Source organism: Crinia signifera, chromosome 4, assembly GCF_055691185.1.
Source record: "Crinia signifera chromosome 4, ASM5569118v1, whole genome shotgun sequence".
NCBI classification, from domain to species: domain Eukaryota; kingdom Metazoa; phylum Chordata; class Amphibia; order Anura; family Myobatrachidae; genus Crinia; species Crinia signifera.
Window position 1 is genome coordinate 280,303,405 of NC_139220.1, and position 120,379 is coordinate 280,423,783.

Here is a 120,379-nt window from a genome sequence, read left to right on the forward strand (position 1 = left end):
GGGTCCGGCCGCACTCCCCCCTGGGCTGGCCGGGCCGCGGGCAGCAGCCGCAACACTTTGCCCATATCAAAAATGGCCGCGGGAGGGCTGCTGCGCATGCCTCTGCCCGGCAGCTGAAGAGCAGCAGCAGGTGAGCCGCGCCCCCCCCCCGGGCATTCCCGCCGCCGCCAGCACCCCCTCCTCCCCGGGCATATAGCCACCCCCAACCTGCATCGGGGCATGCCGCCACCCCTCCCAGTGCATACCGCCTCCGTCCCCCAGCCCCCTGGCGCATATCCCTGCCACATTGGACCTTATACTCCAGTGTTAATTATGTCAGATATCCTTCCCACTGCATACAGTATAATGTACCAGATTGACAAAGGCAATGCACTATAGAAAATACACAATCTATCTGATATACGTCATTTGGTCGACCACATGAAAGTCGACAAGTGAAAAACCCATGTCGACTTTTTGATTGTCGACCTTCATCATGTTGACCTAATGTTTGTGTCGACCTAAAGACCATGTCGACCTAACCTCATGTCGACTTTGGAGGGTGTCGACCTAATGACTGTCGACATTCATTTAGTCAACCTAATGAGCCACACCCATCTATTTACAGTATTTAAACATTAAGGCAGGGGTTCCCAAACTTTTTTGAATCACGGCACCCTAGTCTATCAGAATTTTTTCGTGGCACCCCTAGGCCCAAAAACAATTAATTAGATTGGGTTTATATGCGATTCTAAGGGTCAGTTATGTGGTAAAGGGCAGGATTTGCTTCTGTTTGTACACATTTTATGATGGTCAGGCACCAGCACTGGTTTTGCCCATAAATAATTAACCATAAATAAATTGAATTGGTCCTGGACCACCAACCTGGGGCACCCCTGCAAGTGTCCCGAGGCACCCCAGGGAGCCACGGCACACGGGCCCTTATTCTGATTGACGCGGACTTTACCGCATTCTTACGGATCGCGTCTTTTCGCCGTCTGCGCATGCGTGGAGAACGCAACGCGCATGTGCCACGCCTAGACTCCGTACCAGTTCGGCAAAATCCCGTCCAAAACTGTTGGCCGCAATCAGTCGGGAAATATGGGCGTATTATGGGCGTCATGCGGAATGGCACATGGGCGTAGTTTCAAAGTGGGCAAAACGGGGCGGAAACATGGGCGGACACGGGGGAGTACACTTATGTTGGGGGGCGTACATTCGGAAACCACTCCGAATGCACGCGATCAAAAAGGGCAGAAATGTGCGGTGTCCACAAGTGTACTATTGCTTTGCGTACACCACTCGTTCATGCGGTAGGCGAACGTACGCCTAATGACTACAACCATTAACACCTGAACCCAATAGAATCTACTCCTTTACTCATTACTCACTAATAGGACGCTTGTCAGTGCTTTAATTGAAACCATTGCTGCTTCAAGGAACCCGTACTAAACACCCACATATGCTGTACTTGTCAGACACTTTCAAACTGCTAACAATGGACATGACAGAATATTAATACTAGCAATACCCATGTGTATTTGACATGTACTCATGAAACCACACATTTTGGGTAAAGTAAACACATTTATTTATATTCATGTCACAGTCAATGGCAGTGTGATGCAATGACCATAAAATAATACATACAAACAATAAACAACATGGCAGGAATGCCGCAAAATAAATAATAATACAAAACAAATATAATTGCACACAGATGGACTCCAGCACCTCCTATGTGCCACTGCACATGCAGCCAGTGGGAAATGATGAGGCTGCTGGCCCTTCTACAGCAGGGCAAGCTGCACCTGACCATTCAACAGCAGGGCACCCTACACCTGGCCCTTCTGCAGCAGGCCAACCTGCAGCTGGCTCATATGCACCATCAGCAGAATCATTTGGAACACAACCGGGGACTTCACAAGATAGTACCATGGCCATCACTTCAAGTACAGCTGACAGTAATGCCAGGCAAAAGAGGGCAACAGGGGAACCACAAAGGACATATGAAGCAAGGCCTCAGCTGGTTCCCCTCAGCACGTGATTGGACACAAGAAGCTGACACACACAGCACAATGGAAGATTTGGGAACACATAACGGCAGAGATTAATGCAGCCACAAGTTCATTTCCGACCACGTTTGGCCTTGGTAGGCTCCTTGGCCTGTGCAGCAGCTCTTCGGGGACGGCCAGATGCTGGGGCAGGTGGAGCAGATGATGTGGAGGGGTTGGCTGGTCTACCCCTCCTGCCAGCAGGGAGTGTTGCCGCTGGTAATGCACCAGAAACGGATGCCATTAGGACCCTGTTGCTGGTAACCAGCTCCACCATAAGCTCATTATGGTGGAGGAGGAGATCATTTTGGCGGGTGGCTTGCTCGGCCAGCACCTGAGCACTTGCAGCCATGGCCTGCATGCTCGCAGCCATGGACTGCTGGGTGCTGACCAAGCTCGCCAGGATCATCTCGGTCCTACGCACCCGTTCTGATGCCAAGTCTCCCTGCTGGTTGATGTCCCCAAGCACCTCGGCCAAGGCGGCCAAATCGGCTTGGCCCGATGCCTGCTGCTGCACAGGCCTACCTCTGGGGCCAGGTGGCACGGACTCCTCCACCTCCTGAACAGAGTCGTCACCAAGCGGTGGGGTGTCTGTGGGCAAAGATAAACACAATTAGGAGACATTCTACGATAATTACTTGCCCAAGTTTATGGCATGACCAATATTTACCTTCCAGAAAAGACGCAAACACTTCAGCTGGGGCCTCGCTATCCATAGTGCTCACCCCCCGGATCTCCTCAACTGATATGCAGCTCTCGGCCATCACCTCCAGGGGGGTGAGCTCTAGCCCTGATGGCATGGGGCCGGCCCCAGATGTCTGGCTGTGGTCCCACCGCTTGGTCAGCTTCCTCTTCAGGTTGGTTTTGAAGTCCTGCCACCTGCAATGTAAGTTGACATATTAATACATGTCACTCCCAATGTTAGCTGTTGCAGCCATTGCTCTGTGCTACATATTACAACATGTGATTATTGTCCCATATATAATATTACATGCAACTATGATATCAACCGTTACAATACACATTCACAATCACCCTACTCTAACTCACAATGAAATTACATGGCAATAATGTATGTGTATCGTAACAACCTCACGGGCCATTTGCTAAATGCATCTAAGCATCAATTCAATCATTACTTGGCTATTACTGGCCACATGTATCACAAAACAACTTGCCTCTTCTTCACATGGTCCGTCTCACGAACTTGTGGCGCTACTTCATTAATCTCTGCCGTTATCTGTTCCCAAATCTTCCATCTGCGTGTGTGTGTCAGCCTCTCGGATGGACACTCTATCCAATCACGTGCTCGGGGAACCAGGATGGCCAGCTCCTGTGCTTCATATGCCTTATTTTTTTTGGGTGGTTCCGCTGTTGCACTGGCTCGCCCCTTGCCACGTCCCTGGCCACGCCCCCTGGCACCAGTCGCTGCACTTGAAGTGCTGGCCATGGTACTACCTTGTGAAGTCCCCTGTTGTGTTCCAAACAATTCTGCTGATGGTGGATATGAGCCAGCTGCAGGTTGGCCTGCTGCAGAAGGGCCAGGTGTAGGTTGCCCTGCTGTAGAATGGTCAGGTGCAGGTTCCCCTGCTGGAGAAGGGCCAGCAGCCTCCTCATTACCCACTGCCCGCATGTGCAGTGGCACATAGGTGGTGCTGGAGTCCATCTGGTCAAATAGTTGCTGCAGCACTGGGTCCACCTCTGGTTGGGATCCAGACATGTTAGCAACAACATTGTCACCTTCTAATACACCTTTATATACTGTTTGTGTAATCTGTTTGGCGGACATCAGCGGCAGCTGCGTTCCGTGCGTGAGCGTACGTCGCTGGTTTTTCGCGCCGCATACGGTGGCGGAAATTCCATTGTGTAAAACCTGGCGAAAGTTCGACATGAAATACTGGTCACCAATGCTAACATTGCATAGAATCTTCTGATACACCTGTGACTATTGCTCAATACACATGCTATTTGCTAGCATGACATGACATTTCATTCATGACTACTGTGGTATTGTGGCGTTTTAGTGCAAGCTAAAAGTAGCCCATTCCCTTAGAGAATCCAGGCCACAAGTCATGCAATACTCATCTCTACTGTTATAGACCACACATGTGAGAGCCCTATAAATAATGTCTTCCTGCTAGAATCATTTGTCTTCAGATCTGGACTTGTCAGGGTCTAAGGTAAGCTCTTCCATGCTCCTTGTAGATATGATATCCATTAACAATGTAAGTGTATGAATGTATGCACTATTGCCTCACTGACTACAGATTGTTGGGCCAGCAAAGTGGTGTATTATTATTGCAACATGTCACATGTTCACTATTTCACTCACAGGGCTTAAACCTGTGTGGGTTCATCTATTGCAGGACAACATGTCCCAGCAATAGATGAAATGTGTCATAGTACATGATGTCGGCAAAAAATGCTGACACCTTTATCTGTGTGTTTTGGACGGTGTGTATTGAGTTCATATTATTGTGTCATCATTAGAGAGTCAAATGGATCTGCGGGATTTCATGGGGCGCCCATCTATTGTACGTATTGAAGGCTACAAATCTATTTGTAGTGGGATATGGCCATTATGTGCATAGGTGCATCAGTATTTATGTTCATTTCTTTATAGGTTGCAGAAGCTATTATGCGCTACATGGAGAGGAGGCTAAGGGCACTTGCGGCTCTCCCCACTCGTCGGCCAAGGAGGCCAGGACGTGCTAGAATCTATCGCACACGGGTGACTCTGTTTGCTATGCCCGATGATGAGGTACTTACTAGGTACCGGTTACCGCCACATGTCATTCTGGATCTGCTCACCTTAATTCAGAGCGATCTGGAACCTCTACACGGGATCACGACAGCAATTCCGCCTCACACACAGCTGCTGGCGGTGTTGCATTTCTGCGCCTCAGGATCATTCCAACAAGTAGTGGCAGTACTTGCTGGAATATCTCAGCCGGCCTTCTGCCGAATCCTGAGGCGTGTGACGTCGGCCATGTTCAGGCGCAAGGGGCACTTCATGGCCATGACATTTGCCACCGAGACCCTGCGCAGAAGCCAGCAGGCCTTCCATCAAATTGCTGGCTTCCCTAATGTGATAGGGGCTGTGGATGGCACCCATGTACCATTTGTGCCTCCATCTCGAAGTGAGAAGATATATAGGAACCGCAAATTGTTCCACTCACTGAACGTGATGGTGGTATGTGGCCCATCCATGGAGATTCTCGCCTTCAACTCGAAGTTTCCCGGAAGTGCCCATGACTCTCATGTCATCCGACAAACCGGGATATGGCATAGACTCCAAGAGCTGGAAGGCCGTGATGCGTGGGTTCTGGGTGACTCCGGTTACCCATGTACGCCCTGGCTACTTACGCCGTACAGCTACCCAGCACCGGGCCCACAGGAGGCATTCAATCGGGCGCATGTTGCCACCAGGCAAGTGGTGGAGCGCTCAATTGGCCTTTTAAAAGGTCGATTTAGAGTGCTCCACCGCACTGGTGGTGACTTACAATATGCGCCTGAAATGGTGTCGAGGATCGTGGGCCTGTGTATATTTTTCCACAACATTGCTGTGCGGCGTGAGATACCCTTTGATGAGTGGGAGGTACCATCTGAGCCGCAAGATCCGCCCATGCGCCCATCCCGCGCCCCTGAATGCCGGAGGGGATACCAGCTGCGGGACTCTGTGGCGCAAAGATACTTCAGGTACATGTTATTGAGTTGACATAACACACCCATTTTAGTCACAATCACCCCTTCAAATAAGTCCAGTGTGTTAGTTGTCAGTGTTACAAAACGAACATTAGCCAGCCTGCCCTCCTAATGGCAAAGAAATAGGAGATATTTAGCATATGTGTTTAGTTTTGGGGGAAGTTCAATATAGGTGCTAATTATTATACCTTGGACAAGGGATCTTATGTGTTTGTTATATCTTCATTATTGTAGTTGATACTATCCCTGATGACTGGTGAGTACATTGATTTATTCTATCATGTGTTGGGGATTATTTCCTGTGTTGATGTATGATTTGTTTGCATATATAGATATATATCTATATATGATGTTGGAATTTATTCACATGTTTCAACATTTCAAGGAGCATGCAGGCAGGCAGGCAGGCAGGCAGGCAGGCAGGCAGGGCTGGTGTATAATGCTGGTTTCAGGATACCTGCAAGTGTGTATGTGTCTTTTACACATAAATGTACGCATACACATATATGCATAGAGTAAGTAATGCTAACTACAGCTATGCCTTGCTAAGCTATAGCACGCGTTGCTTGGCGGAGCGCGGCCTTATTGGATTTGCTAAGGGCATACACACTGTGTTTTATATATATCAGATTTGTTCATTGGCATACATCAACACTACGGTTTTGAAGGCATGCGAATTTTTCACCATTTGTGTTGGCGCAGAGACGCTGTTAATGTAAAAATGAACAATAAAGTTATTATCACAAATAACTGTGATCAACCAATGCCACCACCTGATTGGTTGATAGATGCCATTGTCAACATGGCGGAGACACGAAGGGCAGAACCCTTCACGCATGAGGAGCTCAGGGTTCTTGTCTCCGTCATGGAGACAAGGCTGGGCCGTGCGGGGCCCTTCATAACAAACCGCCATAAGCGGAGGGCGTACACAGCGGCAGGGCGCCGAATTTACGCCCGCACTCGGGTGCGGAGGTCCCTCGGGCAGCTGGAGAGGCGGTGGTCGGACCTCCGCAGGCGCCAGCCCCAGCTGCTCACACAAATAAGGGGCGAAATTGCTGAATGTGAGTATTTTAGCTATGAAATTTCGCACTTACAACATAGCATATATAAGCAATAAAATGTGTCTCATGATAAGTGGGTGTCCATGGGTTTAAAAGTCCATAGACTCTTATGTGTGCTTCTTCCTGGTTAACATGCAGTCATGTGCCTTTTATATGTCATGCCATAGCATTGAGGATTCTGATGCATACAATGTGCCCAATCTAATATGTGTTACACATTGATAAATGCCTGGGTTGTAATGTGTGAACAAATGACTAACAATCACATAATAATTTAAATGTCACAATTTGGAGTCCATTAACAGTAAGGAGCTACTTTCCTGCATCGTTTGCCATCATTATCACCCTTCCATGTATGTCTTGTTATGGATGAATAAATGTGCCCCAATGAGCCGACATTGACCATGATGTTTTTTTCTACCACACAGCACGAGCCCGAGCCCGACAGGCCCGTGAACAGGCGGAGGCAGGCCTGGCCCAGGACGAGGCCCAAGACCCCCAGGAGGAGGTGGCGGCAAGGGTGGAAGAGGAGGAAGTGGAGGAGGAGCAAATGGTGGAGGAGGAGGTGGTGCGTGAGGAGGTGGAGGAGGAGGAGGTGGAAGAGGAGTTTGTGGCGGAGGAGGAGGTGTTGGTGGCGGAGGAGGAGGTGGAGGAGGAGGTGCTGGTGGTGGTGGAGGAGGAGGTGGAGGAGGAGTTGGAGGAGGAGGTGGAGGAGGAGTTGGAGGAGGAGGTGGAGGAGTTGGAGGAGGAGGTGGAGGAGGAGTTGGAGGAGGAGGTGGAGGAGTTGGAGGAGGAGGTGGAGGAGGAGTTGGAGGAGGAGGTTGTTGTGGTCGAGGAGATGGCGGAGGAGGGGGCTGAGGAGGCCACGGTTGCCCCGGACACATCAAGTTCCGAGGGGGAGGAGGCGTGCCAGGCACCGGACTCGCCGCAGATCGGTATGTTTACATAATGCATCATTCATGAAGTAGTTGTACTGGTATATGTTATGTAGCACTGGTGATTAAAAATTTTGGGCACATACTAATCATATAGACCCCAAAGTGGGTAGCTACAGATACAGGTACGGGTTAGATGGGGAGTCCAAGGCATCCCTTTCATCCAGGACACCTCTCAATTACACAGGTTTGTGGGATGGGTTGGAGGTCCATTTGGACTGCCACATAACCGTTGTAGTTAAACAGGATCCAGGAGTAAAGGGATGAGTGGATCATTTGTGGATTAAAATCACCTGCTGCAAGCGTAGATTATGACCCATCAAATAGTGGCATCGATATTGTTGGTGAATGTTATTTATAAACTGTAGAATGTATGCTCGAAATGGAGTATGGGCCGGCCTACCTTGGAATGGCGTCACAAGTTGGCAGTGTCCCCGGAGCCTCCTCTACCTAAACCCCCCCTGTAGTTCTGATTTATTTTTGTCACTCACAGAATTGTAGGTTGGTTTAGACAGAATTATGATTTAGAGGATGTGTATTGTGCATTCCTGACATTTGCATAACTCCCATGCCACCAACCATCACTGAACTTAGACTGAGCAGATTGTGACAAGTTGTTATTGACGTAGGCCATGACCTGATTGACATTGGTTAGTCATGGGTGGGTTGTGACTGAGAAGAAACAATATGACTGTTATGTCTTCTGCAGAGTTAAGGGTCGAGGGCAAAATAGACAGTATGTAGTAAATAAGTTTGCATGTATGTATATATGTATGTGTCATATATATTTATCTATGTGTGTCTCTATCTCTCTACATAGATAGATATATATCTCTATATATATATATATACACACATGTCACCTAGCATTTGTGCAATTTATGTCGTAGTATGTGAAATGTATGCATGAATAACATGACTAATTTTTGCCCCTTTGACATGCCCACAGATGACACCACACCGGCAGATGAGGGGGTGCGTGGGGCCCTCCTGCGAGCAGAGCACCATCTCCGGCTCCTTCAAGCCGACTTGCAGGACCTAAAAGACCTGCTCATTTAATGTTTCCTTTTTTTTTTTTTTTCATTATGTTAAATAGATATTTTAATAAATTCTTTATGCAAGTTCACAGTTGTTGGTTTTATTAGCACTTTAAATAGTATATGTGTAGAATGTTTATAATGTTTGACACAGGGTGTAATAGAAACCATTGCACTTACATTGCTGTAAGGGTTAATGTGTGCTATGCATGTGTTAGGCATGCTTGTAAGGATATATTGGAATCTAATTGATTCCAATTACAAATAAGCTGTTTTTTATGAGGGTAGGTAATTGAATAAGTGGGTCATGTGATGTATTGCAGAAGATACTTCATAGTGGGTTGTTTGGCGGAAATCCTCCGCTTACGTGCGGTAGCACCGCTTGGCTCCCGTTCGGATGCGGTATTCCCGAGCATACTCTGTAATACTCTGTAATACCGTGCCGAATCGGAGTGTTTCTCCCGCACACGCATGGTTTGTATGTCGTCCGTAAACACGCCCTGTTCTTAAAGAGTGAGTCCGTCCGAATGCGGAGGACACGTGGGCGTTTCTACGGACGATGGCCGCACGCGGCAAAACACCGTGGCGTGCGGACCGCACCGTAAGAATGCGGGAATATCCGCACCGATCAGAATAAGGGCCACAGTTTGGGAACCACTGCATTAAGGGGTTCTGTAGTACTGTCCAAGGTAAATTATACAGTGGACTCCAGTGGAACAGTGCCTCTAGTGGTAAACATGTAGAACATATTGTCTCTACCACTAATTATGTTACCTTAGGTTACTCACTTAGGGCCTTATTTTGGTTCATTCTTTCTGACAAAATCCTTCTTAGATGGGCAAAACCATGTGCACTGCAGGTGGGGCAGATGTAACATGTGCAGAGAGAATTAGATTTGGGTGGGGTTTTACTTCAAAGTGAGATCTATATTGCAGTGTAAAAATAAAGCAGTCAGTATTTTCCCTGCACAGAAACAAAATGACTCACCCAAATCTAATTCTCTCTGCACATGTTACATCTGCCCCCCCTGCAGTGCACATGGTTTTGTCCATCTAAGAAGGATTTTGTCAGAAAGAATGAACCAAAATAAGGCCCTTAGTTTTTAGAAAAATTGTATGGTTTTAGAATTAATATTGAATAACATTCTCCTGCTTTAATAGTCAAAGTATACACCGATACATCCCCTGGGGGAGCTCCACTCCTGATTGGCTGGGGGAGGCGCCGCAAATTGAAACATACATTTGCGGTTCATCCTGTTCATGGGATCGGGGTCCGGGTTTGTTATTTTACACCCCGTGGTTGCTGCTACGGACCGAAGAGTACATGCTCGATGTCGGAGGCCTTGGTAAGTATAATTTACTGCCACAGGTACTGATTGGATTTTCTACTGGAGGAGGGGACAGGCCAACGTTGGTATCCATAGGTAAGTATGTATGAATGATAGTAGAGTGTACTAAAGTTTCATTTCTCTATGTGTGTGTTTTATTTAACTATTTGTTCTCCTGTAGAACTATAAGTACTAGCGGGCCCTTTACCCTTGTGGTTCGCTAAGTCCCTGTGTGCGGGGCAGGCTTGCTGGGACTTATAGTTTTACAGCAAAACACAATAATTTTAATTGTTTTACACAATACCATCAGCCCGGTGCCCAATGCTCTGGGGCATCGGGGCCAGCCCTGAGCTTCTGCCCGGACTGGGGTTGTTCTGGAGGGGGGGACACCTTCATTGCCCCCCCACAGGGCTCCAGTTTCCAGTCCAGGCTGAACAATCAGGGGGAAAATGCTGTGGCATTACCCTACTCGCTGTTTGGGCCTGGTGCTGGTTGTCAAAATATCAGGGACCCCTAGTCGTTTCGTCCCCCATATTTTAGGAACCAAGACTGGCCCTTGAGCCTGGTGATAGTTTTAGAAAAATGGGAAACCCCAAAATGCTGCCACTTCGTACATATATGGTGGCCATAAATACGAATGGCTATGGCCGGCTACGACATCGGAAAATATGAATCTGGAAAACACGGCAGATTAGTAAATTTGCCCAATTTACGAGTTGTTTTTTCCCCAGGATACGGCCGATGCCATACACATCCATTTGCGTATTATCCACAGCGAGCACACTCATTCACAAGGCGGGATTTCACTCTAGTGGGGCGTCGTCTTAACTGAATGCTGGCCAATGAGAATTTGCGGCTGTGCAATCAGGTCTGAATCAGGCACCTCGTGTGTGCTATTATTATTTTTATTGGTGTATTACATTATTGGACCACGTTAGTATGTGCCATTGTCAGTTTTCACTGAATAATATCAGCAATTATTTTATCTATCTTAAGGAGCCCATACACGGTCCGTTGTGTAGGGCTCCGTTCTGTACTATGCGATGCACGCTCCCGCGCATCACATAGTACGGTACAAAAAGTATGTGCTGCACACATCGGAACGGATCGCAGTGCATGCACACTGCATGCACTAGGGATGTGATCCGATGTGTACTTTAAAAGTACAGAACGGACCGAAAAAACGGACCGTGTATGGGGGGCATTACTTGTATGTGAGTGTATGTTATGTATGATTATTAGAAGGAATGTACCTGGACAGCAGAGGCAGCTTTACTTTGGGTGCAGACAACTACGAAAGAATGATGTACTTTATATTGTGCATGTATGCTCTGATCCTTAAACAGGATTGTTACATGTGGAAGACCATTTCCCATAAATTACTATCTGGCTTTATAGTCTCTGTAGTGTTCTTTATGCTCAAACTGAGTTTTTTTCAGCTGATACAGGTGTGTGTGCCGCATGTCATCTGGGAAGTGCACTGGCTGTGGGTGCACGAATGCATGCTCACCTCACATTTTTAAGCGTTGTGCTAGTGAGTGGACAAGGCAAGTTGAGTGGCATAGGTAATCCCTTCCAGGTTGATAGTGGCGGTCATTATTGTGGGAGCTATGAATGATGGTCATGTGGTCATCCGTCTCTCACAGCACTTGGCAGAGACAGATATTTACCACAATTATATAAGACCAAAAATTTCCAGGGGCATATAGGAGACTTGCCCACCTTTCCAGGGGGACGGGAGGGCCAACAGAATTTCTGGAGCCTCCTGGCCATTTCAGGGGGGTAGTCAAGTATGGATCCGCAGCGCCCAATTAAAAGTAAAAAAATGTATAAGTAAAACAGGAAACAGCGACTTCCAGTTGATTACAATATAGGACAAGTACAGGGCACATAAACATAGCTGCATCAGCAGACGACACTGAAATAGGTATCAGCGTGGCAGGAAAGAGAAGAAAAAACACAAGAGGGAAGAGGGACCTGCTCGTGAGAGCTTACATTCTAAAGGTGCCCATACACTGAGCCGATTTCAGCCGATTCCGAAGAATTGGGCTGTGAAATCGGCCCAGATCAGCTCAGTTTGATGTCCCCTCAGGTCCGATGCGCAGTCCCATGTGCATTGGACCTGATCGGGTGGTCGGACCTGCTGACCATCCGACCACCCGACCTGGGACCTCCCTCCCCCTGCGGTAGGGGTCAGGCAGCTCCTAGTGGTGGGGGTCGGGCAGCTGGTGGTGTTCACAGGTGCGGGCAGCTTGTAGCAGCGGGCAGCGGGGTCAGTCCAAGCAACGGCGGTGGTTGGGAGCTTGTAGCAGCATTTTGCCGGGTGGCGTGATGCGGCTGCTGAATATTTTTACATGACTGGCCAGATGTTGATTGGGGGGCTCTCAAGGGCAAACTGTTCCGACTTGTCCTTAGGACAAATCACCCAGTGTATGGGGGCCATAACATTAATCATATAACTGTGTTTTTGGTCTAAGCATGTGGCATCATGAGACACTCTGTGAATACAATAGACTTTTAATTAAAAACAAACAAAAAAAAAATTCACATTTTTAATTAGTAATAAATATGTCCTTGTCAAACAAGGTTATAGTAAGTCCCCTCTCAGGATGATAAACAGTAATTCAACAAACACAATCATACAGTAATTCTCTATTCGCTCACATGTCTGGTGTGCACAGAAACAAATACACAATAGCTGTACTAGCCCAAATATAACTTTGTAAAGTTGGGGGAAAAAAAGTGAAATAAAATTACTAGTTTATTCTAATCTACATACAATCTACATTATTTTCTAACACTCAATACAATGCCCTCCAGCTCTACGTACTATGGGCCTAATTCAATAGGTTACACAAATTACCGGCAATCTGTGGTCGCATGTGAAAAATGCAACCACAACCTATTGGACAACAGGGTGTTGATTTGGCATTGTGGTGGTGTGTTCTGGACAACACAGGCATATCCGGACCTTATGCAGGTTGGGTGTGTGTGTTGGTGGTAACTGCGTGATGTCGCACAGCTGCTACGACTCAAAACATGGCCGCCCGGTGACCGGCGGTATCTGCATAGCCTTCTATTGGGACAGCAATATATATGCAATGATCCAACTATCTAAAGTCTTCAGTAATTGTAGATGTGTAATCTCAATTTAGCAGTACAGAGCACGGCAGAAAGCTCACTGCCAAATTTGTACAGTAGCGAAGGGGAAACCTGTCTCCATCCCATGCACAAAGTCAGTGCCACACAAGCCTTTGCCTGGAAGGACGCCATCTTTTTGTAGAATATCTCACAGATGCTCTCTATGCTGACTGCTCTCCTGGAGTGTCCGGTAGAGGATGAGACTTTTCAGACTCGTAGGACATCAAGCAAAGGTTCCTGTCCACTGTACAATATTAATGGCATATAAACATACATACAGCGCTGCAATCTTAATATAATAAATAGCAGACAGTCATACAATTGTAAACATCTGTGTAAATTAAGGCTTCATCTGTGGTGCGGAACTCAATATTTTCTCACGTTGGGTTTCAAAGCCTGAAATAATTAAAAATGAATTGGTCACATTATCCACGCGGAGATCGGTTACAGTCACCTGACCCAGACAATCATCAAGTCTGTTGTTCATTTAATTTAAAACATAAAATATCACCAGCCTATAATATTCTTTAACTATATAAAGTAATAAACACATATGCAAAGAATGTCCCCTCCTGTACATTTCTGTAATGATCCATTCTATACCTACCGTAACTAACTTGGTGCTGTCTGAGAGTTGCGCAGGTAGGAGATGTTGGGGATATAGCATTTCCTACCTGTGAAACGCGTCATCATGAGACTCTGCCAGGCGGCAAGATGCTGCCATCCATCACATTCTACACCAGGCCTGGAACCATATTGACGCGTTTCACAGTGATCTGAAGGGGGCCGGATCAGAGGGAGCATTTTCAAATTCAGTTGACCGGTAGCCTTCCAGGAGTTCCAATCAGCCATCCATGGTGTACGTGAGTCATGACATTGAGGTGTGCAGCCGGCAGATGTCAGCACATGCGCAGCCGTTACTTAAGGTATTTTTATGAAGAATACCCTGATAAGGCTTCGAAGTGGCATCACAGGGACAGAGATTTCTCACAAGCTCTGCACCTGTATGTAATACTTAATACATCCGTGCGATGTAATCAATTATCATACTGCGAATTGGGCCAATATTATCACAGTATATCTGTATCTGAGGATGCGGATGGTGATAAATCAGCCCCACAGAGGTTTATTTACAAAGATGGGAGTTCTATTTGTGATGTGTTGTTGCTATGGGCAACCAATCAGAATACTTTTTATTTATTTAGCACCTTCTAGAAGATAATAGATAGAATCTGATCAGTTGCCCATAGCAACATCGCAAATAGAACTCCCAGCTTCTGTTAAAAGAATCTAATCTGAAAACTGTCTCAGCATGATGGTATGAGGACTGGTCGCTCTCTTATCTTATGCACTGAGTTTTGCTGGTTTTGATGTTACCTGACAGGTGACACATCCCAAGGCACCAGAGCCACCCTCTGCTCCAATACAGTGCCAGGATTGGATGAAGCTCCTGCACTGGCAGAGGTGCACTGTGGGCAGATGGATCTAGCGAGGTGTGATGTGGCATCTGTGCTTACACTCTATTCTGTACCTCGTGAAGTGCTATCAGTGGCAGAGCACGATTAAGGGCCTTATGGGCCTGGAGCTGTAAATGTTTAAGGGCCTGTTATGAGAAGTGGAGAAGGCTAGGCCAATGACATGTATGCATGTAGATCCCATACACTATACGCCACAATATCTCCCTAAATATATAACAAATTGTATCAATGTGTAAAATAGAAATGCAATTTAACCATGTGGCCAGCTGGTGGCTGTCTGGGGATCATCATGCTGTCAGGGTAATGGGCCTATTTTTATGTGGTGGCCTGGAACTGCAGCTTCATCTGCCCCATTGTTAATCTGGCCCTGATTAGCGTATGGATCATTGTACGATTATTACATTATATGACTCTTAAATAAAATAGTTTAACATCCAGGTATTAGCTCTCATTTGATTCCACGTTTGCTGTGATATTTGGTTTCTATGGATACAACCTCTCAATGCTCTTGCACCATATTAATAAATGGTGTCCTATACTCATGTTTATGACATATCGCAGTGACATACCTGTGGTGGCATCGGGGGGAAAGGTGGTCTGGACGGAGGGGCAGTAGATGGCTGCTTATATGCCTAAAATCAAGCAGAAAGGATACAGTTAGATGAATGTAGCATCAATGGTCGATTTCCTCACCGCTGACCTGTCTTCCCAAGAGGCAAGGTGGCATCTATCCACAGGTGACCTCATGAAATCAAACAAAAGAAAAAAAATTGAGATCTGCCCTCAACTTCATTAATACCCTTGTTTTAAGGGAAATGAACCACTACAATGTAATTTTTAATAGCGGGGTTGCTATCCGAACAAACTTAGATATACAGCTTAAAGAGAAAAAAAGAAGTTGCTAGGTGGATGCACACCTAGTACGTTTATGCTTAATGAAGAAAAAAGGGGAAAATGATATCCAAAATGTAAAAGGTGGGGGAGTCCCATAAATCTTTATTGATACTGTGATAGGGAAGCACCCACTGACTTTGGTGAAATGTAAGGGGGTTAAAATCAAAACATACACAACACACACATATATAACCTGGTGTTCAAAAAGTAAGAACATGTGTGAAAAAGATTAAAATATCGACAAGTGTGGAATGCAGCTCATTAATTACATGGAAATTCCTCAATCAGGATAGGGAGATAGGAAATTAAATTATTTTTATTATCATGTAACAGATGATAATTTATATTACTTTTTTTAAATTTCTTATGTATTCAACCATCATCAATCCAAGGTGTTTTTATATAAAGGGATAATACAGTGCAGCTGCTGGTAATTGTTGCTCTTATATAATTCAATATTAAGAGGCAGGATATACTACTGCTGCAAGCTGTTAATATCTTCAAATACACATGAGTGTGTTGAATATCTTGCAACAGTATATGTCTACACTGCTATTTGTTGATTATAAGCAACATTTCTGGCACACAGCCCAGAAAGTCACAATAGAAACAAAATGTAACATTATAATTCTTGTGATCAGAGGTTTTTAGATTTCTTCACAGTGTGCTGACCTTACAGTATAATGCTGATATCTAGTGGTGAAATCTGGTAATTGCAGCTTATTAGGTTTATATTAATCAGGATGCTGCAAATTTTGATTTTAAATACCATAGGACAGTGTTATTATCTCAGCTTAATTCCTGTGACCAATTAATCAAACAGAACAGACTTTATTTTTTTATTTATTTACATTATTATCCTGATAATTAGCATAATTTGTAAATGGACAATAAATCTCCCTAGATATACATTCCAACAGCTTCTAGCTAGAGACACGTGTTTCACCAATGCTTCCTCGGGCTTCCTGCTTAGCCTCAGGGAGCATTGGTGAAACATGTGTCGCTCGTTACAAGTATTCGGTAAGCTGCAAGCTTTGCAAGTCAACCAGAATCATCCCCAAAATTCCATCCAACCAATTATCGTGTCACAAGCTGTGCTTGAAAAATGACAGGGTCTGGTACTTTATATCCATCCACTTTATCTCTCTTCAAAGCTTAGTACATGCACCCCCTAAATGGCCTTTCCAGGTGCTTACTAATGCATGAAAAGCACAATCAGGATGCATGCATTCTAACATTGTACTGCTGATTTTTAAATATTAAAACATGTCACAACCTTTTTTTCATGAATTAGAGAATGATGCCAGTAGAAGTTACTGTGGGGATGATTCAGGTTTATTCAGTAAAATCCAAGTTGATATAGGTGAAAATAAGCATGTGCAAACACCTTTGGCAAGGACCACACTCACCAAGGCATTCGCACAGAGCATGGATGGGCAGAGGGCTGTCCCTCGGGTGCACCCAGGTGACCAGTTGATTTACTTGTGGGCGGGTTTTCTTTGTGTCTGGGTGGTGGCTATCTACTACCATGATTTGTCTGAGTGCAGGATCAACAACGTTACAGCAGGGACAGGGCATTCACTCATACCAGTTCCCCCACAACACCACCACCATCACCACACACACACACACACACACACACACACACACACACACACACACACAGAAGTACCTACATCAGGGAAATGTGGCAAAATATTAGCTGGGAGCTCTATGTGGCATAATGTGAACTGGACCCTCTACTGTGTGTTCGATACGCTTGTTTTGCAATATTTATACATACATACTTTACATCTAACATTGCCACTATATAATTTTTTAGAATTTTATTAGTAAGGGACCCTCACAAACCTTAACAGAGCCCTGTTCTCCCCCCTCCCCCTCCCTATACTTACATGGGGAACCTGTGGCTTTTGAGACTGAGAAGGGGGTTGCGGAGGGTATACTGCATTTCCATAATTCACCTGTGCCTAAAGGAACAAAAGTAGAGAGTTAAGTACATCATTTACACTAGAAACACACTGTGTCACTGTAGGCATAATTCCCTTTAAGAAATATAAAGTATGTCACATGGTAACATATCTATGACAAAGCAGGGCTTGCACATGACGGAATTGGAGGGATTTCAGGGGCGTGGCTGACATGGGACAGCGGGTTTAGTGTGATCACCCCACCCCAGAGATGCCTACAGCCTTCAATCTGCACTAACCGAACATGCATGCCTATAATAAGTTCTTACTCTAGGGCCAAGCAGGCATCCCTGTGCCCTACCCTTATTCTAATGGGGCCTGGCAATGCATTGTTACATCTATTAAGGCATTCATTTGTAGCTTTTACCATACAGAGATATTATAACACTAATAAGTGACACATTCTTTTCAGCAATTAAAGAATTGATTCACATTCAGGCAAGAATACTGTACCTGACATACTGTACCAACATGCACCTATTAACTATTTATTGCATCACTACTGACTACTACTACTACTGCATTTAACTACTGGTGAGGAATGCTGAACTCTCCCCTTCCTACTAGATTGTAAGCTCCTCTGAGTAGGGCCCTCTTCCCTCCTGTTGTCAAAGCCCACTTATCTTCACACTTCACTCACAGCTCTCCTATACTCAAACACTCAGTGACCATCTTCGTCTGCATATTCATCTCTATTATTGGCCTCAAGCTTCTAGTTGTATGTTGATTGAGTCCTCACTACTTATATTTAAGCTGTAATGTGTATTTAACTGTGGCGCTCTTTATTTGTACTCTATTTTTGTTATTTATTCAATGTAATACTGTTTTGTCTCCCTGTACTGTTACGTTGTACGATGCTGCGAAACACTTGTATAAATAAAATTATAATAATAATAATAACTATATGCACTATCCTCTCATAGCACCTCTACACTGCTTTTTTATATCGCTCATGTGAAAGAGACCACTCCTCTCATCCACCACCCAATATATAGTAAGATGGTGGACAGCAGATGTGGGAACACTGCATGATATCCCCCCCTATATTTTCACGACTCTCTCACTTGCCATACTGTTATAATTTCTCTCTGCAATGCCCCAGGTGGTAACAGGGAATATATAAACGGATTGGACAAGCAGCAGAAGTAGGCTTGAGCACATTCCTCAGTGACTCTGCTCTCTCATCATTAAAAAGGATTTACAGCCATACTTCACTGGATCGCCTGAAACCTTCAGAACTCAGAAGCTAAGCAGTGACGAGCCGAACCAGTACCTTTTTGGGAGACCAATAGGGAATACTCGGTGCTGTAGCTAATCATGAAAGCAGAAGCAATACAGTCTAGAGCAGGGCTGGGCAATAGTGGCCCTCTAGCTGTTGATGAACTACACATCCCAGGATGCTTTGCATTAGTTTTGCTATGTGGCCATGCTGAAACTGATGCAAGGCATGCTGGTATGTGTAGTTCATCAACATCTGGAGCGCCGCTATTGCCCAGCCCTGGTCTAGAGGGTGATGCATGCCATTCATAAATTTTCTTTTTCTCTGCATTTTTCTTCCCCCACTTGGGTTCCTTACCCTCTCTTCCAATTCTGGGATTCAATAAAGGGGGTGTGTCCTGCTATCTTTGTCATATAGGCAGACTAGAGTTCATAAATCCTAAAACTGCCTATGATTGTGGATCTATGCATTATTATTATTTACCACAGTATATCGAGAAACCTTTTTGAGAATCAATTAGTTTTACCAATAAAAGTTAAATCTTAATCTCTCCATGATTCATTGAACTTTATATCTCTTTATATCTTTATAACTTTATAACTCTTTATAACTTTATATCTCATAAGCGTGCCCCAAAACCCCTTTTTGTGTTCCCTTTAGTCACCTTTTGACTACCCCCTTCAGTTGAGTTTTTGAACCTTCTTTGGGTGCACCACCCACCATATACTGCTGCTAAATCAGAGGTATAATATCAGAAGTTTTTATGTTGGTTTCTGTCCAATCCTGACTATAGTAATTATAAAACCTAATACAAAAAGCAGCGCCAACTCAATCCCTGTCAGAATAAACATTAGATGAATATTACTGAACAGTCAGTGCCCCGGCAACGGTCCCAATCAATCCATGAGGTATGGAGTGCGCCCATCTTAGACAGCTCAGACAGAAAGAATTCTTAGGGTGAGAGAGGTAAAGCCTCAGACCACCTCCGTACCCACATTGTGCATCCTCTACCTCACACACTGCACTTTATAGCCCTCATTTATAAGAAGTGACATTTAAGAGTGTACAGAGATCACAGTCATCACTTGCAGATTTGGCTGCATCTGTGCCCTGACTGTGCCCTAAATTGTAATATGCTTCCACTATAAATGCTGAAGTGCTATGTACATGTATAGCTGCAGCGGTTACAGGAGCTGCACAGGTCAGCACCTGTAGCGTATGCGTCTGGTGTACACCATGCACTTCCCTGTCTCACATAGGACCCGATTCATACCGGAGCACTGGGTCCCCTCCCCACCGCTCCTGTGAACGGCTGCAAATACGTTCGCAGCTGTGCATATGGGGAAAACCACTAACCATCAAAGGATTTCCCCTCTGCTCGCAGCCTTGAGTCTAGACTCACTCGGCCCTGCGAAGGCTGTGGGGAGAAGGAGGCTTGCTGCTGATGTCAGCAGCCTTCCTTCCTAACGGCCGGGGAATCCCTGCGTTTTCTGGGACACTCCCGGAAAACACCGGCATTAAGCCCCCAGACATTCGGCACCTGTCTATCACCTTGTGAGCGGCACCTGTCAATCACCTTGTGTGTATGCGCAGTCTTTCGATGATCATCAGGGCTGTGAATTTTCCACCCTATGTATGTGTCTGAATCAGGCCCATAAGCCCAAGCAATGAAGGAAACAACAAACAGAGCCATTGATGCATTCACAAACAGTGGAGCTGGTGACTGTCATCATCCGCTAATTGTACCTACAGCACCCTAGTACGACTTCTCCGAGGGAATAACACAGCCAATGCCCCTAGAGCCACCAGGAAGGTCCTGGATGACAGGACTGTATGCAATTCCTTTTGTGTGTGATATATCACATGCAATCCCATTCCCCGCTGTGGGATCCGATGAATCCTTGGTGCAGCAATGACGATCTCCGGCTCTGATTCAATGCGTGTTGGTTAAACACATGCAATACCAAGGAACTGGATAAAATGGGGCCCAAATCGCACTAATGGATGGGGGGCTTTTAGTTACTAACTTCCTGCCATACATCACCACTCTCCAAAATACTGCGACTTATTTGTTTGTTACTTCTTGCCCTATACTTACATGGGGAACTTGTGGTTTCTGAGACTGGGGAGGCGGCTGGCGAGGATAGCCTGCATTTTTGTAGGTAATCTGCGTCTACAGGAATAAAAGTAGAGGATTAGGGCCATCAATTAAATTAGGAACAAACAGTGTTTTATTGTAGGGCCAATTTTCTCCTTGTGTTGCTCTAAATATTCCCATAGTTGACAACTTTGTTCGACTACCCTCCAAAAACTGGTAAGAGGAGGTCACTGGGGCAATTGCATATGGGTGTCTAGGCACGTCCGTTAATATTGGACATCAGCACAATTTTCATATTTTGGGCTCTATACACCACCACAATGGGTTTGAAATAAACCAAATGTGATTTAACGGCAGACTTTCAGCTTTAATTTGAGGGTATTTACATCCAGGTGTAGGAATTACAACGATTTCTATATCAGCATCCCGCTTTTTATGTAATTAGCATAGAAATACATTGTGACCATTTACAGCGCAGTAATTGCTACTTTCACACCCATTTGAGCTGCTGAAAGGAACCAAACAGGCAGATTAGTTCACATTGTAGGAGTAACAACACAATGCTGGCATTTATTAGCTTCATACATATAGGGTTATAAGCAGAGCTGACCAGCCGAGCCTGGAGGGGTGCCTTGCTCCAAAACACAAAGTGATTGGCTCATACTGCGTTGGCCAGAACTGTATGAAGATGTGACGGCAGAGAAATACAATGGTTCATTTGATTAAAACAGAAATAAAACAGTTTGTGGCCATCTGACATGACACACTGCGCTCACCTTCTGGGCAGATGGATACAATAACGGCGGTGGCTGTGTCCGATTCTGGATGTTAAAAGCAGGATTGGTCACACCTGTAGCAGTTGCTGCAGATCTCCTGAAATAAAAGTGCAAAATATACCTTTGTAAAGCGCTACGGAATATGCTGCGCTATATAAGAAATTTTTAATAAATAAATAAAATAATATACAATAATACCAGGGTTGCCGACTTTTAGATTCTCCTCTCCAGGAGAAGCCCGGAGAGGAGACTTTCAGCAGCCGTTCGAGGGGCGGGGCTTGATCGTGACGTCATTAAGCCCTGCCCCTAGGATGTAAAATAGCCTAATTCGCGGATCTCTGTGGAGGGGGCGGGGCTAAAATAACGCAATTGTGACATTTTAGCCCCGCCCCCTCCTCTGAGACCCGCGGATTGCGCCATTTAAATGCTGTGATCGGGGGCGCAGTGGGGTTGTTGTAGTCTGCTGAATACTAGATAACCCTATTGGGCCATAGTAATGAGTGGGTATTTTACAAAAAAAAACAGAAAGAAACTAGTCTTGTGTAGCGCACCCATAATGGATCATGATTACTGCAGTGAGAGCCAGCAGCTCAGTATATTACAGGGTTGCCCACCTTTCTGGGGGGCCGGGAGGGGGATCCGAATTTCGGGAGACTCCCGGCCAATCTGGGAGGGTAGGCAACCCTGAGAATATAATTGTTTACAAATCTAATTCTCTCTGCACATGTTACATCTCTCACTCCTGCAGTGCACATGGTTTTGTCCATTTGAGAAGGAATTTGCCTTTGCGATTGAAACAGAATAAGGGCCCTGGTCCCAGTACTTCTTGGTCTCTATCTCACCTATTTGTCTCATTTTTTTCATCTTCATATGGAGTGTCTGCATTTATATATCCCGATTTCTGGGATTCAAGCTCAAAATTCCTTAACATTCCCTATTTAAACTCTTAAAATTCCTGCCAATATTCTCTATCAAAGTGTGTAGTTAATTATAATGCTGGGATACATCCATGAACCTGCAAATATAACCTAATAAAACAAACTTTACCAGTGTTAATTCCATTTTCTTCAGTAATCAATATGTCAGTGTACGTGTGGCCATTGGCTGTGCTACACTGCTGACTCAATTGGTCTGTGAACAATGCCAATCACAGACATGCTGCTGGTACACACTGCCGACAGACCAGCGCTATATCAGCCAGTGTGTACCCAGCATAATGGTGACACGGGTCCCTTTCCCCCTCCTGTCATACCTCTGCTTCCTGCGCTGTGTCCTCTTGTATAGCACAAATCCAACGACTGCAATGATCAGTACAATGATGACAGCGAGGGCAATGTAGTATCCATAGTCTGCGGGCACAAAGCAGGAGAATATATTTAAGAACACGTGTTTCATTGAATTTACAAGATTCAGAATAATCTGATCTATCACACAATAAACTTGCTCAGAATCACCACTTTTATATTACCACCGCTACAAGTGTTTCCCAAATCCAGTCCATAGGAAATAGGGATGGCCATCGTTGCCATTGCCATCGATGGCAATTCGGCAACTGGCCATCGATAGTGCTTAACTATGCAATGGATGACCATCGATATTTTTACATATCGATGGTCATCCATTGTGTTTGATTGATTTGCCTGTGGGCCAATCAAAAACAGGGGGCGGGGCTTCGCGGGTGTCGGGGGGCGGAGCTATGCTCCGTGTCCGTGCACTTTGAAAAAAAAAAAGGGAAACCATCTGATACTCCCCCCATCGATGGCAAAAGTATTCGACATTGGCCATGAACCATCAATAATTTAGAATAATTGATGGTCGATGGCCATCCCTAATAGGAAACCCTAACAGTGCATGTTTTCCATATTTCCTAACTTGTGCAGGTGGCGCTTATGTCAGTTGGGACTTTGGGCCGATTTAGACCTGCAAACAGTGGTCTGAATTTGGCCCCTCTTTCCATGGGGGGCCACTACGTATACGCTTTGTAGCTAGTGCGCATGTGCAGGGCCGGCTGTGAGCGCTTTCAGCAAATTTCTCCATTGCCGAGGGGCTCGCAACATGAATAAAAGGTGGGGGCATTCTGGGGTGGATCCCCCGGCATTTCATGGGCGTGCCTGGTCTGGGTGGGTACATGACGTCGGTGCCTGTCCCGATTTCGCAGAAATACAAGCAGGCGCCGGGTGACTCGTCTCCTGGGTCACGCGGCGGCTAAGGGCGCTGGGCAGAGGAGAAATCCTGATGGCAAGTAACCATGGAAGAATTTCTCCTCTCTGCGGGCGCTAGCAAACGGGTGTGTACTCATACTCATCCGTTAGCAGCCCTGCATAAGGGCTCGGGCTGTCGGGGGTGGGTGGGGGTCATGCGTTTGGCAGGGCACCGTTCACTTGCTCGCTGGGCTCCAAACCCACGCAGCCCAGCAAACAGGTCTGATTTGGGACCCTGGAACAAGCACTGTTACGGGCCTCTGAGACTATGACATGGGAAACACTGGATTAGATGCAGGCAGGTCATACACTGTGTGATGGGGTATGGGTCATAGAATAGACAGCAACTAGGTCGACATGCATGAAGGTCGATGTGACTGAAGGTCGACATGCAGGAAGGTAGACATGACTAAAGGTTGACATGGGTTAGGTCCACAGGGTCATTAGTACAACACAAGCATTAGGTCGTCATGGGTAAAGTTGACAGTCAAAAGGTCAACATGGGGTTTTTCACTTTTTTGTCCCGAATGTCGACATGCTCGGCACATTATTTTATTCTCCCACCATGCCCTAGTGGATGGTAGGGCATGAAATACTGCCTGTCGGCACACGTCCACTCAAAAAAGTGAAAAACCCCATGTCGACATTTTGACTGTAAACCTTCCCCATGTCAACCTAATGCTTGTGTTGACCTAATGACCCTGTTGATCTAACCCATGTCGACCTTCAGTCATTTCGACCTTCCTGCATGTCTAGTGGTGTTGACCTAATGCTTGTAGGCCTAGTGACTGCATCCCGTGTGATATGTAATTTGGCGGTTCTCTGTCTCTATACACATAAATGTGTGCACCTTCACAGCTCCCCAAATAACCTACAGTATCTACACTGCAGTGCTCCCATTTAGCATAAATCTAGTGGATTCTTACAATACTAATTAACCTGTATCGATTAAAAAAAGTTAAAGTTCTCAGAAATCTGCTTATTTTACAGCAAAAAGATTCATACTATTCATAAAGGACTATAGGGGTCTATTCATTACACTGAGAAAAGCTTCTGCCTTGTACTGTAAATGATTGCCATAAAAAAACAAAATCTCAGAGTTCGTCCGGCATCCCGCACAAGTGTTTTTGCCATTGATACATAATTGAACTTTTTTTTTTACTTATTACCATGCCACCCCCAGCAGGTGGTACCTTACGTGCCTGGTGGGAAAATCTCCACTGCTGATTGGATAATATTTAATTCCCTACACTACACCCAATTATTATCCACTTACTGGAATTGGCTCTGGAGTCGCAGTTGGGAGGTGCCCAGCCTTCATCACACTGGCACTGCAATTCATGGTCACAGACCTGCAGGAAGAACACGTATAGACACTTAGGGGTATAAACTGTATACTAAAGTGCAGGATTTCAGATGTGGTGACGCAGCCAAACACATTCTGGCTAATATCTTCTAAAACCTTGATGGCTAACCTTGACACTCCAGCTGATTTTGAACTACACATCTCAACATGCTCTGCATCAGATTTAGCATGGCCAAATAGCAAAACTGAAGATGCTGGGATGTCAAGGGCAAATGCAGGATTTTCAGAAGGGGGTTTCCAGAGGGGCGGAGCAAAGCACAGAGATGGACACTTAGGTGACCCAGTATATGCCGGGTCAGTTAAAGTATTATAGATAGACCAAATGTATATAAATAATAAAATATATATATATATATATATATATATATATACATACATATACATACATATATATACATACAGGGGCATCAACAGCAGTGTAGGCCCCTGGGCATAACAATGTATTGGGGCCCCTACCGATCCTCCAGCGGTGGGGGTGGGGGAAGCTTTGATGTCCCGCGGGTGGTAGGGGGTATTATATCAACCGTTCAGCATGTAGGGCCTGGATCAGTAATTTTCACTAATTACCCCTTTACTGCACAGATTGTGGGAGAGGAGGTGGGAGAAGGGGGCATTGGGTTGAATTAAGGGGCCCTGATACATAACTTCCAGGGTGGTAGAGGATGTTTAATACGCAGAGGAGGGGGGTATAGTGGACTGGGCTTATTATTCATATTTTTTCTGCTGGGAGGACAGCTTGCTTGACTGCAGATATCTCCAGTTCCCGGAAATAGATTGCTGAGATTTTAATGGAATTAAAAACTGGAGAATCCCACCTACCAAATGGTATTGGGGACTAGGGGATCAGAGTTCAGGAGGCAGAGCAATCTGCCAATGAGTATATAAAACTACATACCAGGTGTGTGGAGCTGGAGCAGTAACCAGCTGCTGGAAGGCTGATATCTCTGGTTCTAGGAACAGTAGAGACAAGCTACTAGTGTCCCTCAAAGGGGGAGAGTCCCAGCTTTTGGAATATACCTTCAGAAAAACTCTAGGTCAGACAACCTGAAATATCTGACTGGAAAGAGCAATTAACAGGCTTGGATGGGGACCACTGCTTTGAAGTCAGATATCTCCGGTTCCCAAGGGCCGATTTTTAAAATTCTTGTACCCATGGAAAGAGGGGACCCTCAGCTTTCAGTCTGGCGCCCTTAGACTCCTGGGGGTGTTTCTGGGTACTCAGAAACCCCCCCTGCGTGTGCTACTGGATATGTAGTTCAAAAACAGCTGGAGAGTCATAGTTAGCCATCAAGGTTCTAGAAGATGCTAGATAAATGATATGCGGAATCTGATTTCTAAGAGCATCTGATACCAGCTTTGTAGTAAATGAGGCAGGCAAATACCTTTACAGGGACACAAAGAGCTAGTTATAGCATACACAGGGTTAGAAAAAGCACATGGATAAGGAGGACATCATATCTCCCAACATTACTAGTCTTCAAATTGGGACCTGATTAGGATCATTTCAGTGTCTCATCTACAAACGTTAGCGTTAGTCCCTGTACACAGTGCTACCTACTTGCTGCCCCTGTCCTCTTTCATTACTTCTCGGTGTGTTATGTTATATGCTTTGTTTTATCCCAGATCTCCAAAACTTAATATTGAAATCAGAGGCGCAGAACTGGTTAAGAGTTAAATGACAGAATGGAACTAATGACGGACTACAGTTTGTACACGTGGATCTCACCCCATGCCCTGGGCACTTGGCAGAGCAATCTGTAGCCCTGTACGCAGTTTCTATAAGGATGCATTTCCCATCTTTGCATACCTGAAAAACAAATATATTATTGTTAGTAAGTAAGTGTTATATATATAGCGCACTTTCTCCAACAGGACTCAAGGCTCTTTACAGACATCAAAATAATGCACATAATACTACATAGGATTTAGGTAGTACAGCAATAGATAAGTCACGTAGACATAAAAGAAACCTTGAGAGCACAGTGGGCATAGGCGAATCTAAGGGGTGGTCCGGGGGTGCACTGGACCACCCTTTAGACCGCCAGCCGCATAAAATTTAAAGAAATGACAGCCAGGCAGAGAGAGCTGTGTGCTGCCCGGCTGTATAGTAAGGGAATTGCTCGTTGCCAAGGGGGGGTGACTGTGAGACAGCTGTTGTGGCTGGACGCACCTAATTTAAAGAAATGACAGCCAGGCAGAGAGAGCTGTGCGCTGCCCGGCTGTAGTCTGAGCAGGAGCATCAATATTTCAGTTCTCCCTCTGGACCGCCAGCAGCCAATCAGGAGCAGCATTGGTGGTATTGGTAGCCACTCCTGATTGGCTGCTGGACCGCAATCTCCTATTGGCTCGCGGTCCAGCGGAAGAACTGAAAATATCGATGCTCCTGCTTAGACTACAGCCGGGCAGCACACAGCTCTCTCTGCTTGGCTGTCATTTCTTTAAATTAGATGTGTCCAGCCGCAGCGGCTGTCTCACAGACACTCCCCCTTGACAACGAGCAATTCCCTTAGACTATACAGCCGGGTAGTGCACAGCTCTCTCTGCTCGGCTGTTATTTCTTTAAATTAGGTGCGTCCAGCGGCTGTCTCACTCCCCCTTGGCAACAAGCAATTCTCTCCCCCCCTTGGCAACAAGCAATTCCCTCCCTCCTTGGCAACAAGCTATTCCCTCCCCCCCTTGGCAACAAGCTATTCCTTCCCCCCCCCTTGGCAACGAGTAATCCCTCCCCTTTTGCAATGAGCATTTAACCCCCTCTTGGCAACAAGCAACGGTAGAGCCCTATGGCTCTTCTGCTGCTGTGTGAGCAATCTGATATGGATCCGCAGATGCCAGCATCTCTGCACATGCAAAGTGGGACTCTCGGGTCACAGACCCGGAAGCCCAGGCAGCTGCGGGGATCGCAATGGGCAGCTCTTATCAGGAGTACTGCCCTTTTTGTTGCTCATCGCATATGCAATGAATACCGCTGCTGCTTGGTACATCCCTCCCCGAGAGCGCTGTCCTTTGCTGATATATTCATGCATCTTGCCCTTTATCTCTCTCCAAGCTTTCATACATCTCCTCTAAATTCAGTTATTAAGCCATTAGAAAGCAGTGACATCGCTGAAGCATTTTCTCTCAGCCATGTCATAGCGAATCCATAGGTTGAAGTTGAACATGTGTAAGCATGCAAAATGGCCTCCTCCATTTTCTTGAGGGATAACACATTCACTTGGAGCAAACATTCCATTTTATAATGTACATACAAATGTGTCCTCATACGCCACAAAGATTACTAGTGTGAGTGAGACGATTAATTTGCTGATTCATTTGAAACACAACACTTGCATATCTGTGTGCGGCTGTGTCTGTATATGATGGACTACAGAACTTGGTTAGGAAACCAGCCATGGCAGTTACTTTGTATGCAGATTCAGAGACTCAGTCGCACAAATATACAAGTGTTGCATATGAAATGAATCAGCACAGTCTCTCGGTGCTTCCTAGTATTTTATCATGTACCAACTAAAATGCACTTTCAGCAACAAGTGCACCTCACACCTGCATAGTCTCAGGGGGCCTGGTGCGCCTAGAGGGGATGTTGGGTACAACTGCAGCAATGATGTACGCGGACACATCTATACATTCAGGTTCATGTAATCAATACATTTTCCAACAGTACTCACACTTCCTTCTCCGCAGCTTGTTCCATTCTCCACTAATTGAAACGGATATAGGGCTTTACACTTTGATGACAATATGTAATAACCAACATTTAGGATGGGTGTAGAAGTGCCCCCCTTGCAGTAGAAGACTCCGCATTTGATATCCCTAGATACATAGAGATGACAGCGGTTAGATATGTGCACTAAGTCCCTGAGACATAACTCCGGACCACAGGACCTTCACATATGATCCCAGTCTGTACTTACTTGGCTGCACAAGGAACTTGGATTCCAGATTGGATACAATAGCCCTGCCCAATTCTTCTGTTATTTTCAAAGCAGTCATCTGCTGCATAAGACTCTAATTTAAAAAGGAAAAAAATATGATTATATATATTTATGTATGTATGTATGTGTGTGTATGTGTGTGTGTATACATACATATATAAAGTCAGACTTGGTGGTGGTGTGGGTAGAGGTGGTGGGGCAAAAGGGCAGGGGTGAAAGTGTGGCGGTACGGGTTGGTACGGCGTACCGCTATAATATATTGCGCCGGTACCCCGTACCGCCATAACAAAATCCCGGCATGTCACTGCGCATGCGCAGGCTTGCGCAGTGACTTTAAGCCGAGGCACGGCGGCAGCACGGGCAGCCCAGGCTCGCCTCGCTCACACTCATGCAGCCAGAACTCCTCAGCCAGCCTCAGCCCTTAACAGCAGCCGCCTCCTCGCTGCCCCACCCACCAGAGCAAGATCGGAGGCTGGCTGTCAGGGGCACCGCCGGATGATCAAAGTTGGATAGCTGGGAATGAGAGGCAGGTGAGAGACTGCGGGGGAGTTATGGTGTTTCCGGGGGCACTCGTAATTTACATATCCCTGGAATGTATATAAGTCGGGAACCATAGCAGGTATCTCCCAAATCTTCTGTGATCACCTGTTTTTTTATTGCAAAAACAGCTCCTGTGGGTTTCTATAGGGATGTTAAAATGGCCTCAATAGCTAATGCCGCAAGAATATGGACTACTATGTCTCCATCCCATAATTGACCATGTGCAGTTTAGACAGCTCATCTGGTTTTACCTAGAGGTTAATTTTGTTGGGAGCCAATTGACCTATCAGTGTATTTATGGATTGTGGGAGGAAACCGGAGTACCCGGAGGCAATCATTAACAAAAAGAAGTTAAATAGATTCATGGTGCTGTACCTATAAAGGTCTAGGGGCCAGGGGTGAAAGTGTGGTGGTACGATAACAAAATCCCGGCAAGCATGTCACTGCGCATGCGCAGGTTTGCGCAGTGACATCAAGCCGAGGCACTCCTTAGCCCCCCCACGGCCCCACCCCTTCAATTAGTCACTGTCCCCAGCCTGTCATAGAGCCACAGCTCAGGAGCCCCAACCTGCCTGCAGAATGCAGCTTTAGTGAATGAGTCAAACAGACTCATACACCTCCGTGGCCGCTCTGCACAAGGGCATCAGTGAGACACAGATAAATGATGCTGCTGCCAGCGCCGCTGTGTTCCACTACTTCCCTGCGGCGGACAGTCCCCGGCTCCTCCAGTCCCCTCTGCTTCCTGGATGGATGACTGCCTGGGACTCTGTCTGCTCTGCTGGAGAGGCGGTGCCACAGGAGATCATGGCCAGGCGGCCGCGGATACAGAGACAGCTGAGCCCTGCCCCTGCCTGCAGAGAGAGCAAGCCCATTTCACCCTGAGTAAGTAAATGTATGGTTATCAATGTCCCAACTCAAAGCTTTCATCCAATGCCCCCCCCCCCCCAGTCTGTCACCCAATATCTTCCTGTTTCTATGTCCCTGTCACCCACCAGCTACCTCACCCACTATGTCCCTGTCACCCACTAGCTACCTCACCCACTATGTCCCTCTCACCCACTAGCTACCTCACCCACTATGTCCCTGTCACCCACTTTCACCCACTTTATCTGTCACTCACTAGCTTTATCACTCACTATCTCCCTGTCACACACTAGCTAAATCACCCACTTATCTGCCTGTCACCCACTATTTCCATCACCCACTATCTCCCTGTAACACACTATCTCTGTCACCCACTAGGTACATCATCCACTATGTCCATGTCGTCCACTATCTCTGTCACCTACTAGGAACATAACCCACAGTGTCCCTGTCACCCACTAGCTACCTCACCCACTATGTCCCTGTCACCCACTTTCACCCACTTTATCTGTCACTCACTAGCTTTATCACTCACTATCTCCCTGTCACACACTAGCTACATCACCCACTTATCTGCCTGTCGCCCCCTATTTCCATCACCCACTATCTCCCTGTAACGCACCATCTCTGTCACCCACTATGTCCATGTCATCCACTATCTCTGTCACCTACTAGGTACATAACCCACAGTGTCCCTTTCACACACTACCTACATCACCCACTTATCTGCCTGTCACCCCCTATTTCCATCACCCACTGCCTCCCTGTCACCTACTATCTCTGTCACCCACAAGCTACATATGCAACTATCTCCCTGTCACCCACTATCTCCGTCACCTATCTACATGACCCTCTATCTCCCTGTCTCCCACTATCTCCATCACCCACCAGCAACATCACCATCTAACTACATCCTCCACAATCTCCATGTCACCCACTATCTCCCTGTCACTCACTATTTTATCACCCACTATCTCCTTATCACTAACTATCTCCATATCAATCTATTTCCGTGTCCCTCACTATCTCCCTATCACCGACTAGCTACATCACTACAGTATCTTCTTAGCACCCACTATCTCCATGTTACCTACTATTTTATCACCCACTATCTTCTTATCACTATCTCTGTATCCCTCTATTTCCCTGTCCCTCACTATTACCCACCAGCTACATCATCATTATCTCCTTGTTACCCACTATCTCTGTCACCCAATATTTCCCTATCACTCGCTATCTCCGACACCCTCTCCCTCCTTGTCACCCACTTTCGGTCACCCTCTACCAGACACCGCCTGTCTCTCCCACTGTCACCCACTGCTTCATCCCAGTCGACCAATGCATCCCCCCATTTGCACATATGCAGAAGGACATGATGGATGTGATGGATGCTAGGAGGGATCCAGTGGAATATCTTTGAAGGCTGTGAAAAGAACCCAATAGAACTATCTTATATGTTGTCAGTATTGCTGAGCCGGGATGCACCTGATCCTGATGAAATGCACAATCACCTACTGTACCTGTTTGTGTAGCAAGAATGGCCATGATTTACCATGTACAACATGTGTGCTTTAACAACCACTGCGGCAGATGGAAAAACATGTGTCTGAGGCAATAATAAAGCCCCAGGGCGGGGAAACTGGAAACAGTTTTGCAGATTGGGGCGTATTTGTTATATTTACTGCACATAGCAGATTTCAGATATATCTGTCTCCATTTAAAACAGTCGCATAGAATTCCAGACCCTTTAGACCAGGCATGTCCAACGTTGGCCCTCCAGATGTTGTGAAACTACACATCCCAACATGGGGCCAACGTTGGACATGCCTACTTTAGACAGTGGTGCAAGTATGGTGGTGCGGCGTTATGGCATGGGTAATATGCAGGGGTTTAAGCATGAAACATTGAAACCCCTGGCATTGAGCATGAAACCCATAGCAGCGAGCATGTAGGTAAGCGGCACTTAGTGAGCATTACAGCGTGTGTTATTATATGTAATGGGCATTACCGTGTGTGGTATTATATGTAATGGGCATTACAGTGCGTGGCGTAATGGTGTTTGGTACATAATGTGTAATGGGCATTATGGTGTGTGGTACTCTTTGTAATAGGTATTACAGTGTGTGGCATCTGTAATGGGCATTACAATGTGTGGCATAATGTGTAATGGGCATTATGGCATGGGTAATATGTATTGGGTGTGTGACATGTAACAGGCAGTACTGTGTAACCACTGCAAACGGGAGGCCACCTATAGCTCCCAGAGTCTATTCACAGGAGACAGAGGGACTGGGAGCATGGCCGGCAGCTCACAGATCGCTGGGCATACCCCACAGTGACAGCATACAGGAGGCGTGGCTCCTTATAGCAGTGTTCCTGCGAAGCCAAGCCCCCTTCTGATTAGGCCACACCCCCTTTTTTGGATGCGTGTGGCTTCTCTGTGCACGGAAGTCCCAGGGTCCTGAAGCGGAATGTTGGAAGGTATCTTTATCAAACACAGCATACAACGCGACAGTTAGTAGCTGGTTGGTGGGTACTTTATATCCATCCACTTTATCTTTCACCATGTATTGGTACATAGTGGCCTATTTACTAAGCATTACAGAGAGATAATCTGGTGAAAGATAAAGTACCAACCAACCAGCTCCTAATTGCCATGTTAGAGGCAATGTTTGAAATGTGACAGTTAGGAGTTGACTGGCTGGTACTTTATCTCCTGCCAAGGCTTAGTAAATAGACCCCATAGACACAGTGGTGTTTCTAGGTGCCACGGTGCCCGGAGCAAGGGCATGTTTCGCGCCCCCCTGATTTGTAGTAGGTGGGGCTCACCGTAATGCCCATTGCACATTTTAGCGAACTTTGTAATACCTGTTACACATAAAGCCACATGCCGTAATGCCTATTACACATAAGGCCACACATGCTGCCCATTACATACTATATAACAAACCGTAATGCCAATTACATACTATATAACAAACCGTAATGCCCATTACATACTATATAACAAACTGTAATGCCCATTACATACTATATAACAAACCGTAATGCCCATTACACATTTGACACATAAGTGCCACTTACCTACATGCTCATTGCTAGGTACTTCATCCTTGATGCCAGGAGCTTCATGCTTGATGCCAAACGGGACTGAAATAGCTCTTTTCCAAAGGGGACTGAAATAGCTCAATGCCAAGGGGGACTAAAATTTGCTTGTTGCCAAGGGGGACTGAAATAGCTTGTTGCCAAGGGGGACTGAAATAGCTTGTTGCCAAGGGGGACTAAATAGCTTGTTGCCAAGGGGGACTGAAATAGCTTGTTGCCAAGGTGGACTAAATAGCTCGTTGCCAAGGGGGACTGCAGCTCGCCCCCCCCACCTGCTCCCCGCTGTGCCCGGCTGAGCTGCCCTGTATGCCGCTCTTTTCAATTAAGTCTCCCACTGGACTGCTAGCCAGTAGGCGCTCGCAGTCCAGCAGCCACCGATGCTGCTTCTGATTGGCTGCTGGACCGCAAGTGCCTATTGGCTAGCAGTCCAGCAGGAGACTTAATTGAAAATAGCGGCGTAAAGGGCAGCTCAGCCGGGCACAGTGAGGAGTGGACGAGCAGGTCGGTGGAGCCGGTGGCACAGTTTGCGGTGAACGGCTCCGGCGCCCTGTGATCTTTCGGCGCCCGGAGCTCGTGCTCCTCCCTGACCCAGTGTGTCTGTGCCTATTCTCCTGGAATATATGAGAGGCTACAGGATTTTGAAGAGCTCTCCGAGACTCGCTAGATACCCAACCAACTAGACTCACTGTTTAGTAAAGTGGGCAGTAAAGGAGCTTGATTATGTAATTTGAAAATAGCATTGGTTGGCAGGGCAGGGAAATGCCAATCACACCTCATAACCACGCTGCCATGCCTGCACTCCTCCCACCTGCACATTCTCCAATACCACCCAGAGGTATACTAAAGTATTAACATGTATACTTCTGTTCCATTGGGTAGTGGGACTGGCGCATGTGCAGTAGCTTCTCCGGTACCCTAAGGGACTGCTTTGGGAGCAGACCCTTAGAAGCATATTGATAGTCCAGGGTTCACTGAATGCGCAGTATCGTTCGCGGTACTGTGCATGGGGAGAACCCGTTTTTATGGGACTGCCTTGGGTGACTGACAGGATGGAAGCCACGGCCCGTCACAATGAAACCAGTGTAGTCTCACAGGCTGCATCTGGCTTCACACTGTGGCCTATTTTACCTGGGGGGGGGAATGCTAATTCTGTATGTCATCAGGACTTGATAGTCTAGCCATGAAGGTAACTCCCACAGGATCATGTTTTCCAGATCACCTCTCAGAACTACAGGCTTAGGCTACATAATTAATAATTAGTACATACACAACTTTTACACTTAGCCTCTTGGTAATGAAGGCACCTGTGGGAGGGTAGAACACATGTGAGGATATTTATCCGTGTGTGTATGGATTTTCACTACTCACCTGACCCCCAGTATTTCTCACACTGACTCCTGAGTGTGGGGCACGTCCCATTATAGCAGTACCCTTGGTCACCATTGCTACATGGAGATCCATTTACCCGGAAGCGATCGGAGGGACAGCTGTTGGACTTTCCATCACACATTTCGGACAAGTCACATTCATCTTTGGCCTTCCTGCACACAGATCCTGCGTTCATCAGCTGGGGAGAAATAATGACATGGATGTCAAGCATGTATCCCCATCTGCACAATGCAGGATCACACCTCTGAGGCAGCATTGTGGGGTGCAGTCCAAATCCCACCAGCCGGGTCTCTACATTCACAGGAAATGTCACAATTATTTTGTATGAGGGTAAAACTTATTTTCCCATTTTTCACCATCCTCACCAACCACACAGATATTAACAGAAAATAACTGAGGTGTGGGTAACACCACAGTGTCCCCGACTCTTCAGCAGTGACAGGAACCAGACGTTGCAGTGTGATATTCTCCTGCAGCATTTGGCTCCTGTCGCATAGGAAAGGCCAGCATCACACAGTCCAGTCTCGGGAGCAGCAAGCAATTCCAGCATGCCTGCTGGAGTGACGGAACAGAGATCCCCACAAGGCCACGCCTCTTTCTATTCAGCAATGCCCCTTTTTGGTGTGACAGCGCTTCTGCCTCCCATCAGAGGTGGTAGAGGAAAATACAGTAGAACAATTTAAACATGCTTGGGATAGGCATATTTATATCCTTACAAAGAAATAAGGATCAAATATGGTTTGATGTAACATGTTTAATAAAGGGGCAGACTAGATGGGCCAAGTGGTTCTTATCTGCCATCAAATTCTATGTTTCTATGAAACGTGATGTTAGTAATGCCTCTGGTCATATGTGCAGTACCCTCTGCACATATGACCACCACCACCATCAACACCAAAATAAAAAATAATAATCATGTTACTGAACATACAAGATTGTTTGTACAGAGCGCACTAATTATAGAATTCGCAATTCGGGCAATTAACAAATCACTGTGCATATGCAGCATTTGCTTTGCGCATCTGCTGGAGAAATCCGCCACTGAAAATGTGAGTAGCTAGCAATCACAATGCAGCCACAGTGACAGGAAGCCGGCATTTGTGGATAGAAACATGTTTTCTGGGTGTATCTGAAAAACCACTGACATGCTCAGTCGTTTATAAGGTACAGTATGTGTCCGATGTCAGCTCTGACCATTTCCAGGCCGTCTCAGACGCAGAATAGTGTCAGCCTTAGTCCTACTCACATTTGTTCAGACAGCGAGTACTCTTCCATGTTCCAGGATTTGCAAATGGACCTGTGAATGCGCAGCGATCTGCAACGCATTCACAAATTTGCGCGGGGCATTTTTTTCTTTCAGTCTGAGTGACGGCTTTCTGCTCGCAGTCAAATGTGTTTTCTCATCTTAAAGATCTATGCTGAATTATCCCCAAATACATTGTTCACAAGTGTCACAAAACTGTTAAAGGTATACTATGTTGTATACATTACTCACCTGACAATCTGAACAGCATTCCCCCTCTGCACACTGAGCACCTTGTTTTAGTTTGCAGGTGGCGGCATCACAGCACTTATTGGTGCATTCCTGTAAATACAACAGCAATGGCTGGTTACACTATTCTTATTCATTATCTATAGCTGTCTATCCCCGGCCTTTCCTACCATTGACACACTTTTGCATGCTGATTCCGACCAAATACCCCCTACAGCCTGCTAATTCCTACTATATACCCCCTACTGCCTGCTGATTCCTACTATATACCCCCTTATGCCTGCTGATTCCTACTATATACCCCCTACTGCCTGCTGATTGTTACTAAATACCCCCTTTTGCATTCTGATTCCGACCAAATACCCCCTACTGCCTGCCGATTTCTACTACTGTATATACCCCCTTCTACGTGCTGATTGCTACTATATACCCCCTTCTGCCTGCTTACTCCTACTATATACCCAGGGCTGTCTTAACATTAGTGAGGGCCCCCGGGCAAAACTTATTTACTGGGCCCCCTCCCCCCACATGAATTAGTTTGCCGGGAGGACCCCCCCCCCGCAGCCTCCCCCAGCAGCCTTCCCCCCCACATGAATTAGTTTGCCCGGAGGACCACCCCCCCCACTGCAGCCTCCTTCGGCAGCCTTTTCCCCCTGTGAATTAGTTTACCTGGAGGACCACCCCCCGCAGCCTCCCCCAGCAGCCTTGTCCCCTGTGAATTAGTTTGCATGGAGGGGCCCCCCCGCAGCCTCCCCCCAGCAGCCTCCCCCCCAGTGAATTAGTTTGCTGGGAGGACCCCCCCGGCAGCCTTCCCGATCCCCATGAATTAGTTTGCGAGCTATTGATGCCGCCTACCTTGACTTCCCCCATCGGTCCAGCCATTTGTGCTGCACGCGGTAGCAGGAAGGCTGCTCATCACTAGGCGCTGAGTGCCCCTGCAGGGCACCTAGGAAACTAGTCTTGGCCAGCAACTCCCCCTCATGGCTCATACTGCCGGAAGAGCAGCCAGCTGTTCCAAAACTACAAAGGTATGCGCCGAACCCCACAGCCCGGATCACTGCTGTCTATCCCATTGGGTTGGGCCCCTAGGTCCTAGGGCCCCTGAGCATGTGCCCATCGTGCCCAAATGGGAAAGCCTACTGATTCCTACTATATACCCCCTTCTGCCTACTGATTCCTACTAAATACCCCCTCTGCCTACTGATTCCTACTATATACCCCCTCCTGCCTGCTGATTCCTACTATATACCCCCCTTCTGCCTGCTGATTGCTACTATATCCCCCCTTCTACCTGCTGATTCCTACAATATACCTCCTTATGCCTGCTGATTCCTACTAATTACCCCCTTCTGCCTACTGTTTCCTACTAAATGCCCCCTTCTGCCTACTGATTCCTACAATATACCCCCTTCTCCCTACTGATTGCTACTAAATACCCCCTTCTGCCTGTCGGTCTTTACCAATTACCCTCTTATGCCTGAGTTTATTTCTACTAAAACCTCCTACTGCTTGCTGATTATTACCAGTACCCTTTTATGTCAATCAATGATTCAATAAATTACTGTGTGACTCTGACCACACATCAGTGTACTGTCATTTTTGCTTACTTTTGAAAATTAGAAAAAATTCAACTAAAGTGGGATTCGCAGCGCAAAGCATTGCATGCTGCCAAGGGGGCGTGTCACACTCTTACCACACATGGGTGTGTCTACGCTGAAATGTTTGTTGCTGCTGTTTTCTCATACCATTATAGCATTAGCCAAATTATTATGGACTCCAGATAACATACAGACAATTCTATTATGTCTAGTAGTAGAGAAAAGATATCAAGATATTGAGGGAAAGGCACTTGGTATGAGTATGGTGTGGAAAGCGACAGTGATTATGGATAGTCTGCCCCAATAGTAATTTAACAAAATACACGAAGAAGTAAGTGCTATAAAGCATCAAGCGTGTGGCAAAACGTTAATATATTTCCATTTAATGTAATAAAAGACAACATAATAAAAATATTATAAAAACAATTAAGACTGTGGTGTGCACTTTTGTTTAGATGATAAATGAAAAGGTACTGAAACGGATAGTCACCAACTCGGCTGGGGAGATTTGTGTTGTTTCCTCACAATGATGAATTGGGTAGGTTGAAATGAGGATCCTTATCCACGGGTGTGGTATATTGTCCCGTCGGGATCACGACTGGCCGGACTCAGACAGCATGGCGAGCGCAACAAAGCCCTGCTGTGGGCATGGTGGTTCGCTACACTCACCACCTATTCTATTCTCCCTCTATGGGGGTCGTGGACCCCCACGAGGGAGAATAGCCGGTGGCCGTTGGGACCCCGAGTGTCGGGGTTTTGACTGTCGGGACCCCGACGTCAGGGTAATGACTGTCGGGATCCTGACTGTCGGGAAACTGTCCGGCACCCTTATCCACTCGTGTAATCAGAATACTGTAGCTGGCCTTTAAGGAGATGGCGTACCTCCACATAACATCTGAGTTCTCAAGGAAATGATAATCCTACAAGCTGGTTTCCATGCCTGTGTTGGGAGGATACAGTCCTTGTTGGTAGGGGAGCAACAACAGTTTGCTTCCAGTGGAGAGTGGTTCTTCACAAATGATATGGACAATTCCAGGTGGAAATATAGGGTGGACAATGCCGGCCAAAAAATGTATGGCACACCTGCAGGTTACCAAGGTTCTCGTCTAACTTCTGTAATGTAATTACTGTTTATATGGATACCTGTATCATCTGCAGTCACATTAAAGACTCACATTCTGCTAATTTCTAATTGTCATGCAAACATAATCCAGTTCCTTGGAATTTACCATTTTTTTACATTGTAGCATACTCTTATTATACTTTTTCTGGTGCTATGACTGTTTTCCTTTGAACTGACATATTTTGTTAAGAATAATGACTTTGCACTTAGGTACGACCACCGGGCATATTCTTTGGTTATTAAATCAAGGATGTAGGCTTGTTTGCTTACAAATGATCTATTTCACAATTTGGTATATGCAGACAGTTTGGGGGAAATTTACTAATATGAATTCGTAAAAAATAGGTGTATTCGTAGGCAGAAATACACCTATTTTTTACACATTTGTATTTTCGGGATTTACTATCCCGAAAAATACAGGAATTCGTATTCCTAAAGATGGCACATTCGTTTTTGTATTTACAAATACGAATGTCTACACCATCGATAGGATACGACAGGAATCACCATTCAAAAGAATGGTGGTTCCTGATTTACTAAGCAGCCGTATTGATAATACGGCTGCTAATTGGTGTAAAACAGCCACGAAAATACGGCAGGAAAATACACCTTGATTGTCCTGTCGTATTTGGCTTTAGCCTGCACGGATCAGTCAGATCCGTGCAGGCTTTAGTGTAAAAAAAATGGAAAAATAAATAAATAATAAAAAAAACAGCGTGGGGTCCCCCCCACAGCTGTAACCAGCACCAGGCTGAAAGAGCCGGGGCCGGTAATTAAAAATCAGGGAACCCGACAAATAGGGGTTCCCCGATTTTTAACAACCAGCCCCAGGTCCGGGGCTGGATCCCAAAATACGGGGGACAAAATGACTAGGGGTCCCCCGTATTTTAAGAACCAGCCCCAGGTCCGGGGCTGGATCCCAAAATACGGGGGACAAAATGACTAGGGGTCCCACGTATTTTAAGAACCAGCCCCAGGCCAAACCAGCCAGCAGGGTAATGCCACAGCCGGGGGGAGACTTTTTATAGAAGTCCCCCCGGCCAAAGCATTAATTTTCTGACCAGTCAGCCTGGCCAGGGGCCCTGGGGGAGTGGGGACCCCCCCAATAAAGGGGTCCCCCCCTCCAGGACTTACCTGACCAGGCTGAAGCCTGGTGCTGTCCTCGATGCCCCTGGGCGGTGGGCATCGAGCTGATACTGGTGTAAAAAAAATAGATGAGCCGCCTAGCGGCCAATCAGGAGCAGAGAAAGTCGGCTCCTGATTGGCCAGAATTCATTCTGAGTAGAGACGCAGAGGATGAAGGATCTCTGCGTCTCTCCAGTGTCCAGCGAAGCGGGTACCAGCAGCCGGGAGCAGCGCGACTTGAAGAGAAGATGCCGGGGTGGTGGCCAGAGGACCCGGTGAGTAGGATTTCCTTCCACAGGTACCCCTTTGGATTACTACGGATCCTGGACCCCGGACTCTTCAGCCCAGGAGCCCCGGACCAGCCCCGGAACCAAGGCCCTGGAACCAAGCCACCGGACCGGACCCTGGGACCTACCTACGGGATCAAGATAGGTAAGTATCAGTAAGTGTGTAATGTATGTGTTAAAGTTTTATTTTTCTAATGTGTCAGTGTGTATTTATTTAACTATTTTTTTTACTGTGAAACTACAAGACCCAGCGGGCCCTTTAATGCCCTGCAGGCTGGGACTTGTGGTTTTCCAAGTCCCAGCTTGCGGGGGAGGCTTGCTGGGACTCATAGTTCCACAGTTTAAAACAATAGTTTTTTCATCTATTTTTTTTACACCAGTATCAGCTCGATGCCCACCGCCCAGGAGCATCGAGGACAGCACCAGGCTTCAGCCTGGTCAGGTAAGTCCTGGACGGGGGGGGGACCCCTTTATTGGGGGTTCCCCACTCCCCCAGGGCCCCTGGCCAGGCTGACTGGTCAGAGGGTTAATGCTTTGGCCGGGGGGACTTGTATAAAAAGTCTACCCCCGGCTGTGGCATTACCCTGCTGGCTGGTTTGGCCTGGGGCTGGTTCTTAAAATATGGGGGACCCCTAGTCATTTTGTCCCCCGTATTTTGGGAACCAGCCCCGGACCTGGAGCCTGGGGCTGGTTGTTAAAAATCAGGGAACCCCTATTTGTCGGGTTCCCTGATTTTTCGTATTAGCGGCCGTATATACGGCCAGCTAATACGAATTCCTACGACATCGGAGGGTTACAATGCAGTCATATATGACTGCTTTGTAAATCCCCCTCCGGAACACGACTTTGCATACGGCTGAAACAGTCGTATGCAGTCGTAGGAAAAATACTAATACGAAAAACTAGGTTAGTAAATTTCCCCCTATATGGCTGATCTAAACCACCAGGATCAGTGAACAGCGTACATTTTTAGGAGGGCCTTGTGGCGCCATGGTAGCACGCCTGACTGCAGATCAGAAGGTTGCTTGCTCAAATCAAGGGGTAAGGATCATTGGATAGACAGCAACTAGGTCGAGAAGCAATAGGTCGGCATCATTAGGTCATGAAGGTCGACATGACTGAAGGTCGACATGGGGTTAGGTCAACAGGGTCAAAACGTTGAAATGGTTTTTCCCTTTTTTTGTCCTGAATGTTGACACAGTCGACATGGACATTAAAAGTGCACTACATCCCCTAGCATGGTTTGCTCTGGTCGCCATACTTCAGGCACGGTGCCTCGCTATGCTTGGCACACTATTTTATTCTCCCACCACGCCCTAGTGGATGGTAGGGCATGAAGTACCGCCTGTCGGCATATGTTGGCTAAAAAAAACAGGTGAAAAACTTAATGTGAACCTTTTGACTGTTGACCTTCCCCTTTTGACTGTCGACCTAATGACCCTGTTGACCTAATGACCGTGTCATCCTAACCTCATGTCGACCTTCAGTCATGTCGACCTTCATTCATGTCGACATAATGCCTGTCGACCTAGTTGTTGTCGACCTAGTGACCGTATCCCCAAATCAAGTCGGGGTCATTTGTCATTTTTTTGTATCTACCTGGAGTTGTCCATATCATTTGTGGAGTACCACCACCACTGGAAGCCCACTGTTGTTCGTCCCCTACCACCAAGGACCGTATCCTCCCAACATAGGCAACATAGGCAAGGAAACCAACTATCATTTCCTTGGGAGTTCAGACGTTATCCACTTCACTGCGGCACGGAAAACTATTTGGGAGGAACGCCACCTCCTTAAAGGCCCAGTATAATGATTACATGAGTGGATAAGGATCCTCATCTCAACCTACCCAATACATCATCTCCCCAGTGCTGGTGGACCGAGTGGGTGACTATTCATTTCAGTACCTTTTCATTTATTATCTAAACAAAAGTGCACACCAAGGGCCAAATGTAATAGGGGGAGAGTTTCAGAAAGTGAGAGATTTTGGGAGAGTTTTCCCATGTTTTATAAAGCAGCAATCAATTACATGACAAAATCAACCTGGTTTTGCAGTGTAATTGATTGCTGCTTTAAAAAAAGGTGAAAACCCTCCCAAAATCTCTCACTTACTGAAACTCTGGTACTTGTGTATTTTGGCGGCGCCCCCGATTTCCATCGCGCGATGTTTTAATCGCATCGCATGCCATGCACCCGATGGCATGCGATGCGACGCGATTTTTGCCCCCTATACGATGAAAGATTGTATAAGCACCCTAAAGGATGCTTTTAAGCACCGTAATGGGTGCTTACAATGTTAAATGCACCCCCACGCCACCCCCCCCCACTATAAACGTGAACCCGAAGTGTGGCGAGCGCAGCGAGCCCGCGAGGGGCGGCGGTACGCGTCCTCCGACCTTTTCATACCCCCACTATCCACGTCGGCGTGGAGTTGAGAACAGAAAGTGTGGCAAGCGCAGCGAGCCCCGCGAGGGGACGCGGATACCTTCACAGGTATCGGAGTCCCCTCGCGGCCTTCACAGGTATCCGCGTCCGCTCGCCACGCTTCGGGCTCGGTGGCTCGCTGCGCTCGCCACACTTTATATTCTCAGCTCCACGCCGACGTGGATAGTGGGGGTATGAAAAGGTCAGAGGACGCGTACCGCCGCCCCTCGCGGGCTCGCTGCGCTTGCTGCGCTCGCCACGCTTCGGGTTCACGTTTATAGTGGGGGGGGGGGTGGCGGGGGGGTGCATTTAACATTGTAAGCACCTATTAGGGTGCTTATGCAATGTTTAATCGCATCGCATTGTATGGCATTGTATGCCATATACAATGTCATACAATTTTAAAATTGTATGGCATTGTACAATATTGCACGATATCGCGTCGCATCGCATACCATCGTATGCCTTATGGTATGCGATGCGATGGGTGCCGCCAAACTACACAAGTACCGAAACTCTTACCTATTACATTTGGCCCCAACAATTGTTTTTATGGGATACGGTCGGTTGGTCGACCTAAAGATGGCCGACAGTCATTAGTTCGACACCGTTGGGTTGACATACTGCAAGGTCGACAGGTGTCTAGGTCGACATGGAACAAGGTCGACTGGTGCTTAGGTCAACACAAATGTTAGGTCGACATGGTTTAGGTCTACAGTCAAAAGGTCGACATGGGGTTTTTCACTATTAGGGGTATTCAATGCTCTGACAACGAGTTATGACGGCGAGCAGGCCGGCAGTGTATTCTACTCCCTCCCCTTCACTCACTGTTTTCACCTTTCTGGTTTCATTTGGCGAGGTGGAAACAGCGGGGGTGGCCACAAAATGCAGTGGACTCGCTGCATTTGCAGCAAACCTCGCCGTTTAAGGGGTAAACATTGAATACGGCGAGCGGGATTGGATGGCGAGGATGGCTTTTCCTTGCCAAAAATAAGCTATCCTTGCCATGCAAACCCCCCTTGCTGTGGCATTGAATACATCTATATGTCTAGTATATGTCCCTCCACTTATAATCTTTAATTATTTTCTGGTCTGGCTGACTGGGATGGGCTTAGTCTTCTAAGACTTCCAGGACTGTCAGTCAGATAGCTGCAGAGCAATATAGGAGACCATCCTCCTGCTCCTAACACATCTCACCCCTCATCTGAACACCGGTGATGAGCGTTGGCTCGTCACCACCAGAGGAGGGAGCAAGAGCCAAGCGGTAACAGAGACAGACAGTGCAGTACTGGTTTATTACATTTGTGTATTTATGTATTATGGCATGTTTAACCTTTTTCTGAAAACTTTATTAATATGTTTGCTACAGCCTTTTTTTTACATACCATTAATCTGTGTGGTAGTAAAACTCCTTGCAGAGTCCATATGCCAGGGCATGATTGTGCTTGTAGTTCTAGTCATTTTGTCCCCCGTATTTTGGGAACCAGCCCCGGACCTGGAGCCTGGGGCTGGTTGTTAAAAATCAGGGAACCCCTATTTGTCGGGTTCCCTGATTTTTCGTATTAGCGGCCGTATATACGGCCAGCTAATACGAATTCCTACGACATCGGAGGGTTACAATGCAGTCATATATGACTGCTTTGTAAATCCCCCTCCGGAACACGACTTTGCATACGGCTGAAACAGTCGTATGCAGTCGTAGGAAAAATACTAATACGAAAAACTAGGTTAGTAAATTTCCCCCTATATGGCTGATCTAAACCACCAGGATCAGTGAACAGCGTACATTTTTAGGAGGGCCTTGTGGCGCCATGGTAGCACGCCTGACTGCAGATCAGAAGGTTGCTTGCTCAAATCAAGGGGTAAGGATCATTGGATAGACAGCAACTAGGTCGAGAAGCAATAGGTCGGCATCATTAGGTCATGAAGGTCGACATGACTGAAGGTCGACATGGGGTTAGGTCAACAGGGTCAAAACGTTGAAATGGTTTTTCCCTTTTTTTGTCCTGAATGTTGACACAGTCGACATGGACATTAAAAGTGCACTACATCCCCTAGCATGGTTTGCTCTGGTCGCCATACTTCAGGCACGGTGCCTCGCTATGCTTGGCACACTATTTTATTCTCCCACCACGCCCTAGTGGATGGTAGGGCATGAAGTACCGCCTGTCGGCATATGTTGGCTAAAAAAAACAGGTGAAAAACTTAATGTGAACCTTTTGACTGTTGACCTTCCCCTTTTGACTGTCGACCTAATGACCCTGTTGACCTAATGACCGTGTCATCCTAACCTCATGTCGACCTTCAGTCATGTCGACCTTCATTCATGTCGACATAATGCCTGTCGACCTAGTTGTTGTCGACCTAGTGACCGTATCCCCAAATCAAGTCGGGGTCATTTGTCATTTTTTTGTATCTACCTGGAGTTGTCCATATCATTTGTGGAGTACCACCACCACTGGAAGCCCACTGTTGTTCGTCCCCTACCACCAAGGACCGTATCCTCCCAACATAGGCAACATAGGCAAGGAAACCAACTATCATTTCCTTGGGAGTTCAGACGTTATCCACTTCACTGCGGCACGGAAAACTATTTGGGAGGAACGCCACCTCCTTAAAGGCCCAGTATAATGATTACATGAGTGGATAAGGATCCTCATCTCAACCTACCCAATACATCATCTCCCCAGTGCTGGTGGACCGAGTGGGTGACTATTCATTTCAGTACCTTTTCATTTATTATCTAAACAAAAGTGCACACCAAGGGCCAAATGTAATAGGGGGAGAGTTTCAGAAAGTGAGAGATTTTGGGAGAGTTTTCCCATGTTTTATAAAGCAGCAATCAATTACATGACAAAATCAACCTGGTTTTGCAGTGTAATTGATTGCTGCTTTAAAAAAAGGTGAAAACCCTCCCAAAATCTCTCACTTACTGAAACTCTGGTACTTGTGTATTTTGGCGGCGCCCCCGATTTCCATCGCGCGATGTTTTAATCGCATCGCATGCCATGCACCCGATGGCATGCGATGCGACGCGATTTTTGCCCCCTATACGATGAAAGATTGTATAAGCACCCTAAAGGATGCTTTTAAGCACCGTAATGGGTGCTTACAATGTTAAATGCACCCCCACGCCACCCCCCCCCACTATAAACGTGAACCCGAAGTGTGGCGAGCGCAGCGAGCCCGCGAGGGGCGGCGGTACGCGTCCTCCGACCTTTTCATACCCCCACTATCCACGTCGGCGTGGAGTTGAGAACAGAAAGTGTGGCAAGCGCAGCGAGCCCCGCGAGGGAACACGGATACCTTCACAGGTATCGGAGTCCCCTCGCGGCCTTCACAGGTATCCGCGTCCGCTCGCCACGCTTCGGGCTCGGTGGCTCGCTGCGCTCGCCACACTTTATATTCTCAGCTCCACGCCGACGTGGATAGTGGGGGTATGAAAAGGTCAGAGGACGCGTACCGCCGCCCCTCGCGGGCTCGCTGCGCTTGCTGCGCTCGCCACGCTTCGGGTTCACGTTTATAGTGGGGGGGGGGTGGCGGGGGGGTGCATTTAACATTGTAAGCACCTATTAGGGTGCTTATGCAATGTTTAATCGCATCGCATTGTATGGCATTGTATGCCATATACAATGTCATACAATTTTAAAATTGTATGGCATTGTACAATATCGCACGATATCGCGTCGCATCGCATACCATCGTATGCCTTATGGTATGCGATGCGATGGGTGCCGCCAAACTACACAAGTACCGAAACTCTTACCTATTACATTTGGCCCCAACAATTGTTTTTATGGGATACGGTCGGTTGGTCGACCTAAAGATGGCCGACAGTCATTAGTTCGACACCGTTGGGTTGACATACTGCAAGGTCGACAGGTGTCTAGGTCGACATGGAACAAGGTCGACTGGTGCTTAGGTCAACACAAATGTTAGGTCGACATGGTTTAGGTCTACAGTCAAAAGGTCGACATGGGGTTTTTCACTATTAGGGGTATTCAATGCTCTGACAACGAGTTATGACGGCGAGCAGGCCGGCAGTGTATTCTACTCCCTCCCCTTCACTCACTGTTTTCACCTTTCTGGTTTCATTTGGCGAGGTGGAAACAGCGGGGGTGGCCACAAAATGCAGTGGACTCGCTGCATTTGCAGCAAACCTCGCCGTTTAAGGGGTAAACATTGAATACGGCGAGCGGGATTGGATGGCGAGGATGGCTTTTCCTTGCCAAAAATAAGCTATCCTTGCCATGCAAACCCCCCTTGCTGTGGCATTGAATACATCTATATGTCTAGTATATGTCCCTCCACTTATAATCTTTAATTATTTTCTGGTCTGGCTGACTGGGATGGGCTTAGTCTTCTAAGACTTCCAGGACTGTCAGTCAGATAGCTGCAGAGCAATATAGGAGACCATCCTCCTGCTCCTAACACATCTCACCCCTCATCTGAACACCGGTGATGAGCGTTGGCTCGTCACCACCAGAGGAGGGAGCAAGAGCCAAGCGGTAACAGAGACAGACAGTGCAGTACTGGTTTATTACATTTGTGTATTTATGTATTATGGCATGTTTAACCTTTTTCTGAAAACTTTATTAATATGTTTGCTACAGCCTTTTTTTTACATACCATTAATCTGTGTGGTAGTAAAACTCCTTGCAGAGTCCATATGCCAGGGCATGATTGTGCTTGTAGTTCTATCATATACCCAAGGAATCTATAGGTTCCACGGTTTGCTATGACTTTAGAAACATACAAAATTGCTATTTTTTTTAGCTATTTAGCTACACAGATCAGCAATGGGTGTCAGCTCTGAGGTTTATTCTATATAAGGATTTCCTATTGTATAATTACCCCTTAACAGGCAGGGCCGGCGCCACCACTAGGCAGCTCTAGGCATTTGCTCCGGCACCTGGAGGGCGGCAGTTCGCCCCTCACCCCCAGCGAACTGTGTAAAAAACTTGCGGCATCGGCGTGCCTGCAGTGCTGTAGCGGGCAGGGGTGTCCGTGCCGTGGGGGAACCTGCGGCGCTGTCATTGTGTATGAAGCTGGCTGCAGCCGGCGGGGTCCCTGCAGTGAATAGAAAATAACTAGCGCTATGCGCGCGGCGGCGTGGGAAGCGCTAGTTGTTTTCTATTCACTGCAGGGACGCCGGGGCCCCCACGGCACGGACACCCCTGCCCGCTACAGCACTGCAGGGACGCCGGGGTCGAAAGTTTTTTACACAGGTACCACCCCCCCTCTCCTCCCGGCACCGGGGCACCCCCACCCCGACTCGCCTGGGGCGCTCCGGTGCCTTGCACCGGCCCTGCTGACAGGTAATAAATAAGACCATAGCATATAGCAGGGATGACCAGGCCTACTTACCTGCTCTGTGCCACAGTCACATTCTTCTCCTATTTCCGTGAATCCATTTCCACACAAGGGGGTAGACAGGATATTATTTTTCTCTGGCACATCTTTCATACACAGGGGCATTTGGTTCCGTAGAAAATTTTCATAGTGCTGGTGACTGCAGAAACTGAACTTTTGCGAAGGCTTATAACTGTAAGGAAAGATGTACAGTTACAGGGTGGATGTACATAGCATCCTAGAGACAGGAGTATAACTGTACAGAGGTAGTCACAGTTACAGGTAGGGGTGTAGAAAGTATCCTGGAGACAGGGATATAACTGTATGGAGGTAGTCACAGTTACAGGGGGGATGTACATTGCATCCTGGAGACAGGGATATAACTGTAAGGAAAGAAGCACAGTTACAGGGGGATGTACACAGTATCCTGGAGACAGGGGTATAACTGTAAGGAAAGAAGCACAGTTACAGGGGGATGTACATATCATCCTGGAGACAGGGGTATAACTGTAAGGTAAGATGCACAGTTACAGGGGGATGTGTGATGTGCACGGTCAGGTTCGGACCTTTAATCCGGGATATTCTTGAACTCCATGAATGTGATTCCTGGTGGTTTGTTCGTGTCTCCACTGTAGCTGGGTAACCATGACGCCCCAACGGGAGCAGCAGCAAGGCAGTATGAGACCCGGCTGCACGTGGATGAGGCTGCAACAGCAACAAAACCAACACACCCAGCGCCTTCAAACCTCCAGATGGGCAGCTTCCTCATTCTGTGCCCAACAAACCGTGAGTCTGGCCCTAGTGGCCATATGTCCAAAAGGGGGCAGCCGTTTTATAAAGCAGCACCAGTGAGTCCACGGGAGTAAGGAGGGCCCTGTAAGGACCCAGCCAAGGGAAGAGTGGCAAAAATAGTTAAGCCCCTGAGGGTTGTAGCAGAGTACTTACACCCCCATTGTTGCAGCGCAGGACCAGTGCCCACCAGCCGTAGTGCCCATACAGGTAGGGCCTCCTGAAGTTTAAATCCCCCGTTGCTACCGTGTCAAGGACAGACCAGGCCAATCCGGCCCTATTTATTTTAAGAGGGGAACTGACACGTAACTCAGGCTATTTATCCATAGGAAGGCCTCCTTATCTCTCACCCATGCTATTTATCCATAGGAAGGCCGCACTGACATGTAACCCCGACTATTGATCCGTAGGAAGGTCGGGTTGTTCACTAGAGACACCATCCCCTGGGGAGTTGTACACTATTTCCTGTGCACAGGACGAATCCTAGATTCAGGTTCAGGACAGTAATTGGGTACTGGTAACTTTTGGGTCACAGATCGTTAAAAGTTGTATACATTATGGTTATTAGGATAAGTGAAATTGATTGCTTAACACGTCCAAGGTAATGTTAGTGTTATAGAGAAGACATTACTGTCATCAAAATACTTGTATATGGAAGTGTTTATTATTGTTTACCGTGTATGGTATGATTGATCGTGTAATAGCAGCCCACGATCGGCCAGGGGCCCTGATACTTTCTTTTATTGAAACTGCAACCAATAAAAACAATTTCCTGTAACTACATTTGCCTCTTCGTATCTATCTCCGTTTATTTACTTCCCGATATCCCAGATTAAAGGTCCGAAGCTGACTGTGCACATCACACTTAGCGTCACGAACAGGATTCGAAATCCAATGTGGTTTCCCAGCACAGGTTTGAATCCTGTTCGTGACGCCAAGTGTGATGTGCACGGTCAGATTCGGACCTTTAATCCGGGATATTGGGTAGTAAATAAATGGAGATAGATTCGAAGAGGCGAATGTAGTTAAAGGAAACTGCTTTTATTGGTTGCAACGGATAAATAGCCTGGGTGAGAAATAATGAGGCCTTCCTACGGATAAATAGCTTAAGTTACGTGTCAGTTCCCCTCTTAAGATGAATAGGGCTGGATTGACCTGGTCTGTCCTTGACCCGGTAGCGATGGGGGATTTAAACATCAGGAGGCCCTACTGCCTTGCTGCTGCTCCCGTCGTCACACAGCTGCGCTGGGTCAAGAGGGACACATACGCTGCTCTCAGGGGACGGGAACACATCTGCTGCTCCAGACGCTGCTGCCAGGGCCGTGGGGTCATGCTGCCGTGCTGTCCATCACATGCAGGCAGGGGGAAGGGATACGCGCGGACTGCCTCAGGCGTCGCTGCCACGATCCCAGCCTGCCAGTCACCGCTCCTTTTACTGGTCACACCGGGTGCCGCAGACTGCTGTACACCGTGACGCCTCCTGCATCCGACCTGGTCACCTCTCTATCCTCCTCTTTCGGCACTCAATTCCCCTCCCTCTCTTCCTCTCACCCAACCTTCGTCCAATCCCCGCCAGGTCTTCTCCCTGCCCATCATCCGGACACGGCCCGCCTCCAGTCTCTCGGCGCACGCAGCGATGGGGAGAATAATTAACCCCCTCTCTCTGGTGGAGCCAGTGCTGTGTGCCCTGGCTAGTGGGACCCATTTCGGGGTGCCACAGATCTACATAGCATTCTGGAGACAGGGGTATAACTGTAAGGAAAGATGCACAGTTACAGTGGGATGTACATAGCATCCTGGAGACAGGGGTATAACTGTTAGGTAAGATGCACAGTTACAGGGGGATGTACATAGCATCCTGGAGACAGGGGTATAACTGTAAGGAAAGATGCACAGTTACAGTGGGATGTACATAGCATCCTAGAGACAGGAGTATAACTGTACAGTTGTAGTCACAGTTACAGGTGGGGGTGTACAAAGTATCCTGGAGACAGGGATATAACTGTATGGAGGTAGTCACAGTTACAGGGGGGATGTGCATTGCATCCTGGAGAGAGGGGTATAACTGTAAGGAAAGAAGCGCAGTTATAGGGGGATGTACACAGTATCCTGGAGACAGGGGTATAACTGTACAGAAAGATGCACAGTTACAGCGGGATGTACAAAGTATCCTGGAGACAGGGGCATAACTACGGAAAGATGCACAGTTAGAGTGGGATGTACGTAGCATCCTGGAGACAGGAGTATAACTGTAAGGAAAGAGGCACAGTTACAGGGGGATGTACACGGTATCCTGGAGACAGGGGTATAACTGTAAGGAAAGATGCACAGTTACAGGGGGATGTACATAGTATCCAGGAGACGGGTATAACTGTAAGGAAAGAAGCACAGTTACAGGGGGATGTACACAGTATCCTGGAGACAGGGGTATAACTGTAAGGAAAGAAGCACAGTTACAGGGGGATGTACATAGCATCCTGGAGACAGGGGTATAACTGTAAGGTAAGATGCACAGTTACACGGGGATGTGTGATGTGCACGGTCAGGTTCGGACCTTTAATCCGGGATATTCTTGAACTCCATGAATGTGATTCCTGGTGGTTTGTTCGTGTCTCCACTGTAGCTGGGTAACCATGACGCCCCAACGGGAGCAGCAGCAAGGCAGTATGAGACCCGGCTGCACGTGGATGAGGCTGCAACAGCAACAAAACCAACACACCCAGCGCCTTCAAACCTCCAGACGGGCAGCTTCCTCATTCTGTGCCCAACAAACCGTGAGTCTGGCCCTAGTGGCCATATGTCCAAAAGGGGGCAGCCGTTTTATAAAGCAGCACCAGTGAGTCCACGGGAGTAAGGAGGGCCCTGTAAGGACCCAGCCAAGGGAAGAGTGGCAAAAATAGTTAAGCCCCTGAGGGTTGTAGCAGAGTACTTACACCCATATTGTTGCAGCGCAGGACCAGTGCCCACCAGCCGTAGTGCCCATACAGGTAGGGCCTCCTGAAGTTTAAATCCCCCGTTGCTACCGTGTCAAGGACAGACCAGGCCAATCCGGCCCTATTTATTTTAAGAGGGGAACTGACACGTAACTCAGGCTATTTATCCATAGGAAGGCCTCCTTATCTCTCACCCATGCTATTTATCCATAGGAAGGCCGCACTGACATGTAACCCCGACTATTGATCCGTAGGAAGGTCGGGTTGTTCACTAGAGACACCATCCCCTGGGGAGTTGTACACTATTTCCTGTGCACAGGACGAATCCTAGATTCAGGTTCAGGACAGTAATTGGGTACTGGTAACTTTTGGGTCACAGATCGTTAAAAGTTGTATACATTATGGTTATTAGGATAAGTGAAATTAATTGCTTAACACGTCCAAGGTAATGTTAGTGTTATAGAGAAGACATTACTGTCATCAAAATACTTGTATATGGAAGTGTTTATTATTGTTTACCGTGTATGGTATGATTGATCGTGTAATAGCAGCCCACGATCGGCCAGGGGCCCTGATACTTTCTTTTATTGAAACTGCAACCAATAAAAGCAATTTCCTGTAACTACATTTGCCTCTTCGTATCTATCTCCGTTTATTTACTTCCCGATATCCCAGATTAAAGGTCCGAAGCTGACCGTGCACATCACACTTAGCGTCACGAACAGGATTCGAAATCCAATGTGGTTTCCCAGCACAGGTTTGAATCCTGTTCGTGACGCCAAGTGTGATGTGCACGGTCAGATTCGGACCTTTAATCCGGGATATTGGGTAGTAAATAAATGGAGATAGATTCGAAGAGGCGAATGTAGTTAAAGGAAACTGCTTTTATTGGTTGCAACGGATAAATAGCCTGGGTGAGAAATAATGAGGCCTTCCTACGGATAAATAGCTTAAGTTACGTGTCAGTTCCCCTCTTAAGATGAATAGGGCTGGATTGACCTGGTCTGTCCTTGACCCGGTAGCGATGGGGGATTTAAACATCAGGAGGCCCTACTGCCTTGCTGCTGCTCCTGTCGTCACACAGCTGCGCTAGGTCAAGAGGGACATCCACGCTGCTCTCAGGGGACGGGAACACATCTGCTGCTCCAGACGCTGCTGCCAGGGCCGTGGGGTCATGCTGCCGTGCTGTCCATCACATGCAGGCAGGGGGAAGGGATACGCGCGGACTGCCTCAGGCGTCGCTGCCACGATCCCAGCCTGCCAGTCACCGCTCCTTTTACTGGTCACACCGGGTGCCGCAGACTGCTGTACACCGTGACGCCTCCTGCATCCGACCTGGTCACCTCTCTATCCTCCTCTTTCGGCACTCAATTCCCCTCCCTCTCTTCCTCTCACCCAACCTTCGTCCAATCCCCGCCAGGTCTTCTCCCTGCCCATCATCCGGACACGGCCCGCCTCCAGTCTCTCGGCGCACGCAGCGATGGGGAGAATAATTAACCCCCTCTCTCTGGTGGAGCCAGTGCTGTGTGCCCTGGCTAGTGGGACCCATTTCGGGGTGCCACAGATCTACATAGCATTCTGGAGACAGGGGTATAACTGTAAGGAAAGATGCACAGTTACAGTGGGATGTACATAGCATCCTGGAGACAGGGGTATAACTGTTAGGTAAGATGCACAGTTACAGGGGGATGTACATAGCATCCTGGAGACAGGGGTATAACTGTAAGGAAAGATGCACAGTTACAGTGGGATGTACATAGCATCCTAGAGACAGGAGTATAACTGTACAGTTGTAGTCACAGTTACAGGTGGGGGTGTACAAAGTATCCTGGAGACAGGGATATAACTGTATGGAGGTAGTCACAGTTACAGGGGGGATGTGCATTGCATCCTGGAGAGAGGGGTATAACTGTAAGGAAAGAAGCGCAGTTATAGGGGGATGTACACAGTACAGGGGCGGATTGGACCACCGGGAAACCGGGCCATTTCCCGGTGGGCCGGCCCCTAATAGTCACTAAAAGGCCGCTCACCCCATTGGCGGGGCCGCAGACCGCCATCTCTGCGGTTAACGGGCGGCCGTGGCCGCAGCACTGTGCCCCAAACAAATATGGCTGCGGGCAGCCTCGGCTATTACAGAAATAAAAATGGCCGCGGGAGTGCTGGTGCGCATGTGCGACCGCACGCAGCTGCTCCCGCGGTTCTGTGTGTGGCAAGCAGTGCACTCACTGTGAGGATGGTTGCGCAGGGAGGCTCTCTCCCTGCTGTACATCCCCGGCCGCTTCTGTCCTCAGACTCTGTAGCTGCCGGCTGCCAGTACACTGTCACACTACATTAGAGGCAGCAGCGCCGGCAGCACAGAGCTCTCTCCCTGACTTCCAACCCACTTTCATGTGTCATCAGTCATGACAGCAGGGACTGGAAAGGGGGCGGAGCAACACGGAGTTGAGGGGCGGGGCTACACGAGTGGAAGGGGGCGGAGCTACACGGGAGCACACATCTAATGAAAGGAAGAAGTAGATGAAGTGCCAGCCAGCTTGATTTTAAGGTAACTAAAGTGTGAGAGAGAGGTTCATACTGTGCGGCATATGTATAATGGACATCACGGTGTGGGGCATATGTATAATGGACATCACGGTGTGGGCATATGTATAATGGGCATCAGGGTGTGCGGCATATGTATAATGGGCATCACGGCGTGTGGCATATGTATAATGGAGCATCACGGTGTGGCATATGTATAATGGGCATCACAGTGTGTGGCATATGTATAATGGAGCATCACGGTGTGTGGCATATGTATAATGGGCATCACGGTGTGTGGCATAAGTATATTGGGCATCACGGTGTGTGGCATATGTATAATGGACATCTCTGTGTGGGGCATATGTATAATGGACATCACGGTGTGGGGCATATGTATAATGGACATCACGGTGTGGGCATATGTATAATGGGCATCAGGGTGTGCGGCATATGTATAATGGGCATCACGGCGTGTGGCATATGTATAATGGAGCATCACGGTGTGGCATATGTATAATGGGCATCACAGTGTGCGGCATATGTATAATGGGCATCACGGCGTGTGGCATATGTATAATGGAGTATCACGGTGTGTGGCATATGTATAATGGACATCACGGTGTGAGGCATATGTATAATGGGCATCATGTGTGTGTGGCATATGTATAATGGGCATCACGGTGTGCGGCACAAGTATAATGGGCATCACGGTGTGCGGCATATGTATAATGGCATCAGGGTGTGCGGCATATGTATAATGGGCATCACGGTGTGCGACATATGTATAATGGCATCAGGGTGTGCGGCATATGTATAATGGCATCAGGGTGTGCGGCATATGTATAATGGCATCACGGTGTGTGGCATATGTATAATGGAGTATCACGGTGTGTGGCATATGTATAATGGGCATCACGGTGTGCGGCACAAGTATAATGGGCATCACGGTGTGCGGCATATGTATAATGGCATCAGGGTGTGCGGCATATGTATAATGGGCATCACGGTGTGAGGCATATGTGTAATGGGCATCACGGTGTGTGGCATATGTATAATGGGCATCACGGTGTGTGGCATATGTATAATGGGCATCACGGTGTGAGGCATATGTATAATGGCATCATGGTGTGTGGCATATGTATAATGGGCATCACGGTGTGCGGCATATGTATAATGGCATCAGGGTGTGCGGCATATGTATAATGGGCATCACGGTGTGAGGCATATGTATAATGGGCATCACGGTGTGAGGCATATGTATAATGGGCATCACGGTGTGCGGCATATGTATAATGGGCATCACGGTGTGCGGCATATGTATAATGGGCATCACGGTGTGCGGCATATGTATAATGGCATCAGGGTGTGCGGCATATGTATAATGGCATCAGGGTGTGCGGCATATCTAAAATGGGCATCAGGGTGTGCGGCATATGTATAATGGGCATCACGGTGTGCGGCATATGTATAATGGCATCAGGATGTGTGGCATATGTATAATGGGCATCACGGTGTATGGCATATCTATAATGGGCATCACTGTCTCCTCCACCACTTTGTGACTCCCCTCCCTGCATCCCCTGCCACTCTGCATCCCCCCTCCTACCCTGCATCCTGTGCCACCATGCCCCCTCACACTCTGCGTCCTGTGCCACCCTGTGTAAGTCCTCACTCCCTTCGTTCTCAGCCACTCTGCATCTCCCCTCCCAGCATTCTACGGCACCCTCCATCCCCCCCTCCCTCCCTGCATCCTCTTCCACCCTGCCACTCTACTGTGTTGGGAGACCCCCTGTCACCCCCCCCCCCATCTCTATCTCCCCAGCCCCACAGGCTGTAGAATAAACGCTGTACGCATGCGCCTTTTCTGCAGCCTGAGGGGCTGGGGACATGGCCAGCAGCTAAGAGAGCCACTAGCCATGCCCTCACAGCAGCAAAAATTGGGCGTGGCCTTGTTGGAATAGGCCACACCCCCATATTGATAGGCCACACCCCCTAAAAATTCGGGCGCGCCTCCGGCGCGCAACAACACTTCCCCCCCCCCCCTCTTAGGGCTGCTTCAAGATTTTTCCCGGGCTGGTTTTAATTCCCAATCCGCCCCTGACACAGTATCCTGGAGACAGGGGTATAACTATACAGAAAGATGCACAGTTACAGCGGGATGTACAAAGTATCCTGGAGACAGGGGCATAACTACGGAAAGATGCACAGTTAGAGTGGGATGTACGTAGCATCCTGGAGACAGGAGTATAACTGTAAGGAAAGAGGCACAGTTACAGGGGGATGTACACGGTATCCTGGAGACAGGGGTATAACTGTAAGGAAAGATGCACATTTACAGGGGGATGTACATAGTATCCAGGAGACGGGTATAACTGTAAGGAAAGAAGCACAGTTACAGGGGGATGTACATAGCATCCTGGAGACAGGGGTATAACTGTAAGGAAAGATGCACAGTTACAGGGGGATGTACACAGTATCCTGGAGACAGGGGTATAACTGTACGGAAAGAGGCACAGTTACAGGGGGATGTACACAGTATCCTGGAGACAGGGGTATAACTGTAAGGAAAGAGGCACAGTTACAGGGGGATGTACATAGCATCCTGGAGACAGGAGTATAACTGTAGGGAGATAGTCACAGGGGGAATGTACATAGCATCCTGGAGACAGGAGTATAACTGTGCGGACGTTGTCACAGTTACAGGGGGAATGTACATAGCATCTTCGAGACATTCTCCCAGGGCATTTTGTAAGCGACCTTACTATCGGCCAGATGTATCAAGCTTCAAAAAGGGATAAAGTGGAGAGTGATAAACAACCAGCCATCAGCTCCCATCTGACATTTTTCAAACCCAGTCTGTAACATGTCAGTTATGAGCTGTTTGGCTGGCTGTTTATCTCTCTCTATTTTATCACTTTTTGAAGTTTGATACATCTGGCCCTATATCACTTAGAAAATGCTGTTTCATCACACTGATAGCAATGCACTGCCGCGCGCAGTGCTATTGCCCACCAATTGATGTCCAACACACATGATAAATTTATTTAATCACCGGGCAGTGCCTGTGTTCTCACCAGAGATCATTGGGCCTTATTATATGTTTACTCTTTCTGTCAAAATCCTTCTTAGATGGACAAAACCATGTGCACTGCAGGGGGGCAGATGTAAATTGTGCCGAGAGAATTAGATTTGGGTGAGTTATTTTGTTTCTGTACAGGGTAAATACTGTTTGCTTTATTTTTACACTGCAATATAGATCTCACTTTGAAATAAAACCCTACCCAAATCTAATTCTCTCTGCACAAGTAACATCTGCCCCTCTGCAGTGCACATGGTTTTGTCCATCTAAGAAGGATTTTGTCAGAAAGAGTGAACTAGAATAAGGCCCATTGTCCCTGACAGATCGCTCAGCACACCAGAGCAGGATTAGGCTCTGGAGGGCCCGGGGTACTTCAGATACTTCAGGGCCATAAGGTCTAAAATTGAAATGAAAATCATAAAACAAATAATTATAAAAACCACACACACACACATTTTATCTATCTATCTATCTATCTATCTATCTATCTATCTATCTATCTATCTATCTATCTATCTATCTATCTATCTATCTATCTATCTATCTATCTATCTATCTATCTATCCATACATATACACACACACACACACACAAAGACACGCACACACAGGGCCGCCGAGAGAGAGGGTGGTGGTGGTGGTGGTGGGGGGGGGGGGACTAATTACCCAGGCTTGCTAAAGGGAGGGGGAATGCATGTCTCTGGATCCTCAGTCTACACTATGGGTGTGATTCTGGTTGGTTTGCAAAAAAGAGTGAGAGACACAAGGGCATGCTGAAGGAAACTGAGGAGGGATTGGGGGGGGGGGGTTGAGGGGGATAGGGAGGCTGAAAGACACAAAGCATTAGGGAGGCTGAGAGACACAGGAGGATGGGGATACTGAGAGACATGGAGACAGGGAGGCTAAGAAACTTGGGGACAGAGCCGGCCCTAGCCTAAATTATGCCCTAGGCAAGATTTTGGCTGGTGCCCCCTAGCACCGCCACTAGTTCCGCCTCTGACCCGGCTCCCCTTTCCCAGCACCATCAACCCTCATCGTAGCAGTCATCATTTTGGTGCTCCTACCCGCAATATTTTAAACAGAAACAGTGCACACATTCGGTGCGCAGCCCAAACAGGGGTGTGTTCTTGCTGGGAAGGGGCATGGCCACACAATAGTACCCCCAATTCAAATTATGTCACACAGTAGTGCAACTTTATTCACATTATATCATGCAATGGTGTCCCTTATTCACTTTACATCACACAGTAGTACCACTTTACCTTATGTACATTACTCCTCACATTATTCACATTATACCCTTAGAAAAAAATCCTGAGAAAATATTGTATTTTAAGCACCTCCATGGCCACACTGCAACCCAGCACAAAGCAGTGTGTGCTGGGCAGAGGAGAAGAGCTGCAGCTGCTGCTGTCACTTAAGGGGAGGGGGCCCAGGACCCCCACTGGGCCCTTTTATCAGACTTTGGCCTGGGTAATTTGTACCCCCTACCCCTTTCTCTCAGCACCCCTGATAATACCACACAATAATGCCCCTTACACATGACACACATTATTAAAGTCCTTATAACCTTAATACCCCTTACACATTATGACAACCTTTATTAATGCCCTTCATACACATAATGACACACATAATGCCCATTACACATATGTTGCACATTATTAATGCCCTTATACACATGACACACATAATGCATTTCATTGCATTATGTTGCACATTATTAATGCATTTATACCTGACACACATAATGCCCCTTACACATATGCTAAATGCTATTGCACAACCAACCTACCCGCAGACAGCACCCGCACAGTCGCTAACACTGTGACCTCTGCCTCTGCTTGGATACAGATGTTTCCTCATACATCGTGCCTCAATAGGCCATGCAGCTCCTGGCCAGTTCTGCTAACGTTGGGTGCCTTTTTTGCTGAAGATTCATCTTATTTGCATTGTTATGACCAGCACACACAAAGAGCTTCTGATGATTCAAATTATATATGGCATGCCTATATTCTGTGTGCGACTGTGGCTGTACCTGCATAGGGAATGCTATGTTACGGTGATTTCCATGAATACACTATTTTATATGCAGATACAGCCTCACTCACACACAGAATATAGGCATGCTGCATATCATTTTAATCAGAAGAAGCTGCTGATGCCCCTAGGCATTCCAAATGCCCTAGGCAATTTCCTAGTTTGCCTATGCCTAAGGCCGGCTCTGCTTGGGGATGTAGAGACATGGGGAGGCAGAGAGACATGGGTATGGGGAGGCTGAGAGACACAGGAGGATGGGGATACTTAGAGACATGGGGACAGGGAGGCTAAGAAACATGGGGATGCAGAGAGACATGGGGATGCAGAGAGACATAGGGATGGGGAGGTTGAGAGACACAGGAGGATGGGGATACTGAGAGATATGGGGACAGGGAGGCTAAGAAACATGGGAATGCAGAGAGACATGGGGATGCAGAGAGACATGGGGATGGGGAGGTTGAGAGACACAGGAGGATGGGGATACTGAGAGACATGGGGACAGAGAGACTAAGAAATATGGGGAATATAGAGAGATATGGGGAGGCTGAGAGACACAGGAGGAGGGGGATACTAAGAGACATGAGGACAGGGAGGCAGAGAGACATGGGGAGGCAGAGAGACATGGGGAGGCAGAGAGACATGGGGATGGGGAGTCCAAAATATACAGGTAAGATGAGTGGGTGGCTGTAGATGGAGAGACATGGGGGAAAGAGGCCAAAGACACAGGGAAACAGCTGGAGATACACAGGTGAACAGTGGGGCTGGAGAGAGACAGGGGAGATGATCCAGCTGGAGAGGGATTAGCAGCCCCCAAAATACAGTATGAGTGTAACGGGCCCCAAGATTTATTTTGCCATCCCTGGGAGAAGCATCTGTAGGATCCCTCCCCAGCACTACCCATTTGCATGTGTGCAGTCATCAGACCATATATGCGCAGTAGTGCATCCAGATTCTGAAGGAGAAGTGAAGTGGTTGCATTAGTGATTTTTTAGTACCCCTGGACGACACTTTATTTCAGCAATAAGAAATTATACCTATCAGGTCTAGGATCTGATAATTAATGAGTATGTCCATTATTCTCATTGCAGTACTTTCCATTCGGGTGATGTCTGCTGTTATGATAGATCCCTTCTGTCAATATCATATACATGTGATAATACAGCAGCCTCAGGTTATGATCTATAGTACAAGTTTTGATCAATCATTTAGGGGAATGTGTTTATTTTTTTATTTTCAAAATGTCTGTCGTCGATCTCACTCACCTTATAGACGGCGCCATGAGACAAGTATTACACCCACATGCATTATCATCATGATCCATTCCTAGGTTGTGTCCCATTTCATGAGCAATTGTTGCACCCACAGGAATATAATCCTTACTGTGATCCTGAGAACATATAATAGGATGAACATAACATGAATCCCAATCTCTTGGTCTCTATCTCAGGGGCAAACGCAGGATTTTCAGAAGGGGGTTTCCAGAGGGGTGGAGCAAAGCACGGAGGTGACCCAGTATATGCCGGGTCAGTTAAAGTATTATAGATAGACCAAATGTATATAAATAATAATAAAATAAATAAATAAATATATATATATATATATATATATATATATATATACATATACTTACAGGGGCATCAACAGCAGTGTAGGCCCCTGGGCATAACAATGTATTGGGGCCCCTACCGATCCTCCAGCGGTAGGGGTGGGGGGAGCTTTGATGTCTGGCGGGTGGTAGGGGGTATTATATCAACCGCTCAGCATGTGGGGCCTGGATCAGTAATTTCCACTAATTACCCCTTTACTGCACAGATGGTGGGAGATGGGGTGGGAGAAGAGGTCATTGGGATGAATGAAGGGGCCCTGATACAGAACTTCCAGGGTGGTAGAGGATGTTTAATACGCAGAGGAGGGGTGTATAGTGGAGTGGGCTTATTATTCATAATTTTCTGGTGGGAGAACAGCTTGCTTGACTGCAGATATCTCCAGTTCCTGGAAATAGATTTCTTAGATTTTAATGGAATTACAAACTAGAGAATCCCACCTACCAAATGGTACTGGGGACTAGGGGATCAGAGTTCAGGAGGCAGAGCAATCTGCCAATGAGAATATAAAACTACATACCAGTTGTGTGAAGCTGGAGCAGTAACCAGCTGCTGGAAGGCTGATATCCAGGGGCGGAACTACCGCCGGTGTAGACGGTGCAGTGCACCGGGGCCCAAGAGGTTAAAGGGGCCCGATGCCACCGTCTGCCCGTCATGACATACCTGTATTGAACTTTTTTTTTTATGTGCGCCGTGTGGGGGAATGAGGGTACGCAGGCAGCGCTGGTTTCGTGGGTGGCGGCTCAGTCAGGACTGGTACTAGTACTACAAAGCAACTTGCAGCGTGTGGAATTGGAGTCGGACGCCGGGACATACCCTGCCTGCACGTCTGGGTCTGACTCTTCATCCCTCTTCCGGCCCGGGACTGGTATACTGATACTCTGGTAGTCTAGCAACAAGCAGCCAATCGCAAGGCTGCCTGTTGCTGCTCTGAGACGCCGAGTAGATAGGAAGAAATTCTGCTCCAAGGCTGAGCATGCAGGCGGCGCGGAGGAGCGACTCACTGGAGTACCAGACAGCAGAGGTAAGTACACTTAAGGGGGGCTGGGGGCCGCACTGCTAAGCACACATTATAAAAACGGGGGCTGGGGCAGAACTGCTAAGCACACTCATTTTCAATATGGGGGGGTTGGTTGGGGGTTGGGCGTCCGCCGTAAAAATACATTTCCGTGAAAAAAAAAATATATATATAGGCACCAGGCCAGGGCCTACAGACTCTGGCTGAGGGGGTGACAGGCCGCATCCACTGTATATATATATATGTATATACTTTTTTCACAGAAATGTACAGGGAATGGTTTTATATTAATATAAATATATAACTATATTTTATATTAATATAAATATATAACTATTTTTCTGTGGCCCATCTGATATTTTTACGCCCCCCCCCCATATTGAATAATGATTGTGCGGGGGGGGGGGGAGAGCATTTTTTGCACCTGGGCCCATGGCTCCCTAGTTCCGCCACTGCTGATATCTCTGGTTTTGGGAACAGTAGAGACAAGCTACTAGTGTCCATCAAAGGGGGAGAGTCCCAGCTTTTGGAATATACCCTCAGAAAAACTCTGTCAGACAGAACCCTAAATATCTGACTGGGAAGAGCAATTAACAGCTGGATGGGGACCACTGCTTTGAAGTCAGATATGTCCAGTTCCCAAGCGTGCGCTACTGTATCTAGTAGTGTACACATGGTGCGATTTCTTTTTTTATATCCCAAATCGATCCTGATCAAATCGGGATCGAATCGCACGGCGGCATGTACATATTTGATTTAGACTATTTAGTACAGATCTGTCTTGCCTGCACATAATATTTTTCTATTTTTCTATTTTGATGCCACGCTTCGGGCTCGGTGGCTGCGCTCGCCACACTATATAAAATCAACTCCACGCCGATGTGGATAGTGGGGTAATGAAAAAGTCGGAGGACACGTTCCGCCGCCCCTCGCGGGGCTCGCTGCGCTCGCCATGCTTCGGTGTGGCGTCGATAGTGGTGGGGTGTGTTAAACCTATTTTTGGGGCATACAATCATATTATTGTATACCTAATGTCATGGCATAGCACCCCATAAAATCGAATGCGATCAAAAAATCACATGCGATCAAATGCGATTTTGCGTGAGGTGCGATGCCATGCGATGAAATGGCCCTGGGGACATAACAGCAGTGAATAAATTCACTTTAAAATCACATCGCATCACATCGCATGCGATTGCATGTGAATTTTATCGTATAAGATGGCCTGGGGACATGAAAGCTGTGAATAAATTAACTTAAAAAACGCATCGCATGCGATACAAATCGCATGCGATGCGATTTTTCTAACGCAGAATAGCCCTCTATGCAATTAACGCAATTAACGTAGTGGGCGCCGTGCTAGGAAACAAGTACCCAAAATTTATTAGAAAAATAGGCTACAATGAACCGTTTGTATGCCTTATTACAGTACAGAACACTGCAGGCCATGGAAATAGTTTATACTGCAACTGCAGTTAGAGTATAATACCCAAATACCATTGGCGTTTCTATAATGGGTGCTATGGAGCATGCACACTGCTTTATTACTTACTTTTCTGGAATCCTGCGTCAGTGCTGCAGTCTAGATTAAAAAATGACTGGCAAAACGGACGCTGTGCATGCACAGTAGGAATTTTTGTCTAAGGCTCATGATGGGCGCCATGTTTCTGGAGACCTGCACATGCACAGTTGGCTCTGCCACAATGCCAGAGTCTATAGCACCGAGAAGAGAATGGTTCTGTACACAGGCCCCCTTTTCTGCGAAAATGCCCTTTCCAAGTACACAGTGGAGCTGCCAAGTCCAAATGTTTGGTGCTGTGGTTGGCAGTGGTGAGGAGATGATGGTATAAATGAGGAAAGGAAAAGCACACGTCTCAGAGCCTTGCTTCTGAAAGCTTACAGAGTAATGAGGTTTGGAGACAGGGGTGGCACAGAGGGTCCAAGTTATCCTGGTCAATGTTATACGCCTTACCTGGTTAACTCCTGAGGACTGATGATCACTGCACATGGAACCGATCCAGGCCAGTCCAATTGTGGGACCATCAAAGTCAATGTTACTGCAATACACAGAGACAGAAATAATCTAGATGCAATATATTTTTCTTAATGTTAGAAATGAATATTACAAAGTTTCATCCATTAATTATAACATATTTCTGCATCTGCAAATGTACCTAATAGTACCAATGACATCCTTGGCTACTGTTAGGGACCAATCTTGTATTTGGGACTTGGGTTGTATACTCTTTAAACCACTGTTCTAATCTTTTTCTATACATTTTGAATTGTACAAAATTTGCTGGATTTTATGGCACTGTGAAACTGTTTTAAATAAGCAAAATAAGGGGTTACTTTTAAAGAGTGCACCATATTCATATAACCTGGTTTCCCTCTTCTGAAGCATATACAGTATATATAGACCAAATAGCATCTATTTATCTATAACAGGAAATATTCCCGAAGGTAAAATAACATCTTATAATATTAACTCTTCCATCCTGAGTATCAGTGCGACAGATGCCCAATGGTGATGCTCCCCCTCTGTGCTGATTCCTGGGACCAATCAGCTTTCTTATAATGGGACAGATGTATTAATCCTGGTGAAGTAGTGGAAGGTGATAACTCACCAGCCAGTCAACTCATCACTGTCATTTTTCAAACATAGCTGATTGGCTGTTGTGTTATCACCTTCTACATTATTTCCACTTTATCTTTTCACCAGGCTTAATACATCTGCCTAGGGCCGGGGGGGTCAGAACCCATGGGCCCCCATCTATCTAGGGCTCCCCTGTGGTCGGCATGAATTTAAAAAAAAGGTTAAAGGTTTTGTTCATGGGAGTGGGGTAGTGCTGCAGCTTAACCTATCTGCCAGTGTGACAATGATTAACAGTGCTGAGCATCGGGAGCTAAGTTACACTGACTACACAAGTGTGCAATGCATTACTGGGAGTTGACCAAGTCCCATGAGACTGCATAAGAGGTCAGAGGCTGAGAGGCTTGTGCTAAGCTCTGCTTGGTGGAGCTTATCATGTGCTTCTCAGGCTTATGGAGGACAGCAGCAGCAGCCTCATCATGGGAGGGTTTCTAACCAGAGGCAGTTCTGAGCCTGTCAGGGCTCCTACAGAATAAGGTACAGAGGGACAAACATGGGCTTTTCATGTGGTGTATATATATTAATCCCCCCCCCTGCAGTTACCCATTGACCAAGTTTATACTGCCATTACTCTGTGTTTTGACAGTGTAATATTCTCCCATGCAGTTTGTGGCCAGTAATGACAAGTGGGAGGGGGCTCCCCTGTCTAAAGTGATTCGGGCTCCCCCGAAGGCTTAATTCAGCCCTGCATCTGCAGCATTGTTACAAATGATCATTTTATTAGCAGCAGTTTTATATAGTAGAGAACCACCAGTGGGAGATGGGACATTACCTTATAACAGGTAGATATCTAGTTTTGGAGGTTTTTATTCTTAAGATAAAGGTAATATCCCAGTCTCCCAAGAGCCCCGGCGCTAATAAGTGTAGAAGTTTAACAGATATAAATATTTTTTTCATAAAGGGTGCCCTGATTGGCTGCTGCAGGAGTAAGAAGTCTGCCAGACTTCAAAAAAAAGGGGAAGAAAGATTCCTCTTCACACAATGGTTGTATGTAGGGGATACACACTGCGCTGTCAATCAGGACAGTAATTGAAAAAGATAAGTAAGGTATATAACACGCCAAGCACAATGAAGGAGGACACGCTGTAATTAAATATAAAACATTTTTATAAAGACACAAATGATATGTTAAAGATCTGGGTGGGTAATAAACTAAAACTGGAATATAATTAGCACAAATACATATACATATACATAAATAAAAAACTTAAATCTGGACCAGTAAACACTTGAGTTAAAAGGCAGATTTGGTATATTTCTTGTGACAAAATTTGCTGGCGTCCCAGCAGGAATGATGAAGTGGTATCAAATGTTGATAGTCCCCTCAGAGAAATACCGATGAAAGTACACACAGTTAGGAGCCTTATAGCAGCAGGTTAGTTAGTAAGCCAAATACACCTGGGTTAGCGACAGTGGCGTAGCTACGTTTTGGGCGCCCCCCCGCCGTAAGGGGGGGGGCGCCCATACCTACCCCCCGGCGCTGCCCCGTCAAGCACCCTTTCCGGCCGCCCCGTCGCCCCGCCGCCTATGCTAACCCCCTCCCCCGCAGTCTTACCTATCGCGCTGGTCCCGGCGGCTCCGTTCTTCTGCTGAGGACCACCACAAAATGGCCACCCCCGTACAGCAGACAGTTTCAGAGAACTGTTTGCTATATGGGGGCGGCCATTTTGTTGTGGTCCTCATCAGAAGAACGGAGCCGCCGGGACCAGCAAGATACGTAAGTCTGCGGGGGATTGGGGGGGGGGGGGGTAACTATAGCACCGCAGCCCCCGGCGCCCCCACATGCACAGCGCCCCCCCCGCGGTGGCGGGGGCTGCGGTGCTATAGTTACGCCCCTGGTTAGCGAGTAGGCTGACACGCACAAAAGTTCATGCAGGTATTGGCAAGTAAAGCAGGTGGCTGGCGTCTGCGTGTTAGTATAGCAGATAGACACAGTTAGTGATGAGCCCAAGCTGCAGGAGTCACGTATATGCGCTTAGAATTGCGGGTATGGTAACACTCACTGAGTTTTGAGGATTGGTGTAGTACCTCAATAGGCTGCTTGGAGATCGTGTGCTGAGGGTATGCACGCTGACGGCGGCTTCCTGTGTGGTGTTTGGGCGCCAAACTGCGCGTTGGTGGTAGCGGTGGACGTCCAGCCGGATGTAAGAACGGCAAAGATCTCTGGGGGTGAAGATGAGGGCGGAAGTTTGTCACAAGTCTGCGGTTAGCACTGGCGGAAGTGGGGCAACGCGTTTCGTCTCCCAAACAACTGGAGACTTTTTCAAGCTGGAAAAAGTCTCCAGTTGTTTGGGAGACGAAACACGTTGCCCCACTTCCGCCAGTGCTAACCGCAGACTTGTGACAGACTTCCGCCCTCAGCGTGCATACCCTCAGCACACGATCTCCAAGCAGCCTATTGAGGTACTACACCAATCCTCAAAACTCAGTGAGTGTTACCATACCCGCAATTCTAAGCGCATATACGGGACTCCTGCAGCTTGGGCTCATCACTAACTGTGTCTATCTGCTATACTAACACGCAGACGCCAGCCACCTGCTTTACTTGCCAATACCTGCATGAACTTTTGTGCGTGTCAGCGTACTCGCTAACCCAGGTGTATTTGGCTTACTAACTAACTAACCTGCTGCTATAAGGCTCCTAACTGTGTGTACTTTCATCGGTATTTCTCTGAGGGGACTATCAACATTTGATACCACTTCATCATTCCTGCTGGGACGCCAGCAAATTTTGTCACAAGAAATATACCAAATCTGCCTTTTAACTCAAGTGTTTACTGGTCCAGATTTAAGTGTTATATTTATGTATATGTATATGTATTTGTGCTAATTATATTCCAATTTTAGTTTATTACCCACCCAGATCTTTAACATATCATTTGTGTCTTTATAAAAATGTTTTATATTTAATTACAGCGTGTCCTCCTTCATTGTGCTTGGCGTGTTATATATATCTTACTTATCTTTTTCAATTACTGTCCTGATTGACAGCGCAGTGTGTATCCCCTACATACAGATATCTAGTTTTAAATTAATTTTGCTGCCTCCCTCATCCTGCTGCAAGACCTGTGTACCAGCTACATGTAGTTTTGTTAACAGGAAAAATTAATTCATCTGAAGATCTGGAAGTTCTCAGGAGAGTCTTACGTTAGGAACTGGGCGTTGTCATGAGCTATCCTGGGTAGCAGTTTCTCCTTTTTCCAATTAGAAAAGCGGTCTAGATTAGTTGAAGCCAATGAAACGACTTGGAATTGGTCTCCTGTGTCCCAGATTTCTAATCCAATCAAAGCCACAAAAGTATTTATTTGCTTATACACCTGTCAATGACATTGGATTAATGAGGGTTGTATACTACTGCAAATTCAACAATTTTTAGGGTTAAAAGTAGACTAAAACATTGATAGAAAAAAACTTATTTCAGATATCTATCAGGATAAAATTGATCACTGTATTGCAACTGGGCCAGAGATGCCATTTAGGGCCTTATTCTGCTTGGTGCGGTTCTGTCCGCGTGCGGTCGGACGGCTGATGTTTGGTGTTTGCGCATGTGCTGAGGCATATTTGTGCTTGTGCGAATGCTGCGCACGTCTGAATACGGTGTGAATTTTGTACACTCCGAACAGGGGGAGGAGAGGGGTGTGAAGAGCTGTTTGGGCTCATTACCATATGTGTACTCCCCGCGTTTCATGGGCGTTCCCATGAAAACGCTGGGCGTACGTATGCTAATGCGGCCGTGACGCACGTGTGGGGGGCTGACATATGACATAGCCGGATGCCAGCTGCCCACCCATATCCCTGCTTTTGCACGGAGAAATGCCCGAGTGGTCTGGAGCACTCGGTGCTGCCTGACCACTCGGTCCTGCATTTGATGGTCTGCAACCATCGAATGATGGGGAAGGTTCCCAGAGATTTAGGAGGTGTTCACATGAGAAATCCACTCGCGCTCCGTACGGTCGGCGTCTTACCGCATTCGGACGGAGTGAGCAATCCGTACGGAAGTCAGGGCTAAGAACACTCGGTTCCTGTCCGCAAATACGCATCCGACCGCACCAAGCAGAATAAGGCCCTTAGTCTCCATCCAGTAAAGGAATTATGAGCCACAGAAGGAGGGACTTGATTGGTTGAGAAATGAAAAATTATTCTTTCACATCCAATCATGTCTTCGGCCAACAGAGTTCTTTTCATTTTACTCAGGAGAACATTTGCTGTTCAGATAATGCAAGATACAAAATTCAGATTTTTTTTCTGATGTTATAACCCAGAGGTGGCCAAACCGGTCCTCAAAATCTACCAACAACAGTTCACGTTTTGCAGACCATCTAGTTGGTGCACAGGTGTAGTCTTTACCATTGGCGCCGAGAGGGGGGTACTTTTTTCACAGGTCCGGGTTTGAAAAGGCCCTGCTCCTACCTCGACCTCCCATGTTGCAGGGAGCTGGGCAGTCAGTAAGAGAGGACAGGCTGCTGCAGCACAGCCTTTCTCGCAGCTCAGCACATGCTGCTCAGTACCAGCATGTCCTCTCTCTCTCTCTCTGTGCATGCGGGATCCCTCCCACCCACCTGTTCTGAATCTGCCCACTGCCACCACAAACAAATATTTTCCCCATAGGGGTGTGACCACAGCACTCAGATCCCAGTGGCCACACCCCCTTTATGTTACCGGGGCCTGGCCATCCTGTAGTCATCTCTGGTCTTTACTAAATCACATTTACTAACATGTGCTGCATTCATTCATAACCGAAAATTGAAAGCATGACCTATTGGTAGATCTTGAGAACTGGGTTGGCCACCCCTGTTGTAGCCTATTCAAGCAAAATGAAAAAGTTCAGAAGCAGAATGCTAGTTCAAAGATGATTAGAAGGAGTAATTATTTCCTTAAAGTAACATAACACTTTATTTTTATTTCTCCTATTCAGTGGCATTATGTAGTGGCAAAGGTAATCAGGCTACTGCCATTCTGCCCCCCCCCCCCCCCCCCCCACCACACACACACACACGAGCAGACAAGAGATATCGGGGCCTCTGAATTGGTACCGCTGGGCAGCTCCACTCATCTGAGCACCATAGAGGCCACAACCCCTGGAATGGCATTAGTTCTGCATTGGCATTTCCTCAATGGTAAGGACAACATACGATGCATATGGTCATTAACTCACCTGGTTAACAAAATTAACAATCCCAAATATCCTTTTCTTGATCTCTTCTCTATTTCGTTGATACTTAATGAACTGGAAGTAAGAAGACTCTGTTTAGTAACGAACACATGGTCCAGACAGGTCCAAACAAATATATTAAGACAACACATACTGTAGGGGGTATTCAATCCCCTGCCGCTATTTCTGATGGGGGAGATAGCGGCGGCTGCCTATTCAATGCAGTCTTTCCCGACAGCATTGAGCAGGCATCTCAGCAAAACAAGCCCGACTTTATAATCAGTCTGGCTCGTTTTGCCAAGAACGGCCATGGATTGACGAGCTCACGGCTGGATCTTGGCGATCCACGGCCATTTCTTGTGGCCACCCCCCCTTTTCCGCACTCGACAGGCGGGACATTGAATCGCATCTGTCGAGATGCAGTCAAGCGGACCAACAACGGGACTGGGGCACGACTGTCGGGCTTGCCCGACAGTTGTGACCCGGGATTGAATACCTACCATAGATCTAAAAGTAGTATTATGCATGCGGATTGCATGTGCAGTTATACCTAGACTGGTTCATGGACCTCCAAGCATTATTCATATACTGTAGGTCAAGTCATGTCCAGGTGATGTTACATCACACAACACCATGTGATATACAGCTGATGTGTGGTCTACACATCACCCATACTCATACATATTGTAGCCCAACTTGTTTCCCTGTGCTCATCAATGAGTGTTCCAACATCACCTGGAATTGAATCGTCCACATAGATTTAAAAATAAACATCATTAGTTATTATAACCCATTGTACGTGGGCCTTCCAATGAGCTTCATGAGGTCACAGAGTAGACTTTGGAGAATTACCCAATACTGTTGTGGTGTAATGTCCTTGGGTATCACTTTATATCCTAATTCATGTTTGGAAGTAAAGCAAAAAGAATGCAGTTGGGAAAGCCCATGTTGCACGGCAGGTTGGGCAGATGTAACAGGTGCAGAGATAATTAAGCCACATCCGCTCATTATCGCTCATTTTGGCCCTTCTGAGGGATTTTGTTTACATTTTTTTACTGTGACTGCTCAATATCATTAATGATGCATGCTCCGAGTCCCACACATCATTATCAACCCCTTCCCTTATCATCTGGGGAACATGCTAGGGCGCCGTCTCTGTACAATATTGTTATTGATATCATTCAGTGTGTAAGCGCTATATTGCTCATTAACGATATTAGGGATTGAGTCTATCATCTGTATGGTGCTTTAGATTTGGTTGGGGTGTGTTCAAACTGAAATCTAAATTGCTGTGTAAAAATAAAGCTGGGTAACATTTGTGGGCTACAATCAAATGCATCCAATATTTACTCTGCATAGAAATAATATCAATGCATTTCCTTCTCTTGCATTGCAACATGGTTTGTTCCAGACACAAAGTGACTTTCTTTTTTTGCTTCACTAACAATCTAAATCAAACCCTTATTGCATAAAACTACAGTATGGAAAGAATTCAGATTTTGTTTTATTTTTGTCATTACCGGCTGTCCCTAACTAATAAAATAAAGCTAAATTGAATTCAATATTCTACCGAATAAAATCAAAAACAATCTGAAAGACACACTTTGAAATTAAGAGTTACAGTACTTCCAACGGGATGAAGTCAATTTACCGATGGTCAAAATACCGACAGCCAAAACATTGACACGTTTCAAATACCATCATTATGCCAACATGGTCACAATGCTGACAGTAAAAAACATGTTGACTTTTTGATATGCAGACATTTTAAATGTTGCCGTTTGGATGTGTCGATATTTGGACCATGTCGGCATAATTAATGTCTGCATTTTGAACATGTAGGCATTTTGACCGTCGGTCAAATGGGGTTTTATGCAGGGAGCACAAGAATAGCATATTTTGCCGCTTAAATGTATTCCATATATAAATAGTATATGTTCCATACCCGATATGATATATGTGCTGGGTACAATGAGTACTTACCATGGAATTATCGGCCACCATATAGAGCTGGACATATTTTTTTGCTTTTACAAAATTCTGTCTCTGGAGCAAAAGAGGAGAATGATATTACAGAGGAACCGGGACATCAATTATTTTTTTATTTAATATATTTGATTTAATTTTTTATATACAATTTACAATATTCAAGATTCTCAAGAAATACATATTTTTTTTTTAATAACATTTTATTGGAAATTTTACAGAAAGAAGGATTGACATGTAGATAAAAAAAAGAAAGTTACATCGAGTAAGACTTATTGTGTTATTTGCTACATACATTGTACTATGGTTTGTTCACAGAAATACCATATAACCGTAATATCTTGGGGGGTTCGGGTAAAAGTTGACTTTTGCTGTACATCATTTCAGCGATCACTCAGCAGTACCTGCTCATGTGAAGGGGGTTAACACCTAGAATTTTCCAATTTATTCTTACTCTAGAGAGCCATTGTTCTAGGGTCGGGTTCAGGGCCCATATTGAGTTAAGATGAGAATCGCATTATTGGGGGTTCTGCGGTAGCATACAGTATCGATGGCCTTTTAGCCTTTCCCGATTATAACCGTTTAACAAAACATTCTTAACATCCTAAATACAAAGGAGGGGGGGTGGAAAGTGTGTGGGGGGGGGAAGCTGACAATACAGGGGGGACATGACAACAGTTGTCTAGTTGACTTTGCCTTTCCTATGGGTAGACAGGGAAAAACCCTAGGTTATCTGTCGCAGTAGGAACCATGTCGTGCTCTCAAAGACCTTCTGGATGGATGTCTGAAGTTCTATATTTAGAGTAAGGATATAGTTTTCCCATTTAGTGTAGAAACGTTTTACACCTCTCTCTATGTCACACAGCGCTGCCTGGCGCTCAAAGAACAAGATCTTAAGAAGTGAGTTTTTTAGTTCTGTCAGTGAGGGGGTTGCCTTCTCTATCCAATGCGTCAGGATAAGTTTTTTAGCCAGGACTAGTATCAGTGTTATGAGGGGGATAATCTTCTTTTTGTTGGGTCCTAGGTTCCAGGTGTTGAGGTGTAGGAAGAGCAGGGGGATAGGGTCGTAAGTCAGTTGTAGGGTGAATGTAGTATTTAGAAAGTCTATCAGTTTTCTCCAAAATAGTTTTATATTTCTACATTCCCAGAAGTTGTGGATGTAGGAAGCACCTCTTATGTTGCATTTTGGGCATAGGCCTAAGTCTCCCGGGATAAAATGACTTCTCTGTTGCTGGGAGATGTAGGCCCTGTTCAAGAATTTAAGGTGTGTTTCTTGGAGTGTTGCTGATTGAAGATATTTGAGGGAGATTGGAAGTTTCTTTATTAGTGTTAAAATTGGTGGGATGGTAGGAATATCAGTCTTCCATTTAAGTTCTAGGTTTTGAAGTAGTTTATCTCTTGGGACAGCTACTAGAGATTGGTATAGATTTCTGATCCTATATCCCAATATGTTATGTTGGCTTATTAAGGATAGGACAGGGTCAGGGTTGACTGGGGTAGAGTAAGCTTTGGGGATGGATTGTGCATAATGGCGTGCCTGTAAATACATAAAAAATTGTGTTCTAGGGAGATGGTACTTTGCTGCTAAATCTGTGAATGGGATAATTGTGCCTCCTGGATCAAACACATTGCAGATGGCTGATAGGCCTTTCTGATGCCACTCTAAGTACAACGGGTTCTCCAGCCCTGGGGTGAAACCTGGGTTTCCCCAGAATGTAATATGTGGTGTGCTTGCTGGGTTTCTGTTAAAGTCTTTGTGGATAAGATTCCACATTCTGTATGTTTCTCTAAATAGTAGATTGTTCTTAATACTGCTAGGGATTGCGCTTCGCGGGGAATGAAGGAGTGCTGCTGGTGAGTATGGGTAAAAGAGAGCTCGCTCTAGGAGATCATTTGTGTAAGTTGCCCTGTTTAGTAGCCAGTCAGTGGCATATCTAAATTGTGCTGCGTGGGAGAAAGCTTGAGCGTGGGGGAGCGCGAATCCTCCGTCTTGTTTTGGGAGGTAGAGCCTAGCTATGGGCATCCTAGGTTTTTTTGATGACCAGATAAATTTCGTTATCATTTTGTTATATCGAGAGAGATCGGATTTAGAGAAGGTGAGGGGGAGCATCTGCAATATGTATGAGACCTTTGGGAATATAACACTCTTGATCACCGTTATCCTTCCATATAATGAAAGGGGGAGGGTCATCCATCTGTCCAGTAATTTCTCAATTGATTGCAGCACTGGTTTGAAGTTGGCTACATAGAGCGAATCTAGACGTAAGGGTATCATAATTCCCAGATATCTCATGGGGGAGGTGCATATCGCAAACTGTTGCATAGCGGGATGTGTGTCTGCGTAGTGAGGGGGCCATGCCAGTGGCAAGAGATGAGATTTATTGTGGTTGACCTTAAATCCTGCAAATTTGCCAAAGTGTTCTATTATTGTCATAGCTGCCGGGATGGATTGGGGGGGGGTTTGAAATAAAAAGTAACATATAATCGGCGAACATACCTAGTTTTATCTCTATATTCCTCACTTTTATGCCTGTGAAAGAGGGGGAGGTTCTTAGTTGGACTGCCAAGGGTTCTAACGCAAGGGCGAAAAGAAGTGGGGAGAGAGGGCAGCCCTGGCGTGTTCCTCTCAGTATCTGGAAAGGCGGGGATAAATAATTGTTAGTCAATATCTGGGTTTTAGAATTAGCATATAAGTTTCTGATAGCAGATATGAATGGCTCTGGGAAATTGAAGTTTTGTAAGGTGGTGAACAAGTGGTCCCAGGAGACCATATCAAAGGCCTTCTCGGCATCTAGGGAGAGAATTGCCTGTGGTTCCGGGGCTTCAGAAGACTGCACCCATTGCATGGCTGCAAGCAGTTTTCTAATATTTAATACTGAGTGGCGGCCCCATATAAATCCAGTCTGATCTTTGCTCACTATGGATGGTAATAATATTTTGAGTCTGTCTGCAATGATCTTGGTGTAGAGCTTATAGTCAGTGTTGAGGAGCGATATGGGGCGGTAAGAGGCGGGTAGCATGGGGTCTCGTCCTGGTTTCAAGATGACTTTGAGGAGAGCTGCATTAAAGTAGGGGGGTGGCGGGGAGCCCTTAAGTAGTGAGTTGAACAACATAGCTAAGGGAGGGGCGAGTTTTGGGGCTAATAGTTTGTAATATTCGCTAGTCAGCCCATCTGGACCCGGAGCTTTTCCCGGCTTAAGTTGGCCAATTGCTCTAGTTATCTCTTCTTCAGTAATATCTGATAGTAGGGAGGTGGTTTGTTCTGTCTCTAAGGTCGGGAGTGGTAGGGCCGACCAGAAGGAGGCTTTGTGTTGTTGGTCTATTGGAATAGGTGAATATAATGCGGAGTAGAATTTATGCAATGTGGACGATATTTCTTGGCCTTTATGTTGGAGAGTACCGTTTTCATCTTTAAGGGCTGTGATAGTTGTGGGAGCATGTTGTCCATTTAGTATATTGGTCATTAATCTATTTGATTTTCCCCCGAATCTGAAATATTTGCTCTGGGTCTGAAATGACATTCTGGTTTCTATTTTAGACAGGTGGGCATCAAAAACTGTTTTGGTCTGGTCATAAGCTATTTTATGGGCCGGGGTGGGTGAGGTTTTATATGTGTGGTATGCAGCAGTTAGGCTGGCCTGGGCTTCAAGATAGAGCTTTGTTCGTTCTTTGCGTATGTGTGAGTGGTAGGAGATGATTGCTCCTCGGAGCACCGGCTTGGAGGCCTGCCAGAATAGATGGGGTGAGTCTGTCTCTGTGGTCAGGTTGTTATGTTTGTAATCCGACCAAGTGGATTCTAAGAGGGATCGGAATTTAGAGGAATTTGCCAGGTGGTTAGGAAATCGCCAACTAATATATGGCCCTCTGTCTTGGACCGTACGTAGGCTTATCCAGCTAGCGGCGTGATCTGAAACCGATATTGTCTCAATTCCCGTGTCATGTACTAAGGGGAAAGCTCTCGTAGAGAGTAAAATATAATCTATGCGTGATAGTGTATTGTGTGCTGCAGACAGGCATGTAAACTCTCTCTCCACTGGGTTACAGGCTCGCCATACGTCTGTCAGGTGGAGGCTAGACATCAAGTACGGTAGGCCTCTTTTCGAGGGGGGTCTCCTTGTGGGAGCGGTGGATTGTCTATCTAACACATTTGATACAACTGTGTTGAAATCGCCAGCCAGCACTATGGTGGTGTCAAGAAACGGTGTTAGCAGAGTTACCAGATTGCGGAAAAACACTCTAGAAAATGCATTTGGGGCATATACATTACAAAAGGTATATCTTGTCGAATGTACAGTGGCATCCACGAGCACCCATCTTCCCTCAGGATCAGTCAGAGTAGTGTGAACCTGGGTGGGAGTTTGTTTTCTTATAAGGATGACAACCCCTCTGGATTTAGAATTATACGGGGACGCCGCCAGCAGCGTCCATCCCATGGTGTTCAGTTTTAGCGTTTCAGAGGGGGTTAAATGCGTCTCCTGCAGATATACTACTTCTGCTTGAATTTTATGGAGATAAAGCAGGGTTTTCTTTCGCTTGGACGGCACGTGGAAGCCACCGACATTTAGCGTCGCTATTTTCAGATCAGCCATATCTATTCATCTGGGCGCACGGATTCCAGAAATCTGGAAATCTATTTAAACAATGCAACAAACCTAAAGTTACATATATCCAAGAGTTTACTTTAGCTAAGTCAGTGCTAAACAAAATGGGGAAGAACATGAAGGGAAGGGTGGGGAGGGTGGGGGGACACATGAGAGTCCCGGGAGCCGGGGCCACGGCATCCAACTGCGTGAGCCAGGCAATTGTCAGAAGCATAGATTGCATACATATATGTTTCCGACTCTCAGGCCTCCCATGTATCAAACATTGTTTTTGGTCAATACAAGGACCTCCGGATGCCCAGTAGTAGATTTGACCACTGGGTTCCGTACTAACAGGATCAGGGCAGTTACTATGCATAAACTATCAGGCTCGCCCCAGCCTATATAAAGATTTATAACGCGGGCCGCTATGGGCCCCTAGAGGTGGCGACGCTTCACACCTCCGCCATTGGCATCAGGCACAACAGGTGCAACACTTAATCATTAGAAAACCTTATTTGAAACTTTATCTATTGACAACTAATTAGGTACTTTTTAAATCAGTCTAAGATGTCACAGTACTCAGGGGGGTATGAATCACTACCGTGGTGGAAAAAGGTGGGGGATCTGGAGATGGTGCTGGGGTGTGCTGGGCCGTGGATACCAAGTTCGGGTAGCACAGTCAAAAAGGCCCTCAGTGAAAGTCTCTGCTTCCATGTCTCCAGTCCCCAATGTGTCTCTGATAATCCCCGGGAGAAACAGCATTAGTAAAATGCGGACTGGTGTAATATGGAACTAGCGGTGGTTTGCGGGGTACAGGATATATGGGTTAAATAGTTACTCATCTGGGCCCGCAGGAGAGAAGGTAGCCTGGGCCTGTTCTACCAGATAGCATTCTGCGTCCTGTGCGGTGCTGAATTCCTTATAAGAGGACCCAGAGAATATCCGCAGCTTAGCGGGGTAAAGGAGGGCGAATTTGGTACGATCCTTCACCAGTCTGGTGCACAGTGGGGAGAATTCCTTTCTAGCCATTGTAACCTCGGCCGAGAAGTCCTGGAAAATGAGCAATTTATTGCCGTTCCATTGTAGGGTTCTGTTTTGTTTGAAGGCTGACCAGAGCGCCTCCTTGTGCTGATAATTGAGGCATTTGAAGATTACTGCACGGGGTCTGGTGCTGTGCTCTTCACGGATGGGCCCTAGTCTATGGGCTCTCTCAACTATCATACCCGTGCAGGCGTCCTCTGTATGTAATAATGCGGGCAGGGTGTGTGCTATGAAAGAGTATAAGTCAGGGCCTTTGATCGTTTCAGGGAGGCCTATGATGCGAAGGTTGTTCCTTCTGGAACGATTTTCCAAGTCGTCAAGTTTGTTTTGCACTGTATATGCTGTTTTCTGGAGGGATTCTGTAGCTGCCTTTAGTGTGTGGATGTCCTGAAAGGCCTCTCCCAGGTGTGTCTCATTGGCAGTCACCCTTTTCGAAATTTGCTTCATTTGAGATTTAATGTCTTGTACTGACTGCTGTAGTTTAGCTGCGTGGGCATCTAGGATAGGGTTAATTGTGTCCTGAATTGCTCTCACCATGTCTGCATAAGTCAGTGGTGTAGCTTGAGGTATTGGGGGAGAGGAGGTGAATAGCTCTGGCTGTGTAAGGAGCAAGGGCTGTGTGTCTCCCTCACTTACTTGGGAGCGCTGAGGCTCAGGTCCCTGCAGCGCTGTCTGTGCCTGTATCTGGGTGCCGGCGGCCATCTTGGATTGTGTCCGCGCTGGGAGAGGCGGCTGGCGCTGAGGCACTGATGAGGTCTGCTGCGTGGGGGCTCTATCCATCGGCGTCAGCGGTGGTCTGGCGGCTTACTCCGCCGGGTATATGGAGTGTCTGGCGGGGAGCGGAGCGACGCTGGGCTGCTGGTCAGCTGGGGCGGCTGGGGAGCTCAGCACACTGCGTCCTCTCTCATCAGACCCGGAACCGGAAGTCAAGAAATACATATTTAAAAAAAAATGGGACAATGTCCTTCTAAATACTGCAAAGAACTTAGAACTTGTTTTCTAACCTAGAATTGCAAAATGACATAAATGTTGCTCTCAACTATATCTTCTGAGACATGTTCCTGTAACTGTTTAAAGTGTCGCTACCATATCTACCCTTCTATTAACAGTTTAAATTATTAGGATGAATAATGTAGAAGGATAAAGTAAAAAAAAAAAGAAAAAAAAAAAAAAAGGGAAAACGAACATAAAAACAAACAAACAAGAAAAAAGGATGCCCGGGGATATTTATGTAGCTTTCACATCACACTTTTAAAACGGTATATTGCCGTTTTTTTGCCTTTTAAAACGTTTAAGGCTGCAGTGTGAAAGTGTCATAGTTGAAATACCATTTAAAGTTAACTGGTATTTCAACACGTTTAAAAAGCAGAGTCCTACCCGTTTTAAAGCCAATTCAGAGCCATTTTTTGTGCTGTCTGAATGGCACTGAAATGGTATTTAGTAAAAAATAAAGGTTAGAGCACTGTGATAGGCTGTCCCTTGTCTTGTGTCCCTTCCCTGAACCAGGAAATAAGCTGTGGGTAGAAACGTGTTCAGAGGTTAAACGGCTTGACTGGTGATGTGAATGGTACTTAAACTGTATTTTTAAATGGTAATCTGCTGCAATATGAACACTAGACCCGTTTAAAATACCATTTAAAATTACAGTTTTTCAAAACGTTTCAAAATGTCTTATGTGATGTGAAAGCTACATTTAAGTGCAAAAAGTACTTTAAAGAAGCTTTTTAAACGAATTACCATGGAAAAGGTCATAATTTAGATTTATACAGTAATACATGATTCTCAAGATGGTCACATTTTTTCCAGCCATGTAGAGATTGTGTAAAAACATACCATGGATTCCATATTTGAATACATTTTACGGATTTGTTCTGTAGAAATGCTGTTATCTTCTCCATTGAAGCTACAAACCAAATCTTATTTGTCACTGTTTGAGCAGAAGGGGGGTCTAGATTTTTCCAGTGTGATGCAACTAGACATCTTGCAGCACTTAGTATCTGGTTGGCTAATTTTTCTGAAAGAGGGTCTAGGGAAGTTATGGGATGTCCTAGCAGGAAAGACCATGGGTCCCTATTTACTTTAGTTAGTAACACTTTACTCAATAGATTTGCCACTTCTTCCCAATAAGCTGCAATTGTAGGACAAGTCCACCATATGTGCAGAAAAGTGCCCGACTCTCCACACCCTCTCCAGCATAGGGGAGAAACATAGCTATAAATTCTATTTAGTCTAACTGGTGCTAAGTAACAGAGATAATACATTTTATATGCATTCTCCTTAATCAGAGTAGAGATTTAATTTTTAGATAAACGTTCACGAATTAGGGACCAATAATTTTCATCCAGGGGATCTCCCAAATCTATCTCCCATTGACAATCAAAATCTGGTGCAGGGGGTTCTGATGAATGTAATATTAAGTTATATAATGACAAGATCATTCCCTTCATGAGGGGTTTATCCAAAAATAGGCGTTCCAATGGAAATTTTAGCGTTTGAGTGGGGAAGTGATGGGTATCTATAAAGTGAATTATTTGTAGGTATGTGAAGGCATCCAAATCTGGGAAAGAATATTTTTCTTGCGGATCACCTGGACTCATAGAGATTCCCCCTTGGAGGACAGCTGCGGCAAATATTATTCCTTTGGTAAATCCACTTTGCTGCTATAGTGGTTGCCTGCCCCTGCACCAAAGATTTATTTTTCCATAGTGGAGTTAGGGGAGACGGTTCAGACAGTAACTTATATTTTCTAATCCCCTGATTCCATATTGAACAGGTGAAATTAATTACAGGGTTGCTAGCCATCACAAGAGGTCTACTTTTCATGGGAAGGGAGTGACACACTATTCCACTTGAAGTAATCTCAAGGTCCACCCAACCTGGACCAGACTAAGACGCAAATCAGACCACCGCCTGACTGATATGTGTAGCCAAATAATATAATTTAATATCTGGAAACCCACGGCCGTCACTGGAGGTTTCCTTGCGTAAAGTCAAAAAACGAATTCTGTGATTTTTCCCTTTCCAGAAATTTTTTTATTAACCATTTATGGAGCTGGTTGAGAATCTGGTTAGGAACACTAACTGGCAGTGTTTGAAATAAGTAGAGAAGGCGTGGTAAAATGTTCATTTTAAGAGCGACTATTCTACCAAACCAGGATATATAATATGATTGCCACAAGTTTAAATCCTTATTTATAGAATTGAGAATTTTTTGGAAAATTGGCACTATATAGTGAGTTATATTTATTAGTGATGTGAAAACCAAGGTATTTTATTTTATCTGTCTTCCATGTGAAGTTATATTTTTTGCTTTAAGCGGATGTAGATGTTCATGAGTCATGTGAAAAGGTAGAGCCTCAGTTTTTGTATGATTGATCTTATAACCAGATAAATTACCGTATGTTTTAAGAATATTAAATAGGTAAGGGAGTGATGTTTGGGGTGAAGATAAGGTAAGTAATACGTCATCCGCAAACAGCAAAATTTTATAGTCCTTTTGGCCAATTAATATCCCTTTTACTGTCCTGGACTGACGAATGTACGCTGCCAGTGGTTCAATAGTCAAAGCAAAGATCAGGGGAGATAAAGGACACCCCTGTCTTGTGACATTAGATATTGGGAAGGAGTTTGACACCATACCATTGACCACAATTTTGGCGGACGGGACTGAATATAATGCTAATACACCCTGTAAAAATGGACCATCCAAACCGAAAGACGTCAATTATTTTAATATTTTACATAATATTTATCATTAAAAAAATGGTTTGCTATTAGGTTACATTAAATGTTAGGTATTTTCTATTTGCTGGTATCATTTCTTGGCTGGTGGCTAACCAATTGTGTGTGTTCCTTACTAGAATAATATGCAACTTCGTCAGGCGAAACATGTAAGGGGAGTGGCCTCCTGCTTCTGCAAACTTCCAAGGGGAATCATATGCTGACTGGATAGCAATGGCCTCCCTGCCAGTAAGGTCAACTACAGTACCTGCTTAATCCACATTGGAAACGCACATGATGGGAAAAGGGGTCGTGGTCCTCAGGGAGTGGCTTGGCTGCTGTGACAGCTCCCACACAGGGAAAGGAGCCAGGTTCTGCATTTAGTGTTCTAATGCAGCACCAGGCTCCTTTTACTGAGCAGAAGTAACCTGGTGGATGACACCCAAGTGCGGCCAGCACCTCCTGCACCGCCCTAGTGATGCCACTGCTAGATAGGTTTGATTCCTGCTAAGCAGGTGATTGGCCTGGAGACACTGATTTTGTGACATGCTCTTTCTGATTTCATCTACAGAACGTATGACTGTAAGTTGCACTGTTCTTTAAAAATGTATACTCAGCCCACCCGATGTTATCCACTCTCTGTGTGGGTTCCAGGGAAAGAGAGCCGTCTTATGCTGGGACATTGACAACTTGGTTCTGGGGCGATTGGCAGTTGGGCAGCAGATATCTTAGGAGGACTGGGAGCAAGGGGTGAAGCAGCGTTATGATCTGCAGTGAGTTGCGGTGTTCCTGGTAACCGGAAATATGAAGATTGACGGCTGCAGCTAGGGGACCCGGTGAGCAGCCGTGTAGTACCCTATTGGCTAATTGGCTAATTTACTGGTTATTGGCTAATTGGCTATTGGCTAATTTGCTGAACCTGGGTCTGAGCTTGCTGGGCAGAAACTCCCCCGTTGAGATAGGTCTATATCCAAGTTGGAGAAAGGACCGCTGATATCACAGGGGGAGGAACAAGGTCCAAATGTGGGATCCCAATAGACCCTTGTGGACTTGCATCATTACGCACACCAGCCAGGTTACTAAAGGTAATAGGTTGTGAAATGGGTAGTTACAGTGCGAGGCCACCGGCCTGCACTCTGCTGCTCTGTAAAATGTAATAGCATCTGGTACCCCACCTGGAAAACCTAGACTGGGTTTCCAATGTACAGGTATGTGAGTGGCCGGCACTCAGGTGACTTGAAGAAAAGGAGACCGAGACCCATTTTCTTCAAGTTGCCCACTCACATACATACATATATATATATATATATATATAATTTATATATATGTATATATTATTATAATATATATATATATATATATATATATATATATATATATATACGCGCACACACATCCTCTTACCTCAGTATCAGTGCCTGAGAAAGCGGTCTTGGTCATTATTGTTTTATTGAATGTTGTGTCGTCCACACCACAAGTTTTTGGCGTTTCCTGGGCCTGATACGGATACACTGCATGTGCTCCAGTCTCTGTCACATTTAGAGGTTCAATCAACAACTTCTGTTCTTCAGTCATAATCATGCCACTATAAGAATACACAGGGACTATCAATACGCTTTCATCATTCTACATACAGTATCTGTAACTTACAGTATGTCACCTTATATTTCTGGTATATATTATTCAATTCCCATTTTAGGTATTAGGAGTTAACACTGTGGAACTGCCTTTCCAAACTGACTCACTAGCAGTTGGTCTTTCTCTCCTGTTTGAATTTTGAACTGTGCTACAGCCCCGCCTCTGGATCTGCCACTGGTTATAATTATGGCCAGGCCCATGCACCCAACACCAGGGAGACTTAACCTCTACGACTCTCTGATTTCAAAATATCATCAACTGGGGAGTACCAACTTCACATCATATGGTATGGTTAGGTACTATTGCAAAGAGTGGCAGTTTGAGCTTCAATTCCTGACAATTTAGGTCCTAAATCCCAGGATCCCATGATTGGTCATCCTAACTTAAATTAAAATGACTGAGGTAATAATTGAGCCATGTGTGCTCAAGCATGGATATCCAGAAAACCAGGGCTGTTCGAATACCTTGAGGACTGCATTTGAGTAGCACTCAGTTATAGTACCCTGTATTATGTATTTTAATTAAGCAGCACGGTTTTTGAATTGTAATGATTTTTAACAATGTTCCCATTAAATCAACCATGTAGTATTTGGTACTTATAATAAACATTGTCCCATATGAATAGTTACATTGGCTGTAATAGATAGAATGGGATCACTCTGTGGTCTTCCTCCGATGACTCACCTTAAGCCATGGCATGTGCTGAGGCTGACCTGTGAGCTGCTGTCGTTGTTCACATGGCCCTGATAGTAACAGTGATCCTGCATGAAGCAAGTACAGTACATACAATTATTAGACCATACAGTATGTGTGGAATATGAAGATACCTGGGGGTAAATGTAATAGGGTGCGAGAAGCTGGAGCTGCAGGAGATGACCCTTTGAGTGCCAACAGCTCTGTTAGAGATGCGCAAAATATCAAATATAAGTGTCAGCATCGCTCACATTTGTTATATAAATTCAAATAAAAAACTTTGTATAAAAAAAACATTATATCCTATATATAGCCTTATATTATATATATATATATATATATATATATATAGGATATTATATATCCTATATAAGGTAAACATTACAGGTTATTATGATGAATAAAAATGTTTGCTTGGCAATTTTCACACCTATTTTTGACAAATTCCCTTGGCACTCAATCTCCCGGACCTCGTCTTGCACCCCATTACATTTCTCCTCTGGTATCCATTGTTGTCTCAGTTCTAAATAAACATTTTAGGCATCCATCGTGGGAGCTATTAATTTTATATTTATATAATAAAATGCGTAAAACACGGGGACACTGGAAGATTTCCCTCTGGGGGGGTGGGGTGCGGATTATGTGCAAAGGCCTTTGTAGGCAATGCCATCTATAAATGGTGTTCAGATACAAGTATTGCTTCCAAAGCTTGATAAAGATGGGGATTGCAGTCATACTTGAGTTTTGCTTGGGGGGGGGGTTATATCCGCCTTCTTGGCATATGTATCAATTATCAAAGATAGACACGATAGTTATAATTTGTAATTACAGCTATATATGGCAACAACAAATTAACATTTATCTGAATGTATCAAGAACACATGCAGGAACGGTGGCTCGGAGAGGAACCTCTTTGTTTTGCATCTGCGCGCTACTGCCCATGTGTGGTGGCGCTGTCGGGATGATACTGGTAAATCTGATAGCATCGTAGTTCCCCATTGAAACCTATGAGGGCTACCAGAGTGACCACAACAGATCAGTCAGAGATATCAGTTTCGGTCCCTAATTAATACCTATGTGGGATAGTTAATATTTGTGGGGGGTCTTGTAAAAAAAGTTGTTTTTGGGGAATAAGCCTTAAATATTGGAAGATGAATAGGCCTCATACACAGAAGCAACAACCCAACATAGACACATACCTGCTCCTGAGGGCTGATTGTTACTGGCGTGCCATCTTCTAGGTAATATGTCTCAGTGTAATTCGCAGATATCAGGTCTCTATGGTTAGAACAGAGAACATATAAAAATAAACTACTGTACGCAGAAATTTGTATGAACAGTCAACAGCTGTCACAGCAAATATACATGCAAGCCATTGCACCCTATTGCAAAAAGCACGTTTTCAGTTCCTCTTTCAGCAGTAGTATGGGCACACTAGTTATCACTTTTAACTAATTAGTAAATTCATACAAATTAAAATATTTTTGGAATATAACACAAATAATTACATCTAAATGATTTTTTGCTCAATGTTCATTACAGAAGGGGAGGGGCCACAGTTAAGTTGTAAGGACATTAATGGAATTAAAATAAAAGAGGAGAACGTCCTAACAGTACTCTCAAAATAAAGTTTATATATCGATTCGGACAGAGGGAATACATCCAAGAATACTAAAAGAGGCGATGGATGGATATTTAACATAATTATTCAACCAGTCACTTGCTACAGGAGCAATTTCAGAGGATTGGAAAAGAACCAATGTGATCCCACTGCACAAAAGTGGAAGCAGGAAAGATACAAATAACTACAGACCAGTAAACCTTAATGTAATGGAAATACTATTAAAGGAAGGAGTTGTGGATCATCTTAAGTCGAATAACCTACAGGTTAAATATGGTATCAAGGGTACTGTAATGGAAACTACTGAGGAATCGCCCTTGTGAATGAGTGGTGGCCAGCCACCATTCGCAGGGCGTGGTTTGGTGGACTCGCGAGGCTGCAAATTTGCATCTGAGTGGATCAACCAGAATAACTCCATAGATCACGTCCTTCCCCGATGTTTTGGGTCTGCACATGCACATTCCTAGGAGCAAACGATTACGGTCAGTTTCACACTCGCCAAGCCATTGGCTTGAGGATGGGAGAGAAGGGAGCGGCCAGGGGGGCAGAAGCAGGGGAACATGGCTGATGCCACATGTCAGCGCCCTCCCCCTTTTTCGGCGAACTGCAGGCATAAAATAATCAGTCTAGACTGACTTTCATTAGCGAATGGCAAAAAGATCATTCAATGGTGAGCGACCATCAAATGATTTTTTTAAGCTGTGCGGACATATGCGAGGGGATGTGCTACCGTACACATCGCCTCGCATGCTAGTGAGGGGCTTTGCGTGGCGTGGGGCAGGCATTCGGCCGGCAGCGTTTACCTGTTCACTAGGCTGCAAACATACGCAGCCTAGCAAACAGGTTTGAATCAGGCCCTTCGTTTGAAAAAGATAAAACAAAAGAGCAGCGGAGCACGTGAGACATTAAATTATGTTCTTCCTTCCTTCATTCTGGGAGTTTGCTTTTTGCTATACTGTACTCTATATAGCGATCCAGGCTGAATTAGCCCCTATGTTTTGCTGTGCATATCTCTGCCAATTACAGTGGCTAACATTGCTATTATTCCTGTGCCCCTGTAATGATGTTACTGGTTGCAATGGGAATTTCTAGAAGGGCATCGCCAATAATTAAATATTCCTCCTCAGTAAATCTTCTCTATGTGTGTTCACCAGATCCTCTTGGTATTGATGGGTCACAGATGTCTTATCCATTCTGCGGCATCTACAATGGCACACTTACTATTCCCTATACAAACCATCATAAATATTTCTATGGGCTAGATGTACAGAATGAAGCAGTGATGAGGGAGGAGAAGTGACCCATGGCAACCAATCAGCTCTGTATAATTTTAAAATTATGCAAATTATAGTTGTTTCTTTAGTGCTGATTGGTTGCCATGGGCCACTTCTCGTCTGGCTCACTTCTCCTTCCTTATCACTGCTTAATACATCTACCCCTATTTGTCTTATGTTTTGTTCATTTGGGGCTCTATTAGATATATATATTGATTGCAATTCCTTTTGGGTTTAGGATTTAGAAACATTACTAAATTAACTCCCTGTATTGCCCATGGTATTATCCAGGGGACACTTACTCAGTCTTTTCCAGGTGAAGGACCAAATGTTTGCCGTTCAGTTCAAAGCCATACTGCACCAGATCCGGATGCCTCCCCTGAGGAGAGAGGAGACGCAGTCACATGTACAGAGGGGAGGAATTACACACATACAATAAGAGGGATCATTTCTGTGGTGTAAATGACCAATCTTGAAAAACATGGCCGGGTCTTGCTCTTACTGTAATACAATTGCCATTTTGAAGGCTGTTGGCCAATATACAGAAAATTTGCAGTTTTATAATATTGATACAATGACCATATACACGGAATGTTTCTCAATTTAGGATCAGAACATCTTCATAATTATGTTGTTAGTAATGGTAAGAACAGTCTGGTTGGATGTCCATAGCAGAACTTTTCTACCTACTTGAAGGCATCATCTTCCCTCATAAATGAATGCAGTGGCATAACGGTAGGTGCCAAGTATGTCAAAGCCGTCATATGGTACCACAGCACGGGCATAATGCTCTGCACTGTCATTATATGCTTCTTATCTGTCCCACAGTGTCTGATAAATTTTGTTGACATGGTCATAATGTTGACATACAGGGTATGTTTTGGGTCCGGCAGTAACAGCGGTAAGAATTCTGGTGGATCTTAGCATCACTTCCAGCAGTAACTAACCCTTACCGCCAACACTACATCTAGTGCCTAATCCTCTCCTCCTGTAACCTAACCCTCCACCTCTACTGCTTACTCTTAACCTTCCTCTCCTGTAGCCTAACTCTAGCCTCCTTTCCCATAGCCTAACCCTCTCCTCCTGTAACCTAACCCTCCACTTCTACTGCTTACCTCTAACCCTCCTTTCCTGTAGCCTAACTCTCACTTCCTGTACCCTATTGATAACTCTCCACTGCCGCAGTGTAACCTTAGCCCTCCTCTTCTATAGCCTAACCCTCCATTCCTGCAATGTAACCCTAGTCCTCCTCTACTATAGCCTAACCCTTCACTCCCGCTATGGAACCCTAGTCCTCCTCTTCTATAGCCTAATGGAGGCCACACACGCACCGATGCGGGCGGTGCAATGCTGTACGATGGGGTGCGTGCTCCCGCGGCACCTCATCGTACAGTACAAAAAGTATGTGCTGCACATACTTTTTGTACTAGCCTTTTCTAGCATAGCATCGCATCGCATGCACATCGTATGCACAAGGCATACGATGCGATGCTATGTGTGCTAATTAAGCCCACAACGCACGCCGGGATCGGTGTGTGTGTGGGCTGCATAACTCTCCACTCCAGCTATGGAACCCTAGTCCTCCTCTTCTATAGCCTAACCCTCCACTCCTGCTATGGAACCCTAGTCCTCGTCTTCTATAGCCTAACCCTCTACTCCCAAAATGTAACCCTAGTCTTCATCTTCTATAGCCTAACCCTCCACTCCCTCAATGTAACCCTAGTCCTCCTCTTCTATAGCCTAACCCTCCACTCCCGCTATGGAACCCTAGTACTCCTCTTCTATAGCCTAACCCTCCACTTCCACAATGTAACCCTAGCCCTCCTGTCCTGTACTCTGACCCAAGCCTCCTCTCCCATAGCCCGTATCGCCTGGGCGTGGTATGGAAGGCCAACAGTCGGTAGTTTGATGGTCAGTATACCCACATCGGAATCCTGACCACCTATACTCCAACAAGGGAGTGAGCGCAATGAAGCCCCATGTGGGCTCACTGCGTTTGACACAGGTTCTATTCTCCCTCTATGGGGTCGTAGATGCCCATGTGGGAGAATAGCCCCAATCAGTCTGGATTCCGACTATCAGGCATTTAAACAGTCGGGATTTCGATGTTGAAGTACTGACTGACGCAATCCCGACTGTTGGGCCATCATCCAGCACCTGTCTTCCCCTTACCGTAGACAAACCCTAACCTTCCATGTGAAGACTTTTCCTCTATAATTGATATTCCTCTCTACTGAGATCCTCTTTCTGTGCAAGTAACAAAACTCTACTATTCACATAATCATTTTGGGCATAACAGTACAGTACCTCTGTGTCTCTCTTGTGTTGCGCATGAAGTTTCCTAGGGAAAACCACCTCAAATTTCTGTCCTGCAGCTGCTCCATTGAATGCTACAAGATACAAGATCATTTATTTGATTACACAATAAAACATTGAAGGGACATTTTCATATGTGAACAGCAGAGCCGGCCCTAGCCTAAATGACGCCCTGGGCAAGATTTTGGCTGGTGCCCCCTAGCACCGCCACTAGTTCCGCCTCTGACCCTGCTCCCCTTTCCCAGCGCCATCAACCCTCATCATAGCGGTCATCATTTTGGTGCTCCTACCCACAATATTTTAAATAGAAACAGCCCAAACAGGGGTGTGTTCTTGCTGGGAAGAGGCATGGCCACCCAATAGTACCCCTAATTCAAATTATGCCACATAGTAGTGCAACTTTATTCACATTATATCATGCGATGGTGTCCCTTATTCACGTTACATCACACAATAGTACCACTTTACCTTACTCCTCACATTATTCACATTATACCCTTAGAAAAAAATCCTGAGAAAATATTGTATTTTAAGCACCTCCATGGCCACACTGCAACCCAGTACAAATCAGTGTGTGCTGGGCAGAGGAGAAGAGCTGCTGCTGTCACTGGGCCCTTCCATCAGACTTTGGCCTGGGTAATTTGTAACCCTACCCCTTTCTCTCGGCACCCCTGATAATACCACACAGTAATGCCCCTTACACATGACACACATCATTAATGTCCTTATAAACATAATGCCCCTTACACATTATGCCAACCTTTATTAATGCCCTTCATACACATAATGACACACATAATGCCCCTTACACATATGTTGCACATTATTAATGCCCTTATACACATGACACACACAATGCCCATTACACATATGTTGCACATTATTAATGCCCTTATACACATTACACACATAGGGTGAAATTTAATAGGATGAGAGATTCAGAAAGTGAGAGATTTGGTAAGAAATCTCCAGTTTTTATAAAGCGGCAATCATTTACACTGCAAAACCAGTTTGCTTTTGCAGTGTAAATAATTGTCGCTTTAAAAATACTGGAGATTTCTCACCAAATCTCTTACTTTCTGAATCTCTCATCCTATTAAATTTCACCCATAATGTCTGTTAGACATATGTCGCACATTATTAATGCATTTATACACGACACACATAATGCCCTTTACACATATGCTGAACACTATTGCACAACCAACCCACCCGCAGACAGCACTCACACAGCCGCTAACACTGTGACCCCTGCCTCTGCTTGGATACAGATGTTTCCTTATACATCTTGCCTCAATAGGCCATGCAGCTCCTGGCCAGTTCTGCTAATGTTGGGTGCCTTTTTTGCTGAAAATTCATCTTATTTGCATTGTTATGACCAGCACACACAAGGCGCTTCCAGTGATTAAAATGATATGCAGCATGCCTATATTCTGTGTGTGACTGTGGCTGTACCTTAATACGGAATGCTATGTCACAGTGATTTCCATGAATACACTATTTCATATGCAGATACAGCCTCACTCAGAATATAGGCATGCTGCATATCATTTTAATCAACAGAAGCTGCTGGTGCCCCTAGGCATTCCAAATGCCCTGGGCAATTGCCTAGTTTGCCTATGCCCAAGGCCGGCTCTGGTGAACAGTACGGTTGAGCAAACTGAGTACAGTGTACCATATCTGTCTGTCTACAGTATACTGGAAGGCAGGTACATCTGGGCTGATTATGTGGGGGTGTTTCTTGCATCATCATAGCAAATCACAGCAGTGCCCAGCAGGGGCGGGGCAATGATTATGCAAACTGCTTCCCTGTATTGGGAGATTAATGTATTGGGGGATTTCCTATTGCCAGTGGTAATTTACCGCACAGCAAAAACAGGCTATTAGTTCGATTTTTGACCAATGGTAATTATTGGGCTATCCAATTATAGACCATTAGGTACTTATGTAGTATCTGGGCTGCCGATTTCTAAATCGGGTAGGATCGGGCACATCGCATCGCATCGCATGCGACCATCGGATGCGATGCGATGCGATGACCCGATTTTTCCATAGGAATCAATGTTAAAATGGACTGAGTCCATTTTAACATGGAATTCAATGGGAAAAAGGGGTCCTTTTCATACCCCTACTATCCAAGTGGGCATGGAGTTGGATATAAACCACCGAGCCCGAAGCGTGGCGAGCGTAGCGAGCCCCGCGAGGGGACACAGAATACCGTCCCCTCGCGGGGCTCGCTTCGCTCGCCACGCTTCGAGCTCGGTGGCTCGCTACGCTCGCCACAGGTTTATATCCAACTCCATGCCCACTTGGATAGTAGGGGTATGAAAAGGACCCCTTTTTCCCATTGAATTCCATGTTAAAATGGACTCAGTCCATTTTAACATTGATTCCTATGGAAAAATCGGGTCATCGCATCCGATGGTCGCATGCGATGCGATGCGATGCGATATCGCATTGCATCTGATTGTATGCCTTAACTTAAGGCATACAATCAAAAAATCGGCAGCCCAGATACTACATAAGTACCGACCATTTTTACTGTGCTGTAAATTATCTGTGTTCAGGCGATAACACATAGGATTCCAGAAAAGTGGAAAAATATGTCTCTAAGGGCTGTTATCAGGGTTTTTGCTTTGCATCCCCAATAAGTGCCAGCTTCTCAGGGAAAATCGCATAGCCCCCGGAGGATCCATTAGTCATGGTAATCTACTGCAGCTAATTGGATACTCCTTTATACATGACTCTAGCAACAGTGACTTGTATGGCATTAATATGACAACAATGCAGGGCCAGCGGTATCATTATCTGAACCTAAGCTGTATTTGCAATAATCCGGGTCAGATCTTCCCATAATTCAGAGTTCAGAATATTGCAATTTGTTTTGCACATGTGATCTTTTTTTATAGATTTTTATCAGGGAATTCTGATTTTTATTTCATTTATTTTAATCTGCTCCAAAATCCGAATCCAAACCAAAACACAAGAATGAAATGAATACCAAAACCAAAAATCAAAACACGGGGGGGGGGGGGGGTCCGCACACATCTCTAGTAAAACCAGTAACATCACAGATGTTAAGCATAGCGGCAAATTCCCAGTCACAGGAGTTCTTTTAGTTCTTGGCTGCTATGGTAACCACTGGCAAAACTGTAGGGTGGACCACTGCTACCACTATCACAGGTGCGAGCAGTCTGCGGCGGCTTTGCCAGTAAACAAGGGAGAGGGAGGGCTGCTGTGCATGTGGAGCTGCACGCAGCTCCTCCCGGTGGCCTTTGCGGATCCCCAGACCATCACTTCTGAAGGCCGGGCACCATTTTAGCTTGGCTACTGCAGTCAGGTTGGACTTCAGAGAAAGTGAGTGACTAAAAAATACTTTCCCAATCTTATCTCCTGGCCTGATAAATGATATACACTAGAAGCACTGGAGAGGTGTATAATGTAAGTGTAACTGACGCGTTTCGGCACCAAACTGGTACCTTCCTCAGGAGCAGTGTATACTGCTCCAGAGGAAGGTACCAGTTTGGTGCCAAAACGCGTTGAGCCATTTCTTCATCTGAGCTCCGGACCAGCATTCCATCCACACTACAGTACCCTGCCGTCTCCACCCTTTGCCAAGCGAAGTGCCATTCACCTACTGTGGACCATTCCAGGCGAACTGCTCATTGATAACCAACTCACCAAGCTGGGTAATATTCGGAACTCTTATACTATATATACTCCCATTTTCATTGCATATAATCATTCGTATTCCATATCAATGTGATGAGCTATCTCCACGGGATGCAGTTGATTTGCCGGCGGTCGGGATCCCGGCGGTCGGAATCCCGACACTGGAATCCCGACCGCCGAAATCCCGAAACTTTCTCCCTCCGTGGGTGTCCACGACACCCATAGAGGGAGAATAAAATAGCGTGCCGAGCGTAGCGAGGCACCGGGCCCACTGCGTGGCGAGCGCAGCGAGCCCGCAAGGGGGGGCGATCCATGTCCCCCCCTTGTCGGGATTTCGGCGGTCGGGATTCCAGTGTCGGGATTCCGACCGCCGGGATCCCGACCGCCGGGAAATCGTATCGGATCCATCTCCACCACTAAACAATTGGAGATCCTCAAGGCCTTATCGGAGACCAGATATATTGCAGAGAAATTCTCCATTTCCCTCTATTATGCAGGAATAATTGGTTGCAACCTCTAATCATCATTGTTTTTACACAATTTTTGCATTTTATATATTTTTAATTTATTTTTCTTTTTTCTTTAACTTTTTTTTTCATTCAACATTGTCATATTTATGTTATCATGTATGTATATGTGTATACAATAAATTGTCCAATTTTATGGTTGTGATTCTCTCAATGAAACCCAGCGCTGCTCAAAACCCCTTTTCTTATCCATTTTTGCTTTCTTTGAGGGTCCCCACAATCCCCTCTAGAGCAGCAGCTAAATACAGCGCTCTTAGATACGTACCCCCCTCTTTTTTCGCATCAGCTAAGTAATCTGGGAATGTGGCAGTTTGTAATGACAGTTAGTACTGACTACAGCTGTGCATCAGCTAGGGAGTCTGGGAAATGTGACAGTAATGACTAGGGAGTCTGGGAAATGTGACAGTAATGACTACAGCTATTCCTCAGCTAAGGAGTCTGGGAAATGTGACAGTTAGTACTGACTTCAGCTATGCATCAGCTAGGGAGTCTGGGAAATGTGACAGTTAATAATGACTACAGCTGTGCACAAGCTAGGGAGTCTGGGAAATGTGACAGTAAAGACTATAAGTATGCATCAGCTAGGGAGTCTGGGAAATGTGACAGTTAGTAATGACTACAGCTATGCATCAGCTAGGGAGTCTGGGAAATGTGACAGTTAGTACTGACTACAGCTGTGCATCAGCTAGGGAGTCTGGTGAATGTGACCATTAGTAATGACTACAGCAGTGCATTATCTAGGTAATTTAGAAAACGTGGACCATTGGTAGATCTCGAGGACCGGTTTGGCCTTGGGCATGTGTACTGTGAGCTGTACGTATGTGCAGTCAATCAATTTTGCAGAGATCAGGTCTGACTAACCCTCTTGAATCTGACAAGCTCTGTGAAGAGGTGAGTTAATGGCTTGGAAACTGTTATCCCTGAAGCAGACAGATATTGCGAATAACGACCGATGGTCATTATTGTGGTATCCAATTACTGTCCATTTTTATCAGCTGAAAATGGACCTGCGATCGGGTGAAAACACAATGGAGTAAGGATAAGTCAGTGGTGGAACTTGTTGGTGGCGAACCCAGGTGCAAAAATATATTTTGGGCCTCAACCTATGTTCACAATATGCAACACAGCAGTGGGTGAGGCAGAGACTGACAGGAAGAGGGACGGGAAGGCAGAGTGTGACAGGTGACAGGAAAAGCCTCCTATTGCACTGCACCTGCTGCACCAATGATAGTCCAGCCTCTGAGATTAACCAGAAGCTAGTCATACAGTACATTACACATGTACACCACACTTGCCCCCATGGTGCTATATGTTTGAAAGAACCCCCCACCCCATTTGCCCCCACAGAGGAAGACTTTTAACCATTTATTACAACTTCTTCCAAATTGTAGCCATATAGTGCCATAGTGGTCCACCATTTTCATGTATTCCGTAGATCTCTCCAATAGGGCTGCCTAGGCACAAGGCCATATAAGAGCCCTATTTTTTGTGTTCCTTTGTTAATGACAAAGCAGTTGCAAGGTAGTTTTGTTATTGGTTCATAAGTGTTTTCAGTCTGTCCTATCAGGGAATTTGTTGGTGTACTGTAGGCCTTGAGTGATATATATATATAAACAGGTCATGTGCTTCAAACTTCCTCTTGCTAATTTAGAAGCTCTTCCTGCCCACCCTGATGTATTTAAATTTTGTATTTTTATGCTACTTTTTCAACTTAATAGTCGGCTATAAAAAGCAAGATAGTCAGGAGATCGCTACCAGCCAGCGGTCGAATGTTGCATACAGTAAGTGGTCATTGTGGGGCACCCTCTTTTGAAAAGACGGTGGCGAGTACAGTATGTCCTTCCCCTGTGGGTGGACAACAGGCGTCCCCTTGCGGGAGCGTCCGTGCTTTGCCAGAGTAATGAGTGGTGGGTCCTGCACAGAGCAGGTTATGCATTTAGGAGGGGTAGTTCAGTCCCCTCCTAAGTTTTTGTGGTTATAAGTTTATTGACTAGAGCTGACATTTGGTAGCTATCCTTCATAACTTAACATAAAATCAGATCAGCAATTTCAATAAACTCCGGTTGTCCGTGTCTTTATTTGTCATGGCTGAGCTAGCAGCAATAGAGGAAACATTCCTGCCATGTTATAATGAACAACAAAATAAAATAATGCTGGTATCAGACTTTCCAAGATGCAAATTGTTCTTTTTTGCTGCACGGTACAGAAAATGTCATAGGAAATGTTATAATCCTGTCATAATCCAGATAGTTATTACTAGTGGAGGCTCATACCTTAATGGGGGAGGGGGGCTGCCTCTGGCCGCAGCGGTGGTACCGCGATTCAGGCAACCCCTCCCCCTGTCGCTGCCACTGCTGCTGCCTCCTCTCCCTTCGTCCCCGGCGCCTGTGCTTTGATGACAGGCGCCAGGACTGGCACATGCGCAGTACAAACAGCTGTACTGCGGATGTGCCCAGCCTCTATGGGCTGCTTGGGCAACAGCCCATAGAAGCAATCTTGGTCCCAGCGCCTGTACAATATAAGCTACAAGAACCGGGACCAGCGCGTGTGCAGTACCGATATAGGTACTGCACTTGCGCAATCGCCGTCTTTTCACGGAGGGAGGAAACACCTCCCAATGGGACTGCCTTTGTGACTGGCAGTTCGGACTTCCAATTGGAAGTCACTGCCAGTCACAGTGAAGCCAGTGCAGACTGCATCTGGCTTCACTATAGTGGCGGATTTTACCTGGGGGGCTGCAGCCTGGCAGCCCATAGATAAAAACCGCCACTGGTTATTACCATATTTCATATCTAATTCTGGATTATTCATGATAAACACACAGTGGAGATGATGCAGTTGTACCCAAGTATGTTTTGTGGACAGATCTTGTGTTCTTTAGCATTGTGTATACTCCATAGCTGGGACTACGCCTCTATAAGTGATTCAGAGACATACATAACTCAGATGCATCATCACCGGTGGCTGAATGAGCATTACTGCTGGGTGATAATACATATGCAGAGATTATACTGTTTCCTCAGACATATTTCCTGCGGCTTGTATAACGCTGGTGCAAGTAGATGGAACACTATGAAACCAAGCATAATGATAAGGGCTGAGTGGTCATCTGCATTTAGGCCATGATTCATCTTTTTTTGGCAAAGCAGCACAACACAACTGGTCAAAACTATGCTGCACTGCAGGTGGGCAGATGTAAAGTGCAGATATTTTTAGATTTGGGTGGGTTAAACTTTTTCTGTGCAGGGTAAATACTGGATGCTTCATTTTTACACAGCAATTTCGATCTCAGTTTAAACACACTTAAACCCAAATCTAACTCTCTCTGCACAGGTTACATCTGCCCCACCTGCAGTGCACATGGTTTTACACTGTTGTGCGCTTTTTTGCTTTGCTAACAAAGCTGAATCACACACAATTCTGAGTAAGCCACATTTAGTCTAGATTTGCTATCATTCCTGTACAAGCCATTCTCCCACATGCACAGTAATAACCGCTGTGGTTTTTCTTTACATCCTGCATCTATTCTCTACCAATTTTATTTGTTAACATTCAAGATATGAGTCAAATTCTGTGCCTTTTTAAAAATATAAACAGGCGTTAAGTAGGCAATAGGGCCAATATTGCAGATACAACTTTACTTATTTTATATTGATACTCTATTAATCCAACCCTGAAGTACTGCTTTCTGAGTAGACCAGGCATGTCCAAACTATGGCCCTCCAGCTGCTGTTAAACTCCAAAGTCCCATCATGCCGTGCCACAGTTTTGCTATTAGGGAATGCTAAACCTATGGCAAGGCATGCTGGGATGTGTGGATTCACAACAGCTGGATGGCCACAGCTTGGCTGCAGTAGACGGTTAATTTAAGTAGTGGTGGGCCAGCCAACGGTTCTACTGGTGTGACGAGTGGTGTCAGAAATACAGGGTTCAATCTACTGCATACTTGCTTACCCTCCCGGAATGGCCTGAGAGGGTCCCGCAAATTGGGTGGGCAAGTCTCCTGCATCACCCCCGCAGCCCCCGCTCACCCTTCCCCGCAGCATTAAATCCCAAATTTTACGGTCCGTGGGGAGGCTAAAATGACGCGATTCACGTCATTTCGGGTAATTTTAGCCCCTCCCCAATCTATGGACCCGCAATTTAACGCTGCTGGCTCTCACGGGGTGGCTCTCGTCACGCCCCCCTTTCGCTCCTCTCCAGGCTTCTCCCAGACAGGAGTTAGAAAAAGTAGGCAGGTATGATATACTGTTAATATATACTATACTACTAAAAAATATATTGGGGAAAATGTACTAGAGTTTGGAGAGTGATAAAGTGGGAAGATATTTAGTAGCAGCCAATCAGCTAAAAACAGTCATATTACAGGCTGTGTATGAAAAATGACAGGAGCTTATTGGCTGGAACTTTCCCCATTGTACTGTATCTCATTCTAAGGCTTAGAACATCTGCCCCATTGGCTTGAATCGGGTGTTTAAATGTAAGGACTCACCTAGAGCCGGGACCTCCAGCAGTACAAGTAATAACAGCGCAGGTCTCAGCATTGTCAATGTGCTGCTCCAATGTCCTGAAGCTCAAGTGAGGGAGGAAGTGTCTGTGAGTGTACAAATCCTGCACAGTACAGTGGGTTGCACAATTATTTTGCATACAGAAGTGTTCTTGACAACTGCATCAGCGTATCAATGTTATTTCCCAAATCCTCTGTTGTCACATCTGCTAATAAAACCATTGGTTGCCTAAATATTCAGTGTTATTAGTGTCGTCACATCCATCACCCGCACCTTCCGTTTGTGGTGTTTGTCTGTAAATCTTTCCTAATTTGGTGAGTGTGGTAGAACACAGGCTCACATTGCATTATTTATTTTCAGAGGATTTATAGCAAGTTTTTTAAAATTCCTCCCCTCCCCATGCATCCCAAGAGAGCTACAGGATTGGGGGCATGGGCGGGGTGGGGTTTGGGACAGTGTTCTCTCTAAGCTGTGCGCACGTGCGCGCGCACACAACTCGCCGAGCGTGCGCACAGACATTACAACAGAGCACACAAAGCAGCAGTGGTCCCTTTTTGCAATTGTGGACTCAATTAATGTTTGTTTCACCCATTAACTACATTGTGTGCTGTGTTTTGAATGTTTAAATGTTTAATATAATTTTGAAGTAAAGTTAACACAAATGCTGAACATCATTTTCCAGTTATATATAAGTGACGCACACAAATTTTAATTTCCTTCCAAAGTTGCACAGACAAAATCTTATGCTGCACACAGCCTTTGTAAAATTAGAGGGAACATTGGTTTGGGAAGGTGGATTGTTAAGCTGGTGGGGATCAGAAAAGCATGGAGGGGATGCCTATTAAAATGCCTATTATGACTCACTGGCACCTCACACAGTAATGCCCACTGCACCACATTACGCCCCATACAATATCACCCATTGTGGCACATTGTGACCTGCACGATAATACCCACTGCACCACATTATGCCCCACACAATAATACTCACTGTGACACATTACGCCCCGCACAATAATCCAACTGTGCCAAATTACACCTCACTGGCACTTCATACAGTTATGCACACTGCACCACATTACACCAGTTCCAAGTTCCAGCAGGCCTTTGAATGCTGGGACTTTTGGTTCTCCAAGTCCCTGCATTCATGGGAGGCTTGCTGGGACTCATAGTTCCACAGCAATATACAATGGATTATTCTTTCTTTTACACATACATCAGCCTGGTACCCACAGCCTGGGCAGGTAAATTCTGGAGAGGGGGGACCTCTTTATTGGGGGATCCCCACTTCCCCAGGACCCTTGCCCAGGCTGACTGGTCGGGGGTAATGCTTTGCCTGTGGCATTACCCTGCTGGCTGGTTGGGCCTGGTGCTGGTTCTTGAAATACGGGGGACCCCTTCCTCATTTTGTACCCTGTATTTTGGGAACCAGGACTGGCCCTTGGGCCTGGTGCTGGTTTAAAAAAATACAAGGAACCCCTATTTGTTTTGTTCCCTGAATTTGTACATTAAATACTTCACCGATACAATTCATATTCAAAATATGAATACGTCTACCATGTCCCAGTGTCTCTCTTCTGCAGAGAGGAATAAGAAACGCGGAATTAAATCTGTTGTGAAAGGTCGGCGATGCGACTTTGGAGACACAAAAGTATTAGCACACGAGGTGGAAATGTATATTAGATTATTTATGTATGGGCATAATTTGGTTTGTTAGGTAAGGCACAAAGTTTTGGTTTTACCGAGATCGTCAAATTTGAGGAACTAGACTTTGGGTAAAGCTGTTTTGACAGCTAAAGTGCAGCTGCAGTCTCAGCTTCAAAATTGCCATATACACCTATGCATTGTCCAAGTGTTTAGCCATTGGATATAGGATCAGGTGTAGATATCACGGAAATGTCCAGCCTTCCTTTCAGTCCCAATCTGGCTTGCTGTCCACATGACCAGAAGCAGCTGTAGCGCAGTCAAAAATTCAAATAGGGGACCCACACCAACTGCCATTGAGTCCCAGATGGCGATGTTTGGCAGTGCTTGCAGTGTCAGTTGGTGTTTCTCCCCTATATGTACTGCGCTGCTCGCCCACCTCTTCAGCTGCCACTGGTGGGGACCAAGTTCATCAGAAATATTACATTGTTTTAACATTACAGTGAGAACCTTTGCCATCATCAGATGGTGTTTGTTCCCGGATCCCTGCTTCACTTATAGTAAGGAGGTTTGGGGATGCAAATAGAGATCTGATTGGTTCCCTCGACTCCTTACACCAGGAAGCAGGTATGTTTGTGCACAGACTTCCTATCATGCTTTTACCAATGGAACATCAGACCATGGAGACTTATTTATTATTTTTATTTTATTGTGCTATATAATGATGCACTGAATACGTGATAACAGTTAATGCATAAATGCCAACTGGTTGGGCAAGAGATGGTGTGAGCCTCATACTGCAATCTGCATAGGATATGGGCTCAGTGGTGAAACATCCTCAAATGTTTCTTTATGTGGAAACACACATTCTGTAAGAGAACTTGTCATCACAAAACACCATAATAAGTCAGCAAGGTTGCATAGTTTCCTTATCCCCATAGTGTCTGGAGACTGCCTGAACCTCAGTGAATGATTTAACATACTGTAGCTCAATGGTTCTCAAACTGTGTGCCATGGTACCCTGCTGTGCATTGGACCACTTACAGCAGGGGTGCCTTGGGTAAGTGGTCCAGGAGTAATTCAAATTACTTATGGTCATGTAATATGGTCAGTGTAATAGTGATTGTGCCTGCCAATCATAAAATATGTGGCCAAACAGAAGCAAATGTTGTCCCTGATCACATAATTAAACCCAAGAATGACATATAATTTTTTTAACTTAATTTAATATGCATTTCTAAAGCCCCGAACACACAGGGTGATCCTGGCCTCCATGCTAAGCGACAAGCTTAAGCACCATCGCTCAACACACATCGTGGTACACAGCACACCGCACACGGCATCTCTTTAGCGATCACAGCTGCTCTGCAGAGCAGAGGTTATCTCCTGCTCCCCCCAACTGCCCCCTCCCCACCCGTGGAACATTACCACCCATGGGAGGGACAGCGGGACAGTCTCCAAATAGCGGGACTGTCCAGCTGTAATAGAGACAGTTGGGAGGTATGTGTATGTCACTTAAAGTTTTCAATAAGAATGATATTTTAGGGAGCTGTGATTAAAAAAGTTTGGGAACCCCTTTTAATTTTGTGTACCCAAGCACATTTCAAATATTTATTATTATTACATTTGGTTATAATTGGGGCTTTCTTTTTATTTTCTGTGAATAAAATGGTAAAATAAAAATCTTTAAACAATACATGTCAAACAACTCGGTACTCTTTACCTAGAACGGCGCCCGCGATTGGAATAGCGGGCGTCGGGGGTAAAAAATCGCGGTCATTGCGGGCATCGCGGGTAAATCGCGGGTACATAAAAATCGGGTGCCCGCGATGACCGCGATTTTCCCATAGGGAACAATGTTAAAAAGGCTGATTGACCGCGATTTTAATGTAAAATGCCTCAATGCCCGCGATTTGGAAATAGGAATCAATGTTAAATGGGCTACAGAGCCCAAATAGGCACAATTAACCCTTAAATGTCCCCCCAATTTTTTAACGCCACCCCACGATCCACGTCAACCCGAAGCGTGGCGAGCGCAGCGAGCCCGCGAGGGGCGGCGGTACGCGTCCTCCGACCTTTTCATGCCCTACTATCCACGTCGGCGTGGAGTTGAGAATAGAATAGTGTGGTGAGCGCAGCGAGCCACCGAGGCCCGAAGCGTGGCGAGCGCACGCGGATACCTTCACAGGTAAACGCGTCCCTTCGCGGACTTCACAGGTGTCCGCGTCGCCACGGACACCTGTGAAGCCCGCGAGGGGACGCGTATAACTGTGAAGGTATCCGCGTCCCCACGCGGGGCTCGCTGCGCTCGCCACGCTTCGGGCCTCGGTGGCTCGCTGCGCTCACCACACTATTCTATTCTCAACTCCACGCCGACGTGGATAGTAGGGCATGAAAAGGTCGGAGGACGCGTACCGCCGCCCCTCGCGGGCTCGCTGCGCTCGCCAAGCTTCGGGTTGGTGTGGATCGTGGGGTGGCGTTAAAAATTTGGGGGGACATTTAAGGGTTAATTGTGCCTATTTGGGCTCTGTAGCCCATTTAACATTGATTCCTATGTCCAAATCGCGGCCATTGAAGCATTGAATGTAAAATCGCGGTCACCACTAAATTTAACATTGTCCCCTATGGGAAATCGCGGTGATCGCGGGCATCGCGTCGCGGCCGTTAATGTACTGCCCGCGATGCCCACGATCACCGCGATGGGCGCCCTTCTAGGTAAAGAGTACCAACAAATCTTATTGACTTTTTTGACAGGGTGACTAAAGTAATAGATCAAGGTGGGGCTGTAGATGTAGCTTATCTAGACTTTAGTAAGGCTTTTGACACTGTCCCACATCGCAGACTGTTAAATAAACTTGAAAGCTTGGGATTTGATTCTAAAATAGTTGAATGGATAAGAGCGTGGTTGCAGGACAGAAAACAGAGAGTTGTAGTAAACGGTGTACAGTCAAAGGAGGGAAAGGTTACAAGTGGAGTACCCCAGGGATCTGTACTTGGACCAGTGCTTTTTAATATCTTTATTGGTGATATTGCAAATGGAATTGAGGGTAAAATGTGCCTTTTTGCAGATGACACAAAGGTATGCAACAGGGTAGACACACCAGGAGGGGTAAATCAAATGATTGAGGATCTAGGTAGATTAGAGGAATAGTCAAGAGCATGGCAACTACAGTTTAATGCCAAAAAATGCTAAATCATGCACTTGGGTTGCAAAAATCCAAAGACTAAATATAGTATAAATGGCACTATAATGGAAACTACTGAGGAAGAGAGGGATCTAGGTGTCACTATTTCAGGGGACTTAAAGGCAGGTAGGCAATGTAACAAAGCAATGAAGAAGGCAAGTCAGATGCTTGGTTGCATAGGGAGAGGTATCAGCAGTAGAAAGAAAGAAGTAATAATGCCACTGTATAGGTCATTGGTACGACCTCATCTAGAGTACTGTGTTCAGTTCTGGAGGCCATATCTCCAGAAGGATATAAATACATTAGAGACTGTACAAAGAAGGGCAACTAAAATGGTGCATGGCCTACATCACAAAACGTACCAGGAAAGACTAAAAGATCTTAATATGTATACTTTAGAGCAGAGAAGGGAAAGGGGGGACATGATAGAAACTTTCAAATATATCAAGGGTTTTAACAAGGTACAGGTGGGAGACATTCTTCACAGGAAGAGGAGCAACAGAACACGAGGACATGCACTGAAACTAGAGGGAGGAAGATTCAGGGGAAATTTGAGGAAGAATTACTTCACAGAAAGAGTAGTAGATAAGTGGAATAGCCTCCCATCAGAGGTGGTAGAGGCAAATACAGTAGTACAATTTAAACATGCTTGGGATAGGCATATTGATATCCTTACAAAAAAATAAGGATCAAATATGGTTTGAGGTAACATGTTTAAAAAAGGGGCAGACTAGATGGGCCAAGTGGTTCTTATCTGCCGTGGAAATTACAGCAATTGATAATCATCTAGATTAAAAGATAAAGACATGTATTTTCATTTAAGGTATAAAGACATTCTAGGACCATGGAGTAGATGTATACAAGCTTGCTGAGAGATAAAGTGAACAGCGTTAAAGTACAAAAAAACATCTCCTATAATTTTTCAAAAAGCCTGTAACATGGCTCCTAACTCCAAAATGCCCATACATAGTCACACTGGGTGATTTTGAGCTGAAAGCCACTCAAACTTGGTGTTTTGAGCTGCTTTCAGCTCAAAGCCACCCAGTGTGTATGCCCCGGTGATGAGCGGTGATCACTCCAGCATCATTGCCGGGAAAGCCGTGAATCTGCTTGTATTACCAGCAGATGAGCGGCTTTGCGGATGGCTTTCCCTAGCGCTGCGATATGCAAAGCCATCCGCCCTCCCGCTGACCGGCGCACGTCGGGCAGGGGGAGAGCAGCTCAGTGTGTATGCACTGAGTGGCTCCTCCCCCCCAATAATGACAGCGGCTATCGATGTCCATACACGCTGGGCAAAAAGCCCAGTGTATGGACCTTTACACTCAAAAAAAGGAGGATGTTTTAACGTTGCCCATGGGGCATGAGAATACCCACCCCCGCCACCCAGAAAATGTCCCCACCACACTACGAATGGATGTTTTGAATAAACATCCATTCGCAGGGTAGCATGTGGGCCCAAAATAATTTGGTGGTCGCCAACCTTCGAATGATTTCTACAGTGCTCGCAAATCTGTCTTAGACTTGCAGCGTCCTGGTCCGAGAACTGGCTTCTGACTTCCCATGACATCAGCTGCCTGCTCCCGGCAGGCAGGTGCCCACATGGCGACGCTCAGCATTTTTCTTGGCACACCCAGCACTTTCGTGAATATGCCCCGGAGACGCATGCGAACAACGATGTTGACTTACATGCCCACAATATTCCTTTGAGAAAGTAGAGTTCTGTGTGATCACATGTTTAGCACCCAGAATCCCCAAACTCATGGTCTGATGATGGACAGATCCATCCATAGGTACTAGTGATTTTCATCTGTGTGTAGACAGTGTGCATGCAAAAAATGTCTTTCTTTGGCCCTTGCGCAGGATCCTGGAATACATGAGATCCATGATGTGCATTATGACTGATGTGTGACTCAGCATTAGTCCCACTGGGCGATACTCCTCCTGATAGATGTATCTGTGGACATTTCCACCCCTGATTTTGCTGCATTTACCTGAATGAACAACCCCTTCTTGTACTTGTGTGACTCATTCAATGGACTGGGTAAGTATGGAGGATTGGGTATTTTGCAAGAGATTAGAAAAGGTGTCTACTGCGCTGGGGAATGCTAATGTGTGGTGTACAACCTTGCAGCCACCACAATGGAGGAGAGGTGAGGGTTACCCAAACAATAATCTCACAGTTAAAAAATAAATAAATAAATAAATGCACCTTAATTTCTAGAACAACACTTGTAAACATGTAACCTTGGATCCCACACACTGATCAGCTCTACTAATTTTACTATGAGCAACCCTGAGCTAGTGAGAGTAGCCTAAACGATAAATTAGTAGTACACCTATGACATTCATAAGTAAACCACTAAAGAATTTCAGGTTCATTTTTATCAGACTAGACTTGTTCTCTATAAGGTCTGGATGCTCCTACACAGCAGTTGGTTTGGCAACAAAAACAAAAAAAGGTTTGGTTGACCAGTCACACAGAAAAATATCTTGGAGTATGTTCTGGAAAAACCCCTTATACATAAATCGCAGTCATCATGACATATAAAGAATTAGGGGTGTGCTACCACTGGACACATTTAGAATGTATAGAAGCAGGGAAAGAAAGAATGTCACTATGTGGTGCACTGGGGGACATTTTAAAATGTAACTTTTATTCAGACACTTTGTTAAAATATGTTGCGAAATATAAGACACACAGAAACAAATAAGACACGGACAGTGAAATAAAAAGGATATTGAATCCTCCCACCGTGGGGCCCAAAGATGTATCTCCCTTCTAGTTTTATTGGAGGTTTTTCTGTAGTGGTGCATGGGTAACTGGGACAAATTGTTGAATTCTTGTGCTGCACTGCTTGAGACTATACAATTAACTCCTAAGCCAGTGGTTCCCAAACTGTGTGCCGTGGCACCCTGGTGTGCCTTGTGGGTCTTGCAGGGGTGCCTTGGGTTGGTGGTCCATGACCAATTCAAGTTATTTATGACCAATTTAATAGTCAAATTGGGGACAGACAGTAGTGAATCCTGTCCATTCCCACATAACTGATCCTAAAGATGAGATATAAACAAAATGTATTTAACTTAATAAGTGTTTCTTACTTTCTTAATGATAAACCTTCAGCCTAGGGGTGCCACGAAAAAAAATTCTGGTGCTTCGGGGTGCCGTGATTCAAAAAGATTGGGAACCCCTGTCCTAAGCAATATCTGATAGTCTACATAGATTTTAAGGAGGTATAGTTTCCTTGTTTGACATATACAGTATATATGCGTGAAAAACACTCAAGATCACAGATGCCCGGGTTATGGGCTGGTCATAATTATCCCAGTGACATGTGGGTCAGAAAGATATAATATGATCTTTGATAGAGGAGTGATGTTGTCAGCAGCAATCAAGGGTCAAGCAGTTACACAAGAGGATAAAGTGTGGTGTCCTAGAGGCAGGCTGTATACCCTTCGTTGTGACCTACAATGAGGTATGCGGTCAAGTTATGAGAAAATGCCAGTTGCCGTGGTGTGCGGTGAGGCGGCTATGGGAAACTGCCCTGTCCTACTGTCTGCTGCGAGCTAGTAACACTCGTCAGCTGGCTGGGAGGGTAGTGGTAAGCAGCTAAGTGGAGTGAAAGTGGGAGGTATGGACCGCTACACTCCTGGGGGTCCATCTGCCTGTGAGTCAGAGAAGTGTGGTGTTAGACATCACACACCGCGTCTGCAGGAACGCACCACTATTAAACTAAACAGATCAAAATACATTTCACGAGGGAAGTGAAGGCAGGGGGGCACACACACATTGTGTTTGGTCTGTGTAAGGTATTTTGAGCTGCTTAGTTTAACAGTGGTGCGTTCCTGGTCTCTGGAAACTTAGGGGGTTATTCTAGTTCATTCTTTCTGTAGATGGACAAAACCATGTGCACTGCAGGTGGGGCAGATGTAACATGTGCAGAGAGAATTAGATTTGGGTGGGGTTTTACTTCAAAGTGAGATCTATATTGCAGTGTAGAAATAAAGCAGCCAGTATTTACCTGCACAGAAACAACTCACCCAAATCTAATTCTCTCTGCACATTTTACATCTGCCCCCCTGCAGTGAACATGGTTTTGTCCATCAAAGAAGGATTTTGTCAGAAAGAGTGAACTAGAATAAGGCCCTTAGTCCGCTGAAGCCTAGAGATGCGGTGTGTGATGTCTAACACAGCACCTCTCTGACTCACAGGCAGATGGACCCCCAGGAGTGTAAGGGTCCATACCTCCCATAGGTTCATAGTAACCCCAAAGATCTGAGACTGGTGGGTATGGAAGGTGTTAAAATTATAAAACGTGGTGGCAAAAGGGTTTAAAAATGCATTATGTTGCCAAGAAATCTATTGGATTTTCAAAATTGTTCCCCAATGTGCTCAATGAATCCTTAGAGCTAAATGTTGTCTTGTGACCCCTTTACTTCTATCCTTTCCTTGTCCCTAATTTATTGTGGTGACCTTTACGCGATAGATTATTGAGCTACTATTAGAAGTCAATGCAGTTCTATGATTCTATATCACGGTTTTTCATCTGTTCTGGAGATATTTAAATTATTCCCATATATGTTACATATCCAGATTGGGATTTATATTATAATAAGATAATCAATGTTTATTATGAATAGTGTATCCCCTTAATTGGATAGATTCCCCCCCTCCCCTTCTTTACTATTGTGGTTGATTACAAATGTATTATGACGTGTTGAATAACGAAATGCCAGCAGTAAAAATGGAGTGGATTAAACATCCCCCCCTAAGTGTGTCACACTGGAGCATGTGACTTAGGGCCAATAGGGGCATAGACTGGGCAAAGAGGGCTGATTTTAATAGAGCAGGAAGAGGAGGGATCTACCTCTTCTCCCTGCAGAAATTGAGGTGAGTAGACGTGCTGTCCCCATCCAGTCCAGTGTCCCATCCCAGGCCTTGTGCAAATAGAGCTTAACCTCATAGCCATACCTCGCTGGTGTTGCGGCCCCCATAGCTGTGATACATCTGCCTTGCTTGCTGCCATGGCTCCCCCTTCCAGACCACGACGATCCGCCCGCGCACCCGCCCGTTTTCTGGACGGTGACGGAAGCGGCGCCGCGGGTCCCCCTGCTGTGGTTCCCCCGTCTGATGAGTTGCGGCCGTCGCCTGTGCGGCGTAGGACCCGTGGTGCGGCGCCCGCTGAGTCTGGCCAAGTGCCGGCGGCGGCGCGGCCTGCATTACGGGCGGCTGCCGGGCGCGCGGCGGTGACATCACGCGGCGGGTCCGCGTCAGTGCGGGGCGCACGCGGTGGTCGCGCTCCGGCTACGGCGCCCAGGGGTCGGGCGGGGGGGCGCGCTGCTGGTGCAGACGGGGCGGGCAGGCTCACTCGCCGCGGGGCTCCCGCATATAGGGCGCGGGGGCCTCCGCCACAGGTGCGAGAGCCTGAGCCCCGCAGGCGTTCAGGAAGGGGTGGGGAGTCCCAACAGGAGCCTGCAGGCTCAACGCAAGGGGGTACTGAACACGCGGCTGGCAGAGCGGCTGGGGTCCCCAGAAGGGGTCAGAGGGTGTCTGCCCCGCAGGCCCCTATACAGGCTTATGACCCTAGCGGGGATTGGGACATGGAGGATGAGGATCAGGAGGATGAGGCTTGGGTGGATCTAGTGAGGAGGACGGTGGGCAGGGGAGGGGGGCCTTCCAGGCGCAGTGGTAGGTCGGGGCCTAATTCTGGCCCAGGCCGTGGCCCTGTGGCCCGGGCTCCCGCTCCGGCCTTCGATCCTTCCTTTCTTTCCGCCGCCCTCTCCTCTGTGGCGAGTGCCCTAGCTCCCTTGGCGGATAGCATACCCCAGGAGGATGATGATCATGCCCCTAGGGGGGGGGGTAGGTCCTCCAGGGCGCAAAGGGGACCCATACCTGGTTGCTCCAGGTTCATGCGGGCTTTCCGCGACATGGGTTCTGCGGTGGCCGAGATGGAGGAGGGTACCAATGCCCCTATAGTATCCGGTCGCAGGGGTAGGGCTCGAGGGCTCCCCCGGAGGTCCACTAGGGCAAGGATTCCCGTGGCTGATGATTGGGCCGAACCACTGGATGAGGAGGTCGAAGCTGATGTCGCGGACGTCGATTTGGAGGATGGCGATGATGATGAGGATACTTGGGCGGCGCAGCCTGAGAGGCCAGGTGAGGACCCTTTGGAGTATGATGATGGGACTGATGGGGGTTCCTCTTCCGGGGGTTCCCATGGAACTCACTCTTCTACTTCCTCTTCCTCTTCTGCGGGCGGGTCTGACATTGGTAGTGCGGCAAAGGCCCGCAAACGCGCGGCTAAGTATGCGAAAAAGGAGGCAGGGAGACGCGCTAGTCAGGTCAAGAGGCGGAAGGTTGCGGCCATGTCCCGCAGGGAGAGGAAGAGGCGTAATCTGCCTGGTGTAGTCCATTGTGACTACACCGCTGTGTTGCGGGGGTTGCGCGAGAGTTGCAGGCAGAAGATAGTGAAGGGCGATTATGTGGATGTGTTCAGCCTGACTGAGGACACCAAGAAGGCCTTTAAGGCCACCAAGGAGAAGGGTGGCATAGGATCAGAGGCAAACCGGTCCTATGACAACTGGCTGGCAGGTTTCTGCGTATTCGCAGCCTGCTACTTGGAGGACAGGCCGGATGAACACATCAACGTAATAAGATATATACATATGATTCACGAGATGCAACGGAAATACGGGGGCACTGCTTGGCGCACCTACGACGACCAGTTCAGGCGCAAACAGGATTGTTTGCACATACTAGATCTGGGATGTAAGGACGTGGAAGTCTGGATGGAGGTGGCTCGCGTGCATTTGGACACAGTTGAGTCCGCTGCCACCTCTTCCCCTTCCACGTCAGCTCCCCCGCCCCAGCAGCGATCGGCGGTGGAGACCCCGGCCGCTCGCCGGTTCGCTGGGGCGGGAAAGACGGGCCCAATGGGAGCCGCTAAAGGCAAGTGTTTTGCTTTCAATAATGCGGTGTGTCAGTTGGGCACACGTTGCCGCTACAAGCATGTTTGCATTAATTGTTCAGGGAATCACCCGGCAGCAAACTGCTTTCGTGGAGCCCGTCCCTCTAGAGGGGCGGGTGCCGGCTCTGCCCCCAAGCCAGCTGGGCCTGGGGGTTCTCGCTAGGGCGGCTACGCCAGTCCGGGTTGAGGCTATGGAAGAGTGGCTCCTGGCGTACCCGGACTGGGAAACGGCGGCCTTCTTGAGAGAAGGCTTTAGTGATGGATTTCGCCTTCCCGTGAAGGGGGAGGTGCGGGGAGGAGCGTTTAGGAATTTGCAATCTGCGCGCTCTCTACCTTCAGTACTGTTGGAAAAGGTGACTAGGGAGGTTCAGCTGGGACGCATGGTGGGCCCCTTCCCCAGGCCTCCGATAGAAGGCCTCGTCATTTCACCGGTGGGGGTTGTCCCTAAAAAAGCTCCAGGGAAGTTCAGGCTCATACAGCACCTATCTTGGCCAGCGGGGTTCTCAGTTAACGATGCTATTCCTGCCGAGTGTTGTTCAGTGACGTACCAGTCCTTTGATGACGCTTTGGCCATGGTAAGGTCGTTTGGACGGGGAGCACTCATGGCCAAGGTGGATGTGGAGTCTGCTTTCAGGTTGCTCCCGCTGCACCCCAATGCTTTTAGGTACATGGGCTTCCGCATAGGAGATGAGTATTTCATCGACAAATGTTTGACGATGGGGTGTTCGGTATCCTGTGCGTTTTTTGAACGGTTCAGTACCTTCCTGCATTGGTGTGTGGAACAGTCTTCGGGGGAGAGCGGGATCGCTCATTACCTCGATGATTTTTTGTGTGTCGGACCGGCTGGTTCCGACCGCTGCTCCCAGCTGTTGTCGTCCCTTCAGTCATTTTTCCGGCAGTTCGGCGTCCCTAAAACTGAGGGGCCCGTGACCTGTTTGTCGTTCTTGGGAATTCAGATCGACACAGTGCAGGGTCTCTGTAGCTTGCCTCCTGATAAGGTCACTAAGCTGTGCGAGGCCATAGGACAGTGTAGGGACAGGGGCAAAGTCACTCTACGCCAGGCTCAATCGGTGCTAGGTCAGCTTAACTTCGCTTGCAAGGTGATCCCCATGGGGCGGTTATTTTGCAGGAAGTTTGAACGGGCCACGGCGGGGGTCCGCAGACCGCATCACCTACTTCGCCTCTCGGCTGAGATTAAGCGTGACTTGGAGGTGTGGTACTCCTTTTTGGAGGAGTTTAACGGAGTGCGGATCTGGCTGGCCCCCACGGTGGCCAATACCGAGCTGCAGCTTTTCACGGACGCCTCGGGGTCCTTGGGCTTCGGCTGCTTTCTGGCTGGTCACTGGTGCGCCGAGAGATGGCCCAGTGAGTGGTTCGAAAGGGGTCTTACTAGGGACCTTCTGTTGCTAGAGCTCTTCCCCATCATGGTTGCTATAGAAATTTGGGGCTCTGACTTGGCTAATAGAAGCCTGTTGTTTTGGTGCGACAACTTTAGCGTGGTGCACGCCATTAATCACCAGAAGGCGAAGTCACTCTTAGTGCTGCGCCTGCTTGCGCAGCTCTCTCTACAGTGTCTGCGCCATAACATCCTTTTCAGAGCCCGTCACGTCCCGGGAGTCGAGAATGAGATTGCGGATGCTCTCTCCCGCTTCCAGTGGCAGCGATTTAGGGAATTAGCTCCACAAGCTGATTTGGTGGGGGTACCCTGCCCCTCTTATGTTTGGCAGGTGATCGGGCCGGACTGGAGGGGTTAGCCGAATCCTCGTTGGCCCCTGCTACGCTTAGGAATTATCGGGCGGCTTGGAAGGAATGGGAAGCTTTCGCGGGCGGGGCGTCTCAGTCAGGTAGGCGGGGGCAGCGACTCTTGTTGTCCTTTCTGTGGTCACTGTATTGCACAGGGAAATCCAGGGCAGTGGCAGCGCGCTATCTGGCGGGGATTGCTTTCTTTGCGAGGCTAAAGTGTCTTCCTGATTTTACTAAGTCCTTCCTCGTGGTCAAGGCGATGAAGGGTTGGTCACGGGTGGTTCCCATTAGGCCAGATTCCCGTAGACCCATTGATGCGTCTCTCCTTCCAGCATTAGTAGGCGAAATAAGACATTCCGCAGACTCCGTTTTTGAAACCTTGTTATTTAGCCTAGCTTTTTCCATGGCGTTTCATGGTGCGTTTAGAATTTCAGAGTTAGTTGCTCCGGCTAGGTCGCGCCCAGCTATTTTACTAGTGTCAGACATTCGGTTGGACAGTAGGGCCCTATGGTTTAGGATTAGGAGATCTAAAACTGACCAGTCAGCCAGGGGTAGGTGGGCGTCTCTGACGCCGGTACTTCCGGCATCCGTTTGCCCAGTTGCATTAGCATCCCTGTACGCGGAAGTCAGGCCATCTGTGGATGGGTCCTGGCTCCTGCATTATAATGGGTCACCTCTGACGGTGTATCAATTTCGTTGGATGCTAGGGCGCTGCCTGGTGAGATTGGGTCTGTCCCCTAAGGACTTTGGTACCCACTCATTTCGAATTGGCGCCGCTACCTCGGCCGCAGCGGCTGGCTGGCCAGTTGCTGATATCAAATCCCTAGGCAGATGGCGCTCGGCGAGCTATAGGAGATATATTAGACCTCACCTCCTGCCCTGAAGGTTGCCTGTGCCCGTGTGTCCTTCTGTCTGCCTGCGGAATTGATTGGTCATTTGTTTCCCCAACCCTGTGTCCTCCCTACTCGGGGTGTAGCTACGCTCTGCTGTTGGGCCAGCGTCCGGAGTTTTCTCGCTTTTTGCCTGACCTGACGGACTGAATTCGGTTCACCAATTTGATTATAGTGTAATTAATAGTCCCTCAGCAGGTCCAGTCGTTTTTTCTCCGGCCGAGTACACCCGTCATTCCTTTACCTTTCCATGCCTTACCCTCCCTTGTTTGTCTCTTACCTTTTGTGTCCCGGTATGGCTCCAATTGTGATTGGAGCATGTCTATTGGCACCTTAAATTACTGTGCCTGATTCAAATGCAGATCAAATTCCTTTTTTCTTTTTTGGCAGATCCTCCTAATATTAATGTGCTCTCATTCAGAACCCAATCTAATTGCACCTTTTTGTTTGCGTTTCTTTCCTAGGTCTGGGATTCGATAGGCTCAAAATCTGGGTAGTCGGCCATTCTTTTATCTTTTGGGCAGCCAGGTCAGTTTCCACAGGCGAGGGTCCGGTTTTCTCTTGCTCCCAATTAGTCAGATGGTTAGGCGTTAGGTGGATGCTCTGGAGGGACCTGCGGGCGTTCCTTATGGGGAATGTTCGTCGCTACGGGCTGCCAGCGGTTTTGGTAATCCATTTGGGTGGCAACGACCTCGGGAAGCTGTCCCAGTTAGAGCTCCGGGGCCTGATCTTAGAAGATCTTGCTTCCATCAAATCAGCATGGCCGTCTTGCACCATTGTGTGGTCATACGTCATCCCACGAATTAACTGGAGAGGGGCTAGGGATCCCAGGGCGATCGACGAAGCAAGGAAGAAACTTAATGCAGCTGTTGCCCGATGGGTGCTGGCCAACGGGGGGGCGGTGGTCACCCATGCTGGGATTAGATTTGGCGGGCAGCATCTCTATAGACCAGATGGGGTTCATTTAGCAAGTGAGGGTCTTTTTATATTTCTGGAGGGTCTGCTTGGGGTTATCGCTTCATTAGTATAGCTGGTGGCGGGGCGGGTGTATTTCTCTTAGAAATTCCCCGCTCTGGCGGGAAAGAACGGCAGAGTTATTCAATTGGTCATATTTAGTGTAAGGTTGCCATTTTTTATTGGCATATTTTTGCGGTGCTCTCACCTCTCATTGGCTTAGGCCTTCGCTGTATCACCCGTGTCGGGGACAGCGACCTACCTGGCTTGGTGGGTTGTCAATGGGGTGGTGTAGTTGGATACCGTTTGTTTATTTAGGACGATTACGTCAGATTTTTGGGGGTGGAGTTTATGTAGTTAGCCGTTCTTTCTTGGCCACCATTAATTAAGATTAATTCAAAATTAAAATAATCAATCTAGTTTAAAAGTTCCTATAAATAAAATCAGTTAACAATTTCTGCCAATCTATGCCTCCGAGTCTTCATTTCAGGTTATTAGATAAGTTAGAATGTATAAGGTCTTTCATGCTAAGGTACACATATGAGGTGGGATGTTTAGAATAACGAAATGCCAGCAGTAAAAATGGAGTGGATTAAACATCCCCCCCTAAGTGTGTCACACTGGAGCATGTGACTTAGGGCCAATAGGGGCATAGACTGGGCAAAGAGGGCTGATTTTAATAGAGCAGGAAGAGGAGGGATCTACCTCTTCTCCCTGCAGAAATTCCCACCCTCCCTCCCTAATTTTGGAATTCTGGTGGAGGGTGTGGGTTAATCGCGTTAGCTGATAGGCGGGAAAGAACGGCAGAGTTATTCAATTAGTCATATTTAGTGTAAGGTTGCCATTTTTTATTGGCATATTTTTGCGGTGCTCTCACCTCTCATTGGCTTAGGCCTTCGCTGTATCACCCGTGTCGGGGACAGCGACCTACCTGGCTTGGTGGGTTGTCAATGGGGTGGTGTAGTTGGATAACGTTTGTTTATTTAGGACGATTACGTCAGATTTTTGGGGGTGGAGTTTATGTAGTTAGCCGTTCTTTCTTGGCCACCATTAATTAAGATTAATTCAAAATTAAAATAATCAATCTAGTTTAAAAGTTCCTATAAATAAAATCAGTTAACAATTTCTGCCAATCTATGCCTCCGAGTCTTCATTTCAGGTTATTAGATAAGTTAGAATGTATAAGGTCTTTCATGCTAAGGTACACATATGAGGTGGGATGTTTAGAATAACGAAATGCCAGCAGTAAAAATGGAGTGGATTAAACATCCCCCCCTAAGTGTGTCACACTGGAGCATGTGACTTAGGGCCAATAGGGGCATAGACTGGGCAAAGAGGGCTGATTTTAATAGAGCAGGAAGAGGAGGGATCTACCTCTTCTCCCTGCAGAAATTCCCACCCTCCCTCCCTAATTTTGGAATTCTGGTGGAGGGTGTGGGTTAATCGCGTTAGCTGATAGGCGGGAAAGAACGGCAGAGTTATTCAATTAGTCATATTTAGTGTAAGGTTGCCATTTTTTATTGGCATATTTTTGCGGTGCTCTCACCTCTCATTGGCTTAGGCCTTCGCTGTATCACCCGTGTCGGGGACAGCGACCTACCTGGCTTGGTGGGTTGTCAATGGGGTGGTGTAGTTGGATAACGTTTGTTTATTTAGGACGATTACGTCAGATTTTTGGGGGTGGAGTTTATGTAGTTAGCCGTTCTTTCTTGGCCACCATTAATTAAGATTAATTCAAAATTAAAATAATCAATCTAGTTTAAAAGTTCCTATAAATAAAATCAGTTAACAATTTATGCCAATCTATGCCTCCGAGTCTTCATTTCAGGTTATTAGATAAGTTAGAATGTATAAGGTCTTTCATGCTAAGGTACACATATGAGGTGGGATGTTTATATTGCATCACTAATAATTATATTATTGATAATAAAATCTTGAACTATATTCTATTACTCAATGTTTATTTACTGTATAATCCACTTAATTCAGATCACTCTTTGCTCATAAAATATAAATGCATAATATTTTTCAAATGGGATCCATCTGTGGATCACTTCCTGGATTTGCGTCTCATTGGACAGAAGTGACGGTTGCCGGGGTGTCTGTCATTGGTGGTGGGACCGTTTAGCGGAAATTCGGCACTGCGGTCAAACTACAGGAAGTGTCTCCCGCATGCTATGGTTGGTCATCACGTGGCATGACAATTCCGGTATATATCTGCAACTTAGTGGACAAAAGGGGACCCTAACTGCTCTTCTTCTTGGCCCTCTTCTTACAATGCGGCAATTCAATACTGCTGCATTACTGATTGAATTTGGAGTCTCTTTAAAGATGTTTTTTTGTGCTGTCTTTATTTACATAGCCTTTTGACCTGGTAGCTTATTCCCAGAAGTAATTGGAAAGGTCATGCTCCTCATTGACGCGGCCGGGTATTTATACCTGAGACCTACTATAGCACCAACAAGTCACCTTGATAAAGCAGCTTAAAGCTGTCCCTTTGTGGTAGTGAAACACGTTGGTGTGACCTTGGCACCCCTATTCAGCCACTTGGTCATTTACCTGCTCATTGATCTGCAACTGCTTTCCCTAATTGGAGTACCATCACCCAGGGCTAGTGTAAGGTGTTTTAGCACCCTAGGCAAAACTTCTAATAGTGCGCAACTCCCCCAGTTACTGCACTATTATTAGGAATAAAGTATTATATATACATACACATACATACAGTATATACACACACATACAGTATATACACACACACACACACACACACACACACACACAAAGGAGGTTATTATAGTTCACTCGCAAAGGCACAATCACTCTCTAATGGACAAAACCATGTGCACTGCAGGTGGGGCAGATGTAACATGTGCAGAGAGAATTAGATTAGGGTGGGGTTTGTACTTCAAACTGATATCTATATTGCAGTGTAAAAATAAAGCAGCCAGTATTTACCCTGCATGTAACTCCCTGGCAGCTGCAGGCGGAAGTTTGTTCATTTAATTCCCCAGCCCGACTCTTGAACCCCCCTCATCGGATGTGACACTAAAAAGCACCCTTGACATGCCGCTGATGGCTGCACATAACATTTATCTTATGTGCAGCACGTACACTCCAGCTATGATCTGATGTGCACGGGACAAGGCTCGGATCAGATGTCATTCACATGCGATTTCGGATGACTTCAACTACAATTTCTCGGCTAAAGGTGGCCATACATCAGAAAGATATTGTACCCAATCATACAATCTCAATTGATTGTAAGATGGATTGTATGCAGATTGTGTGCACATCTTGTGTACACAATCATACAATCAATCAGCAGATGGATTGTATGACTGATTGTATAATGGATTGTGAGTAGATTGTGTGTCCAAAAACCACCAAGGACTGCCGGGGATTTCAAGGGAAATTGTACACAATCATGAGCGCAATCGATCTTAAGATCGATCTTTCTGATGTATGGCCAGCTTTAACCCCTTCCCGACATTTGACGTACATTTACGTCATGGCCGGGATGTACTTCCCGACACATGGCATAAATGTACGTCATGACTTTAAACTGTCACTGCGTCTTGAGACGCAGTGACAGAGGGACGATGTCTGCTGTCCCTGACAGCAGACATGTCCCTGCATGCCCGGGGGGGCTGCGATGCCGCCCCCCCGTCGGCGATCGCTGTGATTGGCTGTTCAGTGTGAACAGCCATTCACAGCGTTTTCCTGTGTTACCAGCGAATCAGACGCTCGGTAACACAGGTGTCAATCACCGCCGGGCGTCAGGGGGCATGAGGGGGTCATCGGTGACGATGACACCTCACCCCACCCTCACCCCACCTGCCCCCAAGGCTGTGATTGGTCCGTGGGACCCACGGACCAATCACAGCCAAGGCGCGACATTTAAACTAACGGTGACTGCGCTGCAGACGCCATTCCGGTCTGAAATAGCGTGCAGAACGGTCACCGTGCCTGTCTGCCGTGATACCGACCTGATCCTTGCTAATACTTACCTGATCCTTGCAAATACCTTACCTGATCACCTGATCACTGCTTGTAGCGTGCTGGACGCTTCCTGGATCTGACTTCCTGAGACTTCCTGCTGCTGCTGCAGTGTGATAGAGAGATAGAGAGAGAGATAGAGAGAGATAGAGAGAGATAGAGAGAGATAGAGAGATAGTGACAGAGAGAGCTATATTTTGTGTCTGCTACCCCCCCTTTTTGGGGGTGCAGGGGTTTAAATAACTGTCAGTGCTGCTGCTGCAGTGTCATACAGTGATAGATAGTGATAGATAGTGATAGATAGTGAGAGGTAGAGAGATAGAGAGATTTGTGTCTGCTACCCCCCCCTTTTTGGGGGTGCAGGGGTTTTATTTTATATATATAACTGTCAGTGCTGCTGCTGCAGTGTCATAGAGTGATAGATAGTGATAGATAGTGAGAGATAGAGAGATAGAGAGAGATAGTGACAGAGAGTGATAGAGAGTGTATATTTTGTGTCTGCTACCCCCCCTTTTTGGGGGTGCAGGTTTTTTTATACATATAACTGTCAACTGTCAATAACTGCTGCTGCTGCAGTGTCCTAGAGTGATAGATAGTGAGTGATAGTGAGAGATAGAGAGATAGAGAGAGATAGTGACAGAGAGTGATAGAGAGTGTATATTTTGTGTCTGCTACCCCCCCTTTTGTGCTGATCAGTATATCTGTGCTGATCAGCAACTTTTTGGGGGCGCAGGGTTTTTTTTTTTTTATATATATATACCTGTCAGTTGCTGCCAGTTGCACTGTCAGTTGCACCAAAGGTTGTGCACCTGCTGCCCCTCACTGGTAATCAGTGTCGCATCACTGATCACCTTTTTTGTTTTTGTGTGGTCTTTTTTTAATTTTTTTTTTACACACACTGTGATTTTGTGGGTGTCCTGTGGCCACTGTGCGCTGATCAGTGACGTACATCACTGATCAGCTTTTTCGGCACAGGGTTGATCTATTTTTTTTTTTTGATCAAATTCCTGTTGCCTTTGAGCGCTGTTCAGTGACGGACGTTACTGACCAACATCTGTGCTCAATTTTTGGTGCAGGACCTTTTTTTTTTTTTTTTTAACCCCTTCAATTTTTTTTTTTTAACCCCTTCAATTTTTTTTTTTTAAGCCCTTCAATTTTTTTTTTTTTATTGGGATCAAATTCCTGTATAAAGTATTTTTTTTTTCTGCACTACATACACACTACACACTACATACCCCCCGGGTTGAAATAAAGTTTGTACCCCCCCCTACACTATACACGTGTTGAAACATTTCACTACCAGTAACACAAAAATAAAAATGGCATCCCAAATGTCATCCCAAATGTCATCCCAAATGTCATCCCAGTCATCCAGAAGAATGTATTCAGCGGAGGAGGCATATGCCATGCTTGCCTCTGACTCTGACACAGCCAGTGAGGGAAGCGGGGAATTTGAAGGATTCGTCTTAAGCTCCTCTTCCTCCTCTGGTGATGAGGGACCCCCTCAAAGACGCCCCCGTAGAGCAACTGAGACCCCCCCCCCAATAATTGATCTCGTATGGACCCCACCACCAGACAATTTTGAGCCCCAGGTTCCTGAGTTTTTGGCCATGCCAGGAATCCAATTTGATTCCACAGGTCTCAGAGAAATTGACTTTTTCAAATTATTTTTCTCTGATGATTTTATAAATTTAATGGTGGACCAAACTAATTTATATGCCCAGCAGTTTATTGCTCAAAACCCCACGTCATCATTTGCTAGGTGGACCCCTGTAGATGCAGTAGAGATGATGACGTTTTGGGGTCTGGTGTTTCATATGGGCATAGTAAAAAAGCCAGAAATTAGGCAATATTGGAGTACAGATGTTCTGTACAGCACCCCATTTTACCGTATGGCCATGACCCGGACTCGTTTTGAGACAATTCTTAAATTTATACATTACACCGATAATGCACAGTGCCCACCCAGAGATGATCCCACCTTTGACCGGCTATTCAAAGTCAGGCCGGTCATTGATCATTTCAGTGCCAAATTTGCAGAGATGTACATCCCTGAAAAATTTATTTGCATTGACGAGTCCCTTATACATTTTAAAGGAAGGGTTAAATTCCGCCAGTACCTTCCCAGTAAGAGGGCAAGGTATGGCATAAAAATGTATAAGCTGTGTGAAAGCACCTCAGGGTACACCCACATGTTTAGGGTATATGAAGGGAAGGATTCAAGAATTGAACCGCCAGAATGCCCCCCCTCCCTCGTAGGTGTTAGTGGAAAAATTGTCTGGGATTTAGTGCACCCCTTCCTGGATAAAGGTTATCACCTCTATGTGGATAACTTTTACACTAGCATCCCCCTGTTTAAGGCCCTTGGTTCAAGAGGTACAGCAGCTTGCGGTACTGTGCGCAAGAACCAAAGAGGCCTCCCAAAAACGCACATTGCCCAAGTAATGAGAAGGGGTGAAAGCAGGGGAATATGCACCGAAAATATGTTGTTGGTCAAATATAAGGACAAGAGGGATGTCCTTATACTGACAACAATTCATGGAGACAGTACCACCTCCATCCCTGTACGAGGTACCAGTACCCACACCTCAAAACCTAATTGTATCCTGGATTACAATAGGTACATGGGCGGAGTGGATCTTTCAGATCAGGTACTGAAGCCGTACAGTGCCCTGCGGAAAACAAAAATCTGGTACAAGAAGGTGGCCGTGTATATCATCCAGATGGCACTGTATAACGCTTACGTGCTATTCCGTTCTACCGGCCAGAGGGGGACATTTATGCACTTTCAAGAGGAAGTCATAAAGGGCCTAATATTTGGGAACCAGCAGGCAGAGGGCCCCAGTACTTCTAGTACTGGCCCCCGTATTGTACCAGGGCAGTATTTTCCTGATGAAATCCCCTCCACTGGAAAAAAGGGCAGGACACAAAAAAGGTGCAAAGTTTGCTATAAAAAGGGAATAAGAAAGCAAACTATTTTCCAGTGTGACACTTGCCCCGACAAACCCGGCCTATGTATAAAGGAGTGTTTTAAAATATACCAAACATCTATGGATTATTAGGTTCATAATTTCACTGTGCTTCGGGGGTCTTGCTAATGCCACATAGCACCCACCATTCATTCCACCAGAATCTGAGCCGCAAAATCCAAAAATCACTCC

General features: G+C 46.3%; 1 protein-coding gene across 2 annotated transcripts; it reads right to left on the bottom strand.

The window, feature by feature from the left end:
- Positions 1-12,642: 12,642 nt before the first annotated feature.
- LOC146075478 (zinc metalloproteinase-disintegrin-like batroxstatin-1) lies at positions 12,643-97,896 on the bottom strand. 2 transcript variants are annotated; one of them, XM_083184763.1, is made up of 24 exons: positions 97,826-97,896; positions 89,126-89,208; positions 87,121-87,197; positions 85,123-85,201; positions 83,915-83,991; positions 82,997-83,177; positions 72,246-72,308; positions 70,266-70,337; positions 68,258-68,427; positions 64,430-64,514; positions 61,098-61,222; positions 48,488-48,665; positions 36,567-36,656; positions 35,051-35,249; positions 29,153-29,246; positions 28,907-29,051; positions 26,968-27,048; positions 25,152-25,227; positions 22,927-23,023; positions 21,675-21,771; positions 20,899-20,973; positions 17,507-17,581; positions 15,287-15,349; positions 12,643-13,635 (listed from the first exon to the last, which is right to left on the bottom strand). In XM_083184763.1, exons 1-24 carry the CDS (start codon positions 97,875-97,877, stop codon positions 13,606-13,608), a joined length of 2,364 nt encoding a protein of 787 aa, XP_083040889.1. In that variant the 5' UTR covers positions 97,878-97,896; the 3' UTR covers positions 12,643-13,605. The 2 variants fall into 2 exon arrangements, with proteins under 2 accessions (XP_083040889.1, XP_083040890.1); XM_083184764.1 differs by lacking the exons at positions 82,997-83,177; positions 83,915-83,991; positions 85,123-85,201; ... (1 more) ...; positions 89,126-89,208; positions 97,826-97,896 and adding an exon at positions 78,509-80,110.
- Positions 97,897-120,379: the final 22,483 nt, after the last annotated feature.

Coding starts and splice junctions, on each gene's coding strand:
- LOC146075478 (XM_083184763.1), bottom strand. CDS start 97,877: ATGCTGAGACCTGCGCTGTTATTACTTGTACTGCTGGAGGTCCCGGCT. Junction 25,228..26,967: donor CCAAGTGCCCAGGGCATGGG/GTGAGATCCACG, acceptor TTCTTCCTGCAG/GTCTGTGACCATGAATTGCA. Junction 21,772..22,926: donor ACACAGCGCAGGAAGCAGAG/GTATGACAGGAG, acceptor CTTTTATTTCAG/GAGATCTGCAGCAACTGCTA.